The 144,179-nt window shown below is 37.6% G+C and overlaps 9 protein-coding genes across 14 annotated transcripts; 2 read left to right on the top strand and 7 right to left on the bottom strand.

The window, feature by feature from the left end:
• Nucleotides 1-6,053: 6,053 nt before the first annotated feature.
• On the bottom strand, nucleotides 6,054-6,855 carry LOC137946622 (pentatricopeptide repeat-containing protein At4g39530-like). The gene is made up of 2 exons (XM_068792951.1): nucleotides 6,789-6,855; nucleotides 6,054-6,619 (listed from the first exon to the last, which is right to left on the bottom strand). The coding sequence occupies exons 1-2, from the start codon at nucleotides 6,853-6,855 to the stop codon at nucleotides 6,054-6,056; spliced, it is 633 nt and encodes a 210-aa protein (XP_068649052.1).
• A 2,329-nt stretch (nucleotides 6,856-9,184) lies between these two features.
• Nucleotides 9,185-44,246, top strand: LOC137945985 (adenylyltransferase and sulfurtransferase MOCS3). Its single transcript, XM_068792116.1, has 11 exons — nucleotides 9,185-9,511; nucleotides 9,927-10,019; nucleotides 10,310-10,365; nucleotides 17,078-17,142; nucleotides 17,293-17,367; nucleotides 17,478-17,556; nucleotides 27,686-27,724; nucleotides 30,511-30,619; nucleotides 30,803-30,921; nucleotides 36,373-36,492; nucleotides 43,702-44,246. The coding sequence occupies exons 1-11, from the start codon at nucleotides 9,268-9,270 to the stop codon at nucleotides 44,083-44,085; spliced, it is 1,383 nt and encodes a 460-aa protein (XP_068648217.1). The 5' UTR covers nucleotides 9,185-9,267; the 3' UTR covers nucleotides 44,086-44,246.
• Nucleotides 44,247-54,533: 10,287 nt separating this feature from the next.
• On the bottom strand, nucleotides 54,534-68,027 carry LOC137946124 (YTH domain-containing protein ECT2). 4 transcript variants are annotated; one of them, XM_068792317.1, is made up of 9 exons: nucleotides 67,891-68,027; nucleotides 65,727-65,791; nucleotides 65,124-65,283; nucleotides 64,186-64,262; nucleotides 63,548-63,934; nucleotides 62,091-62,612; nucleotides 61,327-61,539; nucleotides 56,010-56,189; nucleotides 54,534-55,007 (listed from the first exon to the last, which is right to left on the bottom strand). In XM_068792317.1, the coding sequence occupies exons 2-9, from the start codon at nucleotides 65,772-65,774 to the stop codon at nucleotides 54,873-54,875; spliced, it is 1,722 nt and encodes a 573-aa protein (XP_068648418.1). In that variant the 5' UTR covers nucleotides 65,775-65,791; nucleotides 67,891-68,027; the 3' UTR covers nucleotides 54,534-54,872. The 4 variants fall into 4 exon arrangements, with proteins under 4 accessions (XP_068648418.1, XP_068648420.1, XP_068648421.1 ...); XM_068792319.1 differs by having other exon boundaries at nucleotides 54,534-55,004; XM_068792320.1 differs by having other exon boundaries at nucleotides 63,548-63,764; nucleotides 64,187-64,262.
• Nucleotides 68,028-74,369: 6,342 nt separating this feature from the next.
• Nucleotides 74,370-76,713, top strand: LOC137946621 (serine/threonine-protein kinase-like protein CCR4). The gene has a single exon (XM_068792950.1). The coding sequence runs from the start codon at nucleotides 74,370-74,372 to the stop codon at nucleotides 76,644-76,646; it is 2,277 nt and encodes a 758-aa protein (XP_068649051.1). The 3' UTR covers nucleotides 76,647-76,713.
• Nucleotides 76,714-79,944: 3,231 nt separating this feature from the next.
• Nucleotides 79,945-81,831, bottom strand: LOC137946620 (receptor protein-tyrosine kinase CEPR2-like). Its single transcript, XM_068792949.1, has 4 exons — nucleotides 81,441-81,831; nucleotides 81,231-81,338; nucleotides 80,407-80,829; nucleotides 79,945-80,339 (listed from the first exon to the last, which is right to left on the bottom strand). Exons 1-4 carry the CDS (start codon nucleotides 81,829-81,831, stop codon nucleotides 79,945-79,947), a joined length of 1,317 nt encoding a protein of 438 aa, XP_068649050.1.
• A 220-nt stretch (nucleotides 81,832-82,051) lies between these two features.
• Nucleotides 82,052-87,279, bottom strand: LOC137946179 (putative pentatricopeptide repeat-containing protein At5g08310, mitochondrial). The gene is made up of 3 exons (XM_068792390.1): nucleotides 84,304-87,279; nucleotides 83,360-84,187; nucleotides 82,052-82,342 (listed from the first exon to the last, which is right to left on the bottom strand). Exon 1 carries the CDS (start codon nucleotides 87,201-87,203, stop codon nucleotides 84,612-84,614), a length of 2,592 nt encoding a protein of 863 aa, XP_068648491.1. The 5' UTR covers nucleotides 87,204-87,279; the 3' UTR covers nucleotides 82,052-82,342; nucleotides 83,360-84,187; nucleotides 84,304-84,611.
• Nucleotides 87,280-88,069: 790 nt separating this feature from the next.
• Nucleotides 88,070-92,903, bottom strand: LOC137945801 (receptor protein-tyrosine kinase CEPR2-like). The gene is made up of 3 exons (XM_068791831.1): nucleotides 92,406-92,903; nucleotides 88,533-91,159; nucleotides 88,070-88,451 (listed from the first exon to the last, which is right to left on the bottom strand). The coding sequence occupies exons 2-3, from the start codon at nucleotides 91,081-91,083 to the stop codon at nucleotides 88,099-88,101; spliced, it is 2,904 nt and encodes a 967-aa protein (XP_068647932.1). The 5' UTR covers nucleotides 91,084-91,159; nucleotides 92,406-92,903; the 3' UTR covers nucleotides 88,070-88,098.
• A 6,036-nt stretch (nucleotides 92,904-98,939) lies between these two features.
• Nucleotides 98,940-117,763, bottom strand: LOC137945788 (DEAD-box ATP-dependent RNA helicase 10-like). Its single transcript, XM_068791812.1, has 14 exons — nucleotides 117,572-117,763; nucleotides 113,025-113,179; nucleotides 112,803-112,926; nucleotides 112,659-112,728; nucleotides 110,964-111,026; nucleotides 107,567-107,641; nucleotides 106,699-106,818; nucleotides 106,394-106,435; nucleotides 106,235-106,309; nucleotides 101,447-101,596; nucleotides 100,199-100,336; nucleotides 99,636-99,747; nucleotides 99,459-99,547; nucleotides 98,940-99,372 (listed from the first exon to the last, which is right to left on the bottom strand). Exons 2-14 carry the CDS (start codon nucleotides 113,146-113,148, stop codon nucleotides 99,253-99,255), a joined length of 1,302 nt encoding a protein of 433 aa, XP_068647913.1. The 5' UTR covers nucleotides 113,149-113,179; nucleotides 117,572-117,763; the 3' UTR covers nucleotides 98,940-99,252.
• Nucleotides 117,764-123,865: 6,102 nt separating this feature from the next.
• LOC137945701 (receptor protein-tyrosine kinase CEPR2-like) lies at nucleotides 123,866-128,450 on the bottom strand. 3 transcript variants are annotated; one of them, XM_068791686.1, is made up of 4 exons: nucleotides 127,917-128,450; nucleotides 124,961-127,477; nucleotides 124,490-124,829; nucleotides 123,866-124,193 (listed from the first exon to the last, which is right to left on the bottom strand). In XM_068791686.1, the coding sequence occupies exons 2-3, from the start codon at nucleotides 127,407-127,409 to the stop codon at nucleotides 124,498-124,500; spliced, it is 2,781 nt and encodes a 926-aa protein (XP_068647787.1). In that variant the 5' UTR covers nucleotides 127,410-127,477; nucleotides 127,917-128,450; the 3' UTR covers nucleotides 123,866-124,193; nucleotides 124,490-124,497. The 3 variants fall into 3 exon arrangements, with proteins under 3 accessions (XP_068647787.1, XP_068647786.1, XP_068647788.1); XM_068791685.1 differs by having other exon boundaries at nucleotides 124,961-127,474; XM_068791687.1 differs by lacking the exon at nucleotides 127,917-128,450 and having other exon boundaries at nucleotides 124,961-127,901.
• Nucleotides 128,451-144,179: the final 15,729 nt, after the last annotated feature.

Here is a 144,179-nt window from a genome sequence, read left to right as displayed (position 1 = left end):
TGCAAGGTCTTCTAAAAAACAGAGAAGAGTGATTAAAACAGTAACGACTGTTGCTTCCACGTTTATTGCATCAGTGATTAATTCAAACATCAAACTAAGAGCTAGCCATATTAAACCAACTAATTAGCAACCAATGACTTAAATGTCATGCTTCTGAATATAGTGAATATAGCCCATGCTTAGAGATGTAATTACAAAATGAAACTCATTCTGAAAGGCAAGATAAAAAACCATAGTGAAAGCTTGAGGCTAGACCAGTTATAGCTTGAAAGGATTTCACCGAGTGATACGATAAGTGAGGTTGCTTACTTCATAAGGGGATAAGTACACCTAGAGCTGCTCCAATATGTTGTTAATGTGTTGCAAAATTTTCTCATAACGAGAGAAGAAACACACATTTTGAATTTGATCCTAGATGAGAATTTCTTTACATAGATATTTATATAATTTGTAGCATTAAATCAAGTAATTACTTTTTTTGGAAGTTGCCATAATTCATAATAGGAACACTTATTCTCTATGACAAATAAATCAAGGAAAGTTTATTAAAATAAGATGATCTTCTAAAGATTCTTTCCAGACATTGTTAGTTAACAAAAATAAATAAAAATTCCAAGGGTAGATCATGAGATACTTTCCTGATATTTTTTTTATCTATAATAGCAACTCAAAAATTGAAGCAAAGAATTCGGATCTTCGCATGCAACAGGATACCAGCATGTGCTTTGATTCTTCCAATGTGAATATCTCCTTAAATATCAACCGGATCGACATAAAAGTTTCTCATTCTTAAACTAGACTTAAATAGATTTCATACAAATATAACTTCACAACATAAAATATACTTCTTTTTATATAAATAATGTGATAGATTTCTTACTCTATAATTTGACCGAACAAAGTACGCTTTCTTCTTTGGCACCATTGACTCTTCTGAGATGGATATCTCCATCTAAAAAACTCAGATTGAAAATTATTTAAATAGGTAAGAAAATAGACTTAGATATATTTCTTTTGATATATAATTTAATATATAAAGTCTCGGTCTTGAAGGAATAAAATAGTTCGAAAGTTGAATCTTCTTGTTGTTGCACGAAACATTTCTGTTGCATGACCTTTGCTGCTTCAGATGTCAAATTCACTTTCTAGAAAAATCTAATTTCAATGATTCTATTTGAGTTGGAAACTAAAGTCAAATATATTTCCAATGATATGTAATTTTTTGTATGAAACTGTTAAGTTGTGGAGCCTAATTAATACCTTACCCTCTGGCATGGATCAACCTTCACGATAAGGTCGCCATGAGGGTTGGAAGGGGGGTGGGGAGCTCTGGGCGGGTCCTTGATATATTGACTATTGTGTCATTATGGGTAGTTTAGGGATTTCAAACTTGTAATCTGGTTGCCTTAATTTTCTCTTTATATATGGGTCCACCATTATTATGGTTTCATCATCTTGACAATCATCATCATCCGAGGAGCATTAGTTGCGGCCGAGAGAGGTTAGAGATAAACAACACTTGTATGTGTATGAGATCTCTCTTGTAAACTATTTCATCTTCATAGTTGATTACTACAACGACGAAAGACATGACATGTAGTCTAACCTTGAGGCGAACCTATATAAATCTTGTTGTTTGTTCTCGTGTTTGTTTTTCCTTTCTTCTGCGATTATTATTATTGATCTTGTTAGTTTGGAATTAGGGGCATCTAATTCCTAATATAAATATATGGTAAGAGAGTTAAAAATCCAATGAAAAAAATGAATTAGGAAAGAAGGCTAATGGAAAAATGAGAAACTCTTGTTTCTTTTTCTTTTTATTCTTCTTCTTCTTCCACCCCTTCTTCTCCATCTTCTTCTCCTTTTCTTTCTCACATCTTTCCCCACTTTGATACCATGTTGAAACTTTGGATTTCATGATGTATAATCATGGTTGAAGAAGATTAAGGGGTGAGAAGAAGAAGAAGAGTCGTGGAGAGAAGGTTTTAGGAGGAGAATAGGGTAATGGACTTAGTCTACACCCTCCCCCTTAAACTTTATTTATAAATGATAAACAAAATACCAATATTACAATTATACCCTTCACCCTCGTAAGAGTGAAGAAGAGACAAAAAACATAAACTAATTACATGAATGACATTCCAACATATTCATGTCTTCCATCACAATAAATCTTAATTTGACCCTTAGATTCAAATATGAAGCAACAACCATCAACAAGTTGCATTCTCCCCAATATTTCTCAAAATTTTCTTTCATATTACTAACCATTATCCTAATGAAAACATTTCACTCAGAGAATGGAGATTTAAAACTTCTTTTGCTTTATATATTTTACTAAGGTACAAATTAAAAGTCGGGTAGTACTCCCATAAATGATATTAGTGACTGCATAAAAAACTTCTAGAATCTCGTACACCATTTTAACCTGTCTCATTCATCAAGACTTGACAGACAATTATAAGTTGTCTCTCTATCTCGAAATCTAAGAAATGCTTCTTTGACTTTTAATGCAATGATCACCCGTCATAAGTTGAGTTCCAACAAGTTGGACAATCAACGACCAACCTTTTTGCACCTAACTATAGTTGCTACCCAAATTTTGAGAAAAGTCTATCTTCACACTGACTAATGAATTTGACACTCTCACTCACATTTTCATTAAAATCCTTAACTTCACAAAGATCATTAAGGACTAATAAATTTTGAATATGAGCATAACAATGCACATGAAACAATTTCTCAGCATAAAACATTTCCTATTTCTTGAAAAATCATATTTCAAAACTCTTAGACAAACCTCATTATATACAGTTTTATTAACTGATGTATTAAATAATTTACTTTCAATTTTTCAATCTTTCAAACACTTGTAAATAGTATTTTTTATGTCAGCACCACAATGAAGAGGATGAACATGCACAAACTCGAGACTCATTTTTTTAGCTTCCAATTAATATTAACAAAATGCACAGTAATAACCATATATTCAATTTGTTGATTTTGAGACTGCCAAAGATATGTGATAAAACTAATCTTGTTAATCTTTTTTAATAAAGGTTTCAACTTCTTCTTCTCTACCTCATACACCTCCACACACTCCTTAATGGTTTTATGGGACATTTTTCATAATTCACATTTGTCATTTTTATTAGAAAATTAAATCCCTCCTCGTCTAGTCTTATGATTGGATGTTCATGCATAAGAATCTAATGAGCAATGAGTACTCTTATTCTAGCTTGATCATATTTACCTCTAAAATCCATCAAAATATGGCTAGATGAAATTAGATCAACATTAGAACCCAGTTGTTGAAAGTTTATGACTTTTTGCTTTCATGTTCCCACTTTCCTACTAGGACAACATTTCATATACCGTTTCATCACTCACTACTATTAATACCTAATTTTGTTTTTACAATGAACACATTGAGCCTTTTTGGCACCATCTAGAAGTCAGATTTCTTTGAATTACAACCACACATGATACCTTTTTTTTGTCTTTTTATACTTTAAATAGAATCATCTTCTTCCTCACTTGGGGTACCTTCATCTTCTCTTCCATTGCAGTAGTAGTCTGAGGGAGACAAGACTTTAGTGGAGTTGAAGTATTATCTATGGCCACACTAGAAGTAGTGTTATCTACATATGTTAAATGAGTAGAAGATGTTGACATTTATATTTTTACAAAAGAAAAAATACAAATAAAAAACATAAATAAAGAATAGAAATCCAAACAAAAAGACATGCAAAAAAACAAAGATGAACTGCAAGCCAATTATTTTTAAACTAAGTTATAAAAAACCCCCATCAAATGGCAGATAATATAAAAAGAAAAAATTAAATCATATATAGGAAGTCATGATCCATGAATAAAAGAAGCTAGTGAAGACAACCATATCCAACTTCAAGAAATAATGAACAACAACAGTATCACACAAATCAAGTGGTGAGAGTCGATCACAAAATTTGTTGACTGATGTGATAAAAATCAAACAAAATATTAATTGCTACGAATTTGGTTATCATAAAATTCAATAAAGGGAAACACAACAAAATATTAATTGTTGACTTTACATCTTAACTAACCTAAGGGATGGCTAGAGGAGGAAATTGGGTATGGGTTTTATAGAACCCAACCTAATAAATTTTATCTTGAACTTGTTCCTACTAAAATTCAAGAAGAAGTGAGTTTTTGTTCTCTTGCCTCAAAAAAACCACACCGTCCTTGAATGGTTGCCCTCTTATATCCTTGTCTAAAGTTTTAAAAACATGTTGTGTTTTTTTTTTAAGGAAACTATAAAGAATTTTTTTTAACGAAAAAGTGCCATTTTGATAAAAATAAAATAAAATAAGAGACATATAAGTAGATTTTTTTGGATAATTTTCGAATTAAACCTTTGTAAATATCGGATAGCCAAATATGGTTAACTATATCTTACAATTCATAATATAAGCAAATTCTGAATGAGGCCATTAAAACCCATTGAGTTTAATGATGAAACAATCATAAAACTTTAATCACTGACTTAGAGAAAAGAGGAATAAACAGGAAATAATAGTTGAATGGAATTGAAAGCTTACCTTATACTGCTATTGTGTTCCATCAACATTGCACTACAATAGGTTGACTGATGAAGACGCTAAGGAATAGGGTAGAAATAGGAAGAGGTTGAGCAATGAAGAACATATTGTTAATAGGTATGGAATCAAATAAGTGCAATGGGGCACTCAAAAATAGGGCAAATTGTGAGTTGTAATCGAGTGAAATTCATAGGATTTCCCACTCTCTCTTAGTGCTGAGGGAAGAAGTGGAGAGGAGGAAACTGTCTTCATCGAATGCTGACTTTCCAAAGTTCTAAAGTGATGAAGAGTGAAGACTAAAGCCTAGTGCCTGAACTAAAGGTTAAGTGAATGAGCAGGCTCGTGAGGTCATGAATTGAAACACCGCTCGCTTGAGTTCGACTCGTTTACTTAAGCTAGTGTTAACTTGATTGAAACTAAGCCAGAGCTGAAGCTAGCTTGAACTATCCGTGAACCGGCTCCATTTGATGCCACCCCTAAAGGGGGGTTAGTCCACAATGAAGTGGAAATGAAGTGAAAAATTGAATTGAAGTGAGATGAATTGCTTCCACTTCAACTCATGTTTGGGTGTTAGTCCAGGCCAGTTGAAGTGGCTGGAAAACAGATTCTAGTGTTAGTGCTTGGAAAACAGATTCCAGTGTCCTTTTCTAAATAAATGATTATAGTTTATTATAAATTAAAACAATAATTACGTGTGACTACAATAAATTATATAAAATTAAAAAAAATAAAAAAATAACATAAGGGAATATAATAAATAAACCTAATGATTTAATTAATTATAAAAATTGGCTAATTAAACCAATTAATGATTATAGTTTATTATAAATTAAAACAATAATTACGTGTGACTACAATAAATTATATAAAATTAAAATAAAAAATAAAAAATAACATAAGGGAATATAATAAATAAACCTAATGGTTTAATTATTTATAACAATTGGATAATTAAACCAATTAATGATTATAGTTTATTATAAATTAAAACAATAATTACGTGTGACATGAATAAATTATATAAAATTAAAAAAAATTAAAAAATAACATAAGGGAATATAATAAATAAACATAATGGTTTAATTAATTATAGCAATTGGATAATTAACCAATTAATGATTAAAATTCATTATAAATTAATATACTAATTACGTGTGACTAAAATAAATTATATAAAATTAATAAAAATTAAAAAATAATATAAGGGGATATAATAAATAAATTTAATTATTTAATTAATTATAGAAATTGCATAATTAAACCAATTAATGATTACAGTTTATTATAACTTAATATACTAATTACGTGTGACTAGAATAAATTATTTAAATTACATAAAATAGTTAAAAATAACATAAATGAATATAATTAATAAACATATTATTTTGTAATAACAAAATATATAGTATAAAAATACTTAATAAATTAAAATACTTAATAAATAAAAATAAAACACATGACAAAAAGGTATTAAATGACAAAAACTTTCCTTGCATCCTCAGTATAATGACATTTGCCATATGCATCGATAAGACTATTTGTGACATAAACATCAGACTCCAACCCCAATTTGATAGCATATAAGTGGATCTCTTTGCTCGCATCAATTAACTGCAAGCTAGCAATTGATTTCAGAATAGTGGACAATGTTGTCTGGTTACAGTTAAACCCTTCTTTTTGCATCTCACAGAAAAGTGATATGGCTTCTTCATCATTCAAATTTTGTACGTAGGCTGAGATTATAGAATTCCAAGAAATTAAATCCTGCATAGGCATCAAATTGAAAACCCTTCTTGCATCCTCCATAAGACCACATTTTGAGTACATATCAACAAGTCCCACATAGACAAATACATCAGTATCAAAACCCACTTTGATCAAATGTGAATTAATTTGCCTGCCCAAATCGATCATTCCCATGCCTGCACAAGCTTTAAGAATACTAGATAGAGTGAACATGTTTGGAGTTGTGCCTAACACTTTCATCTCTTGCAACAATTCCAGTGGTAGATCATGGAAACCATGAAGAGCACAACCTGCAATAAGAGTGTTCCATGAAACAATATCAGGTAGCAAAAATTTTCTCAAAAACCATCATAGCAGCTTCAATATCTCCTAATTTAGCATAAATATCAACAAGTGCATTGGCTGAAAAGGAATCAGCATCATATCCAAGTCGTATCAAAGATCCGTGAATCCTTCTACCCTGAGATAGGTCCTCTGAACCTGTGCAAGCATTCAAGCTGCTTGAAATACTAAACTCATCAGGCATTACTCCAAAACTAAACCCTAAACAAAAGCTACTCTTCAAAACTAAACCCTAGACCTTAAAACCCTAAAAGTCCCAAACCCCAACTCTAATCCCGAAATTAAACCCTATCAACACGAATTTGAACCCTAAATCCCATAAAACCTAACCCTACATCCCAAAATTTGGCCACAATCAAGATAAATTACGCACAAAAATTAAAATTAACTCAAACACAACACTAAATTAGTTGAAAAAAAATTAGGGTTTTGGATTACCTTCTGAAATTTGGGAGAAATCACCGCTGAATGGGAAATGTAAGCCCAATGGAAGAAATCAACGCCTAACTGTCGAAAATCGAAGAAGATTGAAGGAAATCGAAGGATATTGAAACCGGAATAGGTTAAATTGAAGGAAATCGGGGGAGGAGGAAAGAGAAGAGCGAGAACGAGAAGGAAGAGGGAGGCCGAGAGTGAAAAGAGATGGAGGCCTAGAGGGAAAAGAGAGAGGGAGACGAGAGAGGGAGAAGGAAGAGAAAGGCCGAGAGAGAAAGAGACGAGAGAGGGAGATGGGGCGAAAACGAGAGATAACAAGAGAGAGTAGAGGGAGCAGAGAACGAAAACGAGAGCCGAGCGAGAGGAGCAGAGAGAGCGAAAACGAGAGAAGAAGGTTGGGCGAAAAAATTCGTCTGGAGACGAAGGCTGAGCGAGAGGAGAGGAGAAGAGGAAATGAGAGGGATTTTTAGTTTCGGGGGGGGGGGGGGAGAAGCGACGCTGTCGCTCGAGGTAAGTGGATGATTTGAAAAAAAGGGCGGAATCAGTTTTTCATCATTTTTGCCTGAGGAGATGAAACGGTGTTATCTCGCTTCAATTCAAATCATTTTGGACTAACACCTTATTTGTGATGACCTAGGTAATGCGGGGGGAATTCATTCCACTTCATTGTGGACTAACCCCCCCTAAAATTGGTTTAAGATGAATAATTCAAACGATATTGTCTATCTTTGTTATAACATGAAGCACAAATCGGTTGAACACTAGAAATGCACATGCTTCAGGATATGGTAGAAATAATAACGATGAAAGTTGGGATCCAATAAACTTGGTTAACATTTTTATTAAAGATGAATCATTGGTTCCTTAGACTCCTGAAGTTCAAAAGGCACTTTTAGATGATAATGATAAACTTTATCAATGGTTTCACTCACACTTGGACACAAATAATGAAGATAATGAAGAAAACTATTCATTTGAAAATGACCGAGTATTAGTATCATCACAATCTTTTGGTCAAGATCAATCATCACAATAGTAGGGAGGGTTATATATAAATTCTAGGGTCTTACAAATTATACATTTGGATATTCAGTAGATTTTGACCCTCATAAGAATTCATCATTCTTTTAAATTACAATGGTTATTTTTTTAATCTACTAGGCTGCATTAAGTTATTTTTAGGTTATGAATGAACAAATTTGACATTTTGCTATATAATTAAATTTAAATGTTGTCTACTAAACTATTTTATATTTAGCTTATTTACACGTATCGACTTTATATATGTGTTTCTTTCTATATTGGAAAACAAGTAATTGGATTCAATAAAATAATAAACATTGTGTTCACTCCATAGTTGTCCGACTCTTTGACTCATATAAGATTTTGGACTGGGTGAGTCGAGTCATAATGAGTTGCTATACTCTTCTGTTTCAGCTTAATCCCTTCCAACTCACTCGGATTTCTATCATTGGATCGATAAGTTCCAATTTGACTCGGAGTTTATGCCCCCAAAATTGTTACTATATTTATTTAATTATGTGAAAAATATTATATATCAAATGAAAATATTTATTTAAGTTGTTTTGAGTAATGTTTATATTTTTCAAATGTTATTTTTGGTTGAGTCTCTTTGTAGGAAGTTATACTACCAAGTTGGGTAAAGGATTGGGTGAGTTACATCCTAAAATCATTGGAGGATAAGATCGAGTCAGGATCTATGAGTTGGAACTGAAAAATTAATATCAAAATGACTCTTATACTATTACACTTTATATTTGTTTTTTTCTCAAGTACTTGTACACGAGCCACTAAGTTTATGCCCAAAAAAATTATAATATTATAATATTTATATATAATACATTATATATCAAAATAAAGATTTTATCTATTTTTAGTTTTTTATAAAATTTTAAATAATATTTCTAAATGTGTCGCCCAGCAGAAATTTTAAGGCGACTCAGTATGAGTATGGTCGACTCGCCTGTCCGACTCGGCGGCTCCTGATCCCGAGTCGCAAAACCATGCGTTTAAACCGCCAGTTTAGGTGTGTGTAGTCTTTGCCCTGGTCTTCCAATTTCCACTTTCTGAAGCCCCTTCTCTTCTGGAGTCTATTCGTCTTCGTCAATTTCCTACGCAGAGACGGTAATTGATCTGGACAATGGAATCCAACGGCAGTGTCAGGACCTCCATTATCAGAGAGCTCGAAACGTTACGAGCAGCAAAAGCTGACATCGAACGTAAAATTTTGGTACTTGAATCTAACTTGAAGAAAATCGCACTTGAGGAGAACGATCCTTACTCTAAATCGTTTCGTGAAAATCCTACGTCCAAACATGGATTATCGCCGGAGCAAATTTACCGATACAGTCGCCATCTATTGCTTCCAGCTTTCGGAGTAGGAGGTCTGCTTTTGTGTTTTCTTCCCGCTCTTTTAGTTGCTGCAGAACTACGTAGATCCAAAAAACAAATAGAAGTGCGAGAGAAAAAAATTGGAGGGAATTGGAAATTAGGGACACAGCCATTTTGAGCGTACAGAAACTAGAGGGTTCAGAAAGTAGTTCTTTAGTCGGCTAAAGATTAGCATCTTGCTTCGGGGATACCTTGATAATGAATGATGGAAAATGCTTGATTATTTCAATTACCTTTTAATTGTGTTGCTGGACCTTCTTTTATGGGAAGCACTTTGAAAGGACATCGAGCGTAGCACGGCTTATCTTCACAATTAGAAAGGATTTATAACTAATGCTTTCGTTGCTTCTCATCTTCCACGGTACTATTTTGTAAACTTTCTGGATATTTCTCTTGGGTGCATCATAGGGCAGTCAAACCTTTTGAAGTCTTCCATATTGGTCATTGGAGCTGGAGGTTTGGGCTCTCCTGCTGTGTTCTATCTTGCTGCTTGTGGCGTTGGTAAGCCTTTCGTTTCTCCATGTGAAGTAATTGCTATAACTATTTTTGGGAAAAAAACTTTGGATTCTTCAGTCTCTTCTTGAAATTAATAAATTGTGTATGACCATACAGTCATACTTTGTTTGTGATCTTTTGGACATTTTTATAAACACCCCTTTCTGCAAAGCATGACAGATTTTTGGGGGCATTCTATAGTTCCATGCAGAGAATAATATCTAGCTGACTGTTGGAAAGTTTTCACATTCATTTTTCTATTTGCATATAGTAATTATTCATTTTCTTTCTCTTAGGACGTTTGGGTCTTGTTGATCATGATGTTGTTGAGCTTAATAATTTGCATCGACAGGTATGCTCTTAACATTTCCCTCTTAATCTTTTTGAAATACTCGAGTTTCTTTCATCTTAACTATTTAAGTAACTAGGCTGGCTTGTTGTTGTTTTTTTTTTTTTTTTGAGGAAAAGTGTGAAAGTATATTACTGAGAGAGAGAGATACAAACCTAACAAGATGTTAGAGAAAAACACCTGTTTTAGCCTGTTTATCCGCTAAGTGATTAGCGGATCTAGGAATATAATTCCATGTACATTGTAATTGAGAAGTTAAGGTACATACATCATCAAATAGATTCCAGTGACACCAAGGCGGTTTACATTTCTTAGTCCCCCAACTGATAACGACTTGAGAATCGCCTTCAACATATAATGGGCCTACTATCCTTTGATGGAACAGTTTGAGACCATTAAATAATCCAGATAACTCTGCCGTAGTAGAATCTGAAATCCCAATAGACCCAGCAAAAGAAAGGAGAAGATTCCCTTTATCATTCTGAATAACCCCACCATAGCCAGCAGGTCCCGGACAACCAAATGCACTTCTGTCAAAGTTTAGTTTAAAGTATCCGGCCGGGGGGGGGGGGAGACCAAGTCTTCATTATAGGAGGTCGAGGGGGATAAGACATTTTTGCAACCAGATTCCAATTTTCTCTTAAGTTGATTCCTTCAAGGATTTTAAATTCTTTTCTCATACGAATCCAAGATGTAACTTGCCCAATAACTTGATTGCTAAGAATATTATCAGGGAGCGATTTTTAATTAAACCTTCGATTATTCCGCTCTTTCCAAAGGGCTCAGATGATGTGACCAACGCAGCAAGAGATTAAAAGTTTTCCAAGTTTTGGGAGATTAGCCTTAGTTTCTGTGAGGTTTTGAGAAGATCAGTACTGCAGGCCGATTTTGTGGACGAGAGTGGTCCACACCGAGTGAGCATATTTACACAGCCGTCCAGATTAAGAATTTTGCTCTTGGAGGGGCATGTAAAGTCCACGCAATTGCAGAGGAGTGACTAGATTGAGCAAGGGGTGAGAAGAGTTTTATATGCAGTTGAGGTAGAGAATGTACCTTTTGGACAAGGAGTCCAAATTAGAGCATTAGGAGTATTGCTGAAGCAAACCGCAGATAATCTCGTAATAAGATCAGCAATTTCAAGAGTTTCTGTTTCTGTTAGAGCTCTACGGAGATTTAAGTTCCAGTTACCAGAGTTTTGCCCGACCACTGAAATATAATCCTCATTGTTCCTTGCAAGAGAAAAGATTTGACAAAAGCTAGAGTTTAGGCTAGCCTAGCCAATCCACCAATCCGTCCAGAATTTTATCCTATTTCCAAATCCCACATAGCACTTGACGGATTTTTTTAAAAATAGGGAGCAAGGCTGCTTTTTTTTTCCAAACAGGAGATAGCTTGTTATACCTTCCTCCTTCAGTCCACCATCCGAAGGATTGTTTGCTTTACCGGCCACTATATTCCGCCAGATCAGAGACGGAAACATATTGAATTTCCAAAGCCATTTCAGAAGAAGAGCTGAGTTTGTTGTTGCAGTGTCACGAATCCCAAGACCACCCTCAGCATAAGGCTTACAATGGTCAACCCATTTTACAGGACAATATTTTTTTCCCCGTTTTGCCCTCCCCATAAAAATCGTCTTTTCAGAAACTCGATTCTCTTGCTGACAGAGACAGGACAGTGGTACAGGGAAAGAAAATAAGATGGAATACCATGTAAACAGGACTTGATCATGATGAGTTTACTAGCTTTAGACAAGAATTTCCCTTTCCAGGAAGAGAGCCTACCTTCCAGCCGCTCAATGACGGGGTGCCAAGAAGATTTCGAGGGCAAGGCAGAGGATAGGGGGAAACCCAAATACGTACCCGGAGATGAAGCAACTGTACAACCCAGATAATTCGCCATGGAGTTGAGAACCAAGGGGTCAATATTAAAACCCAAAATAGAAGATTTAGCCCAACTTACCTTCTGTCCAGAGGACAACTCAAAAGAGATTTAGCAAAACTTTCAAGTGCGAGATTTGAGAGAAGGAGCCTTCTCTGGAAAAAATGGTATCATCAACATATTGTAGTAAAGGAATGTCCTGGCCCGAATCTGTTGAGATAGGATTGAGCCAGCCGGATCTTTTGGCAAATTCGACCATAGAAGCAAGATGCACCCCCAAGAGAGTGAAAATGAAGGGGGACAGATGGTCACCTTGTCTTATTCCTCTTGTGGTTTTGAAATAACCACAAGGAGTCCCATTTACTAGAATAGAAAAAAATGGGGTAGATATGCAGCTTCTCATCCAAAATTTCCACCGAGTCCCGAAACCCATTCTATCAAACAGGTAATAAACAAGGTTCCAATTTACACGGTCAAAGGCTTTCTCAAATTCAATTTTAAGAACAAATCTTGGTCTGTTTGATTTTTTGAAGGTGTCAAGAAGCTCATGGGCAGCCATGGCAGAATCTAGAATGTTTCTTTCTTTTATAAAAGCACTTTGGCAAGGGCTAATAATTTTGGAGAGGTGGGGCCGAAGGTGGTTAGCTAGCAAACGGGCAATGATTTTATAATAACTTGTGGTGAGGCTGATAGGTCTAAAATCTTGGGGACGAGAGGCAACAAATTTTTTCGGAATAAGTGCGATAAAAGAAGCTCCTACTGCCTTGTGAGTGATGCCAACTTGGTGGAAATTTTGGACAAATTCGTAAACTTCCTGTTTGATGGTATCCCAAAACTTATGATAGAACTCACCATTAAACCCGTCCGGACCAGGCGCTTTGTCCTTCGGGAGCTTCATCGCTGCAAGTTCAATTTCTTCATTGCTGAAGGGCTTTTCCATATCTGCAGCCTCAAACAAGGAGATTCTCGAGTAGTCGAGCTGAGGCAACTTCGGCCGGTTGAAGCATTCTTCGGAATACAATTCTGAGAAAAACTTGACAAAAATGTCAGAGATGGAGGGGCTATCTGTAATCACTTGGTCTCCATGGCAGAGAGAAGTGATACGGTTAACCCTCCTCCTGGCCGAGGCTATAGCATGGAAAAACTTTGTATTTCCATCCCCCTCGGCCATCCAGCGGAATCTTGCCCGTTGTTTCCAATGAATAGTTTCACAACGAAGCAAACTAGAGAGTTCAGAATTTAATTGACATCTAAGATTTAACTCAAGGGAAGAAATAGACCTTTGTTCTTCAAGTAGATCGAGCTCCGATATGCGACGGCGAACTAAATCCCAAGAAGCAGTAGTAGCACATTAGCATATAGACTACAATCGAATTTTTAACTTTAGAGCTTTCAGTTTAAGGGCAAGATTCCATCCAGGATTTGGGTGATGATTTAGTTCTTCCCACCAGACCGGGATGGAAGAGTTGAAAACTTCCAACAGAGTCCAGGAGTTTTCAAACCGGAAGGGAGCAGGTCCCCGAGAGGGGGGGAAAGTATTGAGATGAATGGGCCAGTGGTCAGAACTGACTTTGTTAAGAACTTGGCCAAATGTGTTTGGAAAAAGATTAAGCCAATCATTGTTAACAAAAAGCGGTCCAGCTTTGAGAGGATAGGAGGGCATTGGCAATTTGACCATGTGAATTTTTTCCCTAATAAAAAAATTTCTGAGAGATTAAGACTACAGATGAGGTCGGAGAAGGCCCGCATTGCAGAGGTGGTTCTGGGAGCAGGAGGGCTTTTTTCAGAGCAAAGCAAAATAGAGTTGAAATCGCCTGCTAGAAGCCAAGGCAGGTCCCATAAGTCGACTAAGTGAAATAGTTCTTCCCAAAAAAATGCACGATTAGCCGATCTAGTAGGACCATACAACCAACAAGACCCCACGACGTGCCCAAGGTATGATCGTAAAAACGGATACCAATGGAGTATTGCCCCAATTGGCTGAGGTTAGCGTCCAAAGCTTTTGGATCCTAGAGGACAAGAATGCCACTTGAGTGCCCAATAGCATCAACCGTTGCCCACGCTGGGTCCAAGTCATACCATAACTCACGGGCAATAGAATAATCAAAAGTTTGTAGTTAAGTTTTCACAAGAAGTACAATTTTTGGCTTACATTCCATAAGGGCTTTGATGATAGCTCGCGTGGAGTGTGAGCTAATTCCTCAGACATTCCATGACATGATAATCATTGAGAAATTGGCAGGTTGATATCCTTCTCTGGCTGGTGAGAAGCGTCGGGGTAAGAGCTGAAGATCACGGCAAGTTCAGCTAGTTCGATGTATTCTTCAGGTGGGAGATCGACTACTTGCTCTTCCAAGAAAAGGAGGATATCCTCAGCCGGGGTGAGTTTGCGGCTGGGGACCCAGGAAGAAAGGGGACAGAAAGTCGGCTGATGGGAACAATGTGGCTGGATCAGGTAGGGACTGAGGTAGAGCTTGCGGCTGGGGATACGTGTATTCCATTGGAGGTATTGGGGGGGGGGGAGGCAGTGAGGGGGGGATGAGGGGGATGTTCATGTGTTGGGAGGTGGTGGCTTTCACTTTCCCCTTTTGCTTTTTTCTGGAGTAGGTAAAGTGGAGTGGGGTGGTTAACGTTTTTTTTTTCTTTCTCAGGGTTTGCCATATCAGAGGTTGGGGAGAGGGGAGTTCTGCTTTTAGAAGTTGACGCCTCCATGGTGGGATTTGGTTTGAATGTTTGTAAAGGAACGAGGGAGAGGTAGAGGCTGGGGGGGAAATTTATATGTTTTGGGGGGGTATTGGGAAGCAAGGAGGTAGTATCCCAGACGGTATCAGAATTGGCAGAGATTTTGTGTGATTTGGCCGAGTTGTCGGACTGACTGGTGTCAGTCCGAATGGGATTGTACTGGTAGATTTCTCGTCTAGGAATGTGATGTGGTGGGGGAGGTTTCGAAGATATTTTTATGCCTGGTTTTGGAAGGGAGAAGGATTTTTTTGGGTTGGAAATTGTGTTGTGCGGGGCTCGAGGGAAATGAGGGGATTTACGGAAATTTGGATACGAAAGGTTATTTCTGTTAGGTGTGGAAGATGCCTGATCGGAAAGGAAAGTTGACGTGGAGGGAGATGTTTTAGAGGCTCGAGGGAGGATATGGGGTGAAGAGTGTTGCTTTGTTTCGAGGGTGGCGGAGTCAGAAAGGTGACTGGGGGAGTAAACGAGGTGTTATGAGTGGGTTGTTTTTTCAGGTTGCGGGCCAGGGGTAGAGAGGTTGAAATAACATGTGAAGTGATGAAGGGTGATGGAGGTTCAGGGTATGAAGTGAGAGATCGGGCTTCGAGATTTGGGTAAGTCAGAGAAAGATGTGACGATGGCGAAAGGTTTTGGTTGTCGTGGAGGGAGGATGGGACATATAGGGGTTTAGTAGTCGAGGGCATATCGAGAGGCGGGGGGGGGGGGGGGGGGGGGGGGTGTGTGAGGGCGGGAAGTTCAAAAGGTGATGTTAATGTTTTGATATCGGTAGTCTGACATGAGGACGGGCGGGGGATGTTTCCCAAGGGTGGCGATGGGATGTTTGGAAGAAGGGGTGGTTCGGCAGTTTGACATGAGGACGGGCGGGAGGTTTCCCAAGGGTGGCGATGGGATGTTTAGAAAAAGGGACGGTTCGGCAGTCTGACATGAGGACGAGGGCGGGAGGTTTCCCAAGGGTGGCGATGGGATGTTTGGAAAAAGGGACGGTTCGGCAGTCTGACATGAGAACGCTTGTTGTTATTTGCTTTAAAAAGTTCAACTCTAATTTAAGTTTAGTAGACTTGTTAGGAAAATGAGAATCCTAGTAGTAGTAAGTTTCTAGGTAAGAAGTGGGAGCGAAGAGACTATAAAGTCCACATCATATCCTGGACTACACATCTTGTTTTGTCTGTAGTTAGAAAAGTTCTGAGATCTTTTATATTGTCTCATTTCAAGTTATCTTTCATGATTTGGAAATCCTTTTGAAGATCCAGTTGCAAATCCAGTGCAAACCAATTTGCAATTTGTTTTGGAAAATTCCAAGTTTAAATTAGTTCTTTATTTTTCAAAATTCTTCCAATGGCTTCACTGTTAAACTAAAATCCTATTTGTGAACACAGCTGAAATAGGGTACCTTGTCCTAATCATGCAAAAAAGTAGAATGTCACCATCAACAATTTTGGGGAGAAATCATATCTGCACAATTTTTGTGCTAAAAAATTTGAACCAGTTCCAGATGAAGGAGGACAGTGAGAAGAACCATAAACGAGGAAGAAAACCTGAATTCATAGTCACGGATTTACCCATAAATTTTTTCTCATATCCTGATTTCTTATCCTGATCAATGCTTGCGTGGCACATCTAATCTGAGTATGTGTGTGCTCATAATTGGTAAGGGTGAAATTTAGTTCGATTTTCATGTATTATAACTCTTATTCGCATATAACTGTAAAAATAGAAAAAGGTGATGGAGAAAGCAAAAAACTGAATTCCAAAGATCTTATATTTATAACTAATCTTGAGAAGCTTAAAAGGCAAGAAATAGTAAGTATTACTACCTAAGAAACTCTGGCCTCCATTGTACTTTCGTTTTATTTATTTATTTGTTAATACAAGTACACAACATTCAAAAGAAAAAGTTTCCACCTAAGAAAGGGAATTCGTCATTTCAAAAAAAAAAAAGGAAGGGAATTAGTGAAATATCTAATTGGTTCTTCCTAGTGTTTGCCCCTCTTTATCTTTTATATTGGTAGCTTGATCATTTAGTTTTTGATGGTAATCTGTTATCATCTCTAAGTCGTTATCTCTTTCTCCCCATGCTGTTTTTCTCAACCAGATTATTCACACTGAAGGCTATATTGGGCAGTCCAAAGTCAAATCTGCTGCTGCTGCTTGTCGTGCGTATGTACTAGGAACTATTTGTGCACAACTGGGAGATTTCATGCAGTTCTTTGGGTCCTAAGTTGAAATATTCATAAAATATTTAGTGTTGCCGACCTTTTTCTTCAAGTATATTTTTTTCTTTGATTTGGTTGATCATTTAATTTTCAGGATTAATTCCACTGTTGAGATTGTGGAGCACCAAGAAGCATTGCAAGCAGCCAATGCTTTGGATATCGTGAGCAAGTATCCTTCCCGAAGTTTGCCATTAAGTATTTGAACTTGATAATGTTTAAATAATGTTCTTCAACAAAAAACAGTGTCACTGTTTTTCCACATTACAAGCATTTTACTAGATATGATGTGGTGGTAGATGCAACAGACAATGCTCCTAGCAGATACATGATTAATGATTGCTGTGTTGTGTTGGGGAAGGTAAAAATTCTTGTTGCGTATTTCTTTATTTTTATGTGTTGACCTCTGTGGTCCACTCTGATGGTACCTTGGTATCTTGCAGTTCTAGGCAATTAAAATTTTGTTGGATTCATAGAAATATATATGATCACCTCTTCAAGGTTCAAGACAATTTTGCGGGATCTGGACTGCACATACATGCTTACTTTGGATAATCAGGCCATTGATCTTAATGTTGTTAACCATTTTATGAAGATTATTGTCTAGATCATCTGCTGTCAGCTGCTGGGCCTCTGGGAAAATCTCCTTGGCCTGGCCATCTTCACATTCTTGATGGAATTGAGGTCATCATTATACAGCTGATCTTCACTTGGAGTCATTCCCCTATTACTACCTATGGCATTGCTAATTTTAACTATGGCCAGTTCCTCCCAACAATGCTTTGTAGTGGGGAATGTGTTGCTCTTGATTAGTGTTAGTTCCTATGTGAAAATATGAAAAATCTAGAGAGAGAGAGAGAGAAAAGATGCACGAGCTCTGAATGAGCTGTGTTGGGGTTTGTGCACGACCCCCAATGCTATTTATTAGGTTTTAAATCATAAATTACAGAAATAACAAAAATGCCCCTTTTACATAGAAAACACTTGTGCCCTTATAACTCCCATTCTACTCTTCCTATGAATATAAAAATTTGTACACTAACTAAATCAAACATACTGAATAAGATAGTGCCATAATATAAAATATCCGATCATGTAAAATGACCAAAATACCCATGAGCTGATTTTCTCACTCCCCCTCAAATAGGAGCATATATATATCCACGAGGCCTAGCTTGTCACAAAAGCTTATAAATTCATGCTTTTCTAATGCCTTGGTGAAGACATCTCCGAGTTAACCAGCTGAATGAACATAGGAGGTGATCACATCTTTCTTCATCACAACATCTCTAACAAAATGACAATCCACTCTATGTATTTTGTTCTTTCATGAAAAACTGGATTGTTGGCGATAAATATAGCGGCCTGGTTATCACAGAACATAATTATGATTTTATTATGATGGAAGCCTAACTCCCTAGAAACCGATTTCACCCATATGGACTCACTATCGGTATGTGCAATAGCATGTATTCCGCTTCTACATCAGATTTAGCTACAACACTGTAGATGCGATTGGATCGGCTGGCGGCATTCTGATGGTGTGGGACACTAATACCATTGAGGTGCTCGATCGTTATTGTGGTACTTACTCCCTTGGAATCAAGCTGAGAGACAAAAGGATCGGGGAACATTTGGTGCCTTGTGGGTGTATATGGTCCTACTAGACACCATGAGAGACATCTCTTCTGGGATGACCTTTTGAGGACTTGTCAGAGGTGGCCCATTCCTCTGATACTTGGGGAGATTTCAATGTTATCCGCTTCTGCCTTGAAAAATCCCCGCCCGGAGAATCACTATCTCCATGAGGTTATTTGTAGACTTTATTGGCAGCTGGGATCTTGATGAGGTTACCCTATCCGGGAAGACCTTCACTTGGTCAAATGGCAGGCAGCCCCCCCGTCCTCTCCAAGCTTGACTGCTTCTTAGCCAACAACGACTGTCTCCAATTATATAACAATGCCACATGCAAAGTTCTCAATAAGGTCGTTTCGAATCATTGGTTGATTATGGTAGATACCCACTTCGGCAGCTGCCCCCCCCTCCGCCTTTCAGATTCAACAATGCTTGGATGGTGGACCCCTCTTTTGATAAATCTATCCAGTCCTTCTGGGAGAGGATGGTCGTGGCTTGCCCGAACGGGTGGAGTTTCCCAGCCAAGCTCAAGATGTTGAAGCTGTTGCTACGATCTTGGGCCTCTGCAAGAAAGACCTCTTCCTCAGCCTAGAGAGCCTCTGTCCTATCTCAGATTTCCACTCTTGATTATGAGGAGGAATCTAGAAACCTCTCTTCCTTGGAAGTAACCCAGAGTTATGCCCTCCAAGGGTGAATGCAGTTCTTCGCTCATAGTGAGTTCATGCACTGGAAGCAGTGTGCAAGATTTAAGTGGCTCGTTGAGGGGATGCCAATACTAAATTCTTCCATGCAGTTGCCTCTACACGGAGAAGAGCCAACCACATCACCACGCTCAGCGTCAATGGTGAGATTACCTCGGTGATGCTTGCCCAATTGACATGACTCGCACTTAGGGGTGGCATCGAGCCAAGCCAAGCTCAAACCTACATTTGTTCGAGCTTGACTTGATTCGAATACTTCGAACTCGAGTTTAGCTTCAAGCCTAAAATTGAAATCGAACTCGTGTCCAAGAATTTTAATCGAGTTTGAGCTCGAGCTCGAGCCGGTTTAAAGCTCTGACCTACATTTAAAAGTTTTCATAAAATACAAATAAAATAAAATCATAAACTTATGCATAACCTTTGCATAAAATCGTACATAAATACTGTACATAAACTCTATTTAAAATTGTCTATACGCTCTACTTAAAATTATTTATAAACACTCATAAAATTATGAATAAACTTTGTTCAATAATCAAACACAAAAATTTGAATGAAATAACAATATCGAAGGAAGCACCAACTAGTCATAAGGGCTAAAATGAATGCAAGCACATAGCCTAAAGAAATCAAGGAGATCAACTAAAATATTTTTAAAAGTGGATAAATGAAGACCAAATGATATTACAATTTACAATGCACGTAGCTAGTAGTCAAGGAAACAAAAGCCAATGCAAAACACTTTTTTTTTTCTTTCTTATCACCTAAGGATTTTGTAAGTGTTAAACATGAAGAGCGATAACATTGCGAAAGCTCCTAAGCCTTAATCATGAAGTTTGATGCAATTAACAGATTCTAGTAATCTCTAAGAATTGATTCGTGACCTTTTCAATAAATGATGACTTAAAGATTAGTGGCCCTCTATACTGTGAAGAAAAGGAAAAATGGCGAATAGATTATGTCGATTTTTTAACAGCTCTAAAAAATGACACTTCTTCACAACTCACAAAAAGGGAGAAATGGCGGATGGAGAAATTTTAAAGGCAAGTCTTCTCTCTTTTTCTTCACAGTATCAAGAACATCAATTGCTTCAGCTTCGCTAATCTTGGAGAAATGGCGTTTTTGAATAGAGCCTCACAGAACTTCTAAATGTTTTGCAAATCACATCTTACATTAGGGCATAATTAAGAACATGGACTTGCAAAAATTTTAGAAGAAACAGGCGTCTCTGGATTCCAGGATGCGAATGGAATGCGTTTCGTGTCCCCAATATTTTTGAAATTTTATTTAATTAAAATTTAGTAAACTATATATTATTTTTAGAACAAATCACTACTGCCATTTCGTAGACATAGGTCACTATTGGCTACACAAATGAAATCTGTCCAGTTAATTCACTTCCCTTTGTCTAGTGTTAGTCGTTCCTCTGATTCTCGGATCTCCTCGCACCAAGACGAGCTCCTTAATGACACGTTTCGGACTACGTGTCGTCTCACTAGATACGTGGCGGCAATTGAGGGAAGCTACATTTTACATGGTGTTCACCTTGATTGCATTTTGAAATTCCAAACCAACACGAAGATGTCAGAAGACATGATGCCCTTAGTACGATTGTAACCTTCAAACAGAGAAACAAAACAAATGGCAAAAATGATGAACATCTTGGCTGTTTCACTTCTCATTGCCACCCTCTTCGCCGCTACCGTCTGGTCTCTGCCATCACAAGAGCAAGAGTATCCCAAGGAAAACTTGATCGTCAAGGAAGGCCACCATATAATAGTTGTCGAGTATGAGTGAGAAGGTGTTCAAAAACCCAATTTAGAGAATCGGTGCAGGAGTTGTCCCATGAAGGCTCTTCTCTTCCGTCCGGAATGGGAGAAGAGTTACGAGAGAAATTCAGAGAGACTGTTCTTCCTTATCTCGATGAGGGTCTATCCACCCTGGACGTTGCCTCATCTCTGCCTACTCATGATAATCATACCCAAGGTGCCAAGGAGTTTGTCATCATACCCAAGATCTCATTCCAGAATCCAGAGACATGCTCTACTCTCTTGTCTCGACAAAATGCCTGTCCAGGAGAAGCTTGAAGACTCAAAGTTGAAGGCCGAATAAATCGGTCCCTCGACTCCCTTCAGACTCCCGCCGCCCCATCCCGGTCCCGTTGCTGGCCGCTTGTTTAAGTAAAGGAGTTGACTCCCAAGCTTGCAAACCAAACCGCCGTTCGTTTGAGTTGGCTCGTTTACTTAAACGAGTCAGAAAGTCGATCTCGAATTCAATTTGAGATCGAAAATATTTGAACCGAACTGAGCCGGTGCCGAACCGAGCTCGAGCTATTCGCGAACTGGCTCAGTTCGATGCCACCCTACTTGCACTGAAGTGTAAGATTGGAAGGAAATTCTGGAAAGACTGGAATCAGTTTTGCCGGCGAAGGATGACCTAGTTGCAAATGCCACTGGCAAGAGGTAGCAGATGTATGAAATGCATGTAGTGTATTATTTGGCAAGTGGATCTCCAAATAATACAAATTACCTCTCTTACGTGCGGAACCAATCGTCCTCTTCGTTGCGAGGTCCTGGGATAGACAATGAGTAGGATAAAAAGTCAGAGAACAATTTGATAGGTTTAGTTAATTGACTCACTGACAACAGCTTTAGCTGAAATTTTGGAACTAGTAAAGCAGATTGAGGAGACACGAACGATGCACGTGTAACAGTCCTAACACCCTGGACTGAGGAAATAGAATCATCGGCTAAATTTACTTGCTTGATTTATATTTTGGACATTGTTTCCACTACCACTTGTACTTGGTCTCATGTTCTTGGATCAGCCAATGCTAAATTGGGTCCCTACCTGCAATCTCTTGTTGCAAGGGGAGGCCTCCCTTGATGTATTCTCTTGCTTTGCTTCGTAATAAAATCATCACTGTGTCAATTTTTTTTTTTTTTTACTAGCTTTATTTATGATGACTCTTTCATGTTAGAAAACAAGGATGACATACCTGACATGTGGGCAATAGCTTTGAAATCGATAACCCAAGTAGGAAAAGAAGACACATGAAGCGTGGACATACTTGAAGTAGCCAGAATAGCAGTAGGAGTAGGAGCATGAACCATAGATGCTGAGGATGAACCAATTGATAACTGAGCTAGATGCTGCATAATCTGTTGTTTTTGTACCTCATTAGCTCCCCCCTGAGGGGACAAAAGCAACAACCTCTGAGATTTTTCCACTAGTCTCATGGCTGGTATAGTTTTCCCAAGCAGGCTTTCCAAATTTTATCTAGCATCTATCAGAGTAATGGTGATTTCGTCCACAATGGGGACACTTCCTCTAGGACTTACCATAACCTTTGTCTCGACCTTTGCGTGAACTGTCTCTACCTCTACCTCGCCCATAACCTGTCCCAAAGTATTAAGTGCAGCAACATCTGTCACCTTACCTCCTTTTTCTTCATTGGATACCAAAGTTGTTTCTGCCCTCACAATTCTGTTGAAAGTAGTGGGTAATGAAGGTACCTCTTATGAAGCTAAGAAACTCTCCACCTAGGCCATCAAGAAACTTCGCCACCAATAGTTGGTTCTGTTGTTTTCTTAATTCCTGTTCATCCATAGTAAATGGATGATATACATTAATTTCCTGCCAGAGTCCACAAATGCACTGTAATATTGTGTAACAATTGTTTTACCCTTTTTTCAAACCAAAGAAATTGGTGTACAATTCATAAAATCTGGATAAATTACTCTCTTGAGCATATAGATACTCCAAAAAAACCCACATAGCCTTTGCTGTTTCACAATGCATCACATGGTTCCTTAATATTGAATCACTATTGTTGACAATCCAAGTCATAACTTGGTTGTCTTTAGCTTCCCAATCATCAGTCGTTGGGATTGGAGGATCATCTCTGATGTACTTTGTCCTCCTCCTTCTCTTCAAGAACATTTTCACAACCTGGCCCAATTAAGATAATTTTGTCCTGTCAACTTCTCAAATGTCATAAACACTATAATTTGCCATCATATCCACCCATATTGCTAGATGGTATATAAACTTCACCCAAATCAGCCATAGAGTAAGTATAAATTCACCAAAAATATTCAATTTCAATATCCAAATACTTTTGCAAATTCCAAGATGTGGGCCCCACTTCCTAAAAATTAGGGGTAGGGCAGGGATGAGATGTGCGCAAGTGATAGATGCTTAAATCAACACCATATATCAAATAGATAGAAGATCCTTCAAGAATAAACTACAATTAGGGCTGACATTGATACATGCAAACTAATGACACAGGCACAGGTCCAGGGATAATTGATGCACATCCCAAGATCTCTTAAAAAAGAGCCCCTTTTGGGTAATCAAAGTATGAATAATCCTTTAAAGGGTGATAGAAACAGTAACCCTAAGGTTATGGCAGAAGAAAAAAGAGAAAAAATGAATTTTTACCAACCAGACACCGAGGAGATTTGAAAAACTTTGATTTTGTGAAGACACCCAGATAAAGAGGAGGTTTTCTGGCTAAGATGTACTCCTAGCAACGATTACTGCTCTGATACATGAAAAATCTAGAAAGAGAGAGGAGAAGGAGAGAGTGAGAGAAAGAAGAGAGAAAAGAGGCACACACTCTGAATGAGCTGCGTTGGGGGTTGTGCACGACCCCCAATACTATTTATTAGGTTTTCATAAATCACAAAAATGACAAAAATGCCCCTCTTACATAGAAAACACTTATTCTCTTATAACTCTCACTCTACTCTTCTTATGAATATAAAAATTTGTACACTGACTAAATCAAACATGCTGAACAAGATAATGCCTTAATATAAAATATCCGATCATGTAATGACCAAAATACTCTTTAGTTGATTTTCTTACATCTCTTTTTTTCTTGTTTTATTTGATGTGATGTTGTTTGCCTTTTGAACCTCTTCGCTTTATGTATTGTATTTGGCCTTTTTTTAAACTTTATCCTTCTATAATGATATCTTTCTAACATGTTCAAAAAAAGAAAAAAATGATTGGGTGGCTATGTTGCCAGGTGGTACTACTATGCCATGTAATCACAATGGAAAGTAATCCTCCATCCTTTTCGAATTTTGAACCCCATGCCTTAATAAGATTATTTTTTTTCGAAATTGACGATTAGCTTGTATACGATTAGCAAGTTGTTATCAGTTGGTGTAAGAAGACATGCAAACCCCCATGGCGGCATTGGGATATTTTTGATGATATATGTACTTTAATTTCCCAAATACAATGCAAGTGAAATTATATTCCTAGATCCGCAAATCACTTGGCGGATAGTCGGGCTAAAACTGGTGTTTTTCTCCAACAACTTGTTGTGGAGGATGGTCTTGTTTAGTATGGTTTGTATTTTTCTCTCTCAGTAATATATTCACACCTTTTTTCAAAAAAAAAAAAAGCTTGTATTGAAATAGCAAAGCAAGCGTAGATTACAGCATAGTGTACACCATAGAATACAATCTTGGCCAAACCCATCGTGAGGGTTAGGGACAGGCCATGCCTTAATAAGACTTGAACCCAATGCCTCACTATGGAACTAGGGCTGTCGATTGGTTCAAACTCGACTTGTTAGTTGAAAACCTAAACAAAAACGTTCAGAAATGGGTAGCTGATAAGAGTCATATTGGGTAATCATTTCTTACCAGGTTCAGTTCCAGTTTTACCCAATAGGTTAATGGTTTTGTATAAAACACATTAAGCAAGTTCTTGACATTTTGGGTTGAGTGCTAATATTAGATACCACATATACATTTTTTAATTGAATTTTTAATATAAAATATCACACACACTCAAACACATTCCCACATACACATGCTTGTGGCCTAGTGATACGTGGGCGGATGTGGCACAACCAACATAGCTGAAGACAGACGCGGGATGGTCAAAGTTGTGAGCACAACCAACCCAGCCAAAAAGGGCTTTCCAGAGTCCTATGAGAGATGACCTACCAAAGTTAGCAGCAGCTTCAGATGACTTCGTGAGACAAGGCATTACAAACACAGGCGCAAAAATTTTACAGACATGAGTGTGTGGATGAAGCCTAAGCCCAAAGGTGCACATGGGCATGAAGTTGTGCGTGGGCTAGGTGCGCAGGCAATTGGGCCAATAGCCGCAGCGGGCTGGCTGGTTGGCAGTTTGGTTGGCAGGCTGGCCGGCGGGTTGGTTGGTAGGCTGGCTGGATTTAAATTCGAATTTTGAATAAGGATCAATTCAAATGGTTTTGAATTGGATCTTTAGAAATTATTTAGGGCATACACGATAATGCTTAGTTTAAATTTGAATAAAGAGATTAACCCTATCATTTATGTGGCAGATCTGTATTGGGTAGATGTAGATAAGGGATAAGGGTTGGCTTATCCCTCTATAGCCTATAAATAGGCCTTATATACTCTTGTTTCTCTTTCATTTGCTTCATTCTCTTCCATTTGCTTCATTTCTTCTTGTTCAGGAAGGCTGACTACCCTACTTTTTGTCTGAAGTAAGCTAGGCTCCATGCTGAGGTTCTAGGAGTCATTCCTCACTCAATCTAGCGGCTTGACAACCAGGCTTATACTCATTTACACTCACTTTATGCATGCAAACACACACATTACACATACAAAATCATACACATATGGGCCCACACGCAGTCATACACATCTAGGCCCCCACACATAGGCCGACACGCAATCATGCAGACATGGGCCTACACACAATCATGCAGACATGGGCCCACCCACAATCATGCACACTAAATAGGGCCCACAACTCAAACTTACATTTGTGGGCCTTTATGCATTCACTCTTACACACTTGTTGACCACATGCTCTCACACACACAATTACACGTGGGCCTACATAAATCCACACTCATATGCATTTGTGGGCCTACACATATACATACTTAACGCCCTTAGACATTCTCTAATTTATACGACATGAAAGCCCAAACACATAAACACGTGTTATTGCACACGGATACGTGTGACTGCTGCACACAAATACACGTGTGATTGCACACATGTGTGGGCTATGTACACACGTGCGGCTCCACATCATAAATGCGTGCACACATGGGCCCATCGCATTCACACAAATGTGTTATACTAGACTTATATGTGTTTGGGCCCACACATGCACGCATCTCACATATGCTTATGTTCCCATGCGCACTATACATGCTTGCACTTGTGACACAAGGCTATCTTTTGTTATTTTATACTATATTAAATACACATATATATATATATACAATGGTATTTTTGTTATATTATATTATGTTAATTAGAGAGTATGTAAAGGCATTTTTCTCATTTTAATTTATGGTGTGTTTAATTAAAATTATTATTGTTAACAGGTTCTTAATAGGTTTCTCATTAAGAACCCACTATGCTTATTGGATATCCATTTAGAACTATTTGAATACCACCAGTTGCCATATGTACAACAACAGCTTGCAAAGAGGTCCCTCACTTCCTTTAATACATCAATTGCCTATGTTTCCTCCTCTCTTTCACTCCTGACGACATCTGGTTTTAGTGTAAGCTGGATGGCCATGTTCCATGGGAGTGGTAATGCCAACAGCACAAGTGGTGACTCTAAGAACCTGGGCCTGGTGAAATCTTGCACACAACCCTTCTTCCTTCAATGCCTTCTAACAGGTTCCCTTACTCCTGTTTCCTTCAAAGCAAAGAACAAGTTCGATAACGGGATTCTTTGAAGCAAGTGATTCTCTCCTCTCTTGAGAGCTCATTATTGGATATCCATTAAGAATCCAATATAAACCCAATGTGTTATTGCGTTTTTAATGTATACCTATTGGGTTTGGTTTTGGGTGAACGTAACCCCATTGACAGCCCTATCGGGAACCCCCTTCCCCCTTGTGACCATGCAAAGTAATCCTTCTTCCTTCTTGCTTCTGGATGCAGTTAGGAGTGCTTTAAGTTTCTACTTTATTTGGTTTTACTTTGTCCATCGAATTTTTTTTTACCTTTCAATGTTTGTCAGATGGAGAATCAACTTCGTGTTTTTTTTTTGGGGGGGATTAAAAATGTATGGCATGAGATGCAGTTCTTTTCCATTCTCTTCTTTGTTTAGTTCTAAGTGTTTGTCTTTTCCACTTTCACACATCTCTTTTCTTTGTCCTGGCAGCCTCTTGTATCAGGTGCAGCAATTGGATTGGAAGGCCAGGTGAGCATGTGATTACCAACCATTTTCATTATGTATTTGTTTTCATTTTCATAAAATTGTTATTGCTTGGAGAGTCCAATATCTCATATCAGAACTTTCTTTTTCCCTTAGTTTTGAATCTTTTAATGCTCGTTTCCTTACATTTTGTTAAGTCCACCAAGGCTGCATATTAGTGAATAATAAAAATGTAATTTAGCTTGCAATACCCAAAAACTTCTCTTTAAAACATAGTCTAGCATCTTGCTAGACTGCATATTTTTGTATGACCTGGCGTTTTGTCTTAGACTGGAACAAGTGTTAGGCAACTGAAAATTTTAAGATATATTAAATTGTGCCTTTGGCTAAACGGCCACGTGGGGGATTTTCTAATATGATGTGTTTGGTTTAAACCTTACCATGAAAAGGGGTATATGTCAATTTTTTAGGAGAGAAAAGTGGTGGAGAGACTAGGGTAGAGACTCCTCTTCCCCATTTATAATTTGTAATATTTTTAAATTACATCTACGGCCTTGCTCTCCCTTAAACCCTAGAAACTATTTTCTATAGGAACTGACTTTCGTAGAAAATAAACAAGACTTCATAAAGGCTGACTTATAACTTCTAACTATGTACAAGCATAATCAATGTTGAGGAAAAAAGAATTCTGAGATATATCATTCTCTACATTCGTTTTAGATGATACCAAGTGATTCAGATAAAATGCCTTGATCCCATAACTTGTCAAGAAATTCTTAGAAAGTAAAGTAAAAAATTTGTTGAATTAACTTTTTACTACCTTTTTTTGAATAAGGGAAAAGGAGTATGGACCTAAGTCCATCACCTAACTTTAATTTGACCATCAAATTTGATTTAGATGACTTAAAACATTGATTTTTTTATTCTACATCTATTTCTTACCCATGGATTCATTGTTGATGGTCATTTGAGTTGTCAATTTTTTAATTTTAATTTTAATGATAAAATAGAGATAATGATATTGTTGTGATAGAATGTCAATTACTTTAGTTTTTTCTTTTTCAAAAAATAAAGTAATTGACATTCTTGTAAATAATCTACATTTTTTAAGGTAAAGTTGGATGTAGCTATAGTTGGCTGGACTTCAGTCTAGCCTTCTTTCCCTATTTCATAATAAGTAAATCATAATAATAAATGCAGTATGTGTCAAGTTGGGAAGCACTTAATCCTTTGATCTTATTAATTTTTCTTCAAGTTAAAAACTTTACCACTCAATTGAAGTTGTGATTAAATGATCTACTGGCCTTTATTGCTTAGAAGGATCATTTATTAGGCATCAATTTAGATGATGTGGCATTAACCATGAGAATTCAAAGTTTCATAGAATCTAAACCTTGGTATAATCCAATTGGTCATAAGTTTAAGGGTGTCATGGTTCAGATCACTTGAAACATTTTTTCAGTAGCATTATTACTAATATTTTGTTTTGCCTATTACTTTATGAGAGATGGTTTAAGGAAGGCATGCTAATCCTAAGAAATAAATACAAAGCCTCAGTTTATCATATGAAAGAAAGGTTCATGATAGCATGATCCTTGTTAAAGTTGGATCCGGGTCCATCCCAAAATGACTAGCTAAGTTAGAATTCTCTACCCAACTGAGAAGCATTGGATCTTTCTAATATTTGATCCATGTGGAACTACTCTTTTTTTTTTTTTTTTTTTTTTTTGAAATGTAGAACTACTGTTAACACTCCATTTCACTTGTGACCCACTTTGTGGCTTTTTAAGGAGGATAGTTTTGGGTGGAGGACCACGTAAAGTTACCCCCTTTAATACCATGTCAAACAACTAGAGAGAAAAATAATTTCGCATATAAGAAGTTGACAGACCATGCTTTATGGAGAGAATGTGGGGCAGTGAAGAACCAATTAATACAGGAAAGGGGGTGGTAAAGATGAAAATGTTGAAATAAATATGCAGTAAAACCAGGCACTTACAATTTTAGAGAACTCTTAGGAGTGACATGAGTACATATGAAAACAAGAGTTATTCCAAAATCTGGGCATCTTCGCTGGAGACTTGGTGCATTGTTGCTAAGGGTCTTGTCAATACTGGTTGATGAACTGGTAAGAAGTACAGATAATGTAGTTGGAAGTAGTGAGGAATGACTTGAGAGAAGGCTAAACCTATCAATGGACTAAGAAATAAGAGCTCAGAATGGAATGAAAGGATTCACGCGGATGATTTTGCTCATGTTTTTGAAGATGATGGATGATGATGACCTTTTTTTTATGATACTACACCGTAAATACTGGTAAGACTATGCAATCTACACCTTTTGTTTTTTGAAATGGTGCTTGACTTTTATTAAAAACAATGTACATAAAAAGAGTAGATTTATTACGACAAGGGGGGGCTCTAAGGAGGGGTGAGAGACTCCCTTTTAAGCAAGAGAATCAGAAATATCATTGGCTTCCCTGAGTATGTGTTGCCATTCAACAGTGAGTTGGAAGCAGAGCACTGATATCTCATCAACATACATTTGTGTCTCCTAGGTGACTGAAGACTTTTTCTTTTCATCCTGCTTATCACATTTGCTGAGTCACCTTCAATTCCACCTTGTGGACTTTGAACCAACTGTTTTCACCTTTGCATTATCATTGTGGATGGTGGAGATACCAGTCAACAAAGTCTACAGCTTTTCCAGTGCTTTTCTACTCTTGTTTATGATGATAGTTGGCAAACCTTTGGTTTTGAATGAAGAAGTATTGAAATGAAATTACCTGTTTCAGTTCATATTGTTGTAACTTACTGAATTCTGGTGCTTAGCTCACAGTTTACCATCATAAGGGAGGTCCTTGCTATCGGTGTCTATTTCCAACCCCACCACCTACAACAGCTTGTCAGAGATGTGCTGACAGCGGAGTTCTCGGAGTTGGTATGAGACTAAAACAGTTTTCTTGAGTCTTCTTTGGTTTTCACAAAGTGGTTTAGTTAATCAAAACTACAATTACTTACTGCATCTTGGAAATCCCTTTATTCGTATCTGATTTTATGTTATTATTTGCCTTCATGGTCTGAGAGGAGTATCTTAACTAATATTTGTTATGTTCTTTTGCAGTTCCTGGGGTGATTGGCTGCCTCCAAGCTCTTGAAGCTATAAAAATAGCAAGTGGTGTTGGTGAACCTCTATCAGGACGTATGCTTCTTTTAGATGCCTTATCTGCACGAATACGCATTGTAAGTTTCTTAATTTTATTTATCTTCATTGGTCATGTTGGTGGAAAAAAGGTGGGGGGTGGGGGGAGGTTTATGTACACAATTATCGAAGTTTAAAAATTCTTCACGCCATTCAGTCCTTCATGACTCTAACAACAAAAAATATATCCCCAAACTTCAAGTATATGCAAACACAAGTAATTACTCAAATCACAATCAAGAAAATGGTTTCTATTGTGGTTCACAGCCTAAACTTAGGCTTCTAATCCACTTCCTAGATGTGTCCACGCCTTGAGTTCAATTTACTATTTCAAAAGCCAAATGACACTTAGAAGCAAGCGGCTACAAAAGCTAATTACTTGCAATCCTGTGAAGGGAATACAAATCTCACATTGTTTGGAACAGTCCCCGAATCTGTAATATAGCTTTGTTGTATCTTTCTCTCTTTTAATAAAATTCAGCACTATTTAAAAAATAATAATACGAGGCTACATTAGCTTAGAGATTAAGGCTACATGACACTTGCAGCAGTACATGTTACAAAGTCCGGAGCACAATGGTCAGCAATAGCTATGGCTACAAAAGCTAACAGGCCACAACAGCTTAGGTTATAGGCTACACAAGCCTAGCACTAATTGGTTACACAACCAAAATTGCAACCACTTTCAACCTTGGCCAAAGGCCTTACAAATGATTTGAGGATAAAGGTTGTGGGTTTGCTTACATAAAGCTCACCCAATACAAATAGTAAGGTTTACTTGTTTTTACAATCAAAGCTTACTATATGCCTCTTAAAGGTTGATACAATAATGAAGTGTAATGTAAAATACACTCCAGTCCTAATGTGCCCTCCACATGTAATAGCAACTCGGAGAATTTGTGAATTAACTCAATTTGAGACTGTAAGGCACTTTTGAAAACCAGCCTATTATTTAACAATAAGAGCACTTCTGAAAGAAGATCAATATAATGATTTATTTGAAATTTAGGCTCAGAAATGACTTGCTGAACAATGAATAGTGATATGAAAATCAATTGGCTTAAGTTCAGCAAGAGATCAACAAGCGCAATGAAGGATTTAAAAATAAAAGCTCTGATGTACTTGGCCCTTGTGAATGCAACTCAATCATATCACAAATATGATGTACAGAAATGGTTGGTGAACCTTTTTTTTTTTTTTTTTTTTTTTTGAAAATGATGTATATATTAACGAAGAGAGAACAATACAAAAATCAGGGGAGCAAAACCCTAACAACAAGAGATTGGTAATGGTTGGACAACTATTATGAGTGATTTTAAGCTCAAAGATATAAATTTGAAATGGTATCAACTAGGTACGATCAAGATTTAAAATTAAAAGCTCAGATGTGCTTAGTTATTCAAAGAACGACTCAATCAAATAATAAATTTGAAAACCAAGGCTTAGTATGTAAATTATTATCAAGGCATAATCATTGCAGCACAAATTTAAGTTAAGAAAATTAAAGATTTAAAAATAAAGTGCTTGTTTACTTAGCTTTTTGAAAAACAAGATAGCATGACTTTTCAAAATGTAAATATGATCTTCACTGTAAATTTGAAAGTATGAAAGTGCTTTAGAGTCTTTCTTTGCTGTTGCTATCCTTCTTCATTGAAATGAGGTGGAAAATTTCTTAAATAAAAAATATGTGATGTTCTAAAGTAGAGCTGTTAGGTTTTCAAAAGAGTCATTTTGTACTTTTATAAAATCTACCAAATCTTTGATAAAAAAAATAAAAAAATGCTTGATATTCTCAGTTTAAGCTGCTGAATACAATGGTAGGGATGATCATTTGAATGGTCAGCTTCCTTGACAGTTTTTGTTCATCATCTATTAGAATGGTCCCGCCACCATTCGATTGTGCCTTTTGCACACTTGTTTTACATATTGTTTTTTTCAACTACTCAAATACTCTTACCAATCGAATGGTGAGTGTTGTCAGAAGCTTGAAATGATTTAAAAATCTTCCCAAACTTTACTCAAAACACACGGTTAGTTCCACATGTTTGTTATCATCAAAGCTACGAGGAAAAAGAATCTTGAGACCAACACTATATTACTCATCTCGGGGGTTGGCTGGCTTTAGGGGGGTGATTTTTTATCTTGGAGGAACAACTATTATGTCATACTCTGGTCCTCTCGGCGTCGCGGACTTGACCACTGTTGAGCTCTCTGGCCTCCTCCACGGGTTTCGCATGTTCCAGGACCGCTTCAAAGGTCCACTTATCATGGAGGGTGACTCCAAAGTCATCATTGATTAGTATTCCACTGTATCTTTCTCCCGTGGCGTCACTGGCAGCTTTTTCTTGATATTATGGATATTGTTTCTACTACCTCTTGTACTTGGTCCCATGATCTTAGATTAGCCAATTTGGCTGCTGATTCGTGTGCTAAATTGGGTCCCTCCCTGCAATCTCTTGTTGTTAGGGGAGACCTCCCTTGATGTATTCTTTTGTTTTTCTTTGTAATAAAATCATCACTGGTTAAAAAAAAACATTATATTACTCATCCCATTTGCTTATCCCATATTCTGTTTTCGTTTCACCTCATTATGAAAGAGGCCTTCCGATTCCAATTATTTAAATGGTTAAATGAATGGGTTAGTGTGTACAGAATCTTCAATACTTAATGAGACAGAAATGCGTGAAAATTGCTCTGTGTTGATCCTGTTACTTCAGTGTGAGACATTCTACTGTAGTGTGAAAACTTGCCAGCACAGCTTGAAGCATACCATCTTAGTCTGAAACTTGCCACACACTCTGAAACTTGTATCTATTGTGTGGAACTAGTTACTGCAGTATAGTGCTACTACTACTTCATGAAACCTAATATTATAGCATTATGTATATTTTGCTATTGTTGTGTATAATTTGCTATTGTAGTGTGAAACTTGTGATCGAACCCTGAAATGCGAGACTAAAGCATGAAACTTGCTACTGCTATGTGAAATTTACTGTTGTCTGCCATAGTATGAAATTTAGTTTGAGGTCTTGAGTTCAAGTCTCACTAGGGTAAGGGGGTTCAACATTTAATGGAATAACTGTAATTATTATGTTTATGTTATTCTTCCTATCCATTTAGGTCATACTCAACCTTTTTTTGTAAAGCTTACTTATCCCTAATAAAAAGAAAAAGCAGAGTGGCAAGTAGTTATTGTTTTGGAAAAAGCTCCTTTGAACAACCTAATGTTCTCAATTCTCTTGATTAAAATATCACTTATGATGAGCTTCAAAGGCATGGGTGTCCTACTGTTAATTCTGCAAGTTTTGCTACTCAGAAGAAGAAACACTTGATCATGTAACAACCCATCGTGCTTTTAACTTCACAATCTGGAGTGCAATGTTTAATTTAGTTCTGCTCTTCCTCCCTGATCTCATTGCACAATGTTACATGTGGATCTGCCATAAGTAGGAAGGGTACTGTGTGGAAGGCAGTAGTAGCTGCCGTCCTGTGGTTTATTTGGGAAGAACACAACAACAGGATACTTAACAAGATCTGTTTCATCATTAGGAAGCAATCTCGAGAGATTATTTCAGACAATTCGTCTAAGCAAAAATTAGTAAAGGTCTTCCCTCTCTCAACCATTAGAAGTGTCGCTTTGTAGCCACATTCTCTCCTGATATTCAACCCCTTCACATCAGCTGGAACCCCCCTCCTCTGGGTTCTCTCAAAATCAATTTTCATGGTAACTTGAATTTATGAGGAGCATAAGGCGCCAAATAAAGGCGACATCGTGCTCACTGTGAGGACCCGTCCATCCCATGATGCGCATATAAGCCAAAGACACCGAGAAATATCCACTGATTTGAGAAAGCCATATCATTTTATCTTTGAGCATGAGACCTGATTTTTACTGATGCACCATTTGAAATTAAGTAATAATGGGGCCATTTCCTCACCACCAGTGGGAGTAGAAATCCAATTTGCTGCCATTGCCCAAGCTTCTCTCCTCCATTGTGTTGCTTGCCTAATCGTTTGTACCTGCAAATCATTTTGAGGCATTTTGAAAAGGACATTATTTGAAGTCGTATTTGTGGGTTCGAATTGAGCTTCTTATCACTTTAATAGGCACCTAAGCTTGGGTAAACTATTTTAAATTTGTTCATTTATTGTGACATCATCATATTTAAGAGGCATTTATTGTGTGTACTTGGTAATCAATAAACTCTTACATTGCAATCAGTCAAGCCTTGTGTAGGCAAGACCAATTCCTTAATCCCAATAATTTGAAAGCTATGTAGTTGTGTATTGAATTGCTAAAAATCCCTTTGTATGTCTCGACTTGTGTAGCCTAGTTTACTGTTGTAAAATCCCTTAGTCGGGCTAGGGTTATGTAGAATAATGTACTGTTGTGAAGTCATTTTATGGGCAAAGCTGTAGTTGGCCTTTGTGGCCTTTGAATTCTAAGTGCCGTTTAAATTTGATTTTAGTGGATTCAACTCCACAGTGTAAACACTTTGGAAGTGGATGTAGCAACTTGAGTTTGGGTTTTGAACCATTGCAATTCTTGTGTATTCTTTGTGGGTGTGCAATTCAGCTTTGTCATTGTGGGTCCTAACAAAAATAAGGGCTCTACTCCAAGGACTAAAGCCTTACAAGTAACAATTCTCTGCCCCTATTAGAGTGGAAGGAGTTTCAGCTATTGTCATCAGTTGGAGGAAGGGAGTTCCGCTAGTTGATGAAATTAATGTTGTATGTAATTCATTTGTTGTATCATGGCAGCATACTCTTTGTGCTCTGAATAACATGTTGGATGTATTGGCGAGGAAGGATTCCCCATTGTAGTTTAACTCTCTTTCCCTTGTATTTGCATAAGCCTTACCAGCATTAAACAGCTTCCACCATTTAAAAAAAAATCTCTTGATTGAATTGCCATGTAAGTTATTCCAGTGTCATAAGAGAGTCTAACAAATGCATGCATGCTTATTGTGAGTATCCGTTCTGAGTCTATAAATCTTTCTCTTTCTATCCATCTGTTTTAACTTCTTGTTGATCCCAAGGTCTTCGTGTACAACCTAATATCCTTAGGAATTACTAAATTTCTCATAGAAACTTGAATTCACTGTTTCATCCTAGATATCCTTATGAAGAAAGCAGAATTTCCTCTTCTTTGCATACCATCTGTGAAACTATATACACCATTCAGAGATGGCAAGGAATGGCTGAATGGACTCAATCTCTTGCTATGATCAGCCAATAAAGAAAAAAAATGAAAGAAGAAACAAAATAAAAAACGGTAAAGGGAGATTAGAACCTTCTCTGATTTTGTATTGGGACACAACTTGTTAGAGATAAGATTGATCTCTTTTAACTGAGAAACCTCATTTTAAAATAAATCAGCAGTAAAGTAAAAGTTACAATTATACCCCTTGTGTAGAAAAATGATGTCTCCAGCATTATCTAATGTTCAAATTTCATTTATAGTTTTATGGAGCAGTGTCATATCTTTGCAGGTCAAAATTAGAGGGAGATCTTTGAACTGTGAAGTTTGTGGGGATGATTCTGTGTTCGACAGGAATCTGTTTCAGAACTTTGACTATGAAAAGTTTACCCAATCTCCTATATTCACATCGGTATACTGGTTTCTTCTTTTTCTTTTTCATATTCGGAATCTCATTTAATTTTTTTGTATGAGATTGAATTATTTAATAAATTTTTATGAGGACGAAGAAAAACATCTTTCTACATCATTCAAAAAATAATAATTTTCTGTGTCCAGAACAATTTTAATGTTCTTTCTCAAAAAAATAAAAGTTTTGATATTCGTTCATGCACTGGGTGTTTTAAATATTCCAATTTTTACCTCTTTTATGATTGGATTTAGATCATGATGTATTTTTCTTTAGAAAAAGAAAAAGAAAATATCACCAGTTACTGGCATTAGTTTTTCTTCTGATAGAGAGTGACAGTTATGTTATAATGTTGAATAGCTATAGTTTTGGACCAAAACCTGGTCTACTGCACTTTTTGACTGTTGGAAAGGTAATGGAAGAAGTAATGCTTTATCTTTTTTGCAGCAGTTTCCTACTTTCCACAGTTGTGCACCATACATAAATGGCCCCATAATGCTGCAAAACTATTGAAATATAGTTAATAGACAAGGCTAGAATATGAGTAACTAGCCTTTATTTTCTCAACTCCAGAAAATTCCTAGTTTTCCAGTTCAAGGAAAGAACTTGAATTTTCAGATGCTGTTTTGTAACTAGAAGCAATAAGTACAAAAGAAAAAAGTCACCAAGAAATTATTTTGAACCAAAAGAAAGATAGACAATGATGCTTCAGTGGCCATAAAGAAAATTTGTATGAATCTTTGTAAAATCAAAGGATAATGAAGTAGCAGAAGTGGAAAGACAGAAAAAGAGAAGAAGCTTGAGAGAGAAGCTGCTGTAGAAGAGAAGGCAGCCTCATTAGGGATTTGAGATCGAGCCCTTATCTGATTTTATCACTCAATCAATTTACAATAAAAAGATCTGAATGCCCCTCATTACATGGATGCCCCTTAATACATAAGTATAACACAACAACTCTCTAGTTTTTGACTTCATGAGGACTAATTTCAAAATAATTTTAGATATCTTAGGACAAAAATACATTATTTAAAATGACATAAATACCCTTACTCTATATTTTCTTACCCTCCCCCTCAAGTTGGAGAGTATTTCAAACAGCCCTAGCTTGTTATAAAAATTGATAACTCATGCTTCCCGAGACTTTTTGTAGAGACTTCTTTGATCGAATATGCTGATTATACATAAAGAGGGACAACGGTTCCTCCTTGTATTAATTAGAATATAGAGCCATGGATGAAGAGATGAAGCCCATTGAGAAGAATGAGACATGGACTTGAGACGGCAAGATTGATGAAGTTGAAATTGCTCATTGGTAAAGTCAGAATAGAAGTCTATTGCTGATAGATCTTTTGCCCTCCTCTGCCGTCCTTTCAATGACTTATAGGGCTTCCTTCAGCTCAGTCTTCTTTCTTCTTGAGAGTCACCACCTCTCCCACTCATAATAACATCTTGGGCAAAAGGACAATCAACTGTTTTGTTCTCTCGTGGAAAATTGGGTTACTTGCTCAACTAGTTGTCACAAAAGCCTTTGGAACCAACCCAAACTCCTTAAATACCGATTTTATCGACGTTAGCTCACTAACAGTATGAGTCATACTATGGTATTTTGCCTTTGCACTTGATTGTGTCATTACATTTTGTATTTTACTCTTCTAGCTAACCATATTAGATCACTAGCGGTATGAGTCTAGCGGGGTATTTTGACTATACATTTGACCGCATCACTACATTTTGTTTCTTACTCTTCTAGCTAACCGAAATTCCACCTCAATTCATACCGTACTCGTGCTACATGTAAGTAACATATTTCCTTAAGATAAAACTACTCCACTCTTGCCCCTTATAGCTTTAATCCCTAAAATATTGAAAGACTCTAAATCCTTCAATTGAAATTGGCTCTTGAGATTCTCCTCGACTTCTCCAATCCCTTAACATCATTGCTTGACAACACTATGCCATCCACTTACACCACCAATTTTACAACCACTAAAAATCATTAGAGAAGAAATAGAGAATGATCAAAATGGTTTATCAAAAACCCAAAAGACATCATGATTCTACTGAATTGATCAAACCATGCCCTTGGACTTTGTTTTAAGCTTTAAATGCCTTATTCAACTCACTTTAAGACTCTCCCCCTGAGCAACTTAGCCAAGAAATTGATCTATATACACCTCTTCTTGCAAGTTTCCATATAAAGCACATTCTTTATATCTAATTGCCAAAGACGCCAATCCCTTTTCCTTGTCTAGAAATCAAGATCTGTATAGAGCTCAGTCTGGCAATAGGTGAGATAGTGTCAATCACATCAGTCCTATAGGTTTAGTGCAGCATTTTGTTACTAGGCGTGCTTTGTAAGGCTCTACTGTCCCATTGGCATGGTACTATTGTGTAGACCCATTGACACCCAACAATTGTGGCCTTTGGCTTTTTCCACTTTGGAGAATCTAAGGGAGCTTGCATTGTACTAGGAATAGAAGATGATGACAACGATAAAGTAAGAGACTTGAATATAAGAGACAAGAAGTCAAAAGACTCATATTAAGAGATGGGATGATAAGTGCATGGTGGATTTTTTTACGAAGAGCTATGGGCAGATCCAAGTCATTCACATCAGGAACCTTCGACAAAGGGGGAATTGGGAAGAAGGAGAGGGCTCATGGTCAACTGGTTCATAATCTTCTTGTAGTGGCTTCTCTGGATCAATAACTTTGGCTCTTCTATCTTGATAGACTTGTAAGGGTTGCTTCTGCAAGGGATTGGAACTCATATTGGACACATCCAACCATTGTTGTGCAACATTGGGGCTTGGAAGATTCATTGGAAAAGGCCTTTGAACTTTTCTGGCTTGTGGTACTCTATTGTCCCCTATGTCTCTGGTCCACTCTGGTCTGTCATTTGCTCCAATTACTAAATGACTAATATCTTTTGGTAATGGAAAAGGCTCACTACTTCTAGTACTATGTTGGGTGGTGTTTGAATCGCTTTTTAAAAGATTGATGAACTCGCTTGCTAAAATGATAGCTTGCTTTAATTGATCAAGATCAGATTTGGTTAACAAAGAAAAATAACAAGCATCTTAAAAGAATGTAATGTTTGCCATCAAATATGTTTTCCTAGTTATTGAATCATAACATTTTCCCCCCTTTTGATGAGGTGAGTAGCCTAGGAAAACACATTTGACTGATCTAGGAGAAAGTTTATCCAGGAAATTACAAAACACATGAACAAAGCAAACAACCTCAAATACACAAGGACAAACATCTAACAATTTCACATAAGAACATGCATGGGAATTTGGCCACCTAAAGCAGATGAAGGCATTTGCTTTATGAAGAAACAAACAACTTCATCCCAGCAAGACTTGGGATGCTGCATTTGAGATGATGGAGCTGGTTCAAATGGTTATATTGGTGAATTTTTTCAGACGGAGTGGGCCTCTCATTAGAGATGACGTTCTTGCCATGGCTCATGATTTCTATCGTAAGTGTTTAAAATACAACAGCATGGGAGCATTATTCATTGCTTTGGTCCCCAAGAAGACAAATATTGAGCAATCGACTGACTTTCGTCTCATCTCCAGCACATACAAGATCATTGCCTGTTTTTTGACTCATTGCTTGAAAATTGTCCTGCCCTTGGTGATCCATAGGGGCCAATGTGCTTTCATGAAGGGAAGGAACATCCTTGACTCGGTCATGGCAGCCCATGAACTCATTGATTACTTCAAGAAATCTGACTCGCCTAGGTTTGCCCTCAAACTGGACTTCGAGAAACCATTTGACAGAGTTGGAACCTTCTTGACAACCTTTTTGTGTGAATGGGCTTTGGTCGGAAATGGAGAATACTCATCAATGGCACTGTTTGCGGCTACTTCAAGGGCTCGTGGCATTTGTAAGGGCGACCCCCTCTCACCCATGTTGTTTGATGTTGTAGCTGAATACCTCTCTTCAATGATCTATGTTGCCAAGGAAGCTGGTTGGATTCATCCTATTGCCTCTCGGGCTGAATTCCATATCCCAATTTTGCAATTCATAGATGACACTATATGCTTTAACGAAGGAATCCTTGATCAGATTTGGAAGTTGAGAGACTTACTGGGCCTATTTGAACTATCTTCTAGGCAGCGGATCAATTGGCACAAGACTACCTTTTTGGGGCATACATTGATACCACTGAGCTTCACTCCATGGCGGAATACCTCGGTTGCACTTAGGCCTCTCCTCCCGCACCTACCTTGGCCTCCCACTCTTTGATAGCAGGCGTCAGAAACATCTCTGGGTCCCTCTGATTGAAAGGCTTGAGCAAAGACTTGCTACTTGGCACATAAAACTTCTCTCCAATGTGGGACGACTAACTCTTCTCAAGTCCTGCATTGCTGGTCTTCTGAATTACAATCATACTTCATGGCTTGCCCTCAATTTTCATATTGAAACTATCAAGAAGAGATTCTTGTAGAGAGGCTCTGAGGATGTCTTCGGGTACCATATTGACAGTTGGAAGGAAGTTTGCTTGCCTCGCGCCTTTGGAGGTCTTGGTATTCGGCTCACCAAAGACATGGACCATGCTCTCTTGTTGAAGTGGGAGATTCAACAACTATCCTCAGTCTTTGGATGCCCATTATTGTCTCTAAGCTCCACTGGTAGGAAGATTGGGGGAGGGGGGGGGGGCGTTTGGGCATGGTGAACAACCGCTCAAAGACCATCACCCTTTGTCAGGACATCCTTATTGTTTGAAGCTTGGGACTCCAAAGCTTGGAACGTCCACCTCCAATGGGGCCTTAGCAACTCTAAAGCTGCTGATTTGAGCAACCTCATGTCGAGTGTTGACTCTGTAAAAATCAGAGCTCACGTGCTTAATAAGATGATTTGGCTTCCTGCAGATAGTGGGCGTTTCTCGGTCTCTACAGCCTTTGCCCATATTGGTGGATGGTCCCAGATAAGCTCAGAGCATGACACTGCTATTGCTTGGAAATTATCTGCCCTACCCAAAATCCTCTTCATTCTCTAGATAGCCAACAAACAAGATTCTCACTGCATATAATCTCCATCGGCGAGGTAACCTCAACCCTTGCAGCCTCTGCCCCCTTTGTAGCTTGGAAGATGAAACCCTCCTCCATTGTTCGTTCTCCTAGAAGGTGTGGATGGCAATCCTCCAGCATATTGGTCTCTAGAATTGTGTCCACCGTGAACACTTAGGGACCTTTCGATCCCTTCTGGGACCCTGCTCCCCAGGATTGGCAAGCTCCTGATTTCAGCTTGTCTCGCTCATATTCATTGGTGCCTCTGAATTGAAAGCAACATTTGAAGATTCAACTGCAAGCTCAACAACATCGATGATATAGTTATTAGTGTCATTGGGCTTGTCTCCTCTTGGCTTCACACCTAGAAGGAACTCTCCTCCTTTGTTGGCATGCTCCTCTGAATTAATTGTTGCCTATATATCTATTTGTTCAGGCCTTCGACCATGGTAGAATGGTCTGGGCCCCCTTCCTCGGATTATCAAGCTTAACTTTGATGGCGGTGCCCTTGGCTACCCTGGCGTTGCTGGCTTTGTTGGAGTCTTTCAGGACTTGAAAGGCTCTTCTCTCATCACCTACTCGGGCTCTATGGGAATCGTTGACTCTACCTCGGCAGAAGTTTTTACCCTTCTCCAAAGGCTCATCATCTTCAAAAATCATGTCACAAGCCCTTGGATTATTGAAGGAGATTCTAAAGTGGTCATTGGTTGGTGCTCTGGCTCGGCTTCTTTGCCTTGGCGGCATAGGATGAATCTATTATCAATATTTGACATCACTTATGTAATTTTTTGCTCTTGGGCTCATGTACCTAGATCAGCAAATCCCTTTGCTGATAAGCTTGTGAAAGATGGGGCCTCCCTCCAATCTCTCATTGTAATGGGAAGGCCCGTTTAACCACTTGTTTTCCGTTTTTTTTTTTCTAATAAATTCTCATACCATTTCAGAAAAAGAAAAAGAAAAAAGACCTAGAAACCTGCATATGGAAAAACATTGTTTTGGCTACCTCTAACAAGTGGTGTTTCTTCCTTTGTGCTACCCCATTTTGTTGTGGGGTATATATACAAGAAGTTTGATAAAAGACACTAAGGCTCGTCAGAGGCACAAGACCATCATAGATCCGCCTCCATTGAAAATTGGAGTCCCAACAAACGAGAAAAATTCCATTGGACACCAACTCACACAATGAACTCAAAGGAGATATTAGGTGTGAGGTGAGAGACCACCCCTCCAAGGACGCACGAGACAGACTGCGAAGCTTTCCCGCTGAGGATGCCGCAGACGGCGCTGATACCAGAGACGACGGCGAGGGTAGACTGAGCTCTCGTCGGAAGGAATTAGGATGAAATAGGGCACAATGAAGAAAGTTGACAGATGAAATGTCCGAGATCCCAAATCACCCCGATATAATTTCCTCCCCACTTTCCATATCTTTTCTTTTCTCTCCGAATTCTTTGAGAGAATTTTTTAACTAAAAGAGAATAACTTTCCATCTTGTTTTCTTTTCTCTCCACGATTTTCGATCTGCTACCAAACAGCAGAAAATCACTTTCTTTCTTCTTTTCTTTTCTTTTATAGGGGTTCCGAACAGAGCCTAAGGGTTTAAATGATAATTATAAAAAGGACAAAAATGTCCTTAGTTACAAAAACTCATTTAACTCATAGAACACAACTCCATTTTAAATGAAACTTGAAACATAAGAGTTTTATGTAATTATCTAACTAGCAGACATGCTATGGTGAATCAGAGTATGTGAAATGATTGAAATAACCCTGAGCTGGTATTTTAACAAAAAGAAACTGAAGGGAAGTAAAAAAATACGAACACATCTTTATTTCTAGCATTATTAAAATAATTTCGTTGCAAAACTTGATCTGATTCTACCCTTCAGCTCTGACTGATATGGGACTATGATCTATGCCATTTTTGGGGAAATTTACGACAAATTGCTTTTCTTTGTTCAACTCTGTATGGTCCATATTTTTTTAGTCCATTTTAATCATGTGTCCGAAATGATGTGTCACTGAAAGAAGGGCTGATTGTGAATCTGTTATGTGACTTGCTTATTATAGTTATCCTAATATAAATATTACATATATCATACATTGTACAATGATCGTGTTTTTTCTTTTGAGGGCAATTGGAGCTATTCTTGACAGGTCTGATGCTATTTATTGCTTCTCAAAATATGCAGGCCAAGCCAAAGCTAGCCCTCTTACCTGGGAGTGCGAGAATCAGCTGCAGAGAGTACAAAGAGCGGTCTTCCAAAGGTGAAGCTCATGTGTTAGTTGATGTACGCCCAGAGCATCACTTCAAGATTTGTGCTCTACCAAACTCCATGAACATTCCACTTTCCACCTTGGAGAGTAGACTGCCTGAGATCCGCTCGGCACTTGTGGCCGAAGGGGGAAAAGATACGGATTCTCTGATGTCGCTGTATCTCATATGTCGTCGAGGTAATGACTCTCAGAGAGCTGTTCAACATCTTCACAATGCAGGCTTTACTATAGCGAAAGACTTAATTGGCGGACTGGAGTCCTGGGGCCAAGATGTCGATCCTGATTTTCCTACTTATTAATGGCTTCTTTTGGTGCTACCGTGAACTCTTGCCATCTCTAGTCTGGTTTTGATTGTTGAGATATATGAAAACTGCTATTTATTGGTTCTGCTAAGGATTTCTACGAATACCTAAAATATTTGGTCCATGACTTTTTTTCATAATGAATTTTAAGTAAAAAAATCAACGTGTTACTAGGAAATGTAAATCAGAAATGAGTTATCCTGTAGATAAATTATTGGACTCGATTTGGTTTTTTATTTGAAACCCAACGGTAAAGTCAATAAAACCTTTTGAACGCACTCCGATTTTATATTTTTGACACTTTGATACCATGAAAAAAACAAAATAATTGAGCCATACTGATGTAATGTGGTTCATTAAAACCTATAACACATTTCCAAGTGAGGATTAATTGCAATTGAAATTCAATCGAATGTTTGTGATAAAACCTGGTTTTATGTAAAATCACATTTACCATTTTAGAGGTGGGGTATAAATTATAATCTGGGGGGCATTTATTTTTAAAAGTCTAGGAGGTGCCACCTTAAGGGCAAAAATGGTAATTTAATTTTGTTTTGCAAAAGATCTAGGGGCACCAATTGTGGGGTATTCTTGTAATTTGTTTGACAATTGGAAAGAGTATTAGATAAAGTAGATTGGCTAAGAAGTCAAAATATGGTGAAAGACTTATTTAAGAATCCTAGATAGAGTTTTAGTTAGAGAGAGTTTGGTCCTAGTCTTAGAAAGAGTCCTAGTGGGAATTAGTCTTATCTTTTTAGTCATAATAGGAGTTTATCTTGGATGGAAAAACTATCTCTAAATAGAGAGCTGGACAAAGGGTGAAAAGAGCCAAAAAAATTATTTCATTTGATTTCTTATTTCTCTCTCTCTCCAACTTGTGCCCTAGCAACTTTACTCTCTTTTCTCCTCTTTTATTTTCTCTTTTCCTACTTGCTCTCTCTGTCTTCCCTTCTCCCTTATTTGAGTCCTCTTAATCTTCTTCTTTCAACTCTTCTTTGCACTTTTAAGAAACTACAAGACCTTTTTAAAAGGGGATATCTATCAAAGTGGTATCAGAGCGACTTTTCTCTTGGACCTTCTCTGTTGTAATCGTTAACTAAAGAAAAGATCAGTTTGGCTAGACTACATAATTAGAAATCTATTAGATTATCTATTTTAGAATAAATATAATTTATATAATAGAGTTATATTATATGAAAGATATTCAAGTCTAGTTTCGGATTCAACAAGTTTTAAGTCAATCCCATCTTTCTATAAAGAGATTTTCATTGGAGGCAATAAGGATCATACTAAAAAATGATGCAAATCAATCATCCATAAAAGATTCAAGGGAAGAGCTTTACAGAGCAAATTACATAGCAAATTAAATCTCTTTGAGTTTAAATTTTAGAGCAACAAGACATTTGATATTTGGAGCTATATTCTAAGAGATATCTGCATTAGAAGTTGTAAAGGTCAGTTTTTTTAAAACAACCTTTCTTCTTTCTTCCTTGAACCCACTTGACCTAACTCTATCTCTCCCTTTCCCATTAACATATATTCTCCATTCCACATTTGTTTGAACTCATTCTATTTTCATTAGGTACACATCTATCCACAAAAATCTGTATCCCTATACGTAAGAGAAACCAACTCCTCATTCCCTATTTTCTCTGCCACCTCTTATACTCTCTTCCAACCTTCCTAACTCCTCTCCTAAGTTATTCTCAGCGATACCCATGACTCTAGACCTTTCTAAATCACACATCAACTTCACTAAAAACTCTCTCACTTGTTGAAAATCATCCTTACCCAAAAAGAAGAAAAATTTCTACCAACACCCTACCACCACTTACCACATGTCATGGAGTAGGTGTTTCCATCAAAAGCATAAAGTTCCTTCTCTGGAACTTTTTCTAGCCATGGACAGTAGAAGCATGGAGAAAGACAAACAATATGTTTCACTTCCAGCTCCTAGAAATAAAGACCTTGCTAAAATTCTTGCTCAACTCACTTCTTGAGAGACTATTTCAGCTATGGAGGTAAAGGTCTTCACTTTAGTACCCAAGTCGAAAAGGTTTCTATTTGTATGGAGTCGTACATAAAAAAGCAAAGGTCTTGACAAAGAAGCCTCATCCATGAGAGTACTTGCTTTTGTCACTCCCTTCCACTACCAGCACCACCTATGTTGCCTAAACTATTTCCATTTCCACCCACCTTCCCTCTAAGCCAAGCTTCGCACAAAGCTTCTCTTTGCCTCTTACCTAACTCCATCATATTCTTCATCCAACTTAGCCTCTCTCTCCACCCCCACTACTTCAACCATAGATTAATCCACCAAACTATGCACCGCCATGCTACATTTCTAGCCACCCACCCCCATGACAATCCCCTCCCTAATCCTTCCATTATTGATGCCACACATTACCTGTCTTTCCCAACTCAATTCACTTTCCAACGAAAACCTTAATGCACACAACAAGAAAAAATTTCACTCATACCAACAACCAAACCCTCACCCACATGCTCCACCTATGTATCATCCACCCTCACACTCGACACAACCGCCCAACATTGACCAAGACTGAAAGATAATTGTTGTAGAAGAAGATTGACTGGACCAAGATGTGACCCTCAAGCTCATCTAGCACGAGCTTAGCTTAATAAGTTAGGCTTTTCAAAGCGTTCATAATAAGAATAACACAACTTGGAGCTTGAAGACAAATTCCTACAATGTTTTGCCAATGCTTCAAGCTTGAGGACCAAATTGATTGTCCAAATGGGGTGGAATGATATTTTACATAAAATCACATGTAGACCGTCGTAGGGGAATGGTACAAATTTTAATTAGGGGAGCATTTATCTTTACAAAGTCTAGGGGGTGCCACTTTAAGGGTAAAATGGTATTTTAATTTCATTTTGTAAAAAATCTAGGGGATGCCACTTGTGGGGTACTTTTGTAATTTATTTGGCAATTCAAAAGAGTCTTAGATAAAGTAAATAAACTAAGAAGTAAAGATAAGGTGAAAGACTTATTAAAAGTCCTAGATAGAGTTTTAGATACAGATAGAATTTGGGTCCTAGTCTTAGAGAGAGTCCTAGTGAGAATTAATCTTGTTGTTTTGTTGGAAGATGGGCTCAATCCCACACGACCAAGGAAGGCCCACACATCCAAGAGAGGTAGCATCATGGTAAATAAGAAGGCTTGTCATAAAGATGACACAAAGATGTAATTAGTCAAGGAGGAACATGTCTACTTATGTCTTTTCTTATGTAAAGCTTGTAGCCCTAAGGGCATTATGGACATCGTAATATCCTCACAAAAACTATAAATAGAGGCCCTTGGCTTGGGAAAGAGAATTCAAGCTCTCTCCCCTTCTCTTAATTTGTCCAAGCTCTCTCTTAGCCTAAAGGCCCTCTCTCTCCCTTTCTCTCTTCTCTTCTCTTCTTCTTTTCTTCTCCTCTCCCCCTCTTACTTTGCTCGAGGTTCTAATCATGGGATCCTAAATTCAACATGGCATCAGAGTAGGCAATAATATGAGATGGAAAAGGAAAAGAAGTTGAAGAAGAAATGGAGGAAGAATAAGTAGAAGAAAAAGAAAAACGAAGAGTTTCTCGTTTTCCTTAAGTCTTATTTCTCAATTCCTACATTTCATTGGATGTTTCGATCTCTTGCGTTATTATTAGTATAGAAAATTATATACCGTTGAAAATATTTTTTGAGTCTAGTTTCCAACTAAAAAAGAATCATTGAAATTAGATTTTTCTATAAAGAGAGATTGACATCTGAAGCTGCAAAGGTCAAGCAGCAGAAAGATTCAACTTTCGAGCCATTTTATGCCATCAAGAACGAGACTTTATATGGTAAATTATATATCAAAAGAAAAAATCTCCCTTGCCAGTCCTAAGAGGCTCAGTATCTCTTGGTTTGAAGTTTACAGAGGCTTGGAAATTATTTTCTTACGTCATCCTTTACAAGTAGCTTATTACTTGGTTCCAACTTATTATTTGGTGCACATTCTCCTTATTCAAGGATGGACTCGTTGCGGTTATTTCATGTATCCTAAGGACCTTCATTATTTGATACGTGTTATTTGGGCATTGGCCCATATCCATTGCTGCTATTGTGTCTCAATGATTGAGATATTATTATTGAAGGACTTCTTAGTTGTTGATTGTTGTTAGCATTGGTTACTCTGATGAAGAAGAAAGCACATGGTAGCCCCATAATATTATCTTCTGATGATTACCTTTTACCCCCTTATTTGATTGTTTTACTCCTACCATTTGAGAGTCGGTGCCCTGTGTTGGGATACCGTGATGAAGGAGCTTATTTCTACACTTCTGAGCAATGCCTATGGACCCACTACCTACAGAGGATAGGAGTGTGCCCAACATCTAACATGAGTCAAGTCCATTATTCACCCAAAAGGTATTTTTTTTAGCTACCCTAAGAAAGTGGGTAGATTTTGTGCCCCACGGTAGGGCTACTCTTCTGCTTGTGAAATTGAGCAGAAATAATTTTTTACTATGACCATTTGACTGGAGTATGGAGATTTGTCTTACGGTTAGGATTGATTTTACTCTCTCTTATATTATGCCAGCTGGGTCTCTCGGTAAAGAACAAAGAGACTACCAGCTTGAGGCAGAGTGTTGGAAGATATAATGGAGTGCCATTTTATATAGGAAGATCCTATACACCATTTGCAGTAAGCTGGGCATTTATGATGTTCTCTCACCCCCAGCAGAAAAGTTTCGTGCAACAGTAGAATGCTTCAACTTTCGAGCCATTTTATGCCATCTAGAATGAGACTTTATATGGAGAATTATATATAAAAAGCAATGTCTCCCTTGCCAGTCCTAAGAGGATCAATATCTCTCGGCTTGAAGTTTACCAAGGCTTAGAAATTACTTTCTTACATCATCCTTTACAAGCAGCTTATTACTCGGTTCCACCTTATTATTTGGTGCAAATTCTCCTTATTCAAGGATGGACTTCTTGTGGATTATTTCATGTGTCCTTATTAAGGACTTTCATTATTTGGGCATCGGCCCATATCCATTGTTGCTATTGTGTCTATCTGACTGAGACATTATTATTGAAGAAGGATTTCTCGTTTGCTGATTATTGTCAACATTGGTTACTTCGATGAGGAAAAAAGCACATGGTGGCCCCATAATATTATCTTCTTATGATCACCTTTTACCTCCTTATTTGGTATTTTTACTCCCTTTTGAGAGTCGGTACCTTGTGTTGGGACACCGTGATGGAGGAGCTTATTTCTACACTTCTGAGCAATGCCTATAGACCCACTACCTACAGAGGATAGGAGTGTGCCCAACATCCAGCGTAAGTCAAGTCCATTATACACCCAAAAGGTGTTATTTTAGTTACCCTGAGAAAATGGTAACTATGTGCCCCATAGTTGGGCTACTCTTCTACCTGTGAAATTGAGCAAAAAAAAATTTTACAATGACCATTTGACTAGAGTATGGAGCATTGTCTTACGGCTGGGAGTGATTTAAATCTCTCTTATATTATGCTAATTGGGTCTCTTGGTAAAGAATAAAGAGACTACTACCTTGAGGGGGAGTGTTGGAAGATATGATGGACTGCCATTTTATATGGGAAGATCATATACACCATTTGTAGCAAGTTGGGCGTTTATGATTTTCTCTCACCTCCAACTTGAGGGGGAGTGTTGGAAGATGGGCTCAAGTCCACACGATTAGGGAAGACCCACACATCCAAGGAGAAGGCCCACACGTCCAAGAGAGCCTGGCATCATGGTAAATAAGAACACTTCTCATAAAGATAGCACAAACATGTAATTAGTCAAAGAGGAATATGTCTACTTATGTCTTTTCTTATGTAAAACTTGTAGCCCTAAGGGCATTATGAACATCGTAACATCTTCTTAAAAACTATAAATATAGGCCCTTGGCTTGGGGTAGAGAATTCAAACTCTCTCCCCTTCTCTTAATTCGTCCAAGCTCTCTCTTAGCCTAAAGGTTCTCTCTCTCCCTTTTTCTCTTCTCTTCTCTTCTCTTCTTCTTTCTTCTCCTCTCCCTCTCTTACTTTGCTCGAGGTTCTAATCATGGGATCCTAAATTCAACACTTTTGAAACATAGAATGAGCCTATCTTATCTTTTGGATGTAAAATCCAACTATAAATAAAGAGCCAAGCTAGATGTGAAGGAGCCAAAAACATTTGAAGAATCTTTTTTTCATTTCTTATTTCTCCTCTCTCTCTTTCAACTCTTTCTTGCACTTTTATAAATGTAGGATCTTTCACCAAGGGGATCTATCAATTTATGATTTTATATTACTTTTGAAAGAAAATGCCTTGGTTTCTCCTTGGGCTTAAATATTCTATACTTGATGTCATTTCATAATTGAACAATGTCATGAATGACCAACACAAGTAAAATGGTTCGATCTCTTTGATGTCTGGTTCATTTTTTAACTCCATTATTTGTACCAATTCAGAGATGCCTTAAAGAATTCATCTTAATGTTCTTCCATAACATATTGATCTATAGCCTCTTATAAGATATGCATTTGTATTAAGTCTATCAAGCTTTACACATTCTTTGGGATGGCAACTTTCATGTTAACTTAAACTAGTGTGAATTTGGTAAATAAAAGATCTCTTATCTTGGTTAAATAACTAGTCTTCAACTTTGTAGTGGTTTCAAATTATTGAACCTTAACATTATTCTAAGTGCTCTTTTGCATGCACATTTTCTTAGGTAGTACTATTATTGACTTAGGTTAACCCTCATCAAACTTAAACTTATTTGACCTAATGTTTACAATTCAAGCATTTCAGATGTTTTTCCTTCAAAGGACACAAAATCAAGGTTATGAAGAAGAATAGGCAAATTTATTACAAGACCTCATCTAAAAATAAAGTGTCAAGATATTTTGACGAAACACCAACAAGAAGCTTGAAGACTTGAAGATCTAGAGTCAAGTTATATAGGATAATCTCAAAAACTCTAGTATGTAAGAGGACAATCAATCAAATTTTAATCCTAAGAAACTTATGAGCAGTGGAGCTTTATGACATGAAATCTTTCAAAACTATATTATATCAATGCATTTAAATGATTTTAGAATTGACAAATTCCTTACTATAGCCTATATCATGCTTAGATTTCAAAATGCATACTAGCACCAAGCATGATCGATCAACATGTATAGGCTTGATTGGTCATCTAGAATGCAGTCTAGTAGAACTTATAGAACATGATCGATCATCAATATAAAATGTTGCTTGGAAGAGTTTATAAAGCATGATCGATCATATAGAACCCTACTTGGCCTATTCTATAAAGCATGATCAACAATGGATGAGGTATGATTGATCAATAGATGAGGTTTGATTGATCAATAGATGAAGCATGATCAATCAATGAATTTTTTAAATAGTTTAAAACTTATTGATTTATGTCCTAAGCAATAACATAGCATTTATTGGCAAACCAAAGCATTTCCAAAAGGTTTTTACACTTGAAATTTCTAATGTACCCTTTTAGAGTGTGAAAAGCTGATTTCACCAGATCCCTCATCTTATCTCGAATCTCTTGGCATTCCTAGAAAAATCAAGCTCCATCATACTCTATGCTTCTGCTCAATGAATTGGAAGCTGGATTTTTCTAGGCGAAGGTTGTCTCTCCTATAAGAATGTGTAAGTTTGTCTTTTATCATTTGTATTTCTCACTTGCTTGCTATAGAATTTTTTTACAACCTTAATCTAGAAGAGAAGAGCTTACTAGAGCCATAATCTAGTTGTAGATCTCTTGGGAGAAATTGTATACTGTGTAATGACGTAGTACACTTGGCTTAAAGAGAGGAGGAATATATTTGCATGTAAATTTAAGCCAAGAGACTAGGAACATCGAAAACAGAAAAATCGGTCTCATTGTGTTGTGTGCTTGTGTCTTATATCTCATATATTAATTTTGCACTTTAAGTAATTTTTTATTCTATATTCAGTCCCCCTCTTGAGAAGCCACTTGGGCCAACAACTATAAAAAAAAAAATCACTGGAGCATTGTTCTTTGTTCTATTCATCCGTGTCAATACTAGATTTTATCTAGATTTTGTAAGATTTTTATTACAAAGCCCTAAAACTATTCTTTTTCCTCATTGTGAGCCACATAGACTCATTTTTTATGCAAAATATATTTTTCTTAACCTCTACTAAATTGAGATTAATGTATTAGAAGAGTTTCATCACTCTTTGGATGGACACTTGACATCCTTTAACATTTGCTAGAATTTCATCACAAATTTATATGCAAGGTTCGCAAAAGGATATTTTGGCAATGAATCTTTTTGTGCTCAATTTGTTAGCAAATGAGATATAATGTCCTTAACCAATAGTTGGTCCTCTCCAACCACTTCTAACCCCTCATCATATTTCACTGGTAAGGATTTTATTATCAACTTAAAGAATTCAAAATGCTATAAGACAATCATGGTGGCATAGGTTTTAAATATTTATATTTTTTTGCACTCCTCTCCCATTTCATTGTCGCACATGTAGAACACCTATTCACAATAATCACTAAATTACAGGAAATTCCTTACACAATACTCACTAAATTACATGATTCTCCAACACATTATTTCAAAATTTTCCATTCGAAATTGTCAATGGATAATCACCTCCAACTGTTACATTATATACTCAAGGCACAACACAAAATATTATTGAGACAAAGAGCTTATCTCTTGTAATGCTATTACAATAGTTTAAAACTTACCATGCGAGCAAGAAAATACATTCTCCAATATGTTCCTAGAATCATTTGAAGTTGATGTTCTCATGTTGGTGATTGTGAAACTTGTACATGAATTACTATTAGTAATTGATCCTTAGATAAGTTGAGTAAAACTAAGTTAGAAATAATTCCCCATAATCCATAAAGTTGGCCCAATTGCTTTCTAGATAGAAAACCTACTGATTATTATTTTACCATACCCATTCTTCAAGATATCTAAATTTCCCAAGATCATTTGACTCTTTGTAGTGGGAAATATATCCATCAAATTCTTATCCAAAGAAAGTCAATGATGCTACTAAGAAAAATCTCTTGGAATTCATTAAGCTTTATCGTGAATTTTGGAACAAAGTGTTTGGTCATACAAGGATAAACCTAGAGGGTAGTGAATAGGTCTATCAAATTGTAATGGCTAATTCCAAATTTTACTTCAAGGAATATAATCCAAACACTCAAAGCATGCAGCAATAACTCAATCACAATAAACATAACAAATATATAGCAACTCACAACCCAAAATCAGGTTGCTTTGTCGACTCCCAATGTGTCTTCACCTTGGAGTGAATTCACTAAATCAACAATCTCACGATATTTATATAACAATAGATCAAAGGGTCCAATTTGCAACACCTTCTCAACATGAAAAACTTATGGTCCACAATAATCAGGTACAAGCAACTAAACCTATAAAGGGGTTTTGAGCAACTATTGATAAGATTATCCAAGAACAATTGATTGATTTACAACTTTGCAAGGATTACTTGCTTTATAATTTAGCACAGAAACCTATTCAATAGGTAGATACTATAATATCAAAGACATAGGAGAACACACTCAATCTTAGGTGATTCTCTCACAAAAAAAAATTATTAAATTTAATCTCAAAGTAATGATTTTAATGTATACACACAAATAAGATTTGACAACTCAACAATCAGTCTTGAAGGGTTGTGAAATTGCCCTAGTTAAGAGTCTAATATGATAGACTCGGCCAAAACTTTATTGAACTTAATACAAATGATTTCAAAATATAATCAATCAAGTTGAACATGAAAATCATTAAACACAATCAACACATTTCAAAATCATAAGAACAAGCACTTTGTCTCTTTTGAAAAGCCTCCTCTTACTATCAATCCCATTGGATTTCACTCGAAGGAAGTACAAAATAAATGGCACTCCTCTACTAATAGATATCTACTTATTATTATGTTGTGTGCTTCTAAATGCAAGAAGGAAGCTTTGGCTTGATGCAAATGGCTAAAATATCATGTGGATCACTAGAATAGTCAATTGAGTTATTTTAGCTACACGACTTTTTTCCATTGAATCAAAATCTGAACTGTAGATCGATCACTAGCATCTAATCTAATTTTTTTGCTTTCCTACCCTTTCTTGATTACAAATCAGTAACCCTCTATCAAGACTAAAAATGAGTGAACTCTTGCTTTCACGGAATAGAATTTCAATATGAAAATACAAAGTAAAAAATTCCATTTTTTTTATTATTTTTTACTCATTAACATTACATTAGTACTATTAATTGAGTAACCCATATTTTATAATGTATTATGAATCCCTATCGGATCAAATCCTAATGAATACTTCAATAACTCATAAAAAATAAAAATAAAAATAAAAAAACTCTTTTTCCTTGAAGAAGGAACAGCACATAATGGAAGATCACAAACAAGAACTTAAATTGAGACCTGAAACGAAATTTTTTTGCCCATATGCAGTCAAAATGATTCGCAAAATACAACTTCAAAAAATGACTTGCCTAATAGGAAAGGTTACAAGCAAGCAAGAAACGGACAATAATCAGATGCAGATGCGTCAGTGAAGATACCTCAGTAACACCAACTTCTTAAGCCTAAAACAAACACCACCAGCACAAGACGAGAACAGATACTTGAGAATGGCACTGTAGTCGACCCTACTCTATGGTACAATATGCCAAAAAACAGAATCAGAAGACTCGCTACCACTTCATTTTCTTAATATTTTCATAATCAGGTCACTGTCAAATCTTTCCTGGCAGAGTTGATGGAAAGGTTTCCGAGGTTTTGAGCGAGTGGGATCAGAGATTGTTTGGTGTTGGGTGAAATTTTCTTTGCTCTCATAGAAACTTCTGCTTCCAAATGCTTCTGTCATCAAAATTTTGACACTAGAAATCAGAGAGCAGATATGTTCGATCTTCAGAGAAAAACAAAAGAATTAAAATAAACTCATCTCCCAAGTCAAAAATAATTACTTCTAGTAAAGCCAAACGAAGCTTTCATTTTTTTTTTCAAATGAGTAGAAAGCTTTCACTAGAAAAGCAAGAAAAAACAATTTACAAGCACCAGACCACCTCCAAAAGGCCAATGAAATCTACAAACTGTGGGACATGCACAATACCAGGTCGGTCAGCCAAAGAGTAAAGCACATCTACGCTGAGGCTATAAAGTGATATCAAAATAAAGAGACAGGACTCTCATGTCTATCCTCCATAGAAATAGCATCGAGTCTAAGCAAAAGAGCTATTAACTTTTCTCTGTATAATTCCTTCTAGACAATTTAAAAGGTATAAAACAAAACTATATGATTAAGTGTTATTTAACACTAGAACTGATTCGGTGACAAAAATATTTCTCTATTTTTTCAATCCTTATTAAGTTATCATTTTTAAGAATTATTTTTAATTTCCTTGTGAGTTTTGTTTCTTGTAATTTTTGTTTCAACCAGATAACGTTTACAAATGGGTCCTTATGCATAATCCACTGAGAAGCAGGACAGATTTAGGCCAAACAAGATTAATGGCAAATTAAAGCTGATCCTGACCAAATCAACCCTAACCCACACCATTTTATTTCTATATTTAGATTAACAGGCACCATTCCACGGTTTAATTCATTTTCATATCCTAAACAACTTTCATAATCCTTAATAACATACACAAATGAAATATCAGGTCAAATTTCAATTTTTTTGCTTTTTTAGTTATGCACAAAACCCACTCTATTTCCTAAAAGATAGTTTCTCTTTCTATAAAATAAAATGAAATACCATGAAAACACAAGGAAACTAAAGAAGATAGGTGTTAATCAATGAGTTGCACAAGAGATTAAGTTTCACTAGGACAGTGGCAGAAGAAAGATGACACTTACTTGAGAGCTACTATCACCATCGGTTTTCAGTTCAAGCTGAGATGGCTGATGCATAGTATTCTTCTTAGCCTGAAATGACCTCTCACGATCTTCATAGAAAGGAAAATCATCCAACAGTGATGTCTCAGCAGGGTGACTCTTAAAAATGGTGAGCATTTCCAAACCTTGCTTAAATTTAATCTGCAGAAGTGACAGCATATTTAGCATTAAAAAGGATAACAAAAATGACATTCATTAACATGAAATTGAATTTCGGCTTGTTCGCCTTATCTAAATAATATGGAGCCAAGATTCAAGACGAGCATTGGTGGTACCTAAAGTTTTACACTTTCAGATAAAATTGCTATAGACAACAATGATTGGTAACAATATCATCATCTTCAATTCAAAAGATCACTTAGAAGATTATAAAAAAAAAAAAAAGTATGAACACGATAAATACAAATCAACTGCTAAGCTAGAAAAAGCATGCATTTAACGTGTACAAAATTATATGAATCTATCATACCTGTATGTCTAAGCATGTATAAAGATACAGAGGCAAGTGAGACAAGGGACCTAGAAAGAGACTAGACTGATCATACAGACTAGAGAGAGAGAGAGATAATCCAAAAATCAACTTTATCATACAAAATTAGAGACATGGGGCCCATACCAAATTTGCATAATTGAATGTCTTAATCTAAAATACCAAATTTTCATCATTATATATCTTCATCCAAAATTACGAAGCTAAAGTATATACTATGACCACCCGTCCTGTCTCATCTTGATTTGATTACATACAAATATACACATATAAGCGAACATACAAAGCTACTTTTGGAAGGGGCATAAATGTGCAAATATATTGTTAGAACTTATAATTTTAGGATTATTTAGATTATTTTCTAAGAAAGACTTTTCCTGTAGAAAGAAGATTCTTAAAGTTTAAGTGGAACCGAGACATGATTGTAACTTTTCCTACACTTTGTTCTTCAAATTCTCACATGGCATATCTTGTGATTAAGGGGATGGGTAGCATATCTTGTAAGTACTAAGTTTTTTTTATCTATATCATGTATTTGGGTTTCTACCCTTCATTATAAATAAGATGTTGATGAGAGGAAGGTTCATACTAGAGCTCATCACTTTCCTTGCCTAAAGTCTCTCCTCTCTCACAGTCGAGCTCCTCTCCTTGAAACTTTTTTTTCCTCTTTTCTTCCCTCTTCTTCTTCGCCTCTTCCAAGCATGAAACCTTAGAATCCAAAATGGTATCAAAGTAGGGCTTATAGGGTTTCAAACAAGCTGCTCCAAGTTATAGCATAGCTTGAAAAAGGGCTGCCCAATTCAGCCAATGGAGGATGCAAGTTGCCAGAAAAAATATCAGCTAACTTCCTAGTTAGGCAGCCAAAGCAAAGTGTGTATTGCTTCAAAAAAATTGAGTTTCCTTCATGTTAATGGCTGTTGTTGGGCTATGTTGAGTTAATCACTTCTCTTCATTAAGCCCTTGACATTGCAGTCAAAAAATTCCTTTTTGAATTCCGAATAGTCTTAATTGTTTGATGAAGAGTCCTTGTGGTTGTGGTGTAATTGGCTCTTCAAGTTCATGAAATCCTAACTTAGGATTTGTTGATTAAAAGTTGAAGAAAAGGTCTTCTCTTTTTGTTGTTTTTTATTCATTCTTTAATCCAACATTTTCATAGGTGTTTTTGGCAATTTTTATCTTGTTAAATTGCTTATTAAAAGTCCAAGTTGATTATTATTGGCCACATGCTATCTTTATGGCTTGCTTTCTTATTTATAGAATGTCTTCCAGTGTTTTACAAGACCACAACACCATTTTCCAAATTATTCACTAATTGCACTCCTTTTTCATTAACTCCTAGTGTGTTTGGGTGTGTTACTTTAGTTCATATTTTGGGTCGTCATCAAAATAAGTTCAGGTCTAGGACTATCAAATATATTTTTTTGGGATATTCGAGAGATGAAAAGGGCTATGTGTGTTATTCTCCCCATACAGAAAATATTTATTTCTGTTGATGCTACATTCTTTGAAGACCAACTATAGTTTTTTCACCTGGGTTTCAATTCTCTATAGGGATGCCAAGACCAATTGTTCCACTGGTCAATCACCTTATATATTATGAGCAGCCATCTACCGAGCCATCCTCCCACACTGTTGATCACTCACCTCCATCTTATCTTGTTGTATTTGGTCTGCCTTATGACATTAGACTTATTGCTTTACGAAAAGAACCCCATTCTTGTGCTTCCAAGACACCCTGTACTCCTCAACCTATTGCAAATCATATATCCACTCACAGATTGTCATCGAGTTGTCTCTTTTTTGGCAGTTGTATCATCCTCATCTATCCTTACTACTTGTGAAGAGGCCTCCACTAATCCAAGGTGGAAACCTGTCATGGATGAGAAGACGCAAGTCAAGTACAATAACCGTACTTGGGAACTATCATCTCTCCCTCCAAAAAAATAGTAGGTTGCAAATGGGTTTTTACCCTAAATATAATCTTGATGACACGGCTGCTTGATACAAAGCAAGGTTAGTGGCCAAAGGATATACACAGTTTTATGGTATTAATTATGATGAAACCTTCTCTCCGATGGAAAACTCAATTCAGTTCGAGTTCTTATATCCCTAGCTGCTAATTTTATGTGTCCTATTTATCAATTGGATGTTAAAATACTTTTCTCAATGGTGATTTATCAAAGGAGGTTTACAAGGTTCAACCACCTGGTTATCCAGTTGAGGGAGAGAGAGTATGTCACCTTAACAAGGCAATTTATGGCTAAAGCAATCACCTCATCCTCAGTTTGATAAATTTACAACGTGGTTGTTTGACTTGGTTTTATAAGATGTGAAAGTGACCATTCAGTTTTCAACAAAAACAACTACACACGGCATGATCTTATGGTAATATATATAGATATCGTCATCACAAGTAACGATATCAAAAAAATTCAACAAGTTCAGAAGGATTTGAAAGATATATTTCAAACCAAAGACCTTAGTCTACTCAAATATTTTTTGGATATAGAAGTTCTTCAATCAAGTCATGGTATAATTTTGTCTGAAAAGAAATATGTCATTGATCTACTAAAGAAAACTAGAATGCTTGGGTGTAACTAGATACACCTATCGAACCAAACATTAAATTGCGTATTGAATCTAGAAATAATATTGATATTGGCAAATTCCAATGCTTAGTTGGAAAACTTATTTATTTCACAATCACAAGACCAAATATATCCTACTCGGTTAGTGATATCAGTCAATTTATGCATCAACCACGACAGTCTCATTGGTTGGGATTTGAAAGAATCCTTCATCATTTAAAAAAAAGAAATCCAAGTCAAGGCTTATTATATAAATATCATGGGCACACTAATATCGAAGGTTTTGCAAATGTAGATTGGGCTAGTTCACCGGACGATAGAAAATCTACTCTTATTATTGCACTACAAGAGGAAGTAACTTGGCTACTTAGCAAAGCAAAAACCAAAGTGTGGTGGCTAAATCCAGTGTAAGGGTGGAATATAAGGCCATGGCACATGCAATATCTGAATTGTTGTGGGACAAGTCATAATAGTTAGCTCATTCACTTCTACTTGCTCAAAACTTGGAATTTTTTATGTTTTTGCACCAACTTCAAAGTGAGTGCTGAAGAAGCACTAATGGCATATCTTGTAATTAATGTGTTGCATATCTTTTTGGTTAACACGATCTGATTTGTCTCATTTGAGCTAGCTTCTTGATTATAAAAACTACAAATGTATAATGTTGCTCAAACTTGGACTATAATCATTTGTGTCAATCAATTGATCTACAAAGAAATAAAGGAAAACACAAATTATTAGCACAAACTACAGCAATTTCATTTGGTTATTGTCACAAAAAAGCCACAAGGATCATAGATTAGAAAGAAATTGTGCATATACATGAAAAGAGACCTCCTAACGTCGCCTAATTAATTGGGATTGGACCTAGACATGTAGGTTTCCGTCTAAAATTGTCCACGTGTAGGAAATTATAAAGACTGCACATACATAATGGAGAGTCTTACAAATAATCTCACACGTGTCAAAGATTTGAAAAATGAACCTGCAACCAGCATCGACAATTACAAACATTGAAGTGTATTTATTAAGTTTCTTATGTTCCCTAAAGGACAATATGGTAATTGAAAATAATTTCATCGGTTACTATAGAAAGAAAATGAATAATATAAATCAGAACAATGGCAACAATAGCTTGCAGCACCCCAGAATCCGCCACCCATCTCCTACTCCACTGCCATTTTGCCCAAGCCATTTGGGCCAACCTCCTCAACAGAGTTGGTGTGCAATATTGTGTTCCCCACAGCTCCAATCAATCACCAACTCTCGACTTCCTAAGGTTGGAAAAATGCTTATATCTAGTTGTGTGGGTCACATCCATTGTGCTCTTTGGAAGAGAGAAATAACCGGAAATTCCAGTTCAAATCCTCTCCTAACAAGGTGCTTGCTGAGAGCATCACTGGCCAAGTATCTGTCTGGCTCCTCACGAAGAAAGAATTCCTCCACCTTAGTAGTTTTAATTTCCGAGGAAACTAGCGCCTGATTGCTGCCATGGTCAAGCTCTCGCGCCCCAAATATGACTATGTGTTCCCCTCCCTCCTGGACACTTCAAACTTAACTTTGATGGCAATGCATTTGGCTGCCCTGGGCCCAACGGATTTGGCAAAATAATCCACGATGAAAGTGGTAGCCTCCTCTTCTCCTTCGTTGATCCTTTGGGTATCTCCGATTCCACAACCGCTGAGCTTGCTAGGCTGCTCCAAGGCCTCAAGATCTTTCAAGATCGACTCTATGGGCCACCTATCATTGAAATAATCCACGATGAAAGTGGTAGTCTCCTCTTCTCCATCGTTGATCCTTTGGGTATATCCGATTCCACTACTGCTGAGCTTGCTAGGCTACTCCAGGGCCTCAAGATCTTTCGAGATCGACTCTCTGGGCCACCTATCATTGAAGGTGAGTCCAAAGCTGTCATCGACTGGTGTGCTAAGTTGAAGACCCCCCCCGCCGACATTGGGATGCTTTCTTTGAAATTTGTAATATATCTTCTTAACTGAATTGTATATGGACCCACATTCCTAGATTTGGCAACCACTTGGCGGACTTTCATGCTAAACGGGGATCCTCCCTCCAAAGCCTTATTGTGGAGAGTGGCCCCTCTCTATAGATTGTATTTCTTCTCTTTGTTTATAATATTCACACATTACATTAAAAAAAAAAACAATACCAACAATAATAATAATAACAAAGAGTTCATCACCTCCTGAGTGTCTCTGCTATTAGTCACAGGTTTATTATCATTGTTCTCTAGTATAATGTGGCGCAACTGACTGTTCGAGACATCCTTTATTATATGCCATTTCAGAGGGAAAAAACCAGTCCATTTGTCCTGTTGCCAAAATTCCATGGTCTTCTTGAAATCCACCTTGCCAATCATCTCTGCCATACCAACAAACTGCCCACTCCCATTCACCTGCAAAAATGTAACTAAAATCAGAAAAATCCCAATACTGAGCAGAATCATAAAAAGAAATCTGAGATTAAGATTATCAAAAATATTTATGATTTTTTTTTCTTTGAAGAGGCAGAGTATTATAGGAAAAGGAAATAAGAAGGCAGTATAGGCCTTAGAGATCGCATGGCTGAGGCATAAAGAATTTATGAAATTCTTTCAAAGTCTAGTGTGGTGTTCCCACAGAAGTTCCAGAATAAGATTGTTGACCATAGTGATGCATCAGCTTGTATTGGTCAAATTAAAACGAGATGAAGTTTCTTCAACTCCCTGCTCATGACATTGTCATGATCAAAATGACCATTCATCCAATGATAACACTAGTTCTGCATAAACTTGAGTACCCAGACACTGAGAATCAAGAATATCTAAAAAAGACACCTAATTCGGGCAAGCGCTAGTTGTGTCAGTCTAGGTGCCATTGATCAGAACATGCATCGGTATACAAATTTGCAGTTATACAAAACATCTGGTATAAACATGAAACCACTAGAAAAGGTTTCAGGACTCACCGAGAAAAAGAGGAAGATTGGACACTTGGTTCCCTTCTCAGCAGATCGTGCCTCTGCATCATGGTATGCAATGTCCAACTTCTTATTACCACCTGGGGTACTAGCCCACACATTGTACTTAATGCTCTTGTGGATATCATCTTCACTAAAGGACTTAATAACAAAAAACATGGCTTGCTCATACTTGGTCTCAAAATCTGGTTGGTTATATTGTTCTCTTAGTGCCAATGTACTCAATGGGCTTTTCTCAGATGATGTTTTTAAACTGTTCTTCACTCCATACGCACGAGGGCCACGGGTTAGTTCACTAGATGCGTCAAGTTCACCATTCCTATTGAATCTGTCTCTTCCTTTATATCTGTCATTGCCAGCCCATGTTCTGCCTCTAGACATTAAACCTGGGTAGCCATTTTGAGGATAGAAGCCACCATGCCACTGGTTAGAGTAAGGGGAGAATGGCGTAGGATAGCAATACCCTTTTGCTTGACCAGCTGTTTGACTGGCAGAACCCTGTTGGGATACCTACCACAGTTACAAATGTCAGTCAAATACGTAAGAAAAAAACACGAAAAATCAAACAGTGCAGAATGGAAAACTATAACAAAAAAATATATTTTAAATGTCAAGGACATAAGCACACGCGCCCCTTGACCCACCCCTCAAAACTGTTACCATCAATCATTTGCTATACAGTAGTCCAGGAAATTTTAAATAAAGAAAGAAGGATGATGATACATAATAAACCAAGGAGGAAGGAAATAACCGAGGAAAAATATTAGTCAAATACGAATGGCAGAATAGATTGCATCCAAAGCAAATACACATGCCACTGGCAACTGCCCCAATGGTCAGCAATTCCGATCTAAGCTAAGCGGAACTAAAAAAGTCATATAAAGGATCACATAGTTGAACAACTCCAGTCACCTGACTAGTCATCAAAATGAGATCTGAAAAGTAAACTATTGTCCAAATCCCATCAAGAAATGAGTGGAAAACAATCCAATTCAAGAAGACAAAACCTTTATGACACTTCAAAAAGTGACACAGATACATGCAAAATATTTGGTAACAGCTCACCAACTATGCATACTTAACCAGTGACAAGGCCAATTAACCAATGTTGGTACATGAATCCATATGAAATAGAGGAAGGATGAACATGAAAAGGATGAAATTGTGACATATCATGGAACTATCAAACAAGTATACACAAAAGAGGAAAATTCAAGTAGCGGGAACCAAAAATAATCTATTCATGATGACGACATTAGAGAGAAGTGTTTGCCCAGTCAAAGTTATCTCAATGTTTTTCTTTTCTTTTTGAACCTGAACGCACCATGGGACCAAGTAAACCAACTACCCCCCCCCCCCCCCTCCGGTGCAGCCATGCCCACCTGATACACACTCAGACAGATGCAAATAAGAGTTTTTTGGCTAAAAAGAAATCCAATCTCTACCTTATGTAAGGGTTCAAAATGAGGAGCTGTAACAGAAAAGCCCTGTGAAATAGGAGGCCGTGATCTTGAATTAGCAGGAAGAGCAGAAACTTTGCTATCCTTTGGAATGTTTGTATTAATGAAATTTGAGCTTTTCAACTTCAGTGAAGCAGCACGACTTGAAGCAGAACCATTTGATCTTGGACCAGCACCAGCAACTTGGTTCGTGGAACTACCTAAAGGCAGTGATAAATCATAAGAGTAAGATGACATGGCATCAGGCCCAGACGATGGGAAGTATGATTGTTGCCCTACACATTGCCCATCAGAACCCGTCAAAGTTCCTGGAGTATAAGCATTATAACCAGGCATGTAGTAAACCACAGAGCCATTAGAAGATTGAATACCCTGAAGAAAATATGCGCAGAAGTCAGATTAGACTTTAAAAATATAAATAATTCCATACCATATTTATATGGAAACTGAAACTCTTGCACCTAGATCAACTGATCATCAAAACTGTACAAAGATACTCTTTAGATTTTGACTTTCACCACATTGCTCACAAGTTTTAGATAGAAATGCTGAGAATACCCCAACTACGAGTTTGAAATACATAACTAATAAGAAGTAACTATATAAGCCTGTTATGAACATACTGAGTATTGCATGTCCGATCCATCCCCAGCAAATACATAACCTTGATCTTCCCATTCAGGATAGGTCGCATCATACCCTGTATATGAGACAAATCATGTTACCACTTATATACAACAAGAGATAATCTGCCATGACAGCATTAAGATTTTATAAAGATTGCTTTGAACTCTAGAAAATCACCTCAACTTTCAAACTTCAAATTGTTAGTGAATAACAATTAAAACAAGATAAGATAACCACAGAGAAGAAAAAGAGGAAATTGATTGCAGATGTCTTTTCTTTTCAACTTTCTAGAACACAGGAAAAGAAGACTAGAAAACCTGATGATAACCATAACTAAGTATTAAATTTTTCAAAATATTTGGTCGAGCCCGATTTCATCCTGCAATGACTAGTTACTTAGGAGGTCTATTGCTCAACCCATTCACTTCTCTTAACACTTGTTAATGTGAGACTTTTCCCACTTCACACTCCTCCCACATCCAAGCTTACACATGACGAGTCTGCAACATGTCCACAACACTCAAAAGACAAGCTCTAACCTCATGGAGCCCATGACACATAAGTAACCTAGGGAGCACAATGGGCCTTGGCCCATGCACACAACCTAATCTGATACCACTGTTGGTTGACCGTGGTTCCATCCCAAAAAGACTAGCCACTTTGGAGGCCTATTGCTTGACCTTATAACTCATTCACTTCTCTTAACACTTCTCAATGAGACTTTTTCCTACTTCACACAAAAATTAACATAAAATACATGCATTAATATAAAATTAAGCCCAATAAACTTGATTAAAGCTGTGAATAGCAGCAAGGTTTTGTTAAAGATTCTCATAGGCCTCATAGACTTATTTTCTTTCCTTCAAAAACATAAGGAAATTTTAATGCAATTCATATTAATGAAGAACTTAGAACAATATTTCAGTGGACTGACCCGGATAATAGTAACCATAACAGCTAGTAGGTGTGTAGTAGACACCGGGCTTTGTGGCCAAACTTTGATCTATTACACCCCTTTTGGTGTTTGAGGCAGAAATTCCAGATGATGGTCTATCAGATGTAGAATCTGTTCGAACTCCGTCTTTTCCAGAAGTCTGAAATAAATAAAAAACACTAAAAATTTAGCTAATGATGCCACAACAAAAAAGATCGAAAATTAATTATAATCTTCTACTTGTTACCACACAGATATATAGATAGATAGATAGATAGATAGATAGATAGATAGATAGATAGAGAGAGAGAGAGAGAGAGAGCAGGGGATCTAACATCTATCAAATTGTTTGAGCTCAAACAGAACCCATTATTAAGGCGCACAGTTCCTATAGCAACTGTTCTCATTGAATGTTCCCAATAATAGGCTTAGAAAAATCAAGCTGACCAATAGCTCACACAAAAAGCTTTGAACACCATAAAAACTTTGCCAATCTCTTTCATAAAGATGGCAAAGTTTTAGGTCAATTAGGGACATAACACAAGATTGAAAAATAAATGAACTACCCGCTTAGATAATCAATGAATGACTAAGAAAACACACCATATCATGATCAGCCAATTTTTCCAAAGAATCTGCCTTCGAATCCATGCCACTGACTTCTGCAGCTAGGAAAAGGCAGACAAAATAATGATATAGCACATTGCAAAGAAAATATAAATCATTGCAAAAATCAAACACAATGGAGGTGAATAACAATAGCATAAAATAATGCAAATTAAATGCAAAAAGAAGACAACCCAGAAGAAAAAGAAACTATTAGTGAAAATCTCTATGTACAAAAAACTTAAAGAACTCCCAGCTATCTTCTCCCCATCAAATCCAGAAGTCACCATCTTAAGAGATAACAATCTGAAGTATCCGGCCAGGATGTGGGTATCAGCATCACGTAACATGTGACATCCAACATGTCTTGGATTTGGAAGGGGGCATTATGTTACCCCCCAAAGCTAGATCGAACATTATCCACTTAGTGGGGTTACATGTAACAACCATTATGTTTCAGATTATGTGCAGTCTTATACAAACTGCCCATAACATTATTTTACCCCTGATATCTGGAGTTCAAGTTGAAACCACCAAAGCAATTACTTTCACCAGAGACCACTGATTCATGATCTGTTTTGGAAACAAATGGTCTCCACATCTTCCACATCTCTGACTGGGGATCTTCTTCCATGAAATGCCCGACAAAGGCAGTTGAACTGTAGAAATTTGATTTCAGTAGTAACTATTTTTTATGGTTTAACAGAAGGCCACTCTGTCACAACATGAAAATTGTCATTTCATAAAAGAAAGAATGAAAATTGTGTATATAAGCTGGACAAAAAAAAAAAAATTTATGAAAAGCTAGACAAAAGATTACTCTCCTCAAATAATAAAAGATTATTCATTTTGGGAACAGAGCAGATTTTATTTTTTCACTTAAAAGATGATGAAGCCCCATATCTTGGTTTCTTTATAGAAAAATGGGAAAAAAAAGATCCACCTTGCTCCTAAAGTAGGAAAGTTTGTAGCTTCACTCTTTTGCAGTAGTTCCATAAGATATGGCATCAATTTTGTTATTGAACTGAAGAATCAATATTAATAAGCACTACAGGAAATGCATATGCGACAATTTTAGGATACTTTTTATAGATCACTTATCTCCTGCCATTCTCACCACTGGAAAGGCTTGAGCAGTAAAAACATAATAGATATTAGAGGATTAGCACCATGAAGAAAAAGCAGAGACTCAGATGAATTTTAACCTGAGTCGGCCAAATCTCATCCTAACAGAAACAATATCCTTTAAATTGGGGAATTAGTAGGTGAATTCATGCTTATCTCACTTGAGGAGGGGAAAACCGACAGAAATGGTTGGTTATGGATTCAAATAGGTTATACTGGATTGAGCCCATTAAATCATGGTTAAACTATATTGCTATGGAGGTACCCACTATATTCATCGTGTTGCCACCACCATGGGTTGCATATAATAGGATGAAGATGTCCAGCTACAGGGGGTGCATTTGGTCTTATAAGAAGAAAAGTAACAAAGCAATCTGATCAAACTACCTTAAGAGTAGTAATGGGTAAAACTGTACTTAAAATTACTTATTAGAGAGATGGGAGCAAATAAGACTGACGACGCTTGTTAGTCAATATAGTTAGTGGAGCTAGATCAAGGTAGAAGCTCTAGAAGGACATCATTTAGTTTAGCAGGGTGAGAGTCCAAGATTTTTAGGAGTGAAGTTGGGAGGAAGCCTTCAAGTAAACCCAACGGACCCAATCACGTCGGAGAAAGTGAACGGGAAAATTAATAAACTCGGCAACCAGTAAACCCTAACTTCATCAACCAGAGGAAGAGAAAGAAGGAAACAAAGAACAAAAACACCCGAGAGCAATCAACTTTCAGAGTGAAAAACGATAGCTGTACTCCAAAAGATAAATGTACTCCAAAAAAAAAACCCTAAAGCTCCAATAATCACGAGAAAGAACCACAAAACTTTGATACCTAAACTTTTTCCTCAAAAGCACAAAAGCACCGAAATGCATGAACCAAAGACAATGCAAGACCGAAAGATATCGTCCATTGAAGAAGTAGTAAGAAAATCGTTCTCCAAAGATATCTACCGGCTCCATTTGACAGGAACCGTGAAGAAACAAAAACAAATCGGAATACGAGTAGATTAAAAAAATAAAAATGAAAAATAAGAAGACATACCTCAAAACCAACTTGCAAACCGGAAACCGCTGCCGCTGTCTTCGCTCGTTTTCTCCTCCGATCGGATGAGGAAAAGCTTTTGGACCGAACAGAAGCGGTTCTGCTACAGGGGAGAGTCGAAGTGAGGCGGCAGAAAGAGAGGGAATGTGGCGAAAAACTCTTCAAAACCCTGGAAATGACCGTACGGTCTGGATCCCAACTTGCGAGGAGAGGGAGGAATCTCAGCCGCTGGATGGGAACAAAATCAGAAGAAGAAAGACCGCTCGACAACAGTCAACGTGGGTCCAAGATTACTAAAATTCAACTAGAATTACAAAATTGCCCTCATTTAAATCCCCGTTGTATCTCCATTCATAGAGCCCAAATTAGGGGTATTTTTGGTAGATCAATGACCAAGTGAGAGAGGAGGAAGAATAAGGTTGCTTAGCCACGAATCAGCTTCATCTTCGACCTTGACGTGGGCGAAAACTACTAAATTGCCACCTGTTGTTGACGTGGCATACACAGAATCTGTGACGGCAATGAGCTGATGTGGCAATGCCTCATTGGAAGTTGGATTCTTTCGTCACGAAATTAAATCTCCCTCCTATGTACCCTTTTTAGGCACGCTCGCTCGCTCACGAGGCGGATTCGTTGAACCGAGAAACGCGCAAAAATGTGAAATGTGAACTTGACGTGGCAATAAGTCATGCGGAGGCGCCAACTGGGAAATTGGTGCACGTGGAACCAGAGCAGCAAATATCGGCTATTTTGAAATTTTGAGGCCAACTAATATCTTGCGCTTGATGAACCAGAGCAGCTAAGTGTTTTTGCATCAACTAGGTGGGTCGGTTAGTGAATCGGGGAGGATTCAAAGTTTATCCAATTATTTTTATTTATTATTTATTATTTATTGAATAAAATAAATTTAAAAATAAATCTTACTTGATTAGCTATTTAGATTTTTATCCAATTTTTTTATTAAATGAAAAAAATAAGGGTTATAACTAAGGGTTTGCTCAAGTCTGGTCAGGGTCAGGATTTCTAAAACCCGAACTTAAAAAACCCCAAACGTCAAACCCGATCCCGACCTAATCATTGTTCATGCAACCATGTCCCCGTAAATCTCCCTAGAACCTGTCCCTGTCCTACGCCTGCAAACTGACCCGTCACCTATCCATCCCTACCCCGTTTTATATCCTCGTCTCATCCATGTATGACAGGTTTGGAAAAACTTGTTCCTAACTCGAAATCCAACTGTTTTTTTCTCCACCATGTTCTTGACCTACACGGTGAAACCCGAAAGCCTAAACCCAAGGTTTTTGGCTTGGGTTTGGGTCTGATAGGATTCCTCATGAAACTTGACAAGATGTCCAACCCTAGTTATCACATACTCGATTAACTGATTACCCAAATATATATGAGAGTAATTCTAGTAATTTGTATCTAAGTGAATGTTAGGTAAAATATGATTCAAATGTCTTTTCAAAAGATTGAATATCTTCTTTAAAGGATTTTGTTATACATTTGAATGATTTTTTTCTTAAATTTCTTCATATATGATAAGATTTTTTTATATTTCTTATGGTTTTTAAAAAATATCATTTTTTTTAATTTTCTTACCCAATTAACCATTCTAACATCCTATGAATAGGTAAATAAATGGATATGGAACAACTTATTCTATATCTCAATAATATCATATTTCAATCAAGCGTATATAAATAAAAAGGTATATGAGATTAGCTTATTTTGTTTCAGTTAGATAGTGCTTAGAGCTCTAAATTCCAGTCATTCAACTTTCTACAAGTCGGCTCTCTTGACCATCTAAAAGATTATTTGCCATTCTACATGCAATATGGTCCTTCCTCTTTGACCTTGATTTTTCTTGAATCATTGTTTCTCAGTCCTAACCAAAAGGAAAAAAACACATCAACCTCAAATGGGTTTTTTTCTATTTTATGTTTTCTTTCTTTTCCTAGGGATATTGCATAATGGATCATTCTTTGTGCATATCTTGTAACATAATCATAGTCTATAATAGATTCCACCATGGTTCCATTAGGAGTGTTAGAAGATATGGCCCAAACTCATACGACCAAGGAAGGCTCACATATCCAAGTGTGTTAGAAGATGGGCCCAAACCCATAAGACCAAGGAAGACCACACATCCAAGATATGTGGAAGATAGGTTTAAGGCCCATATATCAAGGAGAAGGCACACAATCCCATACAATGATGGCAGAATGATAAATAAAAGGTCATCTCAAAGAGATGACAATGATGTAATTAGGTTAAAGTTCCAGGGTTAAAACCTAAAACCCTAAGTTCAGGGGTATTATTGTAATACAGTAGTTTCATTAATCTATAAATAGAGCTTTAGGGGGAGGGTTAGGACATCAAATCCATAACCTCTTCTTCTTCTTATTTTCTCCCAATGGTTGTCTTTTCTCTATTTCTCCATGAGTTAAATCTATGGAGCCCTTAAAATCAACATGGTATCAAATCATTGATTTCTCAGGACTCCGACTACGGTTTTTCACTGTTTCATTCTCCTCCGTTTAGGATTAGAAAATATATGTTTTTCTCTCTTTTCTTTCTTAGTCTCATGCATTGTTTTTTTTGTTGTTGCTTTCATGCTTTGATTAAATTGTATAATCAACCATGCCCGTATGTTGGGGGAAACCATCGGTGAGTCCTCCATATTGTGTCGTTGCAAGTGAATTCAAGTTCCAAATAGAGCCATCTCCTGCCGTTTTATTTTATTTTCGTCGGTCGACCCGTCTGGCTTACCGTCATCAATCGTAGCCACCCCGTCACCGCTGCGACTGCTGCTGTCGTTTCTAATACTCCATTAATAGGGCCATTTTTATCTTTTGCGGGAAGGTTTACCCTTCTACATGCTGCTATTGATGGAATCCTGATTTTTTTGTTATCATTCTTCCATTGCCTTGTCAAAATTTGCATTCAAATTGGTTGAATCCATAGAAGATTCCTTTGGCATGGTTCAAGTGACGATTTCAAGTATCACCTAGTTAGTTGGCCGGACGTCTATTAACCCAAAGATTCAAGGGGCCTCGGCTTGCATCTAACCAGATATATAAATTCAGCCTACCTCCTAAAGTGGTTATAGCGCTTCAATGTCTACCCCAATGCCATTTGGAGACCTATGGTGGCCAGGAATCTCTGCTTGGAAGGAAGATGGTGGATCAGTGGTGGGGACAAGCGACGTCTCTTGCCTCTTTGGCGCTCTCTATACGTTGATCATGTCCTTTTCGTACTGGGATCAATTTTGCAGGCGATGGCGAAACTATTGGAATGGAGCATATCATACTCTCCTCTCCTCCCCATTTGTTCCTCCCAAAATGCCATGGTTGAGGACTGTTGGACCTCTCTTGGATGTTGTAATTTCTTTTTACGATGACCCCTTCAGCTCTTATTAGACTTGCAGGAAATTGATATTAGATCCACTACTCCGGATAAGCTCATCTGGGTACCTAATAGCAGTGGAAATTTGTCTGTCTCATTTACCTACCTCTGCTCATCACTGGCAAGCTCGAGCCACACCCTCCCCGCATCAACTCTATTGCCTGAAAGACATTGGTCCCCCAAAAATGCTCACGGTGGACAATCTTATGCGAAGAGGCAATACCACCCCTTGCAGGTTTTGCCCACTATGCTCTCATGTATGCTCTCATAAAGATGATACCATCCAACATTTGATGCTCCATTGCCATTTCTCATTGCAGAAATTGTGAGGCAGAAATTATTTAAGGCAGAAGTTGTAGATCAAGCTAGGAGAGAGAAGTCACTGAATGAAGTAGGCGATGAATTGATTCAACTTCAACTCATCCTTGGGTGTTAGTGTAGACAAATTCAAGTGTATTGGAAAACAAATTCCAGTGTTAGTGCCTCAACACGGAAACTGCCATTTCCCCCCCCTGAATATTCTAACTTCAGAGACCACTCGTTGCCTTTATACGTTATCCATAATGTTTGAAATTTTCATCTCCACCATTCCTATTTCTTATTTCTTCAAATCTGGAGTATTTTTTTTCTTTTTCACAGTAATTCTAACCTAATCACTCCTTGTTTTTCATCTTTCAACTATTTCTACAGAATAGCGATCCTCTTTTTACCGGATTCCAGACACATCGGTAAAAAGGGCAATTTCAAACCATGGAATAGATTTGTCATCATGGGATTCTAAATCCAACATGGTATCAGAGCTATGGGTTTAGGATCCCGAGTTTATGTTTCTGGTTAATCAAGTTCTTCCATCAATCTTCTTGGTGGAGTTGTGGTGTTGAAAAAAGGATTGATCTTGAATATTTTTTGGCTCATAAAAGATAAGTTTTCTCCTTATTTTTTTTTGCTTGAGATGATAATTGGCGTATATCTCACAAAGGAGGATGATTACTGAGCATGATTCATTCTAAAATTTTAGAGCTATTTCATCTTAAGTATTAGCTTATGCATGGTTGTTTTTGGTACGTTCAATCTACGCTCTCTTCAAAAAAAAGGATCAATTTTTCATGTTGATGTTGTTGTGAGTTTTGGTTAATAACTTTTTGAATGAACTCGTGTTATTCACTTCCTTTATCCTTAGTATTTTATGATCAAAAGGCTATGCATACATGTGTTGAATTTTTTTAAGATTGAAGGTTACCGCTGAAGTTCTGGTTCAAGCTTTTTTGAACTCATGAAGGTTCATTGAATTGTTACAAGGAAGTTTTTTTTAGGAAGATATATTGTTGGATTTAGGATCCCATGATAAAGAACCTCGATCAAGATGGTGAAGGAAGAGAGGAGGAAGAAAGGGAGAAGAAAAGAGAGGAGGAAAGAAGAAGAGAAGAGAAGGAGAAAGACGACTAGAGTGAGAGATGGAGAAAGATCTTGGGAAAAGAGAGAATATGCTAGGGATGAATTTATGCCAAGAGGAGAGACTTTAATGCTCTTCCCCATGGTTTGAACTTCTATTTGTACTTATGGAATGAGGTTTACAATGACTAGAATACCCTTAGGGTTATAAGCTTTGTAAAAAAAAATACGTAAATAAACATACATCATCTTTCTTTATTTACACCCTTGGGCCATCCTTATGAGAAGTCTTTTTAATTACCTCATTTGCCACCTCCTTGATTTGGAGGAGGTATTTACTTAGACGCCACTTCGGGATGTCTTCCAACACATATCTTGTTTCTTTTTCATGTTGGAGGCCTTCTATGTGGAGTTGGTTTCTGGATTTACTTACCTAAAAAGATTTAAGGCAAAAAAAAGGAAGTAAACGGTTGTAAGTTGAATACTAGTTGGTTTAAGAGTTATAGAAGGAAAGTGTAATTCTTTAGAAGATCCTCTAAGTTGATCAAGGTCTCTTGAGATTTCACTTAACTTTTTTTATTCTTTCTTAATTCAAAAATATTTGAACTCCATCTTATTTGATTTGAATAAACACTTGGAAGAGAAGGTGAGTTGAATGCTGGAGTTGAGAGTAAGTTGAAAGAAGGAGAGGAGAACTCGAGTTTTGAAGAGAAGGATTGAATGCTTAGGGTTTAGAAGTGAAGTGCTAATGCTCCCCTTTGGCCTTTATATAATAACTTAAAAGATGAATATTACATAAATATCCTTTAAGCTAAGGGCAAAAAATAATAAAATAAAGGAAATAAATAAAATTACAAGTACACCACTACCACCCCTTATCTTCCAACAAACTTTTTTTTTTAATGAAAATTGGGTTTCATGGATCCCATTTGTTGGGTGTCATAACTGGGATCAAATTCAATTGTTCGAGGTGCTAAAGTTTGAGTTTGAGTATTGGACAATAGAGAGAAATGAGGATTCCTCTTTAAAATTAGATAGGTTTATAAGCAACTAGACTTTATATAAGCACATGTTGAGAAGGTCACACCAATCCTCGAGTAAACTCTATCCTATCTTGTGACAGACCATCAAGGACCAATCGCCAAAGAGGATCGGAAGACTTCTAAGTACAAGAGTAATTTCCAAAGTCTATAGAAATTCTGATTAATTATTAAATATTTATAAATATTTTATTTTTACAAGTCTAGAAATTCTGATTAATTGTTAAATATTTATAAATATTTTATTTTTACAAGTCTAGAAATTCTGATTAATTATTAAATATTTAGATGATGGAGTTAGAGTTGACACCAGAGTAGTTTAGCCCAAAGCTGATGGCCCGTGAATAGAAGAAGGCTTGGGAAGCCCATTGAAAACTCTTCAATCTAAACAGTGTAATTTTGACTCCATTCTTCTTCATGAAATTCAACGGACTTGGTCTTTGGTCCTTACGCTGCTCTCTTTCCTCACCTTCTCACTCCAAGCCGCGTCTGCATTTTTCCCCTCTTAAAAGCCCCGGCCAGCATCAAGAATAATCAAATCCAAACCCCCCAGCCGCCCCGAGTGTTCCCCTCTCCCGCTCTCTCGGGCATCTCTGCTACGATGAAATTCTCCTGTTCAATTAGCTCTCGATTAATTTCATGGATCTTGCTCGCCCTTTTCTGTCGGTTCTTTCTGGGGCTTCTATCCTCTCTTTCTTCTTCTTCTCCATTGCCTTTCTTCCTGTAACGTGCTCTTTTCTCTCAACAGTAGCAATCTCTCACACCGATAATCATACGATCATCTGTGCTCTCATCCCTTCTAGTAACAGTCAATCTTACCTTAATTGTACGAGTTCTCCCGACTGGGTATCCATCCCAATCTCCCTTCCGGGCATTCCTCTTTTGGCCGTTGCCGGCGGAGCGGGATTCGTATGCGCCCATGTCGTGCCTGGCAACATGTTCTCGAATTCTTCTATCCGGTGCTGGAGATTCACCGACAACGGTACAGTCCTCGCATTTCGGAGAAGAGGTGATCGTACTGATAGGACTAGCAAGAGGATTTACTCGGGGCCCGCTCTGGATGAGCTAGCAGCGGGTGCCACTCATCTGTGTGGAGTCGTGAATGAAACCGGCCGCCTCGAGTGCTGGCAATGGCCGAGTTTCGACGCGCCCGACATCCGGAACCTCTCGGGGATCGCCGTCGGGGGAGACTTCGTTTGCGGCTTGTCCCATAACGGCAATATTCAGTGTTTGGGATCCGATAGAGAGATCATTGCCACTTCTCCTCCGGGGAATTACAGTGCAGTGGCTGCTGGATTGCGCCACGCGTGCTCGATTTCATTAGAGGGGAGGTTGCAATGCTGGGGACCAGTTGGAGGGTCCCCTCCATCGGGGGAATTTCAGGCTTTGGCGTCGGGCGGTAACCGGAGCTGCGCCCTACGTTTGAACGGGACGGCGGTGTGCTGGGGGGAGGATTTCCGACTGCCGGAGGGCCTCGAGAGAGAGGAGTTTGTGGCAATCCAGGGGCGGGGAGGCGTGTTCTGCGGCGTCTTAGCGTATAATTACTCTTTAATCTGCTGGGGAAGTCAAATGTTGGCGTTTGATAATAAGAATTATTACAAGGTCTTCGACCGGGTGCTCCCCGGTGCCTGCAGGACCACCGCATGTCAATGCTCCTCCTTGCCGGATACCCAGAATCTCTGCCCTGCCGGAGTCATCTGCCTGCCGTGTAAGCCCGTAAAGGAACCACTTCCTCCGCCGGCGCCGTCCGGGTCAGGCCGCCGGCAGATGTCCAGGGCCAACTTCTCTTTTCTGGTGGTGGGGACTGTGGGTTCGACGGTAGCTCTCGCGGTTACAGCTTATTTTCTGATCCTCCGGTTCTGCTTCCAGAAGAGCTGCAGCCGGGTTCACGACTCCGGTCGGTTGGACGAGGAGGCCCCACCGGCCGGCTCCATCCGCTCCCTGTACGGTACACGTTCCCCACTGGAACGGCTGGAGGAGTTCCCATTGCACGTGCTGGCGGAGGTAACAGGCGGCTTCTCGGAGGCCCACCTGGCGGGCTCCGGGGGGTTCGGGTCCGTGTATCGGGCGACGCTGCCGGACGGGCGGGACGTGGCTATCAAGCGATCGGAGCCGGGGGAAAGGCCGGAGACGGACCAGGCGTTCGTGTCGGAGCTGGCCCAGCTCTCACGTGTGAACCACAAGAACCTGGTCCAGCTCCTGGGATTCTGCGAGGAGCAGCAGGAGCAGGTGCTGGTGTACGAGTTCGTGGCCAACGGCTCGCTGCACGATCACCTTCACAAGCTTGAACGTTCGCCGTTGATGGCGTGGACCCTGCGGATGAAGGTGGCCATTGATGCGGCACGCGGGATCGAGTACCTGCACACGTATGTGGTGCCACCGGTGATCCACCGGGACATCAAGTCGTCGAACATCTTGCTGGACGAGGGATGGACGGCCAAGGTGGCCGACTTCGGGCTGTCCCTCATGGGTCCTGGCGAGGAGGAGGACCGGTCACACCTGTCGATGAGGGCGGCGGGGACCGTCGGTTACATCGACCCGGAGTACTACCGCCGGCAGATACTAACCAGCAAGAGCGACGTTTACAGCTTCGGCGTGCTGCTCCTGGAGCTGCTCACGGGTCGGAAGGCCATCCATCGCGTCGACGGCTCGCCCAGGAACGTCGTCGACTACGCCGTCCCCTACATTGTCTCCGACGAGATCCACCGCGTCTTGGATCCCCGTGTCCCGCCCCCCACACCGTACGAGATCGAGGCCGTTGCTTATGTAGGATACCTCGCCGCCGACTGCGTCAGGCTGGAGGGTCGACATCGACCTTCCATGCAGGAGATCGTTGCGGGTTTGGAGAAGGCCCTGACTGTGTGTGTCACGGTGCCGCCGTTGTCTCCGACCTCCATGTCCGACTCTTCCCCTTAGCCGGAGACCGACCACAGGTGCAAATTGCACGATATTCTCTCCGTGCATATGTACATTTTGTTTTGTTAGTAAACTCATTTTTCTTAATTTAGTTTGGGCAATATATTTAATTATTTAATTATATTTACTATTTAATAGAATGGGTCGAAATTAAGACGTCTAATTTTGGTAAGATATGGGTCAATTGAGTAGATACCCATATTATCTTAATTAGGGAATTATAAGAACCCTAATTAAACGATATAAATAGAATATTATGGTTGTGGTCCCAATAAACTAAATCCAAACACGGTTTATCTTCTCCCCATCCGGAAGGGTGACGACGGTCCCGAAGTGGAATAAAGGTGATTTAGTAGAGGAAGATAAAAAAACTATTCATCTGTTCGTAGTAGTAATTCGCAACAGAAAGACAATTGTTCGGAATGGATCCATGTATTTATCCCATATCCTGAATCCTAATCTTCTGGCATAATGCAAATTCTAGATTCGAATTTAAAGATTGTAGTTATTCTAACAAGTGGTATCAGAGCGGTTATTGTTGTTAGATTATTATGATTTCTCAAATAAGGTGACATTTCCTAGAAAGCTCGGTTTCAATTGTCGGGCCTCTGCGGAGATCTGCTATCCGGCGTTGTGCATCGGCCGCCGTCGTCGTTGCCGTCGGAGGGCCAAGGGACGAAGTTAAAACATCCCCTCTATGTGTGGCTGGAGGTAGAAGACTACCTCCAATGCACGTAGGAAATAAAAAATAATAAATTTTTTTGAAACTTAGGTTAAGTTTTATTTGAAATAATGAGTCAACTTGGGTGAGCCTACTCACTTCTCAAAATCAATTTGTTTTTGCACATGGGGATTCGAACTAGCGCGCAAGATTTTCATTTAAGCGGAGATAACCATTGTTCCTCTCGCCATTCATGTGTTCTCATTGGATAAAAATTTCATATATATTAAATTACAGAAATTACAGAATCTGTTTTTTATGTAATTTCCATTCGTATGAATATTTTAAGCATGCACATATAGTTGTATAATGTGCATATTTAAGTTGTTTTTTCAATTGTGAAAATTCCTATTGTTTTTATGTAATTGGTCTAGTATTTTAATCAAATTGATTGAAGCTACAAGTTGCCAAAGTAACTCTATAGTATAGATTAATTTGACTAAAAATACATAGATGTTTGTGCGGAGTTATTTATGCAAACTATGCTCGGTCCAAATGAAGACACAATTTGGCCAAATCAACAACATGCATGTGATGATAAATGTGTGACAATTATAGAGATTTTTCATGTGAAATAAAGATTAATGTTTGACAGAACTAATTGTTAGTATTTGATCATTATGTTGAGAGTACCACTTACAATTAATTATCTGTCCAAAGACTAGGAATTAATATTGTATTAGGTATCTTGAGATGGTCCCTAATTTGGATTGTTTATGCATGTTTTTTTTTTATTATTTGACATGCTAGTTAATGTGAATATACTTATTTATTTTGTCCTATATATAGTTTCTATTATTACTGCTACTAATGTTTTTGCCCAAATCAGCAACATCCCAATGCACCGGGATAAGGGATAAACTTCACCTGAGCTTCGAACGAAAGGAGACGGTAGTAAGCTAACCAATATGAAAATTTTAATTAAAAAATACCCAACAATTAAAAATAATTATAAAAAAGCCAATTTTGACTTAAGTAAAAAATTTATCAGATTATTCTAAAAAAATCTTCATGTATTCTAATTAAAAATCTCTCATTATTGATTTAATATTTTTTAATTAAAAAATATTTTGTAAAATATTATTTTAGTTTTTAAAAATCTTATTTGTTGGTACATGTTTATTACCTTCTATTTATTATAATAAAGTTATAAAATTTATGTTTAATAGTGGCTTGATCTACTCCTAAACATGAAACTTACACTAAAACCTAAACCTGAAAAAAAACTCAAAACGTCAAACCCGAGCCTGACACAATCACTATCCTTGCAACCATGTCCCCTTAAACCCAACTCATCCCTGTGAACCAGACCTATCCTTGACCGGTCCCTATCCCATTTCATATCCTCATCTTGTCCCCCTTGATTGGGTTTGGGAAAACCCGTCCCAACCCAAAACCCAATGGGTCAGTTTTTCCACCTTGTCCTCGACCCATGGGGGAACGAAAGATTTTTGGATTGGGTCAAGTTGGGTTCCCCATGGAATCTAACCCAATGCCCATCCCTAATTAGACTTGCCCCTTCTATTCTAGGTAAGTTTCCTCTAACTCGCCTTGAGTTTACCAAATCTTGAGGCAATGTAAGAGGTTATTTTCTCCTTTCTTCTTCCTATACAAAATATATTAATTCTTGGTGTTAAGTTGTAGAATCTAATTAACGCCTTATGCAAAGGCAACACAAAAGGTCCACAATATATTGATTGTTGTTTTATTACGGGTAGTTTGAAAATTTTACACTTATATTTGGTTGCCCTAGTTTTCTCCTAGTATTTTGGGAGCACCTTTATCAAGGTTTATACATGTTCATGAGTTTGGGCATGAGAGAGGTTAGAAAAAAATGCACCAAGAATGGTGTGTGCGATTTTCTCTTATAAACTTCTTCTTCATCATAGTGAATGATGGCAACAGCGAAAGACAAGATGTAATCTCACCTTGAGGCGAACCTATATAAATATCGTGTATTCGTGCTTGGTTGTTTCTTCTTCTGCGATTATTATTGTTCACCGTTAGTATTGAATTAGTGTTTAATTCCTAACACCTAGCACAATCGAACAAAATGATCATGAATCCTATCACCACGTTGAAGAAATTTACTATCAACAAAGGGAAGGAAAAGCCATGCACACTAACATAGATATCAGGTGCTGAAATTGAGAAAGAACCACACTACTAATATTTACTCTGTGATCTATCTGGTATTGAAAATGAGAAAGGAACTCACCATTAACATTTGTTATCTTCTCCCTTGGTGTAATACCACAAGGATCAGCATCCAAAAGCATCTTTTACAACTCTCAGAGTTGGGCGAACTGAAGGCAGCATGGTGGTACGAAGAACTGCAACCTACAAGACTTTGATCACGTCCTCAGAAGAAGAAGCATGAATCCGCTTGTCAAGAACACCAAGGACTCGTTTAAAAATAAAAAAGAACACCAAGGACATCTTTTCAGTCATTAGTTCAAGTTGAAACCCAATAGACAGCATCTTTGCCTTTGCCACAATCATTTTCTATCAGCCTTTGCCCTGTTGCTAATCCAACATGACAACACCAAAACTGTAGACGTCACTCTGTTTCGTCGCCTAGAGGAAATATGCAGGTTCTGGTGGAAGAATCAAGCAGACTAACACAGGTTTGACATGAATTGCAACATAAAATGTAACCACAGGTAGAACACACCTGGGGAGTGCAATCATAACGACCAGCAAAGCAGCTTGACTCTGAGGATACAGAAGATTCTTGCATGATCTTTGCAATCCCAAAATCAGCAATTTTGGTTCATAATTCTCATCAAGTAAAATACTGGAAGAATTTTTGTCCCTGTGGATAATTGCAAGTGAGCAATCATTGTGAAGATAAGAAAGCCCTTTTGCAGCTCCAACTGCAATGTTATACCTCCGATCCAGCTCTGGCTGCCCAGTCCTGATTTGCCACTGAAGAGCTTGGAACAGATTTCCATTAGTCATGTATTCATACACTGTGAACTTACATGCTCTTTACTTAAGAAAGCATAAAACTTGAGAGAATATTTTGATGTCTAATACTTCCAAGAGTCTCCATCTCTGCTGCCAAAACCTTTCTGTCAGTTCCCTTAAATAATTGCTTCACAGTAAATGTGCTACCACTCATCTTTGAAGGTAGACGATATACTCTGCCAGCACCTCCACTCCTGATCAAGTTCTCCTCGTCCAAGTTATGTATATCCTCCACAACAAACTGTCTGATGGAAAGAATTAAGTTTCCAGCTTGGGTCTTTTTTTCTGGATCATGTCCAGGATCGTTGTCCTTAAGGGATACATCAAGCATGAAGCTGTGGTAGCTCATGAAAATCAACCCGGCAAGATAAAAAACCATCACAAAGGAAACGATGCAGACAAGAACCACTTTGCTTTGCATGTTTTTCTTCCATTCTTGGCTTCTATTGTAAATACTCATATCAGAATATATTGGGCATCCAAATTTTGTGTCTGCACAAAGTCCATTATTCTCAGAAAAAAGCTTAGTCTCTTCCTACCATCAAAAGTTGAGAAGGAACTCTTCCTGATAAGTGGTTGCTAGAGAAATCTATTAAGCATAACTTCAACATCTGCAAATCCTCAGGAATTGAGCCTGAAAGCATGTTTTCAGACAGATTCAAAGAGTTCAAAGAATTCAATAAAGACAACTTTTCAGAAATATCAGAGATTTGTCAGCTAGATTCAGGTCTACCAATTTAGAGCATTGACTGAGTTCTGGTGCTATTGCCCCACTTAATGAATTTCTGTCCAAATGCAAAGATGAAACTTGTTAAGGTTTCCGATTTTGGAAGGTATCTTGCCAGAGAAAGAATTGTTGCTGTCTAAAGTTCCTGAAGCTAGTACGACTTTACCATGTTCAACTGGAAGATCACCAGAAAATTCATTGTTTTGCAAAAGCAGCAGATTCAAGCTAGCAGAAATCTCAATCTCTGAAGTTATGCCCCCAACAAAATGGTTATCTGAAAAATCTATAGTTTTGGCTTCATGTCAAACCCAGACTCCATCTGGAACGCTCCCAAATAATTTTTTTTGGCTGATACTGAGCCTCTCCAGTGACTTACAATTAGCACAAGTGTGAGACAATTCACCTGAGATATTGTTGTCCAATGCAAGCAAGAACTGCAACTTGTTGCTTTCATATAAGAACTTCAGAAATCCATCTGAAAACTGATTCTTTGATATGTCTATAGTTCCAAGAATCGAGAATCTGCCAAGATTCTCAGGAAATTCTCCAGAAAATTGGTTCTCGTAAATAAGAAATACCACAAGATTCTGCAGTTTCCCAAATCCTTTTGGAATCTCTCCTGTAAAATAGTTTTCATACAACTGGACAAATGCCAAGTGTTTCAGGATGCCAAACAGAAGTGGCAATGTCCATGTCATTTGGTTCTTGGAAATATCAATCTCACATAAATGAGTGAAGTTTGCAAACTCTGGAGGGATTTCTCCCATGAAATTGTTGGAATAGAGTTAAATCTTCACAATATTTCATAAAGGTATAATGGCCTTCGGGAATTTTCCCAAGAGCTTATTCGTAGAAATCTAGAGTTCGAACAGAGCCTAACTGGAAGATTAAGTCGGGAATCTCTCCACTGAAACTAGTCTGCCAGTAAATCAAAGTAAAGTTCTTCAATTTCTCAGTATTCACTAGAACCACTCCGTCATTGAAGATATTCCCTGCAAGGCCCAACGAAGTCAAGCCAGATAATTTTCCAACCCATCTTGAGTACTCGCCCGAGAAGTAATTCTGTGACAAGTCAACCACCTCCAAGTTTATCAAAACTGATAAATCCAGCCAGCAAAACTGTTATCTGAGTGATCAAGCTCTTGGAGACTAGTAGCATCCATTAATGCAAGAGGGAGATTGCCCAATATGGAATTGGATGAAAGAGGCCCAAAAATGGAATGAGATTGCTCCCAAGAGAGGACTTTCGGTGCACACACCTTAATGTGGAAGATTTAGCTGAAAAATATTTAAAGACAAGAGATTAACCCAAGTCTCTTCTATTTATAAAAGAAGAAGGAAGAAGAAAACTCAATTTATAAAGGCCTGAATTTCCTATTTTCAACTCAAGTTTCAAAAATTGAAGGTCCTAAATTAAAAAGAGTCTCACTGATTTGCAATTCCTATTTGAATCTTGCTGAAATTAGAAGTTTTCTGAATAATAACAGTTTTTTTTTATGAAAACTATTACTTCACAACTTGCTGTTTTGGTTAGAAGCTTCAATTAGAAATTCTTTTAAGTAGTAGTTTCCTGTTTTTAATGCAGGTTTTTATTTCCATATAAGGGAAATTTAAAGTTAGCAACTCTACATATTTGAACTTGTTTCCTGTATTGAGTTAATTTTCTAGCTACTAAAATTAGATCGAGTAAAATTAGAATTTATTTCCTCGAATGGATAGCATAGAAGTTTCCCATTTTGTTGATTTGTATACCTATAAGACCTTCATATATAACATAGGAATTACTCATTTGTTATTGAATAAGGTTCTGGTTTTGTTCTTTCTCGAATAAACTTATCCTTTGTGTTTCATTTTCTCTGGTTGTTATTTTTCTTAATAGCTTCAGAAACCCTACTGTTTATCCTTCATGTTTTACCCATTAAATTAGTTTTCTTAGTTGTTGCTGAAATAGATTATCCACACTCTAAAGGAAGAATTTCAACTTGTTATTCCTTGAATTTAAACCGCTATGCTGTGTCACTTTCTCATGAGGGAGATCTCAATCACTTGGCCAGATACTGGATCACAAGATACACTGGAGTTGCAAGAAGAATTAAAATCTCCTCAGTTGTCTAAGGCACTGAAAGGGACTTTTAATTGTTATTTTTTTAATTGGAGGAGGACATGCTTCTCTACTACAAGGGAGGCTGAAAGCAGGACAAGGCAAAATACAAATAGGATCATTAACAGATTCAGAGAGAGTCGTGTTTATCTCATTAAAGAAGGAGCAAAAATCTCTTTCAATTAGAATCTTACTGATTGGTCTTGGTGGAACTTGGTGAAGCATAACAGCATCGGAGCTTTAAAACTGATCCATAAGATAAGCAGAAGGGAAACTCCCAGTAGTTGCTTTCTCACTAAATACAGCTGATGACCCATTAAAGAAAGATTTTCCAACTGTTTTCTGACAGAAGTCCATTTCAGATAACAACAATCTGACACACACACACACACAAAAAAAAAAGGCAAGATGAAGGCAAGTTGCGTGTGGCTACAGAATCTCAACCAGAAGATTTTTTTCTTTTGTTTTATCAGACCTTACACCAACCTGAGTCCCTGAAAATCATCAGCTTCCTGTGAGCATTAACTAGGCCTTTCAGAACAGGCCCATGAGGTTAACAGCTCACTTTTTCTATAGTAGAAGTTGAACAGCTCACTTGGTCATTTGGCATTGGTGATTAACAAGTGGGCTTGATTCCTTGCAGAAGGGGCCATTACTTCATCAGTAGTTGAATCACTCAATCTAATAGGGCTGGAAAAGGCTAACAGTACGGAACTCTCGTGATCCTGAATCACTTCTCCAATACCGGGCATGTTTCCAAGTGAACTACCATCAAAGTTTAGTTTAAGTGTTCCCACTGCTAGGGGCTGCCAGCTTACTTGAGAAGAGAAAGTGGCCACAGCCTTCCAATGGTTCTTTATGACTAAAAGAGGCAGTGGAGAAGCCCCTTGTATGTGCTGGCCAAGGATAGGGTTTCATTGAAAAGTTTCTCCAGTGGCCTTCCAACTGTAGAACGATCTCTGCTAAACATTCCACTATTCTGCTCCTCCAAAAAGTGGTACTGTTAACACAAGCACAGGTATCTGCAAGCAACAAGCATGTTCTTAGAAGACCAGGTCATGGGAATAAAGTCACTATCAATAAATCAAAGGAACTAATAGACCAAATACCAACAGCCAGAAAATGTAGAAAAACTTACATGATAGCCATTGTCAGCAACACCATACTAACTGCCATCAGCCACTCTCCTCCCTGCTTAATTGATTTTGTTGATGTTGGTAGATGATACCAACATGCTTCGGTTCTCTTGAATAAGTCCATGAGTTTCTCAAAAAACTCCTAAAACTTAACAGCCAGGAGAACCCAATTTTAGCGCACCCAGTAACACTTGAGGGTAATCTAAACAGAGATAAATTGTCTCTTAATAGAACTATGAGGTTTGGGCATATTTAACCAACCCAACAATTAGACCCTACTTCAAAAAATGACTGCCTTCTGTTCCAAAGCTCAAACTTCTCCAAGATCATCCAATAACTTTTTCATATTCTTTGCAAGATCATCAACATCATGTAGATCAGGAATGCAGCCATCTTGAATAAGCTTCTTGACATCCAGGGAAGTTTCTCTGTGTTCATACAAGTTCAATAATGCATTAATTAACAAAGGGTAATTCTTATCAGAAGGATTTGGACATTTTGCTTTCTGAACCATCTCCTTCAAAAGCTTGAAAGCCATGGGCAGATTTTTCTTGGAAATAAAAGCATTTATCAGTGCCATATAGACAAAACTATTGGGCTCATGTCCCTCCCTTTCCATTTCGTTGAAATAACCTAGAGCTTCGTCAGTCCTATCACACTTGCAGAGTCCACTAACCAAAGCTAAATAAGTTATCCTGTTTGGAACACATTGTTTCTCCCTCATTTTTTCCCACATCCCCAAAGCTTCATCTGGTTGCTTGGAATTGCACATCCCGTCTATCAAAGTCGTGTATGTAACTACTGTTGGCAGCCTTCCTGCATCCCCCATTTTTAAGGAATAAAGAAGAGCATCTTCAATCCTGCCAATTTTGCACCACCCATCTATCAGCAAGTTGTAGGTAACTACACTTGGCACAAGTCCTTTTTCCAACATCTCATTGAAAATATCTTGAGCTTCATTCATCCTTCCTGACTTGCACAGCCCACTTATAATAACATTATGGGCAACCAAATCAGGCAGATGGTGCTTCCTAGAAATGTCAAGGAAAAGGTTCAAAGCTCGATCAAGGTCTCCAACCTTACACCACCCATCCATTATTGATGAATAAGCAATAAGATTTGGAAGAAACCCTACTTCAACCATTTCATGTAAAAAATTACAAGCTTCATCTACCTTTCCAAATGAGCAAAGTTGTTTCACAAGAAAAGAATAATGCTTTATCCATGGTTCATGCCCCTGGTGTCTCATTTCTTTAATTAGATTTAGTGCATCAGGCAAGTTTTGTCTTCTGCAGAGACAACCGAATATTGCATTGAAAGTGAACTGTGTGGGCTTGAATCCAGCTTCTTTCATTTTTCTAAGAACGCCATCAGCTTCCTCCAGTCTATCATTTTCACATAGTTTGTCAATCAAATTGTTATATACCAAGAGATTTCCTGTGCAACCCATTTCAGTCATGCAATTTGCAAGGTCCAAGGCTAAATCCAACTCACTGGATTTGCATAGAGCATCAATCACAATATTAAAAGATGAAGCATTTGGAATGCCAGCCTTCTTAAACTTTGAAAGCCAACTTATTATAGCTTTAAGTTTCTCATCATATTTACAAAGCTTAGATTGGTCAGAATCTAACTTCTTGGATCCCATTGTAGTACGAATAAGACAAGAGGCCTCATTTTCCAGACTATTATTAACAAGCCCCTGTAGAATTGAATTGTAAATGGAAACTATATCCTTCTCATCCAAAAATGCTGCAGTTTCCTCTAGTAGCCTATTTACTGAATCCCATTCTCCTTCCCCACCAAAAAAACTAACCAGGGTAACAATAACACTGACATCAGGTGAAATGCCAGATTCTCTCATCTCATTATACAAAGTCAGCACTTTCCCAAGTTGTTTCTGGCGACAAAACCCATCAATTAACACACTATAAAGTGACAGATGTTTACTAAAACCCAGTTCCTTCATCCTGGTGAAAAGAATGAGAGCTTCATCTACTCTATTCTCCCGTGAAAAACCATGAATCAAGATGTAAAATGTTTTCTCGTTCAATCTAATATTTAAATTCTCCATTCTTTTAATCAATTCAAAGGCTCTATCGACATCACCCCACTTGCTAAAAGAAACTACCAGTATTGTAAATACGTATTCATCCATCCAATCATTATTACAAATTTTATTGAAAACGCTCTGAGCTTCTTCAAAATTACCACCGTGACAGTAAGCCTGCAAGAGCGGTGTGAAAGTATACTTATCTGGTTCTAGGCCCAAATCGATCATTTCTCTAAATCTCGACTCCACCAGGTCAACCCTTTCACATTTCGCAAGTGCCTCCAGTAAGCAGTTATAAGTATACCTATTTGGTACACAATTCAAAAGTTTTGCATGATCAAATACATAATTGGCTTCTTCCAGTAATCCTTGAATACCCAAACAGCGAATAAGAAATCCCAACGCACCAGGACTGCTTTGGATGCTGGAGCTTACCATATCCATGGAAAGGGATTTCAAAAGGTCTTTTTTTTTAGCTCGAGCAAGGATTTCCGCCATGGCATTGTAAGTGTAACAAGTGTGTTTGAAGCCGCCTTGCCGTGACGCCCACAGGAAAAACTCATAAGCAGGTTTCCAGCTACTCAGACGTTTTAAAACAAGCTCTACAATTCCTGGAGTGAGGTTAATTGGAAGGTCTTGAGCGTTATTCCTGAGAGAAGGGTGTTTAGAGAAGAATGAGGAGAGTTCCGCAACAGGATCAGAAGCGACTTTACAGGCAGACACTAGTGTGTGTAGCAGAACATGGAAGTAGGTATTCGATATAAAACCAAGAAAAGGGTCTACATGAGGATAGGACTGTTTTCTGCGAAAGGAAGGAAAAGTGCTCCAACGGTAGCGGATGAATTTCATACCAGTCGGAAGAGAAATGAAACGAGAACTGATCAGAGCAGCTGCGCAAGGGGGCCAAAACGGAACTGAGAAATAAGAACAGAGCAAAGGGCATTCGCGACTAGAAAGTAAATGATGTTCTTGTAGATTGTGTGACCTCTGTAAGGAACAAAAGTTGGTAAAATTGAAAAAAAATTCCACTCTGTGTTATACAGTCCGAATTGAATTAGTATGTATCAATCCATACTGATATGTATTAACTATTTTGATATTATAAAAGTAAGCATTAGTTTAATTATTTATTTTTATATATTTAATTAATAAAATATATTTTATTTTTTAAAACATTTTTTAATTTAAATCTATCTTAGTTTATTAATAAAAAATTTAAATACAACTATCTTAAGAGTTAATAGATTGACTTTATATAATAATATATCTTTTTATATAAATTAATAATGGTTAATATTATATTTAATTACTAGTTTAAGAGTGAGAATTTGATTAACTATTTTAATATTATAAAAGTAAGTATTTTTTATTATTATTTATGTATTTAATTAATTAACTTATATTAATTTAATTTTTTAAGTATTTAGTAACTTATCACAAGTTAAAATCTATCTTTTATTTTATTAACAAAAAAAATTAAATAAAAATTAAAAAAAGATTTCGTTTCTAACTTCTTTCTTGCCAAAATATTCAACCTCTTCCGTCACTGCTGGAATGAAGGAAGAATTTTCCTTCTGGGTTTCTCCCTGGTTTGAGCCTCAAGTAAAAGCATTTTCTTTCCTCCTTTCTTCTTCCCTATTGATCAGAAGGCTACCAGTAGTATCAACAAAAAGGGAAGGAAAAGCAGTTTGCTCTAACATAGATGATATCTGGTATTGAAAAAGAGAAAGAAAACACAGTAGTATTAACATTTACTTGTAATCTTCTCCCTCGGTGTAATAGCACATGGATCAGCATCCAAAAGCATCTTTACAACTTCTCTCATTGTAGGCCGAACTGAAGGCAGCTTGGTGGTACAAAGAACTGCAACCTTCAAGACCTTGATCATGTCCATCTCTGCAGAATTGCAAATTCGGTTGTCAAGAACACCAACCGCATCTTTCCGGTCATTAATACAAGTTGAAACCCAATAGACGATATCTTTTCCTTCTCCATAATCATCTTCTATCGGCCTTCTCCCTGTTACTAACTCCAACAGGACAACACCAAAACTGTAGACATCGCTCTTTTCTGTCACCTTGAGAGAATAAGCAAGTTCTGGTGGGAAAAAAAGAAACAGGTTAAACAGGTGTTGTGACATGAATAGCAACATCAAATGTAAAAAATGATACAACTCACCAGGAGCAATGTAACCATGAGTACCAGCAAAGCAGCTTGACTCGGAGGAGGCTGTAGATTCTTCCACGATCTTTGCGATCCCAAAATCAGCAATCTTTGCTTCATAATCCTCATCAAGTAAAATATTCGAAGATTTTATGTCCCTGTGGATAATTGCAGGTGAGCAATCATGATGAAGATAAGAAAGCCCTTTTGCAGCTCCAACTGCAATGTTGTACCTCCGAACCCAACCCAGCTCTGGTTGCCCACCCTTGATTTCCCGCTGAAGGGACTGGAACAGATTTCCATTAGTCATGTACTCAAACACAAGGAAATTTGATGCTCCCTTACTCAGGAAAGCATAAAGCTTGAGAATATTTCGATGTCTAATCTTTCCAAGAATCTCCATCTCTGCTGCCAAAACCTTCTTGTTAGTTCCCTTCCATAATTGCTTTACAGCAAATGTGTGACCACTCTTCTTTAAAGCCAAACGATATACTCTGCCTGTACCTCCACTCCCGATCAAGTTCTCCTCTTCCAAGTTACATATATCCTCCACATCAAACTCTGACTGGTGGAATGATTCAAGTTTCCAATTTGGGTTTTTTTCTGCATCATGACTGTGATTGTTGTCTTTAACGGATTCATCAAGTATGAAGCTGCGGTAGCTCACGAAAATCAATCCAGCCAGAACAGAAAGCATCACTAAGGAAATGATGCAGACAAGAAACACTTTGCTTTTCAAGCTTTTCTTCTGTTCCTGGCTTGTATTGCAAACTCTCATAACAGAATTTCTTGAGCTTCCAAATTTTGTGCCTGCACAGAGTCCGTTATTCTCAGAAAAAGCTTGATCCCCTCCTATCATCAAAAGTTGGGGAGGAACTCTTCCAGATAACTGGTTACCAGAGAAATCTATGAAGCTTAACTTCAGTATCTGTAAATCCTCAGGAATTGATCCTGAAATCATGTTTTCAGACAGATTCAATGAGTTCAAAGAAGTCAACAGAGCCAACCTTTCAGGAATATGACCAGTCAGAGAATTCTCAGCTAAATTCAGATCTACTAACTTAGAGCATTGACTGAGTTCTGTTGGTATTGGCCCACTTAATGAATTTCTGTCTAAATGCAAAGATGATAACTGGTTAAGGTTGCCAATTCCGGACGGTATCTTGCCAGAGAAAGAATTGTAGCTGGCCATAAGTTTCTGAAGCTGCATGACTTTGCCTAGTTCAACTGGAAGCTCACCAGAAAATCCATTGTTTTGCAAAAGCAGCTGATTCAAGCTTGCCGAAATCTCAATCTCTGAAGTTATTTCCCCAACAAAACGATTATCTGAAAAATCTATAATTTTGGCTTTAGGTAGACCCCAGACTCCATCTGGAATCCTCCCAAATAATTTGTTTTGACTGATCCTCAGCCTCTCCAGTGACTTGCAGTGAGCATAAGTGTCGGGCAGTTCACCTGAGAAATTGTTGTCCAATGCAAGCAAGAACTGCAATTTCTTGCTTTCACATAAGAACTTTGGAAAACCACCTGAAAACTGATTCTCTGATATGTCTATACTTCTAAGAGGTGAGAATCTGCCAAAATTCTCAGGAAATTCTCCAGAAAATTGGTTCTTGTAAATAGAAAACCCCACAAGATTCTGCAATTCTCCAAACCCTTTTGGAATCTCTCCTGTTAAATAGTTTTCGTACAACTGGAAAACTACCAAGTGTTTCAGGTTGCCTAACTGAGGTGGCAATGTCCCTGTCATTTGGTTCTTAGAAATATCAAACTCACGCAAAAGAGTGAGGTTTGCAAACTCTGGAGGGATTTCTCCAGTGAAATTGTTTGAATAGAGCTCAATCTTCACAAGATTCCGTAAAGTTGTAATGGCTTTTGGAAATATCCCGGAGAGCTTGTTAGTAGAAAAATCTAGAGTCTGAAGAGAGCTTAACTGGAAGATTGAGTCAGGAATCTCTCCTCTGAAATTACAGTCTGCAAGATAAACCAAAGTTAAGTTTTTCAACTTCCCAATATTTGCTGGAACCTCTCCCTCATTGAATGGATTCCCTGCAATGCCCATCGAAGTCAAGCCAGATAATTCTCCAACCCATCTTGGGAACTCGCCTGAGAAGTAATTCTGTGACAAGTCAAGCACCTCCAAGTTTATCAAAGCTGATAAATCCGGAATTTCACCAGCAAAATCATTATCTGAGAGATCAAGCTCTCGAAGACCAGTAGCATTCATTAATGCAAGTGGCAGGTTGCCCGAAATGGAATTGGATGAAAGAACAAGCCTTGTGAGCCGAGGGAGGTGAAAAATGGAAGGATACAGCTCCCCAGAGAGGGACTTTTTCATGAGGGAGATCTCAGTAATTTGGCCTGAAGCTGGATCACAAGATACACCAGAGAAATTGCAAGGAGTATTAGAATCTCCCCAGTTGGCCAAGGCACTGAAAGGGTCTTTTAACTGTCCTTTGAATTGGAGTAGGACATGCTTCTCTACTACGATGGACTCTGAAAGCAGGACAAGACGAAATACAAATAGGGCCGTCAAGAGAATGAGAGATAGTTGTCTGTTCGCCATCGAAGGAGGAGCACAGATCTCTTTCAATTAGAATCTGATTGATTTGTCACGGCGGCACTTGAGCTTCAATAGTGGTCTGAAAGATAAGCACAAGGGAAACTGTCAGTAGCTGCTTTTTCACTAAAAACAGATGATGAACCATTAGAGGACAAATTCCCAACTAATTTTCTAACAGAGGTCCATTTCAGCTAACAACCATATGACACACACACAAAAAAAAAAAAAAAAAAAGTAAATAAATAAAACGGCAGGATGAAGGAAAGTTGTACGTGGCAACGGAATCCCAACCTGAAGATTTTTCATTTTGTTTATCAGTACTAACACCAACCTGAGTCCCTGAAAATAACGATCATCAGCTTCCTGTCAGCATGAACTGGACCTCTCACGACAGGCCCATGAGTTCAACAGCTTACTTTTTTCTTTGGATAATAGAAGTTGAATGGTTCATTTGGTCATTTAACATTGACGGATGCCACAATTTCGGCCAGATTCCAGCCAATATAAGAGAAGTACAGCAGGAGAATTAAATCCAAGGACGTGTGTTTTTTCCCCTTCTTTTCTTTTTTCCTGAAAAGTCTTCCTTGTTTCCTCCTTCCTTCTCTTTTCTCTTTGATTACCCTTCCGAACAATGAGCGGCGAGAAAAACAGAAATCGTTATTTGTCCCGACAGAGTAATCGGGTAAGTATATCGGATCAGAAGTCGGATCTCAGATCCTCTTCAGTATCAGAACACCCCGGGGCCAGTAAATATCTCGGTTACTAGTAAATAATCCGGAATAAGTGGCCGCCCCCGCTTTGCGCCTTTCCGATTTCCAGCTGGCCGAACCTAGAAAAGGAAGGAAAATCTTGGAAATCGCTTCTGACTTCTGACCGATCCGTTCCGTTTCGCGAAGAAAGCGAATGCAAGAAACATGAATCACCGTACTTTCCGTTTTCCCACACTCATTATCTGTAACGCATCCGATATCCCTCGGAGAAACATTTCGAGTTTTAATTCAATCAGTGGATTTTATCCGGAAGCTAGAAACAAAACAGTCGAGATATGCCGAGGAACCGACGGAGGGATTAAAAAAACGATTTTCGTGGCTTTCTTAACGAATTTTTAGGTGTTTCCTCATTGCTGTTTACAGCTTGTTAAAAAAACTAAAAGCCATGCCATGAGATAGAAACAAAAACAGTAGAAAGACAACACCAAAAAGGAACTAGAGAAAATATTCAGCCTTTATCAGATTAGACAAGATTATTAAATTGAACTTTACAAATAACAAAAAATAAAATAAAAATATTAGATGAATGCATGCTGACGAATGACGATCTCTTACCCGGAGAGTATTCCGTCTGTCGGAGATTTGATAAGTTGTCAATCGAAACTAGACCTCCCAAATGATTCCATTCAATAATAAACCTTGTTAGAGTGTAAAGCTTCGAACACCTTCAGCTGCCTACTAGAGCCTCATTAAGGATGAATCGATTCTCCGTCGCCCCAGTAACTCTAATAAACAATAGATCTACAACATGAGCTCGAGAAAACTTGCTAGCATGGGGAAAAAACACAATCTAGTGTCGGTTTTAGGATGCAGATCCCCAAATAAATGCTCCACCGTTTTCGACCACTGTAAATTAAGAATCCACACAGCGAAGGAGGAGCAGAGCTGGTTCTCGTCGAAATCGCCACCGAATTTGGTCAACCGATGAGCAAAAGAAAGTGCAGCTCAAGAAACCGGAATGTGCACTCGATGCAAGGGACGGGAATCGAAGCGGCTACACGGGAGAAGAGAAGGGGCAGGGAAGCCGAGGGAGAAGAAACGAGGCTTGCATCGAAGACCTCAAAAGCAGAGAGGTTAGAAAGAGAAAGCTAGAGAGACGTTAGTCTTTCACTCCGAGACACTCTTAAAAAGACATTTATACCCCTACGATGTGACTAGTATTAGTGTCGTTCAGGCTGAATTATTGATCTGGTCAAGGTGAGTTGACCGGACAGTCTTCCAGAAACGGACAAAGGGTATGTTCGTCATTGTAAACGATGACGTCAACCACCGGTTCAACCGAGGCGATAAAATTCTTTGGATAAATATTAAAAAAGATTCTAAAAATCTAATTAAATTTTAATATATAAAAAAATATTTCAGCCAAAAGTTGCGGAGGGCGGTGGGGTCCATCCGCAAAGCGAGAGTCACCGACGGAAACTGGTTTTAAGGTTTCTTACAAGTTACAGGTACTGGAAGGGTTGCTTGTGCGGAGAAGTTCTTGTGAATTACTTCTTCTTTTGTGGGTTTGAAAGGCTACTGGTAGTGGTGCTGGGAAGCCCCTTTCCTACCCACTAACCAGTGGAATGTCTGTCAAACAACTGGGGAAGATTTTCAGAAAAAAAAAATAAAAAAATCGTATTTTGCCAATCCTCCTCGGCCAGAGTTAAAGACTGATTTAATGGAGATTACGGGTTTGAGTGGAACAATGATGTCACCCCCACTTTTGCTTCATTCAGAGCATATTCCTCAGTTTTCGTTGCCCTGTGAATGCTTAATCTCAGTGTCCTGGAAAACGTTATCTTTTCTGTTCTTTTCCATCAAATGGCCCAACACTGCAATTTTTCTTTTTTTTGTTTGTTGTCTCTGATTGTCGGTAGACAACGAAGGAGGAATTCTGCTTCAGCTTTTTTTTTTTTTTTAATCCCTGAGTTACAAATTTTTAATGAGAAACCCACCTCCGGTGATCTTAATTCTAACCAACCAAAGAAAAAATAAAAAAAGAATTGAAGGAGTTGCAACTCTCTTTCAAGTTACCTTGAGAGATATGTTATTGATTTGTCAAGGATTTGGTAGATGAGAGGGAGTGGGTGTGGGAGGGAAGTAATTTGATCAGAATACACTGGCTTTCGACATTGATTTCACTTTTTTTTTTTGTTTTTTTGTTTGCTGTTTTAACATCCCTATCAAGTATCATCTACCATCCGGTGAAACTTGAAAGGGCAAATCCAACCATTTTGTTGCAACAAGTTTGGGTGAGTCATTTCTCTCACACATATAAAGTTGTATCATATAATGAACTAACACATAAAAGGGGGTTAGTCAACAAAGTTGAAGTTCATCTTCGTCTCCTATTTCAAATTCATTTTATTTATTTACATAAACTTCATCTTCAAACTTGGTGTTAATATGGACAAAGTTCATGTGCACTGAAAAAAGTTTCCAGTGTAAGTGTCCCAAAACGAGAAAATATAAAAAATAAGAGAATGAGTAATTTGTAATAGTATTTTTAATTAAAACATAATACATAAACCCCCAATTAGGTAAAACAAATATGATTACTATATGAATAAGTAATTTAATATATAATTAAAATATATTAATATACTAACTAATTAAATTAGATATTATTTTATTTAATGATCGCAATTTATTGTACATTAATACAATGATTACGTGAACCAATTAACTATGCACATGATTAATTATAAAAAAATAAAAAAATAAAAAAATAAAGTTAAAAATAATAGAAATGAATATAATAAATTAAGTTATTAATTTATTAATAACATATGATATACTTTAACATAAAAATGAATGATTAAACAAAAAAAATGATCAAATGCTAACTTTAACACACTATATATTTTTATGTATTATTAATTAATAATATTTTTCTATTAAATTTAAAACCATTGGTTTTATTAATTATAAAAATGGTTTTTTTTTAAACCAAGTTGACCCATATTAACTTGGCTGAACTCAGGCGGGTCCAGTATGAGACTCGGGCAAAACCAACGATTTAATTTTTCCTATGACGGAGGTGGCCCTAGGGGGGCACTGTGAGGGCTGCGATGGAGGCGGTGATGCGACAGAGACGATGTTCGGTATTGGGAGGCTGGAAGGTACAACAGTGTACTGCGACGGAGATGTCGGGATAGATCGAGAGGGAGAAGAGAGGGAGGCTGAGAGGGAGAAGCAAGCAGGAGAGAGAAAGAAAAAACTCGGCCTCCTATGACATGTCTCGCTTGCTTCGTTTGGATGATTAGCAATATACTACAATATTTGAAACCCCGAAATCAAACCGTGGGTGTTATCTTCAGATTCATCTAATTCATCAACATTAATCGGGTGTTGGTGCTCCACTTAGTGTTTGACAAGAAAGTTTGATCTCATATTGCTATGGTGGATCCAAGATAGGGATAAAGTAGCGGCGAAGATGTTTGTTTGTTGCTACTCTGACTACAAGAATCAGATAAATGTTGGAATAAATTTGAAGATTTGATGTCTTGACATGACCTTACTCACTCAATAAACAGAGTTTTCTCACAAATTTCTTTCTCAAAGTTCTTCTTCAAATTTCTTTCTAAGCCCTTAAAGCTTACAACGGATCTCTATTTATAGGGTGGTGGGGGTGGTTTAACCATTTTACCTTTTTCTCTCTCTAATCTTCTTCTTTTCCCTTTGACTAGTACACATGCAAGGGGAGAAGACTACATCACAAAAACTATTCTTCATTTGATGAGGATGTGACACTTCACTTTACCCTTTGTCACCTTTACTTCAAGGAGGAGCATTTCTAATTGCCCATGTGTTACTCTCCTTTGCTTGGTTGAAGCATACTTATGACACCATGTGTCACCCTTTTGCTTATATAGTACCTAGGTGGTGCTTATATTGTACTTAGGTGGTATCCCCTTTTGATTTGACCTTAGTTGTAGTCTCACACAAGAGAGAGCTTAGGGACAAATTGAGAGAAGGGGAGAGAGAGACTTGATACTTTACCCCAACCCAATTGTCTCTATTTATAGTTTTTGAGAGGATGTTACAATGTATATAATGCCCTTAGGATACGAGCTTTACATAAGATATAAGTAGACGTGTTCTCCTTGACTAATTACACTCTTGTACCATCTTTATTAGATGACATCTTATTTACCATCATGTCACCTCTCTTGGATGTGTGGCCCTTATCCATACTCATGTAGGTTTGAACCCATCTTCTAACACTCCCCCTCAAGTTGGGGGTTAGAAAACGTCATAAATGTCCAGCTTGTTGCACATAGTGGATAGGATTTTGTGAGTGATTGGCTATATGAGAATGTTTGCAACTTGTTCTTATGACGAGATATGTCTGAGGGATAATATGTCGGTTTGGAATTTTTCTCGTATAAAGTGCCAGTTCACTTCAATGTGTTTTGTTCTTTCATGGAAGATCGAATTTGAAGTGATATGGACCATCGCTTGATTATCGCAATGTAGATCCATATAAGCTTCTTTATAGAATCCGAATTTAGTAATAAGAGATTTGATCCATAAAAGTTCACTAACTATGTGTGTCATGGCCTTGCATTCTGCTTCTAAATTGGACCTTTCAACCACTTTGTGCTTCTTATTTCTCCATGTAACCAAGTTTCCTCCAACCATTGTACATTACCCAGAGGTTGATTTTCTATCATTCGGGGATCCGACCGTTTGCATCCGAGAACCCTTTTATACCATGGTTTTTATAGAGAAACCCTTTTCTTGGAGCTCCTTTCAAATATCATAATATTTTTTTCAAGGCTTGCCAATGAATAAGTTGTGGTTTGTGTATGTATTGACTTACCACACTTACTGAATATGATATATCTGGTCTTGTTACACAGAGATAAATAGGTTTCTGTTGATTTTCAGGACTCTTTGGATTTAGTTCATGGAGAAAAAGGGAAACGACATGTTGGGGAGAAAACAGGAGGAAGAAAAGGGTTATGGACTTGTGTCCTAACCCTCCCCCTAAAGCTCAATTTATAGATGAATAAGATTATAATATTATAATAATACCCCTGAATCTAAAATTAATTACATCCATGCCATCTTTATGAGGACTCTTTATTTACCATCATGCCATCAGTGGTGGACATGTGGGCCTTTTCCTTGGTTTATGGGCCTGAGCCCATCTTCCACACACTTGGACGTGTGTGCCTTCCTTGGTCGTGTGGGTTTGGGCCCGTCTTCCAGCACTCCCCTTCAATCTGGGGGTGAGAGAACATCATGAACACTCAAGTTGCTACAAATGGTGTATAATATCTTCTTGTAAAAAATGACAGTCCATCATATATCCCAACACTCCCCCTCAAGCTGGTGGTCTCTTTGTTCTTTACTAGGAGACACAACTAGCATAATATAAAAGAGAGTAAAATCACTCCTAGCCGTACGATAAAACTCCATACTTCAATCAAATGGTCATAGTAAAAAATATTTTCCATTCAATTTCATAGGCAAAAAAGTATCCCTACTGTGGGGTACAAAGTCTACCCACTTTCTCAGGGTAGCTCAAAAACACCTCTTGTGTGACTAATAGACTTGGCTCACATTGGATGTTGGACAAACTCATATCCTCTGTAGGTAGTGGGTCTATAGGCATTGCTCATAAGTTCCTCCATCACGGTGTCTCAACATAGGGCACCGATTCTCATATGGTAGGAGTAAAACTGCCAAATAAGGGGGTAAAGGGTAATCACCAAATGATAATCTTCTAGGGCCACAATGTGTTTTATTCTTCATCAGAATAACCAATGCTGACAACAGTAGCAACTGAAAAATCTTTCTTCAATAATAATGTCTCACTCAGAGAGACACAATAGCAGTAGTTGAAATGGGCCAAGGCCCAAAATAACGCGTACCAAATAATGAAAATACTTTAAAATGACTCATAAAATAATCCTTAGAGAGTCTACTCACAAACTGTGCACAAAATAATACGTTGACTAAGAAATAATCTTTCAATTAATTGAAGATAAAACTCCAGCCGAAGACAAGGGACCAAGTCGAGCCGAGTCATAGGAGAAATTAGTATAGAACTCGCGACCTGGACCCATATAATAGAGGTATAAAGCAAGTGAGTTTAGTCAAGTTGACCCGATTTGAGTTGGTCTAACTTGTTGGGTTAACCCGCACGTAGGGTTAACCCGGTATATTAAAACCAGTACTTGTAGATAATAGTGCCTCTTCTCTCGAGCAGAAATAGAGACTCTCTTCCCAATATATTAAATTCAAGATACCGATCAGAGGATTTTTTGAAAAATCAGTAGTTTAGGGTTTAGGGTTTAGGGCATCGATTTTATCCTATGAGTCCATAAGTCATTAACCTAGAGAGACAGTGAATAGGTTTATGCAATTCTCCATTTTTTTTGCAAAAATCTAATTAGTTCTTTAGATAAAAAAAATACAGGTATTAAGTCTTCTACCTATGTGGATAGCATATATGGGCATCGAACTTTCAATCTATGTTGGGTCCCTAAGGCATAAACTTAGAGAGACAGTAAATAGGTTTATACAAACTAAATAATAGTATTTAAAAATGTGTTCCCATTTTTAGTACTTAAGGGCCATCTCAACAAGAAAAAAAACACTCCCAAACCAAAAAGTTTCAAGCAAGCATACAAATAATCATTCAACTACAATTAAACATTATAATTTTTTGTACTAACCTAAAACGAATTGGACACAAAACCCAATTACAACTACATACAACTAAGTAGGGGATATTTTTAGTTATATTAGTTAGATACAAAGTAGCTTTAGTGGGTTCACATGTGACAAGTGTCACTCAATAAGTGAAACCTATCTTCACTAATTAGTCATAGTTCTCTTCAAGGTTATTTAAGCATTCATATCATGTCTATTTATCACATCAAAAACCCATAAAAAAGAGTCTCTTCTTAACTAGTCCTAAAGTGTCCCCATGAGTCTTACATCCCTAGCACTCTTTTAACTTAAAGAGATTGAATTGTTCGAAGACTTTCACCTCTACATTGTTTCTTCAACTATTCGAATGCTTCTATCGTTCAAATAGTAACTGTAGCAGTCGAATGGATAGATAAATAAATGAATCAAATGGATCAAGAGTTACCAACTGCTAAGAAATTATGCTTCTCAAGATAAATAAATGAATAGAAAATTCAAAATTTTGATAATCCCTGCACCACAAATGCAGGCTACAACCACCAAAATAGTGCTGCCTTTCTTTACCAAATTGTGAGTTGATTCTTCTTTTTTCCTCCCAAAGTAATTGGGAAGCTCTTCATTCTCTTACCTTGCCGAATCTCCTCACTCCAATTTGTAATCCGAATGTACTCTCTAAATCTCTCTTATCGAATGTCTCTTCCACTTTGTACACGCAGTACCAAATATTTTCTTCTCTCATTGCAGAACATCGACTTCACCTCTTCCACTTCTTACTTGTCTTTTCTTTTTTGGAAACTGAAAAAACTGTGCCAACTTCTTCACTGTCTTCATGCTCATTTTTTCTTCTCTTTTTATCAGTTCTTTCTTTGATTGTCTACAAGAAGTTAGTGTAAATAAGTCTGTGTGCAACCTGAGAGTGAAGTCAGAATGAATGGGTTAAGAAAGAAAATCAAATAATACCATGATAGAAATCTTTTTGGCCTCTGCCACATCCTCCTGCAAGCGTAAAACTTTCTTTTCCTGGCAAGGAAACTCAGACAACTTCTTGCCTGTAAACCCAGCAAATAAAATGATAAGGAAATTTATATCCTTTGCAAAAAATTATCTCCAAGACAACGAGATGGTTAACATTCCTACCAATGAGGTTCTCGATTTGTAAGAACCACTCAACTTCAAATTGATTTACTAGTGAAATTGCAACACCAGAACGTCCAGCTCGAGCAGTTCTACCCACCCGATGAATATAATCCTGGATCCCATTTTTAAGATAGAAATGAATCACTGTGATCAAGTAAGCAATAATTCAAGAAAGACTTCAACAACTCTAAAAAGATTCAGAAGGAAACAAGAAACAGTTAACATAGTAAGTACGATGACATACAAATTCTGTAATCTTATTTGTTGAGATTAGAACTTGAAGAAACAAGCAGGGGATCACTGGGGATAAACATCTTTTGGCTTTTTCAGTGTCAGCAATGAGGCAACACTTTGCTGTTTCTGGTTAGAGTAAAATAAGACTTTTTGGAGTTGCCATACAGACCCAAAATATAGAGTGGGAGATCAGTTTCATGTTCAACAGAATGATGCTCCCGTAAGACAGTCCCACCCACAAGCAGAAAGATGTGAAAACTAAGAGAACATGATGGAGCAATTCACTTGAAGAAATGAAAATAAAAACGTATTTAGAAAACATAGCTCACCTTAGTAACAACTGGTATGTCATAATTAATAACCATATCAACTGATGGAATATCAAGTCCCCTGCTGGCCACATCAGTGCAGATAAGAACATTGCACTCTCCACTCTTGAACTTGTTCAAAGCAATTAATCTCTTTTCCTGAAAATAAATTTGTTATTAGATAAAGCATGGAAGAAATAACATAGGAATATAAAAGAACAGTAATGAGGGAAAGACAACATGGAGATCAAACGAAGGTATTTAGAGTAAACTAGAGGAAGGATTCAATGAGATAATGAGTTCATACGTTATTTTTAAATGGATATTTTTTAAGGCTAATTACTTCACCACTCAGAAAATGTAGAAATTCCACCCACCTTCTGACATATCGCATATTAGTCTCATCCCTTTAGGTTTCATTTTTTCTTAATTGAATAATCATTGCTATGACCTCCTTGGTCTTGTTATGTAAAATATAAAAGATTTGCCCTTATTTTTAATCATTATTTAACTAAGGAATTTTCTGAGAGAGGGAAGATCCTTTATCTCCTCCTCCCTTCTTCCTGACATAGGGAAGCTGCTCCTCCCTTCATTATGAGAAACAGAATGGGACTGCCTCCACCTCCCTGGAAACAAGGAGAGAGTGGGGCCTCATCCCTTCCCACCACACAGCAGAGGAATGCCTGCCACTTGAGGGCAAGGGGGGGAAGGCCCACCTCTTATGAAAACAAGGGGCTCACCCCTAGGCACCCTGCACAGTGGAGCCCCCAACCTGCCCCATGGAAATAGGAGAGCAGGGCTTTCCCCAACCCCCAGCATGGCAGCAGGCCTGCTAGCCGCTGAGCAGGAGTAGGGGAAAGGCACCCACCTCTCCCACTGTGCATACAGCAAGAGAGCAGTGACTTGCCACCATGCAGCAGAGGCCCTCCCCATCTGTCCCTCATGGGGAGGAGCACCTCCCCTTGACAGGAGAAGGTGGCTCCCTTCTTAATTAACAAAAGTGGAAGAAGCGCAAACCTGTCCTTTCCATATATACAACAACCCAAGGGATCAAATTTAACTATTTTTGAAATTCAAGGCATAAGTGTAATTTGAGATTTGTTAGTGGTGTAAGAGTAAATTTCTGTATTTTCCAACAATCCAGAGTAATTAACCCTCATAGAATATATAATTCATCAGTGCATTACTAAGCAAAGTGTACTACATGTAGAATATCAGTTCATTACTAGGCCAAATGTACTACATGTCAAATATAAATAAAGAGAATACCTGGCTCATTTGACCACTAATATGGATGGCCTTTAACCCAAGGTTTTGCAGAGTCAAACCCAAGAGGCGTGTCGCTTCACAAGTGCGAGTAAAAACCATTGATGACATACTTTTTGAAATTTCACGTAGAATATATGCTAGATAACAGTCCTGGAAAGATTTTAAAAACATAAGATGCATTTTCAAAAGAAAAAAAAAGATGATAGTAAATTGTCCCTAGAAAGAACAATATGAACTAGAATTATTTCTAACCAGTCTGCTTATATTTTCTCAATAATGAATGATGAACCTGAATTCAACATTTAAGGATTTGTTCTTCATGGTACAAAAATTGAAATACGGATGAATCCAGCCATGCCTAAAAATTGAACACTGTAGAATCCCTTTTAGATTTTTTATTTTGGAAAAATTGCTCATAGGATTAACATTCAGCAAGGAAAAAGTTCCACAAGAGCCTAGATAATTTATCAGTGACAGTTAATAGTATTTGGGCTGTATAATGTGCAAACCTGTTTATAACTTGCAAGCATGCCTCTTGTACAGGGGGTGAGTTGACTGTTCCCAAATGTAGTATTTTCTAAGCCAAAATGACGGTATCAAAACTTTCCAGACATGACTATGGAGTTTGAATTGTCAGACATTTGGGTGCATTGCAATCCAAAATCAAGACAGATCCTAAGACCAGCACCTTTGGAGGCCCTCCAATCTTCGGAAGTAGACGGTGCTAAAGCTGTGCTTTTTTAGTTACGTTCTGATATCTCTCTGGTTGTCACTAATTCCACTCCACCTCCACACCTTACTTTTAAAAAAAAATGATGTATATATTAACAAAAAAGAGAAAACAGGACAAAATCAGGGGAGCAAACCCCTAACAAGGGATTGGAAGGTTGTTCCCTGCTTGGCAAGCATATCAGCTACCGAATTAGCGGATCTTGGAATGTGAGACCAAATACAAGAAAAGTGAGAGGCAATATCCAAAATCTCCAGGAAGGCATCCCAGTGGCGCCATAGGGGGTGGATGCACAATCACACCAACCGATAACCACCTTGGAATCTCCTTCAATGTGAGGTGGGCCCCCACAATTGTCCCTAAAAATACGGAGCCCATTGAGAAGTTATCTCAATTCCACCCCACCTCCACCCCTTACTGCAATGTGCTTCAGAATTTTGGTGGAGTTATCTCACCACCCTTGGGACTGCCACCCAGCCGCTGGCATGACCGCAGAATTCCTATTGAAAGGTCCCACCCCTCTAATATTCGGCCTTACAGATACCCTCAAATTGAAAAGCTTGAAATTGAACAAATGATGAAGGAGATGCTGGATGAAGGGATTATTCGTCCCAGTAATAGTCTTCATTCCTCCCCAGTCCACTTGGTGAAAAAAAAAAAGGATGCCTCATAGAGATTTTTATTGATTATCACACTCTTAGGGACAATATAATTAAAGATAAAGATCCTATACCAATCATTGGGGAACTATTAGATGAACTTCATGGTACCAGTATTTTGTCCAAGCTAGACCTCCAGTCCGGTTACCACCAAATTAGGGTGGCAAAGGAGGCATTCACAAAACAGTTTTTTGCAAACATGATGGTCATTATTAGTTTGTTGTTATACCTTTCAGCCTTTCTAATCCAGCCACTTTTGAAAACCTCATAAATGACATTTCCAGCCTTATTTGCGAAAGTTTGTACTAGTCATTTTGTATCGCATATTTATTAATAATTCTACTGTCCAAGAGCATGTCTCACCTTCAATTGATTTTTTATGTGCTGCAACAACATGAGCTGTTTGTGAAGCCTCAAAATATTTGTATGCCCAATCTCAGATACACTACTGGGCTGTATTATCTCCTCAACCAGAGTGGCAGCCGACCCCAAGAAAGTAAGAGCCATGCTTGATTGGCCTCAGCCTACCACCCTTGAGCAATTTCATGGGTTGTTGGGGCTTACAGGATATTACAAGCGAGTCCTTCGCCATTATGCCCAACTGACATTGCCTCTAACCACTCTTCTCCGCAATGGTGATTTTCATTGGACCCAGGACTCTACTAATGCTTCCGAGCAACTCTACTCATGTGTTGGCTCTTCCAGATTTTTTATTTTTTATTTTACTTTTTACAATTAAATGGGATGCTTATGGATTGGTGTAGGGATGCAGTTTTTATGCAGCAGGACCACCACATTGCATATTTTAGTCATCCCTTTGGATGGGTCCACTATTAAGGTCCGCTTATAAGAGGGAGATGTTCTTGCTGGTGCTGGCAGTTCAGCATCGGCGCCCTTATCTCCTGGGCTGTAATGGATCATGCTCCTAAGGTACTTACTTAACCAACAAATTGCAACACCCCTCCAACAAAGGTGGGTCATTAAATTGCTGGGTATGACCATGAGATAGTGAACAAAAAGGGAACAAAAAATTCAGTTGTTGATTAGCACTTGGCCATCACAGCTACTCTGGCTCATTCTATTTTTTAAGACAACAAGGCTACTCATGTCATTGATCCTTTTCTGAACGAACATCACAAAACTCATACTCCACCTAAATGCACAACCACCTTATTCTTTGTGCCAATCTCAACCACTTTACAACTAATGGTCCCTTGGGTTGCTTCCGTCTCTGCTTTGATGGACGAACACCATATTACTCCATCTGTCAAACATGACGGTTTCCTTCGCGTATACATGCATGAAGCAAGGTATTTGCTGGCTTGAGATGAAAAGGCATGTCAAGGTTTATGTGACTGTTTGTGAGGTTTGCCAAAGAAGTATATATGAAATCATAGCTCCAGCCTTTAACAATTCCACAGTGACTGTGCGAAGACATTGTTATGGATTTTGTGGAAGGACTACCCAAATCAGAAGTCAAATCAATCATATTAGCCATGGTCGACCGGCTGAGTAAATATGCTCACTTATTGCACTACCCCATCCCTACACTACCAAGAAGGTGGTAGCTCTCTTTGTGGAGCATGTAGCTCAAACCCACATTATGTCCATTCCATTGTTTCAGACCAGGGCCCTCTCTACCTCTTATCCTTTTGGCAAGAATTTCTTAACTTGCAGGGCCCTAAACTTGATAAAAGCAACGCATATCATCTGCAGATGAATGCTCAATCTGAAGTTCAAAGTTTTGTCTAGAGACGTGCCTTCAGTGCTTTGCAGAAGATCAGCTGGCCATGGCTCAAAACCGACTGAAGCAGTTGTATGACAAAGGCATTGCTGATGGACATTCATAGGTAGGTGATTGAGTTCACGTGAAAATCTAGCCATACCAATATAGTTCAGTGGCTTCTCGTTCCAGCCAAAAGTTATCTCACCATTACTTTGGGCCCTAGGAGATCCTTGAGAAATTGGCAAAGTGGTTTACAAGCTTGACCTGCCAGCCACTACCTTGAAATTTCTGAGTATTCAATGTCTCCAAGCTGAAACACTGCATCAGTTCCACCAGCTTCTTCCTGTCACGCCCTGTCTGCCTTCCTGCAAGATGCTTCTACCACTCCATGTCAACTTAAGGGACAGCGACATAAGCGTGCTACACACCCAAGTGTTAGACATGTGGCAAGGAGTTCCTGAGGAGGCTGGGAACATCAAGACAGGTTTTCGGTGCACTTCCCTGATTTTGAACCTTGAAATCAAAGGTTCTCAAAAGGGAGGAGGAATGATAGGCTCTATAAGTAGATCTGTTCTCTCTCTCTCTCTCTCTCTAAACAAAATAATTGTGTTATAAGGTTGAGAAATAAGCCTTTTAACTAGTTAGGCAATTTGGTATGGAACCAGGCTCAACCCAAAAGTGGAATCAGAGAAGGTTGTGTGTGTTGAGGCTGAAGCCAGTCCCAGGTTATTTGTGTTGTGTGGGGTCCATGAGGTGAAAACCAAGTTGTTTGTGTGTTGCAGACACGTCGCAGGCCCATTATGTGAGATAGACGTGAAGGGGAGAGTTGAGTGAGAAAAAGACCCATATTGAAAAGTGTTTAGAAAAATGACCATGTTATAAGGTTGAGTAATAAGCCTCCTAACAGGCTTAGTCATTTTGGGATGGTACTAAGCTCAACTCAATACTCAATCTTGTATTAGCCTCACATGTGGGTTGTTAGCACTCCAAATGTTAGAGGGAATAGTCCTACATAAGTAAATATTAAGAAAGATCTTATGGTTATTAGTAAAGAAATAGATGTCAGACTTTGGCTAATCATTTAACAAAATGTCTGCCTTGTTAGGCCCAATTAGTGTCCCGTTTAGCTTATACCTCATTTCTATTGCTCACATCTCTGACACATTGTCCGTTTGTCTAAGCCTAAGATGTGAGGGGGAATATTAGTGGGAATAGTCCCACTTAAATGAAGTGTTAAGAAAATCTTTTTGGAAACAACCTCCTAATTTCAGCTAGTCATTTTGGAATGGACTTTGACTCAATTTTAACACAATATTCCAAGAGTTCAAATCTTTTTTTATGAAAGGTGATTTTATTAAGAGAGAGCCAAAGGAAACAAAAAAAACAAAAAAAGGAGGAGCTATCCCCTAACGACAAGAGAATGTAAGGAGGCTCCCTGCTTGGCCAAAACAGGAAGAGTTCAGATATGAAGGCAAATCAGATGTTGTGGAAAACTATGAGATCACAAACTTGTGATCTACAGCAATGACTACAGCCTAAATAGACGAACACTTATAACCCACCAAGCACAAAAATGATTTCACGCTTCAACTTTTCCAAGACCTGCAGAAGGACGAAAAGAAGGCTCTGAAATGCTAGAAAGAAGCAAAGATACAGCTAAAGGGGAAGAGAACCTTATGCTTTGCAGGAACTAGACAAAACTGTTGTATAAGAGTGTCAACAGTTGAGTACTTTGATGATGCTTCAACCTGCAGAGGAGAAAAGTAAGATATATTATTTATTAAATGGCCCATTTTGGTAAAGCTTAGAACCATATATTTCTTCATCCATACCTTCACAGGATTATGGAGGCATGCTCGCTTGAGCTTATTCACCTGCAAGGAGATAGTCTGTCAAATCCATCTGCTGACATTTCATAAACAGAGTCCCCAGAAACCCATGTACTTCAAAAACAAGCACGCAAATGATTCTTAAAGTAGTCTCTTCCATACATAATTTCAAATGATTTAATAAAAGCATTAGTTGTCAACTACCACTAAAAAATTCTTCTGCTAAAAGCATTAGTATCCTGCCTTTTGCTTAAAAAAATAAATAGTAAGTATAACCACCCACCACACAAAAAAAGAGTAAATTTTACCTTTTGGGTCATGGTTGCTGAAAACAAATATGTTTTCCGTTCCCGTGGAATAACCTTTAAGATTTCATTGATGTCCTTCTCAAAATCCATGTCCAACAACCTATCTGCCTCATCCAGGACCTGCTCGTCATGAAGCATAACTTACACTTGATTAATTCTATTCTAATATAGGAAAGTATAGAGAATGACTAAAACTATCAACCAGAAGCATAGGTACATACTACTTAGAAATTTTATTTTTTTTAAATGAATACTGCTTAGAAATTGAAGGAACAACACAAGCATAGAACTTTGGGGGTTTTCAACCAACAAAATTCTGTTCTCTGGGATTGTTCACTGGGTGTGTATAATGGGATTCAATATAATCCCACCAAATCCTCAGGAACTAATGAATATGAGAAGTCATATGAAACAGTTTTTGAAGTACAGTGTTCATGAAGTGGAACAGGTTCTGCAACAAGAAATTTCTACATGGCTGGCCACTAATAAACTAGAGATAGTTGGCAGAAATCAAGGAATCGAGTAGATGCAAAGCCTGGGACCAACTACGGCAAAAAGCTGTATATTCAACAAGAACAATCATGTGGCTAAAGCAATTAAAGTATGCTCTTATGATACAGACAGTGAAGAATCAGGTAATGAAATAATTTCCTGTTGAATCCCAAGCTCAGTAAAAGCAGACCCAAATGCATAACAATATATTTTCTGCCGCACAAATAGGACACATCTGGTTCTAGAGCTATCAAGAACTACAAAAATGTTCTAGAACGGATGAACTTTTGGGAACATTAAACTTTTTTACATTCCAAAAGAAAAGCATGGTGCATGCTCTAAAACTACAGGAATTTAAGATAAAATGCTATTATACCAAGTACTTCAAGAGCCGAAGAGAAAAACCCTTCGTATTGGACAGATGATCCAACAGGCGCCCTGGAGTTCCCACCTATACCACAGGAACATGAAATAAATAAGAGACAGTTACCTATATGTTTTGTGAAGCATAAATCAGTAAGAGTTGTCATCCAGAGAAGAAGAACAATTTGATAAAAAAGTTAATTCAGGGAAACAAAAGTGAACTTATCTATGGAGCTTTGGGTGGCAATGGAGCTTTTCTTTGCAGTTTCTAAATGCAGATAAAGGCAAATTTCCTCATTCAAAATAGACAAAACTTTCAATCAACCAATTCAGAATTTCTATCATTATCTCTAATAACAGATTATCTTGTTCCATGGTCTTAAATGAATCGTTCTCACCACTTTAAAAAAAAAAACTCTAATATCAGATAAAATCTCTTTTAAAATGTACATTAGCACTAAGATGAAAAGTATTTATTCTTTAAGAATTGAGAAATGAGATCCATTAAAGAGGCCTCTCAAAGGAGAAAAAGAAAATCAAAAGAAATACACCTAACTTGAGAGATCTTAATTGTTTTTTTTTTAAAAATGACGCTGATTTTTATTAAGGCAAAAGCTCAAGAGAGCATATTACAAGGGAGGGAAGCCTTCCCAAACAATGAGAGATTGCTGGGAAGTTCCGAATTTTGCCAATTTATCAGTCAAAGAGTTGGCTGATCTAGGAATGAGATTCCAATTACAATGTGTAGAAGATACGATGTCAGCAATGCTATCAGTGATGGGCCTGTGGCACCAAGGAGGGAGGTTGTCCTTGGAACACCAACTAATAACCATGTTTGAGTTGCCTTCAATGATTAACTTGCCAAGGAGACGATCCCTGAAGATTTTGAGGCCGAACAACAGAGCACTAACTTCAACAGTATTAGAATCGGCAATGCCCACCGGACCAGCATAAGAAAGAATAAGGTCTCCATTGTGACCTCTGAATACACCACCTGCTTTTGCTTAACCAGGACATCCAATAGCACTACCATCAAAATTCAGTTTTATGCAATCGCAAGGGGGAGTATCCCAGATGGCCATATTTGGAGCTTTGTTGAGGCCAGACATGTGAGCGATCAAATTCCAATTTTCCCGAAGGGAAACCCCCGATAGAGTGGCAAAATCCTTCTTTGTATGAAGCCAACTCAAGATAAGGTTGACGGCATGAGAAGCCGTGTTATTTGGGGTGCTAGCTTTGGAGTTGAATCTCTTGTTGTTCCGCTCGAGCCAAATGCACCATGGAACATGCGCAAGACAGGCCGAAAGAATTAACTTGCCCAACCGAGGAAGGAGAATCCCTTGAACCATCTCAAAGGTGCCAAAGAGGTCCTAAAGTAACCCCTGTTGGAGCTCAATTTTCTGAAAGATCTTCATCCAAACACGGAAATCCACAGTGTAAGAGGACATGCTGGACTATCTCTTCGCACTCACCGCAAAGGGAACAAGAAAGATCGAGGGCAGTGAAGCCTCTTCTATGAAGATTGTCTGCAGTAAGAATCTGTTCTCTGATGACTAACCACACGAAGAATTTGATTTTGCTTGGTGCTGAGAGTTTCCAAGCCAGATTCGCCTTGTGCTCGTGAGTACTGTAGTCTTGCTTTCTGATATGAGAGTAAGCCGAAGTGACAGTGAATCGACCATTATTACTGGGCTTCCAAATCAGCTTATCAACTGAGTGTTCCCGGATAATAGTACTGCTGAGTTTAGTAAAGAGAACAAAAAGCCAACGATTCCTCATCATTTAATCCCCGACGGAACGGGAGACTCCACGAGTGATCACTCCATGAATCAACCACAAAGCAAGAGAGGTCGCTAGCCACCCTATGCAGCCCCCGGAAGTCCTTCGAGAGAGATCGAGGGCCACACCATTCGTTCGACCAGAAGAGAAAGGTCTTTCCATTGCCCGTGTGAAACAAGGTAGCATCTCTGAATACTGGAAAGAGCTTGAAAACTGATTTCCATATCGGGGATAGGAGGCGAGCAGCACCACCCTCTCTCTACCATGCATCCGAAAACTGAAGGTAGAATTTCACCATATTCCTCCATAAACTATTGTGCTTGTTGTTGAAATTCCAAATCCATTTAAGCATAAGAGTTTTGTTCATTTCTCTTGTAGACCGGATGCCCAATCCTCCCCTATTATGAGGCATACAAATATCCTTCCAACTGACCAGATGGTACCTGAAGGTATCTTCTTAACCTCTCCATAGAAATCGTCGACGGATGGCATCAATTTTGAAGCAAACGGAGGCCGGACAGTGCATGAATGATAATAGATAATTTGGCAGCCCCACCAGACAAGACTTGAAGAGAGTGAAACGCCCCGCTATTAATAAGAGTTTACCCCTCCTAGTGGCTAATCTCTTTTCAAATTTCTCAACGAGGGGGGACCATAGTGACGCTGAAGCCGAAAATCAAAAAGTGGGAGCCCAAGATATGTAGCTGGCATATTTCCCACAGAGCATCCCAGATAGTCCGCCATATCCCGAAGCCTAGCTGGATCAATGTGATAACCAAAGAGAGTGGTTTTTCCCCAGTTTATGTTCTGACCGGAAGCCAATTCAAATAATCCCAGCACGGCACGCAATTTTCTGATCTAATCCATAGTACCAACCCCGAAGCAAATAGTATCATCACAAACTGGAGAATCGGAATATCAAAGGTTGTGCAATCAATCGTGGAGAGGAGCTATCACATGTTCTTGGCCGAGTAGATCAAGGAGGATAGGTATTCTGCCACCACGTTGAAGAGCAGGGGGAGAGGGGGTCTCCCTGTCTGATTCCCTTGGTTCCTTTAAAATACCCACAAATTTAAGCCAGAAGTTTAGTTACTTTCTTAATTTTTAGTTACTTTCTTCTGATCAAAGGCCGAAAGTTTTCAACATTTTTAAGCCAGGCAAGATAAAGTCAACTAAAAAGTCATTCCAAGTGCTTATATTTAGAAAGAAAAACACTAATGCGGCAATCCATAAAGCCTACATTGGTATTAAAGTTTTCTTTTGGATTATATCATGTGCTTAATATGAGATTGCTTTGGTCCAAACTCACTGGATGCCTTTACCATAAAACAAGAATCACTGAATACTTAATTATGTCCAACACTCCTTATAATTTGGAGCTCATTCTTTGGTCAGTTAACTACAATAACATACACAAGAAAACAGACGAAAATATTAGTCAGAGACAACAATAGACATGCACGAAGACCAGGGCACATATGGTTCAAAATATCCAAAGACGATGCCATAGCAAATAAAATGCAAAATGCTTAACAAGAACCAACTCCCAGATTTAAAAGGGAACCTAGCCAACCCTATACTATATGCCAAATGTAAAACAGCCAAATACAATTGAGCTCATGGTAGTTTACCAAAATATGAGGGCGCTTTGCGAGGGCAATTGCTTGTGTCATCATCTCTTCACCTCCAACAATCTTACAAAAAATTCAAAACAAAAATATAAATAACAAAATATACACATGAGCTCTCATTAGCATTAAGAGAAAAAATTTCAAGAAGAGCCTCTGCAAAAAAGTGTAGTTGGTAAAATACAGCTCAACAACATTATAAATAGCTCTATACGTTGCCAAATATATTTCTAAAACCTGCACTTCAAGAGCACATAATAGTGATATAGGATTATCTTGATGGCATATGTTGGAAGATGGGCCCAAACCCACACAATCAAGGAAGGCCCATAAGTCGTTTCGGCTTGAGCCCACAAGACCAAGGAAGGCCCACACATCCAAGAGAAGTAGAAGATAAGCTCAAGGCCTGACAAATGGAGGCTAACGGAAGAGCCAAGACCAGAGCTCCCAGCTCTGGGTTTTCGTGGACAGAACCACCACGAACTGAGGCTGACGATACAACCTAGACCAAGAGCTCCAAGATTTTTATTACTTGGTACGGGTTATTTGGGCCCAAGCCTATTTAAGTTGTTGATATTGTCTCTCTGATTGAGATACAATTATTGAAGGACTTCTCAATTGCTGATTGTTGTCAGCATTGGTTATTTTGATGAAAAATGAAAGCACAAGGTAGCCCCAGAATATTATCTTTCGGTGATAACCCTTTACCCCCTTAATTGGCAGTTTTACTCCTACCATTTGAGAGTTGGTGTCCTGTGTTGGGACATTGTGATTGAGTTTATTACTACAATTCTGAACAATGTTTATAGACCCACTACCTACAGGGGATAGGAGTGTGCCCAACATCCAGAGTGAGTCAAAGTCTATTATTCACCCAAAAGGTATTTTTTTAGCTACCTTGAGAAAGTGGTTAAACTTTGTATCCCACAGTAGGGTTACTTTTCCGCCTATGAAATTGAGCGGAAAATATTTTTTACTGTGACCATTTGACTGAAGTATGGAACGATGTCTTACGGCTAGGAGTGATTTTACTCTCTTATATTATGCTAGTTGGGTCTATTGGAAAAGAACAAAGAGACCACCAGCTTGAGGGGGATTGTTGGAAGATATGGTGAACTATCATTTATACGGGAAGATCCTATACACCATTTGCAGCAAGCTAGGCGTTCATGATGTTCTCTCAACCCCAACTTGAGGGGGAGTGTTGGAAGATGAGCCCAAGCCAACACGACCACGGAAGGCCCACAAGTCCAAGTGCATTAGAAGATGGGCTCAAACCCATAAGACCAAGGAAGGCCCACAGATCAAGGAGAAGGCCCATAGGCCCACACAATGATAACATTATGGTAAATAAAAAGTCATCTCATAAAGATGGTATCGATGTAATTAGTTTAAGTTTTAGGGGTATTATTGTAATATTGTAATCTTATTAATCTATAAATTGAGCTTCAGGGGGAGGGTTATGACATAAGTTCATAACCTCTTTCTTCCTCCAGTTTTCTCCCAATGTGACGTCTCCCTTTTCTCCATGAGCTAAATTCATGGAATCCTAAAAGTCAACAGTAGTGACCAAATTTGGCTTACAAACTTGATCAGTATAGATACTCCTACACATAACAGAGGTGAAACAAATAATGCCACCAAAATCACTCAAAAAGCATTAAAAATGAAATCTTAATCAATTAAGTAGAGACTCACCACTGCACATTTTACTTCCATGAAAGATCCAAGAGCTTCAAATTGTTCAGAAATTTGAAAGGCCAATTCCCTGAATCAAAATCAAATGTGCATACTAAGACTAGGCACCTAAACCTGGAAAAAAAGGTGCAATCAGAGGCAAACCTTGTTGGAGAAAGCACACAAGCAAAGAATGGTTGCGGCCTCTTCAATAGTGCTTGGAGAATTGATAGAGCAAAAACCCCTGTCTTTCCTGACCCTGTCTGTGCAATGCCAATCAAATCTTTTCCTGATATATTACATCCATAGAAATAAACCAACATAAATAACAAAATCAAACACCAAAAACTGATTAATGAAATAAATTCATAAAAAATGATAAAAGACCTTCTAAAGCATGAGGAATAGCTTCAGCCTGGATCTTTAATGGAAATTCCCACCCCAACTTTTCGCATGCTTCAACAAGTTTCTCAGAGACACCTAAACTCTTGAAAGTGCTAATTTGTTTCATCCTCCTCCAAGCAATGGTTCAAAACTATATTCTGGTGATAAGATGCAAAAAGTATGATAATGAATGACACAACCAATTTCAAAAAAATAAAAGAAATAAATAAGCGAGAGAGAGAGAGAGAGATCAGAAGTATACATAAAGCAATGTAAATGAAAACATCAGGGCAAAGTCAAACTGAAAAATTGTTAAAGCTTGAGTACTAACCTATTCTTTTCAAAATAGACTATGTATCATTAAATCTTCATTCATGAAAATAAACTCTCATCTCAGTTGCAAATTTCAAGTAGGTATAAAGCCCAATAAATTATTTATGGCTATAGGCAATCAAATAGCCTATATCCCAAACTTATACTCTTTTTATCCACATAAAATAGCTAAAGTTTTTAACTTGACACTTTACATATTTGTGCCAACAGATAGAAAGATAAATGGAAAACAAAATCACATTGATCATCTAATCTAAGTTGTCATCCAACATGTTTTTCAAATAGAAACATGTGGATGACAAGGAGCTAAATTTTGGATGCTTTAGAATAAGTTGGCAAACCACATCCAAAATGCACCTGAAATGTAGACCAGGATGTGATTGAGAGAGACGAAGTTTTACCAAAAGAAGAAGAACCAGCACTGAGAGAGAACAAGAGAGAGAGAGAGAGAGAGAGCAAGAGAAGAACACAAATGTTAATCACTCGTGGGCTTTGGCAAATGGGCATCTGAGTTAACTAACCAATACAGAGTTTTGACGACTACATACTTTTTTTTTTTTTTAAATGTGGTGTATAAGCTATTAAAAAGATAGAGTAAAGTACAAACAAACCTAGCTAGACGGGCCTTCCTCTACAACAAGGTGTTGAAGCGAAATACCCATCTTAGCCTGAGTGTCTGCCAAATGATTGGCAAAACGTGGAATGTGCTTCAAATCACAATTTAAAGAAGACGCCATGGAGATCTAATAGACTTTGCACACCAGTCAATAATTGTCTTTGAGTCCCCTTCGATGCAGAGGGGGCCCATGAACCTGCTTGTAAATACTTGAATTTCGTTAAGCAATCCAGAGAGTTCAGTTGTGGTGGAGTCGGAGACTCCAAGCAGCCCCACAAAGGAGAATAGGAGATAGTCGTTTGCATCGTGGATAACTTTGCCATAACCTGCCAGACCTGGGCAGCCAAGGGCGCTTCCGTCGAAGTTTAACTTGAAGTGACCCGTTGGTGGAGGGGCACAGACAGCCATTATCGAGGGGTGGGAAGGCTAAGACAGTCCATCAACTAGCTGCCAATTTTCTCTGAGACTGGAGTTGCTGAAACTTCTAAATTCTTTTCGGGTCAGTAGCCAGATTGATACGTGACCCGTAATGTTATCAATCAATATTTCAGAGGGGAAAGATTTAAAGTTGAATTTCCTCCTATTTCTTTACTTCCAAAGTCCCCATAGGATATGCCCAATGCAACACAAGAGAAGCATCTTACCAAGCTTTGGGAGACTAGCACTGGTAATTGAGAGGATAGTGGATGACGGAGTTTGTGAGGCGCAATACTGAAACCCAATTTTATTTAAGAGGGTGGTCCATATAGTATGGGCATAATGGCAAGATAAGAGTATATGATTGGCAGTTTCTGGAGCATTTTGGCAAAAAAGACGAGAGGGATCCTGGACGGTGGTTCCACGCCGAATTAAAGAATCTGAGGTGAAGATTTTATTTCTACAGGCGCTCAAGATAAAGAATTTTGCGCATGGTGGGGCAAGTAGGTTCCAAACGGAGGCCACAGGGTGATTGGACTGATTTGAGTTGGGGTTACTGAGGAGGTTGTAAGCAGAAGCAGTTGAGAAGGTACCTTTTTTACATGGGGTTCATATCAATGTATCAAGGTTAATCTAGGGTTTAGCTGTGGAGATGCTTGAGAGGAGATTAGATGCTAGAATGGCTTCAATATCTAAGAGTGCTCTTAGTAGGTTCAAATTCCAGCCCCCGATTTCAGACCAAAGATCTGAGATAGAAGCATCAACATTTCTAGCTAGGATTGAGATAGACTCATAGCTAATGTTGAGGCTGGAATGGCCAATCCACCAATCGGACCAATATTTTGTGGAGGTCCCATTACCGACGTGGCATTTAGCATCTTTTTTGAAATCAGGAAGTAGCATCACTATTTTTTTCCAAACAGGGGATAGTCGGTAGTGTCTTTCCCCCTCAGTCCACCAACCCGAATGTTTGTTGGCTTTGGCGGCTACTAAAGCTCTCCAAATCAGATCGGGGTAGAGATTGAATTTCCAGATCCATTTTAAGAGGAGATCAGAATGCGTAGTGGTTGTATCTCGGATACCAAGTCCACCAAGGTGTTTAGGTTTGCAGACCTCTTCCCATTTCACCAAGTGATACTTTTTTTCACCATTTGGCCCTCCCCACAGAAACCTTCTTTTTATGAGATCAATTCTGTCTCTAATTGAAGCGGGGCACCGGAACATTGATAGAAAGTATTCAAGGATTCCATGAAGGCAAAATTTTATGAGAACCAGTTTGCCAGCTTTAGAGAAAAATTTCCCTCTCCACGAAGCTAAACGACCCTCCAGTCGCTCAATAACAGGGTACCAAGTGCTCTTAGAGGGTAAACCAGGGGTCAGGGGCATACTTACTTCACTCTCTTACTGTTTCTTGCAGAAGTGTCTGGTACTCCGATTACCCCAAGGAAATTGGCAAGGAAAAGAAATACGTAAAAAGAAATGACGATATAGGTACCTCTTTTGACTTTTTACATCCTGATGTACAGTCTCACTTGGCCATCCATGTAGGATTTCAACGTATAAATAAAGTGGACGGAAATTTCGCGAGATAATATGATTATAGACTACAACATTAGAAAGTAAACATCAGAATGGGAACTTCTCCTCCTCTATCAAAAGTTTAGCACAAAAAAGAGGACATAAAAGAATTCGCATATGAGAAGAAATTCCGCCTCAATGACCTCTGATAAAGATGAAAATTTGAGGAAATAAGAAGTTAAACAAGAGAGGTGAAGGAAGAAGAAGAAAATAGAGAAAGCAGCAACTGAAGGAGGCTGTGTTTTTGAGACTGAACCCTCTTTATTACTCAATTAATTTTGGGTAAAAGGAAAAAAATGACCTTAAGTAGAAAATACCCTACAAGTCTATAACTCTCTCAATGCAAATCAGATTCTAATACAAATTGAAACGTAGGCATATGAAATGTAAACTATCATTCTGCTACAGTATGACACCAATGTGACAAGAAGAAACAACCAAAATACTCCTGCATATGTAATTAAAAACCTTAAGGCTTTTCTATGGCTATGAATAGGAGGATCATCTCCTTAGCATCCAGTCTTTCTACTTCTTTGTTTATTCTCCCTTTTCTTCTCTCCTCTTTGTAAAACCAAACCTCGATTTCTAAATTAATGGCGTCCAGTAACAACAAAGTAGGACTACTCAAAATTGTCCATCTCCTGCAACCCTTAGCTAGAGTTTGCTCCTCAACATTGTGTAGGGGCCTCCTTTTCGGCAGTAGAGTATTTCGTTATGGATTTCCTTGCTTCGACAACACAAATGAGCTGGATTTCCGACATGTTTATAGAAATATGGAATCTAACATTTTCTTTTACTTTAACTGCTCAATAATTTGTAGTCCCTAAATCTGGAAGCAAGGATTATCTGGCTGAAGCAATGTCTGGAGTTGTTCTAATGGCAACAGTAAGTGATGCAATTTTTTGGTCAGGATGGAATATGGATTAACAAAATTGGAAGAAAGGAAGTCACATCTGCAGTTCCATTAAAATGATAATTTAGACATGCTAAACTTTCTATTTGAACGTCAAGCATAAACAATATTTTTGTCAAGCTGAGCTCCAGTTTGCTTAGTTCTATACACCCCAATCATGCATCCAAAAGCTGTGTTCTTATTCTAGTTGAGTCGATAAAGTTTAGATTGGACATCAGACTACATAACAATGGTTCTCAAAACCCAACTGAGTCATCTAAGGAAAAAGGGGATGGCTGGTGAGTCAGAGAATTAATCATATCTTCAAGAGAGAATTATTGCAAGAAAAAATTCAAAAAATTCAAAAAATTCAAAAAACAAAACAAAACAAAACGTAGTGCAGTTGTTGATTGTTGGGCAAAAAGCTTTAAATCCCTCCTGGGGTTTCTAGTAACTAAGGGTAAACAAAGCAGCAGCCAAACTACGAATGCGACCGATCAAGTGCAACAAGGTATATCAGTGGAAGTTGACAATTCAAATAAACTCCATCGAGGTCAATAGATCCAAAACGACAAAACTAGACGCATCAATCACCAAAATCAAATGTCAGAAACAGTACTAAGCGAGAGGGAGAGCGAGAGATGGTGAGAAACAGCGAGAGGTAGAGAGAAATCGAGATAAACTTGTATAGAGTAGGGACGGAGACAAACAAACCAATATCCAGGGCAGAGAATCGTTTGGGAGCTCTCGACGGCAAGGGCAACTTCCACGGAGGAAGACAGTCAAGAAGAGAACTATCAGGCGGAAAAGGAGAAAGACAGCCTCGTCTCCGTTTGATTCGGAAGCTGAAAGTGCTGTGGTATTTCTACTCCAGCGAATGTCTTTAGCCGAACTTTTTAAGCTTTATCTACCTCTCCGCAAGTCACCCTGTAAATACACCAAACCAATTTAAACCGATGAGAGGCTTTTCTTAACCCCAAAATTTTGAGTTTGACCGTTCGAGTCGGATCGGGAATCAGTATACTCGGAGCAAACTCAGAGTAGATTCCATATCTGACTTTGCCCTTTTAAGAGGGTGGCAAAATTCATCTTAAATGAATTAATTCAATTTCAACTTTTCCTCGAGTGTTAGTGTAGGCGAGAAGTGCACTGGAAAACAGATTCTAATATTAGTATCTCCAAATAAAAAGTATGATATAAACAAAAGAATGAGTAACCTTTTATAATATACTTAAATAAAACATATACCTAAACAGAAAATTTACCAAAATAAACATGGTTACTACACTTATAAGTGATTTAAAGTGTAGTATTAAAATATATTAATATCCTAATTAATGGAAAACTATATTATATTACTTAATGATTACAATTTATTATAAATTAATACAATAACTACTTGTGACTACAATAAATTATTAAAAATTAATATAAAAAGTAAAAAATAACATAAGTGAGTATAATAAATAAATAAATTATTTTTTAATAACATAAGATATATTTTAACATTAAAACTCACTATTTTAATACAATAATAAATAATAAATAATAAATAAATAAATATATTAATTTATCAATAACATAATATGTATTTTTACGTATTAGTAATTAATAATATATTGACACAAAATTTAAAACCTGTGGTTTAATTAATTATGGCAATGGGATAATTAAACTAATTAATGATTATAGTTTATTATAAATTAATATACTAATTACGTGTGACTAGAATAAGTTATTATAAATCAATAAATAAGTTAAAAATAACGTAAGGGAATATAATAAATAAATAAATTATTTTTTAATAACATAAGATATATTTTAACATTAAAAGTCACCAATTTAATACAGTAATAAAAAAAATAAATATAATAAATAAATAAATATATTAATGTATCAATAACATAATATATATTTTTACGTATTATTAATTAATAATATATTAAAAAAATGTAAAACCATTGGTTTAATTAATTATAGCAATTGGATAATTAAACCAATTAATGATTACAGTTTATTATAAATTAATATACTAATTACGTATGACTAGAATAAATTTTAAAAAATTAAAAATTAAAAAATAACAAAAGCGAATATAATTAACGAATAAATTATTTAATTGAACTAAAAATATAAAAAAAATTATTTTATTAATAACAGACTATGAATTGTTTACGTAATTAATAATATATTTTATAAAATAAAAAATGAATAGTTTAAATAATTATTAATAACATATATATATATAATTAAAACTTAAAAAAATATGCTTCAAAATGAACTGAGTTACTCATAATAGTTCACAATTTACAACATAAAAGTAAACGTTTATGCTTTGGAATATAACAACGAGTTTGTGCATTTAAAATCATCAACTTATTAGTTTAGTACATACGAACGACAACATACATGTTCACAAGCAATAAATTACAACCATCAATAATCACTCCACATGCTAGTTGTTATGGCATCTCAAAATTTTGCGGCTCTAGTTGATTCTAATGCACGCCGCCTCCGCATAGTTGTTGGTAGGTTGTCTTCATCCCCAAGATCATCACTATCATCGTTATCTTCATCCTTATTTACACCTGCTAATCGGACCTCATCACCTCCTCTACCAAGTTCATCATCTGAATCATCATTTTACAATTCAAACATATCATTGTAATTTTTTTTACGTATATAATTGTGTAATATACAACAAGCTATTACAATTTTTATCTAGATCTTATAAGAAAACGGAGGAGCGCCTTTCAACATTTGAAATCGAGCTTTTAAAACACTAAAAGTTCATTCAATAGTATTCCTCAAAGATGAGTGTCTTCGGTTGAATAACTCTTTATTATTTCTTGGAAGGTTGTCACCAAATTTTTGTAAATGATAACGAGTTCCTCGATATGGAGCCAAAAATCCTGGCATTTTTGCATTGGGCTTGGTCTTACCTTCTAGCAGTTTCATAACAAGGGCAGGTGGCAAACATTCTTACAAAACCGTTCACATTCAAGATGTTAACCACTACATGAAGCAAGTTGGGTATCTACAATGTTTTATCTCCACCAACTTGAGGGGGAGTGTTGGAAGACATCTCGAAGTGGCAAAAAATGTAAATTACTCTCCCACGTCAAGAATTGGCAAAGGAGGTAATTAAGTGACCTTGCCATAATGATGGCATAAGGGAGTAATTAAGAAAGATGATGTATGTCTACTTATTTCTTTTCTTCTACAAAGCTTGTAACCCTAAGGGCATTGTGGTTATAGTGACCTTCATTCCACAACTATACATAGATGGTCAAGGCATGGGGTAGAGCATTAAGCCTCCCCTCTTCTCTCTCAAATTTATCCCTAGACTTTTCTCCTCTCCCAAGTTTTCTCTCTCTCCATCTCTCTAGTCATCTCTCTCTTCTTTCTCTCTTCTCCTTTCCTCTCTTCTTCTTCCTCTCCTCTCTCACCACCTTGGTCGAAGACTTTATCATGGGATCCTAAATTCAACTCTTTTGATTATAACAAACTTAATAGAGCTAACAATTTGCACACCAAGTATTTCAGATATTTTACCTTCAAAAGTCAATGCATCTCAGGGTCTAAAGCTTTAAAACAATTAAGCCTACTCAAGACCTTAAGGATCACTGAAGGACATCTCTTGAAGAAGCACCAACAAGGAATAAGACAATGAGAATACTAGACTTCAAATGTAAAAGTCATATGTCAAAACATAGTCACAAATGTTAGAGAGAATTCTTAAACTCCATATGTTTAGTATAATAGTGAATATGGAGCTTTAGGTCCTACACTGCATATAAATATGTTTAAAGACATCATAAACATCCCTTAGAACATGTTAGAGCACTTAAACAAAATCATTATCATGCTTTTAAAGTCAACTTAATTGAACTAGCATTGGAATAATTGATCAACCTCTACCCATGATCAATCATCCACTAGTGTGTCGGTCAAAACTATAAAGCATAATCGTTCAACCATAGTTGATTGACCGGTCAATATTGTCAAGGCAAACAAATTTTACATGGAATGATCAATCATCCCACACGATTGATCAATCAGACAAAATTTTAGCAATCAAGAACATAAAGCATGATCGATCATAACAAGTTCATTAATTGATCATAGTTGCATTACACAACAAGAGGGAATTTTAATTGATCGATCAATCCATTGGCAATGATCGATCAACTTAAATTTTGAGGACACCACACATATAAAAGATGAGCATTTATCAGCAAATCCTTTGAGTCTTTTCTCTCAATCTTGTAAAACTTCTCAAAAGTGCTTTAGAGTGAAAGAGTGAGCCTTAGCCTTGAAAAATTCATTACCCTTTTCCATTCATTTCTTTCATTGCATTTTAAACAAGCTCCCTCACTCCATATTGTGCTGCTAATAAAGTGGAAGCTTGGATTTCTCGGGGAGAAGGAACTCTCCAAGTTAAGGGTGTAAGTTTTCCTTTCTTCTATTTTTTATTTGTGAAATGTTTAACTAGAAACTCTACAATCTAGATAGAATGGGCCAACTAGAGCTAGAATCTAGCACCGATCTTTTTGGGAGATAGTTATTGTAAAAGCATGTATTGAGTTATGCGTGGCTTAAAGACAGCCGTAATCTCTTTGTTTAAATTCCAGCTATTAGAGCTTTAAAATATTGGAATTTCCCAAGCAAGGGTTCTTGGGCTGTGAATACCATTAGGGAATATCGATAAAAAAAATATCCTTGTGTTATGGTGTGAGAATGTTTATTTTGCATTGAAATTATGAATTTTCATGATAGTTTATTTACATGACTTAATATAGCTTTTAATTTGAAATACTCAAGTCAAACTCCTTTTGAGAAGCCACCTAGGCCAACAACAACTGATTCCTCTCCCTCCACACAAAAAAACAGTGGGCTACAAATGGGTCTTTATAGCCAAACATAACCCCGATGGTTCTATAGCTCGCTAAAAGCTTACTTAGTGGCCAAAGGTTATACTCAATGTTGTGGTATTAATTATGATGAATCATTCTCCCATGTGGTAAAATTAAATTAGGTAAGGATCTTATTGTCTTTGGCGACCAGTTTTCTATGGTCCTTATTTCAACTCAATGCAAAAAATACCTTTTTTAAATGGAGATATCAAAGAGAAAATTTATATGGATCAACAACATAGATTTGTGGTTGAGGGGGAGTACATGTACAAACTACAAAAAAAACTTTATATGGTCTCAAATAGTCCCATTGGGCTTGGTTTAATAAATTTAGTCGAACTTTGCTTCGGATTGGCTTTACTAGATGTATGGTGGATCACTTGTTTTTGTGAAAGATACTGAGAAAGGGGTTGTTCTCCTAGTTGTGTATGTTGATGATATTATTATAATAGGAAGTGACCGTGCAAGCGTCACTTAGGTAAAACAACACCTTTGTGGGGAACTTAAACCAAAAGATTTTAGGACTACTCAAATATTTCCTTGGAATTGAGGAAATTCAATCAATGTATGCAATCATCCTGCCACAAAGAAAATATGTGTTTGATCTTCTCAATGAAACATGAATGTTGAGGTGTCACCTTGTAGACACTCCCATGGACACCAATGTAAAATTATGTGATGGCTTTGGAGATGATGTTGATGTACGAAAATATCAAAGTCTAGTAGGGAAAATAATATATCTTACTGTAACTAGAATAAATATCTCATTTGTAGTAAGTATGCTTAGAAGTCTCAAAACTTTGACGGACAAGCACTAGAATGGATTTTGCGATACTTAAAGAAGTCTCCTAGATAGGGACTACTATACAAATGCCACGGGCATATCAATATTGAGAGCTTTCTAGATGCTGATTGGGCAAGATATCTAGAAGATTGAAACTCTACCTCTCACTATTGTACACTAGTTGGGGGAAACCTGGCAAATTGAAAAAAATAAAAATAAAATATTGTTGTAAGATCTACTGCAGAAGTAGAATACCGGACTATGGCACATACAATGAGTGAACTAATTTGGATTAAGTCTCTCCTCACATAATTGGGTTTAAGCAAACAAATTCCAATGAAACTCCATTGTGACAATCAAGTTGTTATCCATATTGCCTCTAATATAGTTTTTCATAAGAGAACAAAGCATATTGAAGTGATGACATCACTTCATTAGAGAAAAACTACTAGTTAGTATTATTAGCTTTGAACATGTTTCATCACAAAGAAAAATTGTCGACATATTCCAAAGCCAGTTGAATCAAAGAGTTTAAGCACATACTCCAAGATGGGGGTGTATGATGTCTTTGCTCCACCAACTTGAAGGGGAGTGCTAGAAGAGAAGAAGAGTTTAAAATTAAGGGTTAAATTAAAAATTGGGTTTATCTTACTTAGATGGACTTGGGTTCTTATTTTGTTCTCTTTTAAGATACAATTTAACTAAATTTACTTAACTCTAGAGCTTAAATATAGACTCACCTTGAAACTGAATGATAAAACAAAGGAATAATTAATTTACTTAAATATCAAACATAGAAATACCAAAGAAATAAAGACTCAAGTAAATCACTTTATGCACTTGTGACCACAAACCCAACTAAGCATGTTGTTCTCACGGTTAGAGGCACCTTCCAATATATTATTATACTTGATCGCTAGTTTATGACAACTTGCTGAAGTGAGGTTCTGAGTAATCTTTTTAAAATATCTGCCCACAAATTATTCCTTCTTTCATACAGATCTCATCTCTGCATTGCTATCAGCATTACTTATCAAGTCTAAGACAATAACAAATTGTAGCAAGTGATTGTTTAGAATTTTCTGTTGTTTTTGTCTGGATATGAATGTTCTTCGTTTCAACAACATGTAAAACGATTTTGGTTATTCTATTTTGCAAAACATATAAACTCAATAAAGGAAGTTTTGTCCTCTTCAAGTCAACAGAAAATGCAATCATTTTCCAGTTGTTTAAGACCTCAAGAGCTAGAAAACTGGTTTTAATTTGGTTATCCTGGAACATATAAAACCTTTGGAGGAAGAAAATCAATGTCGAAAATTCTTTCAATAAGAAAATGGCACGAATATTGGAAGCCTTCCGGTTCTCCTACATGCACTTTTCCTATTAGTTCTCACAGTTACAAACAAGCCCGAAAACATGGATAAAACACAAAAAAACAGCTTTCTTGGGCTTCTACTAATTAACAACGTTATAACATTTTGGGAAAACACCTGAATTACACATTACAAAGATTTACAAAATCTAAAAGACTTGGCTAGCTTTCATATCCCTGAAAAGCAACTTAAAATGGAAATGCAACTTTGAGCTCATTCCTTGCACCCATCAGATGACAACACTCTGTTCTAAGGGAATCGATCTATAAGAACAGAACAAAGAGAGAGTTCAGAAAACCCAGTTAGACAACATCATAAAAGACAAGTCAGTATCCTGTGCAGATGAATGCCTGCAAAAATTAATCTGCTGGAGCACTAATAAGGAAACGCATAACTGTGGGTGCATCTGGATATTTCCTGATTCTCTTTTTACTATTATAGCACATTGCTATAGAACACATATGCATGACACTCGCTGAAGAGTATAGAATATCCCATGTCTCCAAGTCTAAATCAGAGTTCACCAACAACAAAACTCAAAATATCAATATTTACTCACCACATGCTCTATCCCATTCTAGAAGTGGATGGATCTGCATCATGAAGCATGTTCACTACCTCTCTCATTGTGGGTCGCAGAGAGGGCAGCTTACTTGTGCAAAGTAGAGCGATCTTCAGAACCTTTATCATGTGTTCTTCACAAGAAGCTGAAACCCTTGCATCCAGAACAGCCATCACTTTTTTCTTGTCATCAAGTTGAGAAGAAATCCAATGTACAATATCTTTTGATTCACCAAACTCAAGTTCCAATGGACTCTGCCCAGTTATTAGTTCAAGGAGGACAACACCAAAACTGTAGACATCAATCTTTTCAGTCACCTTCATGGAATATGCCAGTTCTGGAGATGAAAGAGCAAAGAAAGAAAAGCAAAGGTTCATAACGAATTAATCCACATTAATATACAGAGGCATAAGACAAAGAAAAGAAAAAAAAAATCACATTTTCAGACCGAGTACTTTTGAAACTAACCAGGTGCAATATAACCATGCGTGCCTGCAAAGCAGCTTGCCTCAGAACCAGTGGAAGACTCCATGATAATCCTTGCAATGCCAAAATCAGCAATTTTTGCTTCATACTCTTCATCTAGCAAAATGTTGGTGGACTTTATATCTCTATGAATAATGGCTGGAGAGCAGTCATGGTGAAGGTAAGCAATGCCCTTTGCAGCCCCAAGAGCAGCTCTGTACCGCCTTGCCCAGTCCAGTTCTGGCTGCTCGTTTTTCATTTTCCTTCTAATGGCTTCAAAGAGATTGCCATTAGGCATATACTCAAAAACCAGGAAATTGGACCCCTCTCTAGTAAGGCAAGCATAAAGTTTCAGTATATTTCGATGCCTAATTTTCCCTAAGATCTCTATTTCTGCTGCCAAAACTTTAACTTCATTTCCTTTCCAGAACCGTTTCACGGCAAATGTACCACCATTTGCCTTCATGTCTACACGATACACTTTACCTGTGCCTCCGCTCCCTATCAATTTGTCCTCTTCCACATTGGATATCTCTTCTATATCAAATTCCATTTGGTGAAAAGATTTGAGATGTGATCTCAGGTCTTTTTCCAGCCTACCTTCCAAATTGCCTTCTTGAGAAGAGTCATTTAGCTTAGAATTAAGGTATTTTGCAAGAATGAGTGCAAACATAATAACAATCAAAACCAGTGAGATGATGCAGACTAGGAGCAGTCTCTTTTCTACAGTTTTCTTGGGATCTCCATTTTGAGTGCAGATGCGAATGGCAGAATTTCTCTGATTTCGAATTTTTTTGTCAATACAAAGCCCAGTATTATGAGAAAAAGCTAAATCCCCACCTATGATTAGGAGTTCTGAAGGAAGTCTGCCCGATAATTGGTTTCTGGAGAAGTCAATAGAGCTTAGCTTAAGATTCTGTAAATCCTCTGGGATTGAGCCTGTAAGAAAGTTCTGAGACAGATTTAAAGAGTTCAAAGAGTAGAGCATGGAGAGCTTCTCTGGGATGCTACCAGTCAAAGAGTTTTCTGCCAAATTCAAGGTAACCAATTTGGTGCATCTGCTGAGGTTTGATGGGATTGACCCAGTTAAGGAATTATGATCCAAAAGCAATGACGTCAAATGGTTCAAGTTCCCAATTTCAGAAGGTATCTTACCATAAAATGAATTATTATTAGCAGAAAGTTTTTGTAGCTGGATCACGTTGCCTATTTCCATGGGAAGCTCGGCTGAAAACTTATTGTTTTGTAAAAACAATTGAGTTAGGTTACGTGAATTCCCAATGTCTGGCGGAATCCCTCCAGAAAATTTGTTATCTGCAAAATCTATAATATCTGCATTGGGTAGGTCCCAAATCCCATCTGCAATTCTCCCACTCAAGTTGTTTAGACTGATTCTGAACCTCTTCAATGTCTTGCATCTGGAATACGTATCTGGCAAGTGGCCAGAAAATCCATTACTCAAGGCAAGCAGATTCTGTAATTTACCATTTTCACACAGGTACTTGGGAAACTCCCCTGAGAAGTGATTCTCAGATATGTCAAAGTCTTGAAGTGGTGCGTACCGGCCAAAATTGGCAGGAAACCCCCCTGAAAACCGGTTTTCATAAATAGAAAACCCAACAAGATGGTGCAGATCACCAAATCCAGGGGGGATTTCTCCAGTGAAGTTGTTCGAGAACAATTCAAAAACCACCAAGTTTTTCAAATTTCCAATTTCAGGAGAGAGTTCTCCCGAGATGAGGTTCCTAGAGATATCCAATTCACGAAGGAGGGTGAGATTTGCAAACCCTGGGGGGATCTCTCCGGTGAAGTTGTTGGAGTAGAGCTCAATCTTATTAAGATTAAGTAAGTCAACAATCCGCTTGGGAAACTCACCCGACAACTTGTTCATAGAGAAGTCCAAGCTCTGGAGCAACTTGAGGTCAAAAACGGAAGAAGGGATGACGCCTCTGAGATTGCAGCCCGCCAAACAAATGGAAGTCAAATTCTTGAGATTCCCAATACTGTCCGGGATGTACCCTTCATCAAACCGATTCAAGGAGAGGTCCAAGAAAGTCAAGCGTCTCAAATCTCCGATCCATTTGGGGAACTGACCAGAGAATTGATTGTCGGAAAGATCAAGATGGCGAAGGGCAGTAAGGTTGAGGAAATAGATAGCGGAGGCGGAGAGATCCCCAGATAGAGAAGCACTGGCAAGAGAGATTTGAATGACAAGACCATTTCCCGGGTCGCAAGAGATGCCATGGAAGCGGCAGGGAGGTTGAGAGGCATCCCAGTTTTGGATGATTCCGAGAGGGTCGGTGATGTGTGTTTTGAACAAGAGCAGCGCCTGGGTCTCCGTCTCACTCGTACTCAGCAGAGGCTGGGATGGCGGGAAAAGGGGTAAGAGGGAAAGAAGCGCCAACAGGAAAGGCAGGCGGTCGGGTCTAAAGGCCAGGCCGAAATTTCTCATTTGGCCCGAAACGAAATCAGTAATCAATATGAACCGCCGAGACGAGAGGAACGTCACGTCTTCACCTGCTTTAATTTTTTATATATGGCAAGAAAACTTGAAATCAGATTTACTGTTGAGAATTGAGACGTTGAGATCTAGAAACGAGAGGAGCCAAAGAGAACAAGTAAATAATAAAAAAAACAGAAAGTAAAAAAGGAATTAAAAAAAAGGGAAAATGAAGGAGAGAGGAAGTCAAGATGAAGACGCCATCCATGAAATTATCTTTATCTTCTCCCCATGGCTTCCAGGCGATCCACTCCATAAATTGAGTTCTTACAATATTTAATAATTAAAAAACAATACACTAAATAACTAAAAAATCTGCAGATAAGAAGGTAAATTTATCCGTTTCAATGAAGGGATTTCCGCAAAATTCAAGAACCTCTTTCATTTCATTCTTAACGCTTTCATTTCCGCAACCAAAACAAAATTAATCGATATACAACTGTACTTGAATCTTATTACCTGCAGATCTGCGCGCGACTGATCTCAACTCACCAACTCTCCCACTTCAAATATTCATTCCCATACAGGAAGATGGAGCTGATTAAAAAATGGTTAATCCAACGATCTCCAATGAAAGGAGAAAACCCATATTTCTACTTCCCATCTCCACCCAAAAGAAACTTCCACTTGTTCACAGCAGCACCCACGCATGAACCTCCTTTTCAGAGTTCAAAGACGTTCACTCGGAAAACTTAAGAACATGTTACCAACTGTGACAGCGGTCGATCTCAGGCTCAGCCAAGTTTAGCTGATCTTTCCGAAGTCCCAACAAGAAAATCCCCAAACAAGAAAAGAAGGCCGGGCTGATTTCGCACCTCAGTCGACACTGTAACTGAATTTCGTAGATAGCGCCATCAGCCGAATGTTTTTCGAAGGGAACAGAGAGAGAGAGAGAGAGAGAGAGAGAGAGAGAGAGAGTGAGAGAAAGACTCGTAAATGTAAATGTAACGGGGATTCGAGAAGAAAGGATTTGAATTCGATAAGAGAAACGAGTCCCGAAGTATTGGAATCAGGGAGGAAGAAGAGTCGATACTTGATACTTATACTTGATACGGGAAGAAATTTACAAAAGAATTTACCCCTGGAATCTCAAGTATCTGGGTCGACGCAGATGACCAAAAACTCCCTCTATTTTGTAGTCGTCCCCTCATAAATCATCATGAGATAACTTGATTAAACCGCTTATCTAATATGAAAAGACATTTGGTACAAAATATATCAAACAGTTATCTCACCCGTTCAATCACTATTGGACGTCTCAGATAGTCATTGATCGGATGATTGAGATAAACATTAATCGAACGACTAAGATACCCATTAATCATGATCGGACGATTGAGATAACTTTTTGTACCAAATGATTTTTCATATTGGAATCAGCCTTCAACTTAATTTTATATATATATATATATATATATATATATATATATATATAAAATTTATATTTTAATTTTAATATATTTATAGTGTTTTATGTTAGTTTGATGTTATACATTACATTTCAATCGAATGAGGGCAAATTTTAAACCTCTAAATCGAATGAGAGCTCTTAATTGAATGCACATAAGAACATTTCTACCTCAATCGATTGAACATAGAAGAAATAAAATGGCAAGCCTCTCAATCAATTGAGAGACTTGCAAATTTGTTGCTTCTTTGCTCAATCGATTGAGGTAGAAATGTTCGTTTGTGCAATCGATTGAGACAGAAATGCGCTTCTTTGCAGTTGATTAAGAGGTATCTAAAAAGTGGGTTTTGAGTTTTAAATTAATCTTTGAAATGATTTTAAAATCTTTGGAGGTACACTAATATAATTGTTTTAGATGTGGTTTTTGAAACACAAGTTCAAAAACTCCATGGGTGCCAAAATCATTTTTTGAGGAAAAATATTTATTTTTGAGAGTTGCTATTCTCAAAGGTACACTTACAAAAATTTTAGACCAAACTTCTCTTGATGCCTTGAGATTCTTCTCTTCTTACGGATCATTTGGAGGAGTCTTTCTATAGACTTTTTTTTTTCTAGGAGCCTTCAAACTTCAAGGGGATTGTTACTTGCTTTTGTGTTCAAGCTTCATCTACAAATTCTACTTCTTGTAGCTTTCTTCTCATGCTTCATAGATTTATCTTTCTCATGACATTCTTCTCTATGACTTCAACAACTCTTGGCTTTATTCCAAAACTTGCTCCAAAGCTCACTTAAATGTATTATTCATGTCTGTTGTTTTCAAGACTCCATCATCTCTGAGCTTGAAGGCCACATGCGATGAAGGAGAGGAAGACGGAGAGAAGGAGAGCAGGAGAGAAGAAAGAAGGAGAGGAAGACGGAGAGAAGGAGAGCAGGAGAGAAGAAAGAAGAAGAAGAAGAGCACAAGAGAAGAAGAAAAGAAGAGGATGACTAGAGAGGAGGAGGGGAGTTTAGGGTTGTGTTGAATGACCGAATCCTCCCCCTTAAGCTTTATTTATAGTGGTCATGAATACATCAATTATAAGTACACCATTCACCCTAATAGGTGTGAATAAGAGTAAAAAATAGAAGGATTATTACAATAATACCATTTAAGCTTGACCATATCTTCCAACACTCTCTCTCAAGCTAGTGGTGAAAAGACATCATATATGCCCAACTTGGTGTATGTAGTGGAGAAAACTTTTGAGTTGATCGGTTTTGTGAGTATATCAGCAACTTAACTGTGAAAAGAAACATGTGTAAGACATATAATTCATGCTTGCAGCATTGCTCTAATAAAGTGATAGTCCACTTCAATATGCCTAGTTCTCTTGTGAAATATTAGGTTGGAGGCAATGTGGATTGCAGCTTGACTATCACAGTGGGGTTTCATAGGTCCTCTGTGGTTGAACCCCAACTCTACTAAGAGCTCACTTACTACATATGCCATAACTTAATACTAAGCTTCAACACATGATTTTGAAACTACATTTTGTTTGTTATTTTTCTAAGTCACTAGGTTGCCTCCAACTAGAGTACAATATCCTAAAGTGGACTTTCTGTCATCGGGAGATCCAATCCATTCTACATAAGCAAAACCTTCAATTTTAAGGTATCCATGCCATTTGTATAGAAGTCCTTGTACTGGAGACTTTTTCAAGTATCTAAGGATCCTTTCTAATGTCTACTAAGGAGAAATTTTGGGTCTATGCATGTATTGACTAACCGCAAAGGAAATATCCGATCTCGTCACAATAAGATAAATCAACTTCCCGACTAACCTTTGATATTTGCCCACATCAACTTCCTCTCTAGAACCAACACATAATTTTCTATTTGTATCCATGGGCGTGTCTGTAGGACGACATCCCATCATTCCTGTGTCTCTGAGTAAGTCAAATACATATTTTCTTTGTGAGAAATATGCCATGTTTGGATTGAGGAACCTCAATACAAAGGAAATATTTTAGGAGCACCGAGTCAGGTGGTTACTTCATATATATCTCCTCCTTCATATCATCATTAAGGAAGATATGTTTTACATCGAGCCAATAAATCGACCATCGAGAATTCACAGCTAGAGAGAGTAAAAGGCGCATCGAATTAAGCTTGGCAACAAGTGAGAACGTCCCCTCATAATCAACCCCGTAGCACTGAGTATAGCCTTTAGCCACAAGACATGCTTTAAGATTGGCCACATAACCATCCATATTATGCTTCACCGTAAAAAACCCACATACAACCCACCTATTGTTTGTCAGATGGAAGAGGAACAACTTGCCATGTCTAATTCTCATAAAGGGGCGCCATTTCTATGTCTATAGCCGCTTTCCATACTGGATACTGGAGGGGCTCCTGATAAGACTGAGGAATAGAAGTAAGAAAATGATAACATGATGGAGATAAGCAATGAGTAGATACAAATTGAGATATGGGGTGAGATGTAGACGGTCGAGTGCAAGACTGAGGCTCTTTGTGGAGAGTGATCAGATGAGTATCAAATGGAGGACCAAACACATGAGGAGGAGAACTTACCTCATGAAAATTTGAAGAAGTCACAGGTGAGGTATTAGCCATGGCCTTAGGGGGCTGAAGAGATATGTCATCGTGCCTTGGAGATGTGGAGTCATCAATGGGCACAATAGGCTACGAGAACTCAGTAGCAGAGGAGAACCTAAGGGGAGCACTTATAGGTGAATAAAATGGTTGTTCTTTAAAGAACGTTACATCTCTGAACATAAATATTTCCAAAGAGAAATACTATAATACACACCATTTTTTAGTACGAGAGTACCCCAAGAAGATACGTTTAAGCGCTCTTGGATCCAATTTAGTGGTATGAGGAGAGGTGACATGGATAATACACGTACAACCAAAGGCTCACACCAGAAGGGAAAACATGTCATCATCAAGAAAAAAGATATGAATAAGGAGTGTCACCATTAAAAATAGAAGATAAACTATTGTTAAGAAAACAGGTCGTAAGAATGGCATGTGGCCAATAGAAGTGAGCCTCATGCATATATAGTAGAAGGGCCCGTGCAACCTCAAAGAGGTGGTGATTCTTTCTTTCAGCCATACCATTTTGTTGGGGTATGTAGACACAAGAGGTTTGGTGAATAATTCCTTTATTTTCACAAAGAAGTCAAAATTGCCTGACATATATTCCATAACATTATTTGATTGAACGACTTTTATAGTGGTATTGAATTGAGTAGAAACCATGGCACAAAAGGTTTAGGGTTTGTTTAGAATTTATACATAGGCCTCTAAACATTATTAGTGTGTCAAGGTCATGTGCCAAAAAATTGATGCCATGCATGAATCAAAATTGGGATATTAGTAGTAAATAGGTATATAAAGTCAAATATTATTTTGACGACAATGTGAAATGATATAAAGCTTGATTAGGGGTTATTCATGAGGAAACCTTCTATCCAATGGTTATTGATGGTCCATCTCATTCTAGTTTTTTCTTAAGTTTCAATTAGCCTCTAGATTAACTAGATGTGAAGAATGTTTTTCTTCATGGGGAATTAAGTGAAGTCTATATAGAACAGAAGTTGTGGTTTGAAGAAAAAGATAGGGGCATTCCATTTTGTTTGTTGAAAAAGTCTATTAAAGTTTGAAGCAAGCCTCATGCTCCTGGTTCCATATGCTCAATACAAATTGGGTTTTCTCACCCTTTGATCACTCTTTCTTGAGTCATCGGCAAGGTTAGTTCTCACACTTGTGTTATGTTGATGATTTTAGTCTCTACTACTACTTTAAACTACAAACTACTTTCTATTGTTGGTGATCTAGTTGATTCTCCATCAAATTTTGGAAGTTTGGTCGGTGCACTTCAATATATGACCATGACTCATCCCGACATAGCCTTTTCTTTCAATCAAGTGTGTCAATTTATGTACCCCTCATCAACCGCATTTTGAAGCCCGTAAGCGCATTATTCGTCATGTTAGTAGGGGTCGTACTTAAGGTATTATTTTACATGGTTGTGCATCCTCCATTGATCTAAGCTGTTTACTAGCTTATTCAGATTCTATTAGTGGATTTAGTGTTTATCTTATGATACCCTTATTTCATGGACAAGTTTCCAGTAATGCATGATTATTTGCTCTTTAGTGGGGTTGAATAGAGAGCTTTGGCAACAACAACAACAACAAAGCTAGGGATCAATTGGGTGACATCCTCCCTAAGCTGTTCTTGACATGCTATCATCTCTTTTTGAGTGGCAAACTAATTGTATCTATCACTAATGAAGTGGCACTTGTGTAAATGTACTTGAATTCTACTCTTTGCCATTATAAAAGACAATAATAAACTACTGAACCTATATTGCTCCTTGAATGTGTTCTTCTTGTGGAATCCATTTTCTATTATTTAATCATTATAGATCTTATAAGGCGAGGCTAAATTGGTAATTGGCAAACCTTAAGGAACAAAATAAAATGATTATTTATATCTATTTTAAAAAAAAAAACGAGATTCATCTCATATCTCCATCTTTCTTGCTTCAGGGCAGAGTGGAGGTCCCACTCTGCAGGGAGGGGGCGGTGGTGGATGACGATGTCCTTGTCTGACCGAAGAAAGACAAGTAATAAATTTTGAGAAATGGGATACCTATTCACATATTCCTATAACGTCACCATTGACTGCAGCAAAAGAGGAAGACGAAGAAGACAAGCACAAGCACTATATGTGAACACAAATGCTGAAAGCTCCTCTTCACTGGCGTGCCCAGCCCACAAGGGACCAGAAATCAATCACTGTTGCTGCACGACGGAGGGAGTCTTTTAATTGCGACTCCTCTCTGAAATGGAATTGACACGTTGAAGAAATGGCATCGTTTCCAGAATTAGTCATGCTGCAGCAGCTTTGCTGTTTGCAGTTGCAGAGTTGCAGACGAAGAGTGGGTCCGTGACAACGCCACGTGCTTCCACAGTTTCGCTCCTCTTCTGGTCTTCCATTTGCAGAGTTGCCGACACTGGAGAGAGAACCGGAGAAGAAGAAGATCATACACCAAATGATATTTTCTTATTCGCCGTGTCTCAACCCGAGTATTCAGTCGTATCTTAGCCTGACACGGAATTAAAGCAGTCCATTTGTGTTGCCACCCACTACGTCCCTCTCAAATTCTTCTTTTCCGTTATAAATTTCGATCAGATTTCCAGGACCATCTTTTAGCCTGAACGCACTCCACATGAGATAGAGCCAAGAGTATCATTCTCTTCATATCTAATGGTTTCCTGATTGTTATTCAGCGTGAGAGCAGACAAAGACGATCTTAATTCTCTCTCACGCAGAGACGTATAAAGTACGTACTCATAAATTTAAACCTGGATCAAATGAATTTACTGTTTCACTTTGAACAGTACTGGTTTCAACCACTTGACGTCCCATGTCTAACTACTGAACTCGCAAATCTTGAACAGAATCAGGTTCTCCTCAAGAGCAGAGAAAAACCATTGAGAATTAGTCATCCACAAAAGCAGACGAAACGGTGGATTCATTACGAAATTATTATTTGTTTCGATGAGCAGCACAAGGCTTGAGCTCAAAATGTTTCTGGGACGTCCCTGTTGAGTAGGTGAAACATGACAGGTACAAGATCCATTGGAAGTCTAATAACACAGCAACCAACTCTTCTTGTCCAGAGGGTCGTATAGATGCTAGCAAATTTGTCTAGTACGAACCTTGCCACCCTATGGATGAATCTTCTCATTTTTTAAGTCAAATGGGTATCAAGTAAGATTTTCAAAACTCAATAATTGGCTTTGTTTAACTGTGAATCCTTGTTTCATATTGAGAATGATGTAATGCATTACACAACATTAAACGGGTCTTATATTTGTGATTATTAATATTTGTTTCTTTACTTTCTAATTTTACCCCAATAATATTTTTATTTATTTATCTGTATTAAATTCTATAAATATAATTTTGCTTAAATGGGTTTCATGTCTTTTTGATGTTGTGTTTTATGAAATTGTTAAATATTCACATACTATTACTATTACTGGGCATCTAAAACACGCGCGCCTCGGTCCCTTTGATTCGGTCCCTTTGATTCTCATTTCTATAAAGCTAAGCTTCACAAATTATCTTTGTCTAACCTCTATGTAGTTTCCTCCACCTAATAACTTACTCTACAAGCTTTTCTAATGTGAAGCTTACCCTATTTTATCTGATGAGTTTATGGAAAAAAGAAATATTTTACCAACTTGTTGTAATTTGAGTACAATGAGTCTCTATTTATAATAGAGGAAACAAGTAGAATCTGATTAAAGTTAAACTACCATTGTTCACAGTTATACTCAAAGTTAAATACAAAAAGATAAATCTTAGTTTAATTAAATAATTAAACATAAATAAAAGACTAACATAACTAAAATACTTTTAACTGAGACTCTTATGTGAGACTTCCTTCCATGAGACTCATCTTAGACTCCACCGTATTAATTCTAATTCTGTGAGACTACTCACTATGAGAGTCATGTAAGACTATACTTATTCTTCAACATGCTCACAAGCTGCAGTATATAATTTTTGCTCGCAATGAAAATTATTTTTGGCCTTTAATTTTCTTTTGTTGATTTTTTTTTCATAGATGCAGAAACTTCATTTTTTCCTCCCCCTTTTTGAATATTTTGGTCATATAAAAATTACCATTGCATGTGGAATAACATGCCACTTTTTTGTACTACATCTTCTAATTCTCCCCCTCAAGTTGGAATAAAAACGACATAAAGACCCAGCTTGGAACAAACGTAATATGGAAGAAAAAAACCACTCTTAGCCGTACGACAAAGCTCCATACATCAGTCAAAATAATCATAGTCTGAAATGTTCTTCACTCAATTTTAAAGGCGGAAAAATGACCCAACTTTAAGGCACAACAAAGAGACTGTTTACTTTTTAAAGATAGGTCAAACACAAATCATCTATGGGGTGAAGAATAAAAGACTTGACTAGAGCTCGATATTGGACAAACTTCTATACTTTTTAGGTAATGGGTCTAGGTATTACTTTGAAGTAATAAAAACGCAAGATAATAAATTAAAAAATATTAGAGAAAAACAACTTTAACTAGAAGGAGGCGACTATACAACACTCATCCTTCCAAACAAATCTAAAATGTGACCTCTTTTAAAAAGAAAACTAGAGGAGACTCTAACGGTAAAACTTAATAATTTTGACCAAGTTTAACTTTTTTGGGATGACTATAATTTTTTTGAGTTGACAATGCAAAAGATACACAACCAAGTAACAAAAATGTAAAACATGAAAACAACATCGAAGTAGGATATTATATACCTTGAAGGGGTGCATAATCGAGTGATTAAGTTTGACAAAAAATCTCTGATTAGAATAGAAATTTTGGTAAAGAACTAAGATCTAGGAGAAAAGGAAACTCAATTCACATCGATAAAAGGAGAGAAAATAGGAAAAGGAGATCTTTTGGGAAAACTGACATTTGATACTTCTAATATCAATAACTCCCACACTATAGCTTTGAATCACAAACGGTTTGTTGATCAAGACACCAGGTTCAAATACCTTTAAATTGATACCTAATTTTGACATAAAAAGCTTCGTTATTGAATTTGTTATGACCTCTTGATTTGTTTCATTCTATACCTTGACCCTTGCTGACTCCAATGTGAATATCTCCTTACTTATAGATCAGATTGACATGAAATTTACTCCTTCTAAAACTAGACTTTGATACCTTTTATTTAAGCATAATATTCCTTCATAAAATATACTTACTTTGAGAGAGAATCTGATAGATTTTGGAATTTTTAATCTGGCCAAACTAAGTACTCTTTCTTCTTTAGCCAACATGACCATTGACTCCTCCAATTTTGATATCTCCCTCTAAAAAACTTAGCTTGTGGATTGGTTTAATAGGTAAAAAAATATACTTAAAGGTATTTCTTTGGACATATAATTCTCCATATAAAGTCTCATTTTATGGCATAAAATTCCTCGAAAGTTAAAGTATTTTACTGCTGCTCGAACTTCTCTTGCAGTCTGATCTTTGCTACTTCAAATATCGATTTCTTTCTGCAGAAAATTCTGATTGCAAAAATTCATTTTGTGTTAGAAAGAAGAATAAAAGATACTTTTATAAATATATAATTTGTAATATGAAAAGTTTCACATGGAGGTGTGCTAAGGAAACAATTGATAATGGGATAGGAAAGATGAAAAAAGTAGAATACAAATCTAAACTACTAGAGATGATAAACCAGAAAAGGATCACATTATCTTTGTATGTTGATTGAGTCAACTCACAGAACCCACTCTAATACCACGTTGAATTTTTGGAAAAGAGAAATATTTCATTGACTAATTTGAGTACAATGAGCCTCTATTTATAATAGAGGAAACAAGTAGAATCCGATTACAATTAAAGTACCCTTATCCCAATTAAACCAAAAGTTAAACACTAAAACATAAATCTTAGTATAATTAAATAACTGAACATAAGTAGAAGACTAACATAAATAAAATATGTTTAATCGACTCGTCTATTAGACTTTCTTCCATGAGACTCATCTTAGACTCCACCATATTAATTCAAACTCTGTGAGACTTCTCACTTTGGGAGTCATGTAAGACTCTTCCATACCTACTCTTCAACATTGTTCAACAACAGTTGTGCAGTACTTTAGTTTACATGGTGCCATAAGATTGAAAGAATTAATGATTAACTAATTATAGTTAAGGGTGGCAAAGGGTGAAATTGTTGTCAAACTTAAGAAGATGGGTCCATTCAAACCTAATTCATTTATTTAATGTGTAAATTTTTTTTACGCCTTGATAATCTTAAAATTTTAAAAAATATTTAGATAGATAAAAATCTAATTGAATTTAGTGTTAATTGGTTATATCCTTGAAAGTTAAAATATAAGTTAGTTGCCTACATATACTAGGTTTATTATTAATTGTTATAAATTCAAAAATATCACCAAAATAATGTGCACATGCTTATAAAAAAGAAAGACACTTAACTCTAGTTTTAACTTGTAATAAAGATGTGCTTATGTTTTGTATCATACAAGTGCATATGAGTAAGCAGGATTGACTTAATTGCGCCTACGAAAATTGAAGTTAGACCCACTAGTTAGTGGATTTATTTAGGTGGGCCTCATGTTGCTTATATAAGCTAAATGAAATAAACGATAATTAAGCAATATATAAATTGTTAGACCAATGGTACAATCATGATGATCTCCATTATTTCTGTTGAATTTATGAAAAAGAAAAATATTTCATTGACTTCATTAACTTATTATAATCAGAGTACATGATGTTAGAGTGGTTCCGTCCACTCTTGTAGGCGGTAGCTTTCTGCACCTAACAGATCGGTCTGTTGGGTAGTATTGGCTAGGCGCTATCATGGTATCAGAGCTGGGCACACCACGTCCTGCATTCGAATCCCATGAGAAGTGGTCAAGAATGGGCGGGGTGGATATCAGAGTGGTTCCGTCCACTTTTGTAGGTGGTAGCTTTCCGCACTAAATAGATCGGTCTGTTGGGTTGTATTGGCTAGTCGCTGTCACATGAACCTCTATTTATAATAGATGAAGGTAGTAGAGTCCAATTACAATAAAACTACATTTGTCCCAGTTACACCCAAACTCTAACACTTAAGGATAAGCCTTAGCATAATTAAATAACTCAATATAAATAGAAGATAACCATAAGTCAAACTAGAACTCTTTGATGATGTGACCATAAGATAAAGATGCCAGCTCATGGTTATTTTGTTTAGTCTTTCTTGATCTTTCAACCAGCTTGTGGTTATCTTTGTGATTCCTTCTTGATTTTCCAACTTATGTGATAAGGATGCCAACTCGTGGTAATCATGGTGGGTCCTACTTCTTATGTGCTTGAGCCCATCTTGTGGGCCTTATTTGGTCATGTGCCCCATCTTATAATACTCTTAGCTATGTGAGCTTTCCTTGGTCGTGTGGGCTGGAGCCCATCTTCCAACAATTTCGATGATACCAAATTTGGTAGCTTGATAGCATGTTACTAATGGTGTTATCAGTGTATTTTAGACACATGTCTTCTAACACAAATGTTATGAGTTTTAATATGGCAAAAAACTTAGGACAAAAGGATGATCAATCAAGTTGCAAAGTCAATACTTGGAGTAAAAATATTGAAGATTGTTGTTGTGAAGAAGAGCTTACAAAAGAAGATGAATGAAGATTTAAAGACTAGAGTCTTGACATTATTAGAAACATCTTAATATCTCAAACTATGTAAGTAGATAGCAAAACCAATCTTTATGTTATGGAGCTTTAGGGAATGAAACAATTTCTAAACTATGTTTTACCCAGAAGCATATAGATATTTTATAATAGTAATTCCCTTAGAATAGCCTATACTATGCTTAAATGTCAAAATAGTGCATTAGCATATGGCATGATCGATCAACCTACATAGGTTGATCCTTCATTTAAAATGTAGTCTAGCATAACTTATAAAACATGATTAATCATACAGAAAGCTACCAATGATGTTATAAAACATGATCAATCATACCCTATTCCATGATCGATCATTCAAAATTTTACATAGCCAGTAATATAAAAATCAGATGGGGTTGATCGATCAATAAGTTTTTAGAAAGGTTGAAAACTCATTTATTGATACCTTGATTGATCAATGGGCTTAGGAAACCTAAGAATTATAGCCATCATACATTTCCAGTCACCAATCAAATTTCTTTTAGTTTTTTATAATAGACAAAAAGGGCTAGTTTGGATCGGAAACTTATAAATAGGTTCTTGAACTTGTAGAGGATCAATAATTGAGTTTATATTGGCATACCAAACCTCTGGAAAAATTCTTTTGAGCTTGAAATTCTGATTTTACTCTTTAGAAGAGAAAAACCTTAAAATTGCACAAATCATTCTTTTTTCTTTACTTTCTTTGCATTCAAAAGTTCCATCAAGCTCCAATTAATCAAGTTCCATCAAAAGTCCAAAAGTTCTCACTTGGAGAAGGGTTATATTTCAAAAAAACAGTTGTAAGTTTCTTTTTCCTTTTGTATTTTATACTATCTTTTTTTGTACAAGTTCTCTAATACCTTAAAGTTAGATCAGTTGGCATTCTAGAGGTTGAAATCTAGAAAAGTAGTACCCAATAGAGCTAGAATATAGTTTGTATTGAATCTCTTAAGGAGAGATCAATTTGTATAATTGGGGATCACACGTGGCTTAAATAGAGTTTGAAATTTCTTTGTATTTTTTTGCTAATAGGGCATTTTAGTGAAAATTTCCCAATCAACGGTTCTTGGGCGGTGACTACCAATAGGGAAACATCAAGAACAAAAAATCTATATCTCCTTATGGTTGTGTGTTTGTTTTTTACTTGTCCTATACTTTATTTATTGCACTCCATGAGATAAAAAAATTAACTTAAAATCTCAATTTAGTCCCCTCCCACTTGAGCCAACAATTGGTATTAGAATAGGCCAAACTTTGAAATCAAAATTCTAATTGATGTCCTTAATTAATTTCAATGGCATCTCAAGTAGACATTATGTTTCTAGAGGGTCATGATCCTTATTCTTTACCTAAGTTTGACAGTTCACAATACCAATAGTGGAAAATTAGAATAAAATATTTCTTACAATCCATTGGATTTGAATTATAGGAATCAATAATTAATGGACCTTTCCCAAAATGTAAAAGGAAGATCTATTCCAAAACAAGTATAAGATTAGGATGACTTAGACATTGCAAAAGGTGATGACAATGCTAAGGGTATGGAATTTGTTCTTAATTCCTTGAGCGATGAAATGGTAGATTCTTTTTCATTTTGGAAATCATCTAAGAATTTATGGATAAATTAAAATATGATTTTTCTAGGAACATTGAATGTAGCTCTTCACACTCTAATTGTATTACACATAGTGAGATTATAAACATTGAAGATTGTACGTAGTCATGCTTAGTTGAAAACATCATCTCAATTTGAGATGAAACTTCAGAGAATGATAGTCTTGAGGAACTTGACAAGGAAAAATGTATGAGGAAACTAGATGAATCAATGTCCCCATGTAGAAGAAAAGAGAAAAACAAATGAAATTAAGAAGGCACCTTTTAAAATTAGAAAATTAAATTGAATCCTTGAAAGATCATTGGTCCTCAAAGCTATAAGAGCTTAGGAAATAAAATGATAGGCTCATCTCAGAATGTGAGAAACTCGAATTCCATTCTTTAGTCATTCATGAGTTGAGAAATGAAAATGAAAAAAATTACTCTAGGATTTTAGAAATTCAAGATTTTTTTTCCGAAAATCCCTCAAATGTGTAGTTGAAAGAAAAACCCTTGACTTATCATATACTTTAGAGAAGTTAACTTTAAAAAAAGTCACTCCCCAAAGCAAATTTAGAAGATCTTGTGAAAAAAGTAGAACTTAGAACCAAGGTCCTTGAGAGTAGAATAGAAAGAAATTCTAGTAGTTCTCAGAGGATAAATGTAACAAAGGTCACACCATCACCAATGCATAATGATTCATGTTATAAATGTGGAACCATAGGCCATTATGCGTTTTAGCGCTCAAGTAGAAGATTAAAGCTGAATGGGGTGAAACAAATTTAGATTCTCAAAGGAAGCCTAAGTTTGTCTTTAAAAGTTGATATAGTGGGACCCAAACAAGTTTAAGTGCCCAAGGTCAATTGTGTTACGATATGTTAAAATGTATATTAAATGTAATTTATGTTCATAATTATTGTATAATTTGGGATATGTACATAAGGTTATTTGATTAGGCTTAATGGGATGGGGGGGTATTGTCTTGGGCCCATGGGCCATTTTGTAATAGGAAAGCCTAAAGGTTAAATACTTAATGAAAGGGGAAAAATCCCCAACAGAAACATTTTGGATTGATTTTTTGTTTGCTTCGTTTCGCTGTGAAACCAGAGAGCTACGCTCTCTCTTGTGGATGTTTGGACTGTTCCGTCAGTCCCTTGATTTTGATTTGTCATGGTATCAGAGCTCTGAAGATTAAGCGTCCGACGACCTGTGTTGTTTGACGAGTTTTTTTTTTCTTCGCTTTCGGCATTGATTTCGGGCGTTGTTGGAAACGCTTGGCCAGACAAGTTACAGGGGTTCCGTTGCTAGGAAGGGGGTTCTCGCCTGAAGGGAAACGAAAGGGGTTGTCAGAAAGTATTCTCCGAGCTCGTAAAAGTTGTGGTTCTGTCGTTGGAAAAGCTCCATCGGTGGTTTCATTGCCGGAGATGCTACAACGGGAAGGGGGTTCTTGACGGGAAAGTTGCCGAAAGGGGGAATGAAGGTACAAATTTTTTTTCTCCGACGCGTTCGATTCGATTGATTATTTGGCATAAGGTTGTTATGCAATTTGAGAACCTTTGGGGGCCGATTTGCAATTTCTAAAAGTTTGGGGGGCATTATGGAATTTCTGAAGGTGCGAGGGTGTTTTTAGAATTTCTAAGAGTTTGGCGGTCTAATTCGAATTTCTGTTAACCTGGGGGCAAATCTTGGATTTTTGCAAGTGTAGGGGTCTATTTGCAATTTCCGAAAAGTGGGGGTATATTTGGAATTTCTTATCTTGTGGGGGTGCATCAGGAATTTTGCTAGATTCAATTTTATCATGTCGGCAGACAAGTCCAATTTCACTCCTATTCGGTTCACGGGCAAGAACTACGGTACTTGGGAATTTTAGTTTCGGTTATTTGTTCAGGGAAGAGGTTTATGGGGTCATATTGATGGGAGTGATCCGGCACCTGGCGATGCTGACGCATTGTCAAAATGGATCATCATGGATGCTAGAGTCATGACTTGGATACTTGGATTTCTTGAGCCTCACCTAATCCAAAATCTGAGGCCCTACAAAACTGCCGCCGATATGTGGAATTACCCCCACAAGGTTTATAGTCAAACCAGCACGACCCGTCGATTTTAAGTTGAATATGAACTTGCAAATTTCACCCAAGGTAGTCGTTCGATTGAAGAATATTTCTCGGGCTTCCAAAATCTATGGGTTGACTATACTGACATTGTTTACGAGGATGTCCATGTAGCTGCTCTCTCTACTGTGCAAGCTGTGCATGACACCAGTAAACGGGATCAATTCTTGATGAAGCTTCGTTCCGAGTTTGAGATTGCTCGATCACATTTGATGAATCGTCATCCAGTGCCGTCCCTAGATGCCTGTTTGAGTGAACTTCTTCGGGAGGAGCAGCGCCTTACTACTCAGGCTGGCATGGAACCTCGCGTTCAGGCTGATCTCTCGGCTCCTGTAGCTTATGTAGCACAAGGGAGGCCTCAGGGTCGGGACACAAGATCTGTTAAGTGCTTCCACTGCAAGGCTTATGGTCACTTTGTTCGGAACTGCCCCAAGAAGTCGGTTCTGTTCTGTAGCTACTGTAAGAAGCCGGGTCATCACATCACCGTTTGCCCTACACGACCTCCACGGAGGAAGCCTACAGCTTATCATGCATCCACCGGTACATCTAGATCTGCCACATTGCTGCCTGCCGTTTCGGTCCCTATTATTCTTGTTCCACCAGCACCTGCCAGTTCCACCACTCTCACTCCTGAAATGGTACAACAGATGATCATTTCTGCCTTTTCTACTTTTGGTATCTCAGGTAAACATAACCTTTCTACTCAACCATGGTATTTTGATTCTAGTGCCTCTAACCACATGACCAACAATGTGGTATCTCTTTCGAATGTCAGAAAGTATGATGGCAATTTGCACATCAACACTGCTGATGGCAGCACTCTGCCTATCAGGGCTGTTGGTGATCTCTCTCCATCTTTAGCTGATGTCTTTGTGTCTCCTGACCTGTCGACAAACCTTTTGTCTGTTGGTCAATTGGTTGATAAAAACTGTAATGTTCAATTTTCTCACTTTGGCTGTGTTGTGCAGGATCAAGCGTCGGGGAAGGTGATCGCGAAGGGGCCTAAAGTGGGCAGGCTATTTCCACTTAGAGTCTTTCTATCTACTGTTATTCCACGTTCTCCTGTAATTTATTTTGCTTGTAATGTTGTTGGATCTGACCCTAAGTTGTGGCATAGACGTCTAGGCCACCCAAACTCGACTGTACTTTGTACATTATTTAAATCGAGTTTATTAGGCAATCAAGATTGTACTTCTCGTGACACGTCTTTTGACTGTTCATCATGTAAACTTGGCAAAATTAAAACTCTATCATTTCCGCATCATGCCTCGCATGCCTCCCACTGCTTTGACCTTATTCATAGTGATGTTTGGATAAT

Source organism: Aristolochia californica, unplaced genomic scaffold (genome assembly GCF_029961685.1).
Source record: "Aristolochia californica isolate CCGP_79_NKW_82.1479 unplaced genomic scaffold, dmAriCali1.0.hap1 SCAF_12, whole genome shotgun sequence".
In the NCBI taxonomy this organism is placed as follows: Eukaryota; Viridiplantae; Streptophyta; class Magnoliopsida; order Piperales; family Aristolochiaceae; genus Aristolochia; species Aristolochia californica.
This window is presented reverse-complemented; position numbering and strand designations above follow the sequence as displayed.

Excerpts from the sequence above, each read along its gene's own strand:
- LOC137945788 (XM_068791812.1), bottom strand. The coding sequence starts at position 113,148 with ATGAAACAAATTAGCACTTTCAAGAGTTTAGGTGTCTCTGAGAAACTT. Across the intron at positions 111,027-112,658 it reads TGGAAGTAAAATGTGCAGTG|ATTGTTGGAGGTGAAGAGAT; the intron begins GTGAGTCTCTAC and ends ATTTTTTGTAAG. Across the intron at positions 106,819-107,566 it reads TTCGGCTCTTGAAGTACTTG|GTCCTGGATGAGGCAGATAG; the intron begins GTATAATAGCAT and ends CATGACGAGCAG.
- LOC137946124 (XM_068792317.1), bottom strand. The coding sequence starts at position 65,774 with ATGGATTCGAAGGCAGATTCTTTGGAAAAATTGGCTGATCATGATATG. Across the intron at positions 63,935-64,185 it reads GATCGGACATGCAATACTCA|GGTATTCAATCTTCTAATGG; the intron begins GTATGTTCATAA and ends TATTTTCTTCAG. Across the intron at positions 61,540-62,090 it reads CAATCTTCCTCTTTTTCTCG|GTGAATGGGAGTGGGCAGTT; the intron begins GTGAGTCCTGAA and ends ACATTTTTGCAG.
- LOC137946179 (XM_068792390.1), bottom strand. The coding sequence starts at position 87,203 with ATGAAATTCATCCGCTACCGTTGGAGCACTTTTCCTTCCTTTCGCAGA.
- LOC137945701 (XM_068791686.1), bottom strand. The coding sequence starts at position 127,409 with ATGAGAAATTTCGGCCTGGCCTTTAGACCCGACCGCCTGCCTTTCCTG. Across the intron at positions 124,830-124,960 it reads GCATGGTTATATTGCACCTG|AACTGGCATATTCCATGAAG; the intron begins GTTAGTTTCAAA and ends TTTCATCTCCAG.
- LOC137946621 (XM_068792950.1), top strand. The coding sequence starts at position 74,370 with ATGGATCTTGCTCGCCCTTTTCTGTCGGTTCTTTCTGGGGCTTCTATC.
- LOC137946622 (XM_068792951.1), bottom strand. The coding sequence starts at position 6,855 with ATGCCTGATGAGTTTAGTATTTCAAGCAGCTTGAATGCTTGCACAGGT. Across the intron at positions 6,620-6,788 it reads TTCAGAGGACCTATCTCAGG|GTTGTGCTCTTCATGGTTTC; the intron begins GTAGAAGGATTC and ends CTCTTATTGCAG.
- LOC137946620 (XM_068792949.1), bottom strand. The coding sequence starts at position 81,831 with ATGGGAGAAATCCCTCCAGAGTTTGCAAACTTCACTCATTTATGTGAG. Across the intron at positions 81,339-81,440 it reads GTCTCACACTTGTGCTAATT|ATAACCATTTTGTTGGGGGC; the intron begins GTAAGTCACTGG and ends TAGATTTTTCAG. Across the intron at positions 80,830-81,230 it reads TGATCTTCCAGTTGAACATG|ACACAAAATTTGGATGCCCA; the intron begins GTAAAGTCGTAC and ends GACTTTGTGCAG.
- LOC137945985 (XM_068792116.1), top strand. The coding sequence starts at position 9,268 with ATGGAATCCAACGGCAGTGTCAGGACCTCCATTATCAGAGAGCTCGAA. Across the intron at positions 10,366-17,077 it reads TTAATAATTTGCATCGACAG|ATTATTCACACTGAAGGCTA; the intron begins GTATGCTCTTAA and ends TTTCTCAACCAG. Across the intron at positions 17,368-17,477 it reads GCTTTGGATATCGTGAGCAA|ATATGATGTGGTGGTAGATG; the intron begins GTATCCTTCCCG and ends GCATTTTACTAG.
- LOC137945801 (XM_068791831.1), bottom strand. The coding sequence starts at position 91,083 with ATGGCGAACAGACAACTATCTCTCATTCTCTTGACGGCCCTATTTGTA. Across the intron at positions 88,452-88,532 it reads TCATGGTTACATTGCTCCTG|AACTTGCTTATTCTCTCAAG; the intron begins GTGAGTTGTATC and ends TTTTCCCACCAG.